Here is a 107,042-nt window from a genome sequence, read left to right as displayed (position 1 = left end):
ATGCTACCTCATCATAAATTATATAAGCATCAAATATATATGATTAGTGAAATAATATTAAAAAGAACAAATTTATGCTATAACAGGCCTGCTGCCTCTTGCCTAGTGTTTGCTTCTTTTATTTCAACAAAAGTTTTGATAGTTTTCACTTCAGAAGAAGCAAAGTTTTGATATGCTACATGACGATACAACCATATTATTTTGGACAAATTACAGAAATCACATACTTTTAAGGCAAAATTACAATCTATCCCTTAAAAGTTTATAATTACAGAAATCCCTCAAACGGATACAATAATATAAGCGCTGATACATTAATCAGATGCGTGAGATACATTAATCGTTAAGTAAGATACATTACATTTTATACATGATACACTAATCTGATGTACATTTTATACATGATACACTAATCTGATGCGCGAGATACAATAATATAAGCGCGAATACATTAATTTGATGCGCGAGATACACTAATTTGATGTGCGAAAATGAGGAATTTTGAAAATTTGTAAAACTTATAGGGGATAATGGTAATAAGTAAACTAAAATGTGAGATTTTTGTAATTTTTCCTATTAAGTTTATCAGCCTTGTTAAGTTGATGTTAAACTAACAAATTTTATACAATGTATTGGAATGTGGAAGGAACTGATTTTTTTTGTCATCACGATATGATTTTAGTCTTGTGGTCATCATCCCTTTTAAAAAAAATAAAAAATATCTCATCCTATAAGGAATGAATCCTCTTCAAATTCCATAACACTTTTTTCGACTTTAACTTTATGAGTAAAAAAAATTTCAAGTAGCAAAATTCTATCGTATAAAAGTAAAGTGTAGGACATTTTCAAATCGAGATACTGAAGTTCGAAATTTTACCTAAAAATTTAAATGTGCATCAGTCCAAAAAAAACATATTTTCTAACTCAAGGAAGAACTTCTTAATAGTCATACTTCATTATTCTTTGTTAAAATAAAATTAGTGTTTTATTTGTTGGAAGTATTTTTCTATAACTAAAATTGGTGTAATTACTTAGATATTAATTACCAGTCTAGTGGGTGCTCCCTTAAGTACCGCATCGGCAACAAAATTCTTTGTACTTTAAAATACAAAATATAAACAAACAAATATATATTGTTTTATTAAGAAAATATAATTAGATTGATTTTAAAAGTCGCCACTTAATTTTTAAAGGAAAATTAAGAAAACTGATTTTTCAAAAGATTAAAAATAAAAAATCTAATGAAAAATAATTAAGGGGTTCGAGGTTCATATTAACATTTTGGAAAGGGTTTGAAAGCACCCGAAATGCCCGCTAATACGCGGTTATCCGGCAATTAATTATTTGGCTAAATAATTTGACTTCATTTGAATTGAATAATTTTTATAGTTAGGACCATTTTAAGGGAGAGAAATATTGAAATATTATCTAAGTGAAGTATTTTGTAAACTTATTTATTTAATTATTAGGCCAAGTAAGAGATGAATAGTTTAGTTAAGTAATTAATTCAAAATTTGTGTCTTTTGGGGATTTGAATTTTTTAAAACCTTAAGACTAAGTAACATATATCGGCAAATAAACAAACACAATAAAGCATAGAGGGGAAGAGATTTGGGCCCAAATCTAGTTTTCCTGTCCACCTGGGCCAGTATTTGGGCCCATTTTCATTTTGGAAGGTCCATTTACGTCACATGCACCTGTCCTAAACTAACGTGAAAGAAATATATTATTTTCTTTGGGCCTTAGTCCCAATTTTTCCACCTGTCCTAAATTCTAACAAGAATAATAATAAATAAAATGACGAGGGCTTAGGCCCAAAATAACAAAATACATCTCTTTGGAATTAAGAGTGGGCATTTGGCCCAATCTTTTCAGTTCTCCGGTCTGCTTCAATATTTTTTCGACTCCGGGACCTGTACGTTGATTTTTGAGGGACCTGTTCTTCAAATTTTCTTGTCGGCTGACTCGATAGGAGGAATTTGGAGCCTTTATGGCTCTCTCGAAATGTAAAGGAGGAGGATGAGTTCATAGTGAACTCGAACAAATTTCACATGCAACGAAAGAAAAAGGCAAAGGGTTAATACACAGTCTAATAAAAATACTTGACTCGAGAAAACTAACAAATAATCCGATAAAGGAGATCATAAAGAGGTATACTGGAAAACAACAAATTTTGAAGAAGTGAACAAGAGAGGCACTAAACACATCAATGTGACAGCTTGGTAACATACTTATAAATAGGGAAAAGAGACAGTCACACCCAAATGACTAAACCACCAAATAAGTAAGAGATAATAAATGCATGCTATTAGTTTTTTTTTTTAAAACGATAATTAAGCCGACAACCTCTAATCAAAATACTGAAAGTTTTCATTAAATAGTAACACTAGAACAAGCTAGCAAGCTACTGCAATAGAAAAAAAAAAATCAATAAACATTTTTTATGTTGTCAATATGCTATGAGGACAAGAATAAGACTAATACATGATAGTATCAAAATAGACAAAATATATATTGAGAGCAATTTATTTATTCAAACTCAAAATATCACACAACATGGATCAACCCAGACTAATTAAGATGGAACATAACCAATGCCTCATTCTGATCCTAGAATACTTAATTAGATAATAAGTCTACACGTCAAATTTAGAGAAAACAAGACAAAATATATAATCAGCTAAAGAGTAGGCAATAATTTGCAACTTGAAATAGGCTAGAAACTAGGGAGGAAAAGAAATGGTAAGAGGCACAAACTTCTCGCTAACTCAACTACCACCAATAATTCATTTAACTTTCAGATCTAAATATAGCTCAAAGCTAACCATAAAAGATATCATTGAGAAAAAGACCTTAACATGAAGCAAATAACTCAACATCAGACGGAAACATCAAAACTTCAGACAAACGAAACAACAACATTTTGAACCACAAACAAGTTACAACATTGATTAAAGTCGACGCCAAGTCAAGATGTTCTCAAAATCCTAACATTCGAATAACTCGTCACGGTAAAAAAGTAAACGATTCTCAAATCAGTTAAACAGGAACATTACAACATCAAACCATGGAACTATGCAACTATTAATTCACAATGAAAGAAACCAGAATCAGAATTGGAGTTACTTTTTTAGGGACAACGAATCGAAGACAAACGAGCTAAGAACGACTTTACCACCACGAGAACCGAAACACGAACAACGAACAGGGAGCTTAAGCAGAAATTCGAGCAAGTTCTCTATCCCGAAAAGTATTTCAAGTATATCTAAACTGTTTTTGCTTAAAACTATTTTTTGTATTTTGCCCAAAAAATATCCAACTTTTCCTCCAATATTTTTCTCTAACTCAAAATTTCTACCCAAAAAAAAAATTCCTCCTCTTCAACAGTGAATAAAGCAATTATATAGAAGGGAAAATCATTAGGGTTCCGAAAAAGAGAGGGAAAAAGGATGAAAATTCGGGTTCAAAGCCCATTCCAAATTCAAACTCGAAAAAAAACTTTCACCATTAAAGGGAGACAACTTTTTTCTAAAGTTTTCGCCCCATTCCAAAAGAAGAAAGGGCGATGGACGGCTTCGATCAAATCACTCGTCTTTGGGACTCGACGTCCATCCACGCAAGTCAAGGACGGGAAACACGGTTGGCAAGACAAAATCGCAGGTGGCTTTTCTCTGCTGAAACAGTACTGTCGTACTGGACGGAGGAGACTACGCGAGCGTGAACTATACGCCTAGACGCTGTGTTGCCTTTCGTGTACTTGGCATCATTTTCTGCTGTTTTGGATTGTCGTTTCGAGTCAATCCAGAAGACGCTATGACTTGTTGTGAGTTGTTGTTGCGTGTATTTTGACGTTGTGAACGTTGGAGATGAGCTCTGGGTCACTTGAGGGATTGAGAATGGGCCGGGTCAGAGGGGAAATTGGGCTTGGTTTGGAATTGTTGTGCGATTTGTTGTGTTTGTCGTGAAGGAGACACGAGGTTGGGGTCGTTTTCTAGTGTTTGTATTGCTGTAATTAGGGGTGTACAAAATCGAATCAAAAATCAAACCAGACCGCAAACCGAGTCAACCCGGAAAAAAATCTGACTAATGGTTTGGTTTGACTTGGTTTGGGTTTGAAAAAAAAAATCCGACTATATTTGGGTTGGTTTGGTTTTAACTAAAAAAAATCAACCCGAGACCAAACCAACCCGACATTATATATATAATTTTAAAATTTTATTTTATACATAAAAATATTTACTTTGATATAATTTTTAAATATTTCTTATAGTTTTTCATAGTTTTTATCTTGGGCAAATTACAGAAATCACATACTTTTAAGGCAAAATTACAATCTATCCCTTAAAAGATCATAATTACAGAAATCCCTCAAACGGATACAATAATATAAGCGCTGATACATTAATCTGATGCGCGAGATACAATAATAAGAGCGCTGATACATTAATCTGATGCGCGAGATACAATAATATAAGCGCTGATACACTAATCTGATACGCGAAAATGAGGGATTTTGGAGATTTGTAAAACTTATAGGGGATAATGGTAATAAGTAAACTAAAAGGTGGAATTTCTGTAATTGTTCCATTTATCTTTTAATATATCATTTCAAGTTTGAAACTTAGAATTATGAATGAGCCAATAAAGATTATAATCCACTGATGTTGGTAATTATAATAAAACTTAAATCAAAATCAAATTAATATTAATGCAAAAAGAAAATCAATTCAACACTAAGAATGACAATAATATTGAATTTTTGTTTTTTAGTTTTACATTGGTTTAGACAATTAAAATACATAATCTAAATTTAATTTCCTTTAATATTTAGTCATGTAACTAATACTTATTAAACTTAATTTTAGCATGATTTAGTCTTTTAAATTATGATCATTTTCATTATGACTTGTTAATTTGCAATATTTGTTTTACGCGATTTCATTGTTATTATTTTTGTTGGATATTTTAGTGTCATTAATCATATCATATTGTGTTATATTTTTAAGAAACAACTTAGATAGTTGTATTTTGGTAGGACTAAAGAAACATTTGAAGTACTAGTAAATTATATGTTTGTATGAATACTTTACCGGAAAACCCGAAACAACCCGAAAAAATCCGAAAAAACCCGAGTTTTATTGATTTGGTTTGGTTTATAAATTTAAAAATCCGACACAAATGATTTGGTTTGATATTTGAAAAATCCGAACCAACCCGGCCATGTACACCCCTAGCTGTAATGTATGATGTATTGTATGGAATTGGGTATTTGTTATAAGAGTGTTGGGCCTGGGTTATTGTTGTATGAGTTGGGAATTGTTTGACTCCTGTACGGGCTGCTGGAAATTAAAGAAAAGGGGCCCAAAACTAAAGTCTTTTGATGGGTTTAAAGTAAGATATAACTAAGTGAGCTAATAATTTAGCCAAATCGAATTTAATTTGCAGATTTGGCTATAATCTAATTAAGATGAATTAACATAATTAATTTAGGAACTTCTTAATCTTAATGAAATAAAATAATTAATTTGATTATATATAAAATAAAACTAATCAACTCAAAATTAGAAACTATTAAATAATTAAACAAACTCACCGAATATTTAATTAAATAAAATCTTTTGAAACAATTTTCAAATATTCATAAAATACACTAATTAAAGTATACATAATTATGTAAAACATATATATTATTCAAAAAATTATAAAAATGACAAGATTACTTTAAACTAACTTGAAAAATATTTGGGTTTTTATAAAATTAGTTATTCTAAATCGTTTGAAAATTAAGAAGCTCAAAAATTAATTGTTATCAGGGAGGGTCAAAATTGGGTGTCAACATATATATATATATAAACGTTTTTCGTATTTTATTAGTTAGAAGTATTTTTCACTAAATTTTATTTCCTCATTAACAAATCTCTCCGATCCATATTAAATGAATTATTTTGAGATTTTTTTGCTAGTTCAAAATAAGTTAAATATTTAAAGTTCAAGAAAAAATTGTATATTTCTCTTTTGTGTTTATCCTTTATTAACATATTTGGTACCGCATAGTTAACCATCCAATAAAATAATTTAAATATCCCCAATAATTAAACACAATTTACACCAAGTAAGTACAAAATTCTAACAATAAATTATCATGTGGACTCTACCAAGAATTATTAACGGATAAAATTTAGGTGAGAATATCAATGAGATTATGAGTATGGGACATGAAGCTCATCTGTCGAATAGACCAAACACAAATATGCATTACTACTTTGTCTCATTGTAAGAAAAAATAAATTATAATGAGTTGTGTATTATTTTTTCTTTTTAAATTATCTATCGTAATTTATAAAAATAGTTATTTTGAATTATTTGTTATTTTTTAAGTTTAAGATATGCTTTTATTTTATTTCTTATCTTTAATAGTAATTATTCTAAATGACTATAAAAATTTCAGTAAAATAAATATTTAACGAAGAAAAATTATATCTTAAATATAAATGGAAGTAAAATTGTAAAAAAAATAATCATAATTTATATTTTCTTATGAAGTGTATTATAAAATTGTCTTAATTTCTCATAGTCTGAGTGTACTTGAAAACAAGTTATCTCTTAATTATTTTATGTCTTATATCTTCAGCTAAGTGAGTCTTAGCCTTTTGAATCGTCTTTTATTTATACTTACTTTTCTTATTGCATAATTCAGATAGATAGAAATGATAATGTTGTTATTAAAACACTATAATATTTCTCTTTTGTGTGAAATGAGCGAATTGTGAGATAGAAAATCTTGTCGAGATGAAACCTACCCTTTTGAAGTGAAGAATTGTCCTCTAATAATCGAGTGTTTTAATTTGATTTTAAGTTGAGAGTAATTTAAGACAATGGACAAAATGTCTTTGCTAAAAGGACAAAAATAAAGGCTGTGTTTAATGCTTACCAGCCTTCGAATAAAAATTATCATATTCTTTTGGGGGGAGGGAAACAAATTATTCTTATTCTTGTTGTACTTAAGACACCTTAAAATTATCTATTTAAATAAAAGGAAACTTGGACATTATGAGTAGTACTATCACATTAGAAATTTGGTTCCGTATGATAAGTTGGTCAAATAAATAGCATAAAAAATATAGATTAAAAAATTAACACCTGTGGATCTATATTCATGTTTCATACTACAAAATTTATATCTCATAAATGAAAAAATATATATCATTAAAATAGCTTTAAATTTTAGAAATTCCTCTTTCTCATGAAAAAATTATTCATTTATTTTTTCAAATTTATGATCAAATAGGACCTTAAGGGACCATTTGTCCATAAATTGTGTCGGAAAATTAAAATAATATTTGAAAAATATTTCAATAAGTGTTTGTTCATCATATTGGTTCATTAATTCATGTTCAAATATCTTTTTTTCAAAAAAAAAAAAAAACTAATTTCAAATATTAATAAAAAAATTCAAACTTATGCCTCTTGTTATCTCCTATTCACCATCTCTATTTTATTGAAAATATTTTCTTATTTTTGATATTTATACGTGGGGCACGACCCGTGCCAGTTGCCACTATTTATAGAGTGAATTACAACAATGCAAAATTCAATGAACTTATAAATACTGTTTTGTCTATTTTTATTTGTTCATTTGTATTATATATTTTTAAGATACTTCATCATTTTATATTTATCATTGTTATTAAGAATTATTTATTTTTTGATATTTAGATGATTTATAATAATTATGAGTGATATAGTGAATCTATCATTTTATTTATTTCTTTCTAAGTGGTGTGCAAAGCGAAAGGGAGCTTTGGTTTAACTGCTAAAATTATTGTCATGTGATCATAATATCACTCATTCAAGTTGTGAAAACGGACTCCTGCAAAAATATACAATAGCAGTATGTACAATATTAGATCTTTGTGGTTCAACGTTTATTTGCATTTTGCACATAACAAACTTTAGTATTTCGAATTGCCTTTTTAAGAAGTATGTTAAATTAAATATGAGCAAGTAAACGTGAATGAACGAACAATAAACCAGTCATAATAGTGCTATATAGTAGATCCTTACCCAATTTTAAACTCACTCACTAAGGCGTCAAATTTGAAAAATAGTAGTAATTTTTTCCGCATTGAGATACAAAATGTTCATGACTTAAAAGTCAATAATGATGATAATTGTCATTCAAATCTTTCAATGATGTTCATGACTTATGTCAAAAGTCAATAATGTCCATGATTTAAAAGTGAATTTGAGCCAATTGTCATTCAATTTTTTCAAAACAAATCAACTATTGCAAAACAAAATTTGAAATGATAAAAAAGCTTGTACTAAATGATTTATTATCAATGAAAAGTCATCTAGTTTTTGGCACAAGAGATTGAAACATGTCTCTGTTGATAAAATTATTAAGAAGTTAATTAATGATAAAAGGTATGCACATCAACAAGGTGCCAAAAGAATTTCTCATCTCGAGATCATTTATAAAATTATTTGTGGACTTTTTTCTATTCCTTGCTTAAATGGTAGAAAGTAGTTTATCTCATTTATTGATGACTATTTAAGATACATAAATATCTATTTTCTGTTTAATAAATCAACCGCACTTGATGCTTTTAAAGTTTTTAAAATTGAAGTTTGGATCTCATATAAAAAAATATGATAAGAATATATAAAAATATTATGGTAGGTACACATACAAGGGACAAGTTAAAGGTTTATTCACTGAATTTCCTGAAAGTGAAAGCAAATGGTTCAATACTCCCTATGTTCAACAATAATTGTCTACTATTGACTTGACACATGATTAAGAAGCAGTAAATGACTTGACTTATATCATCCTTATTAGATATAAGTCATTTAAACATTGAAAATAAAATAGTACTATTTGATAACAAGAGTAAAATAAACACAATATGATAAATTATTCATTAATTTTATAAATTAGACAAGTATTATTGGACATTCCAAAATAGTATTGTGAACAAGTAAAAATAGACGTAGGAAGTATATCGAATTAGAAACACCTAACAAAATAATGCGATAGAATGAAGATTGATGTCAAGAACAAGATGTTAGTTTTCAACATGTAATTCATATGAAGCTTAATAACTCATTGTAGTCTTGCTTTTTTCTCCAACACTTTGTCGAGACTATTATTTCCTTATTATACGTGAGTGCAAATTTTAATTTTCATGTATTATGATGTGATTTATTCAATTAATAAAGTTGATTCTGAATAACTTATATTAAGTTCATTCATACAATTGTTGAACATTTTGTCTAACAACATGATTGTCACGATTCACCTAATAATGTGTTATAGTTAAAGTGACTGTTGCATAACAATTTAATAGAGTGTATAAAGTATGTGGCCATATTATTAGTATGTTTATCGATAAAGAATTAGCTATTTATAATACGTGGATCAAGTGAGAATGTAAGATTAACGTCTAAGATATTTAATGTGGACCCACACTAGTGATGAAATCAAGATTTTCACTAAAGGAAGGGTAGAGGGAGGGGGGCGGGGGGTGGATAAAAGAATTAAGCACACAAAAAGTCAAAGAGGGTTCAACGGTTACTATATATATGTGTGTGTGAAGGGGGGCAGGGTGTTTTTTTAATTAAGCATATTCCGAAGTTCTCCCGACAGAAAGACACTTTTAATTATGAGTCCTTAGGACAATTATATTTTATGATAAAGTCCCTAGGGTTAAAGTTTTAGCCTATCTATAAATGTGTCTGCGGTTGCATTAGTCCGGCACATACTGGGGTAGGCATAGATTAGAAAATTCTTAAGATCTTTCTTATCATTTTCTCGGTACAAGTTTGTGTAAGCCGAAGACGATTCTCCACAACACTTGAACAATTGTGATTGAAGGTACATTTCTGTTTTTCTTCGTTGCTTTTGACTCTGCGTATGTGTTAGAAATCAACATATGAATGATACAATTGTATTCTGAAATGATTTAACCATTTGAACCTGCTACAAAATATCAATGGAGAAAGATCTTTAATCTACTAAAGACATAAATGTGTATAAAACTTAAATGACATTTATTTCACACACAAAATTATGTAGGAAGCTAGGAATTGCAAAAATTATAACACATGTATAAGTAATTATGCATGATCTAGTGCATATATCTTGACGGATGTTTGTTTAATTGCTGTTAATTGCTATTTACCTTCTAATGCAAATTAGACATATGAAATTAGGTTAGTTTGATCTTTAGGACACAATTGAGGTAATTGAGGTTACAAGTAATTAGGGAGAATAATTTTTTTATACCTTTTTAGTTGTCATTTCAAATTTAGTATTAGTAGCACAAGGAGTATTTAATACAATAATTATTGTACTCTATTATTTTATTTCACATCCAATGTAGCATAAGAATATGATTAGCTATACATAGTCAAACTATTCAAAAGATAAAATTGTCCTTTATTGAAAATCACTTTAATTGTGCATTTAGAAAGTTATAATTGAAAACATGGATCATTCAATTTAAAATCATACACATATTTTTATGTATCATATATTCCAATTTTAGGCAAATGTACCAAACTTTCAACAAGAATTGCAGATAGCATGAATAACACTACAATTATTAATTTATGTATTATAATATATGTATTATGTAATTCATAATTCATAAAGTTTAATCTATATACCGAAAATCAAGAGATTGAGAAAATTTAGATATATAAAGAGATAAACACGTATATTCTAATGGGAAAGTGTGAGAGATTGACAATGATAAATTGGAGGACAAATAAAAAGAAAAGGACTCTAGTCAATAGAGTATGAAGATCGAAGATTAATAGATAGTCGAGCTTGAAGTATAAACTATGTTCTAGAAAATGGATAATGTAAAAATTTGAATGTTCCCCCGGCATTACATGCTCAGTCGCCAGCGTGCAGACAACGGTTGCGGATTTCAGGAAGAAAGCAATTCTGCTTGAATATATATAATGTATGTATTGTAATGTCTTTTTCCCGTCCCATATATTTCTCACCTGTCACCATTCTCATTGGCTCTCTCTCTCTCTCCTTATCAGCTTCAGTTACATTTACTCTCCCACTCTCTCTCCCACTTTACCTCGCTTTTTCCCACGCTTCGAAAACTCCTATATGGATTCTCTACTACTATAGTGCCTTTTCGTTTTCTTGCACCAAAAACCCTAAAGAAAAAGGAACAAAAATTCTAGGTAGTTGTTGAACTGCTTTTTTGCTCCCTTCTTCACCAGATCTAGACTTTAACTAGGTGCGTATGAAAACCCAACTGTTTTGGTTTTCTTTTTCTTGTGGTGTAGGAATGGTGGAAAAAGTTTCTGATTTTTTGCTCTAATGAAGCTGCATTCTTGACTCTTTCTTGTATTTTGAGTGGTGATTTTTAGTGGGGTTGTTTTGGAATATGGGAAAAGGTGCTATTTGGTTAAATGAAGCTGCATTATTGGCTTTTTTTTTTTGGGTTTTGTTTTGAATTTTAGCTGCAAAGAAGCTGCTGTTTGGTTCATTTTAGTGATGGGGTTTTAGTGAATTGTTATGGGAATTGGAAAAGAAGTGCTTGAATTTTAGGCAGAAAAGGTGCATTCTTGCCTTTTTTTTTCTTTATTCTGAGTGGTGATTTACAGCAGGGTTCTGAGGGAATGTGACAGAAAGTGCCTGAATTTCAGCTAAAGAACAGCACTTTTGTGTTAGATTTGAGACTTGAGACTTTTTGATACTATAATTTTCACTGTGCTTTCTTTGAATGTCGGTGCTGCTCTGTATAGTGCTTTGCCAGTACTTCTCTTTTCTAAAAAGATGATGTCTGCTGTGCTAATTTAGCTTGCTTTGTTTGTTTTTTAATTGGACAGATAATTGGTCTTGAAGAACTGGTTGCAAATGGATGACTCAGTTTTAAAATCCAATGAAGACTCAGTGGAAGAGAACCAAAGTCCAGAGATAATAGAGAAGCCATCTCCGCTGCAGGATTTTGTCGAACATCCACAAAGTTCAGAGTCACTAAAGCAATCATCAGCAGAGAGTGTGAAAAAATCAAGGACAGTGAGACCAAGTTTAAAAACTCAAAATGGGGCAACAAATGCTGGGACTGTGAAGAGGCGAACTGGAATAGCAGATGGTGCTGATTTTACTCCCGGAGGTGTCAAGTCATCTCTGACAAAATCGACTGTTAGTAGCACTTCACGAATTTCAGGAACAACTCCAGTCACAAGAAGGAGTAGCACTGGCGGTTTGCCTGACAAGCAGCCAATAACAGTAACTAAACGAGCTAGTGGTAGTGTTGCTTCAGGTACAGCTAAAAAGACCAACTCTTTGGCAACAGATCCTATGCGGCGATCGCTTCCCGAAATGCGGAAAAGCACATTGCCATCAACCAGTACCAGAACTACTACTCGATCAAGTATTTCAGAGATCAGAAGATCAGTTCCCGTTTCACCCCTTGCAAAGACTCCAAGAGTATCAGTTAGTTCTGATGCAAGCAAACAAGAATCTGTTAAGAGGACCTCAGCTAAATTATCATCGCCATCACTATCCTCTGTAAGGAGGAGTGCGTCTACATCGTTGGAGAGTACTGCTAGTAGTGTCTCAACTAGAAAGTTCTCCACGAAGTTGTCTTCTCCAGCTGCTCAGTCACCTTCTGTTTCCACTGGGTCGAAGGCTGGTTCATTGTCAAAATCGTTGGACAGAAGTAGTAATTCATCAAGCAGGAAGAAAGGGGGGACTCCTGAAGGTCGGGATTCACGTCTTATCATGCTTCCTCAAGTGGAAATCAAAGCTGGCGATGATGTGGTAATAACTTATGTCTCATTTCTTCATGTTGCAAAAAATAATTTTAGTTGGTGTTAAATTGAAGATGAGTGAAAACAATAGTTCATTTTACCTCTCCTGAAGGTGGATAAATTACCTTCTCATATTAGCTGCTCCATTAGTATCTTTTTCTTCTAAGGGTGTTCTTTAAGAACAAACCTCATTCTTAGGTTTAAAGCAAAGCATTTAGGTAAGGGTTATGACAAGCATGAAACAATATTATTGAAAGTGCTTAAATTGAGAGCTACTCAGTTCTCAAGCAGCAAATCAATGGTTTTAATGCTGACAGTGAGGCATACATCTGTATTCCGTTTTTAGAACCTTGGGCTGTGGGTGGACCTTATTAAAAAAAGATCCTTGTGCAGTGGCTTCCCATGCATTTACTAATCGTCATATCACATGCTTTATCTAAAGAATTCCAAACCTCCATCTCTATTTAGCTATTACAAAAATTTTGGTTCACAAATTCCACTTATCTATATTGATTGGCTCTTCTACCTATCAAGATAAATAGAACATGATTTTTGATGCTAAATATGCTTTTGAATTATATATTTTAATGGAAAAGCTTTAAAGTACATACACAAGTGCACTCTATTTTCAATTGCTTTTGATGGAGATTGGAGTATGTATTGAATTTCTTTTGCTTTGAACTATACCACTCACCTAAAAGCTTCTAAACATACAATAAATTCATCTGATACCATTTTTTTTCCGAGGAGAGAAGGTTTTCTTTGATTGTCTTCTATTGACTTTTATGATTGTCGTTCTCTTCTCTTGTGGCAAGTAGTGCTTGATCTATTTGTTTGATCAGCTGTAAACTTGGACTGACTTTTAAGTTAAATGCTCTCAAATGTGATGTTTATCTTCTTGTTGATAGAAAAATGCTGCTCAGTCTATCTATTGATGGCATTTCTCTGCCTATCAAAATACCTAGCAATACCAAGTCAACATCACTGTCACAGTATAGGTTAAGTAAACAATATATTCATGCAAGTATATAGATTGTGATTTTGGAAAATAACATATTTGCAAGAACACTTTGTATGTGCAAAGAGAGGTTATTTGGGTCTTTGGTTAATATTTTATGTTTTAGTTGAACTTGCTATCATTGCGAGATTTTTATGCTGGTAAGTATTCTTCATAATACACGAGCATATTTTGCAGATTTACTAACTAAAATAGTTCAATGCTAATCTTTTAAAGCTGTTTGTGCTTTGTTCAGCATGATTACCTTGAAGGTCCATTTTGTTTATAAAATCTCTGTTCTCCATTTTGCTTCAGTTGAAAGTTTTCTGGTTACGACATAGGATATGTTCCCTATGTTCATTAGAAAAAAGGTTCTTTAGTAATCTTACTAACTATTGAACCTACGTTCCTTTAATTTCATCAAGCGCTTGGATCTGAGGGGCCACAGAATACGTAGTCTCAACAATGGTGGGCTGAACTTGTCGCCAACTTTAGAGGTAACTAACATTAGTTCCATTTTATTTTACCTTTATAAGGTAACTAGAATATAAGTTGCGGACCTCTTCACTTTCGATGCCACACCTCTGTTGCATTCTCCAAAATACACTACTTCTGGAGAATCCAACACACACCCATTGACTTTTTTGAAGAGTCCGAGTACCATAGACTTGAATGAACAATGAAACCCATTTGAGTCTCCAAGAGTGTTTTCTGTGACAAGATTTGACAACAAAATTGAGATTTCGTACAGTATTATGTGGGTATAATAATGGATTATACAAAAAGATATAAACGAAATTTCGTTTTGCAGTTTGTTTACCTCAGGGATAATCTCTTATCAGTGTTGGATGGTATTGAGATACTGACTAGGGTGAAGGTCAGTTTTCTTTGTATATTTCTGTACAGTTAAAAAAGTATATTTCTTCAATTTGAGTTTTGACACTACTTGCGAAGATAATGCAATTGTCTAGTTATTTTCACTCATAGTATATTGATATTTGTCTGTTTAGGTTCTTGATTTGAGCTTCAATGATTTCAAAGGTCCTGGATTTGAACCACTTGAGAATTGCAAAGCCCTTCAGGTCAGCACTTCTCTTGATGTCTTATTTTGTTTCAAAGACTTAAACGGTTACTCTTTCATTGATAAGGCTCTGAAGTAATTTGTCATTCTTTTTCAACTTTTTGACCTTTTAGCAACTTTATCTTGCTGGAAATCAAATTACATCACTCACAAGCCTTCCAGAGCTTCCCAACTTAGAAGTAAGTCTTTAAACGTCTGCCTCACTCCTTGTTCATACTCACAGCAGTTTTCAGTTTTTCAATGCCTACTCTAGGTTATTGTTGTTTTCTTAATTATCAAAGAGAAAAAAAGACCAGCTTATTGTTTTTTTCTATGACTCTTAAATTTCAGTTCCTATCTGTTGCTCAGAATAAGTTAAAATCTCTTTCAATGGCCAGTCAGCCTCGGTTACAGGTTAATCTCTGATTTTTATCATTTCTTACTTCTTGCTGCTTGTATGGTTAGAACCTACATCACATATATTTTTCCTTTGCAGGTCTTAGCTGCTAGCAAGAACAAAATCTCTACATTGAAAGGATTCCCTTATTTACCTTCTCTTGAGGTTAGTAATGAACATCTAGTCAATTTCTGATTATTGTAATGTGTTTGTAAATGATGACATTATGTTTCTACTTTGGTTAAGGAGTGATATTTGTTTGTAGTGGTGGCATGTGGGTATGTGCACAATGCATGTTCCTGATTAGGCAGACTATTTTAAGGAGTTACAACATTAGAAAGTTTTAAGGGGTCATAACTGGGTAATCCAATAGTCACTGAGTTTAACAGGTAGTTTGAGTAGCACATTTATGAAAATAAACAGATTGCAACCTGATACACCTCTGTCTCTACTCTTCTTAATTAATCATGAAGGAACTTAGTCGGTGAGTTTCATTTTTTTTTTTGCTCCTTTCTCATAGAATCATGAAACTTCAAGCGTTAACAGCATAATTTGGTATAAGTGCTACTGGTAATAACGATCCACATAAAAGTTAAAACGGCTGCAGCCCAATAACATCATAGTATCCAATTCCATTTATTTGCTACTTTTATCTTTTCTGATTAATCAAAATTACTCTTATGTCTTGTAGTTTGAATTACTAGATTTTTTACTTCTTATTTGGATCTTGGCATCTACTGAAGAATCAAATCAATGACGGTAAGGTAAAAGATATAGGCATATTTAAAGAACACCTAATCACCTGTTTTTCTGTATTTTCCTCGCTTGGTCTTTTTCCTTTTGGCTATGGAGGAGGGGAAAGATAGAGCCAACAGGGATGAACTATCAACAGAATTAGTGTTTCCCTCTCTGTTCCCAATAAATTTTACTTAAGTTGTCCGAGTCTCTCAGATGCCTCAAAATATTATCTGAAAAACGCTATCTAGTGTTGATGGGCTCTGGATGCAATAACGCCATAAGTATGCTTAATGTTTGCCTAATTCATTCGTGTTAGATTGGTGACTGGTCATACGACAAAATAAAGAGAGATCCTGATAGCTATAATATGCACCACTTCTAGTTAAAAGTGTTAAACTGAGCTTACAGTAACATTCTCATAAAATGGAAAGGTTACTGTAGCATCACTTATATATTTCATAGTATAGCTGAATAGGAAGCTATTTTACTTGTCATCTTCTTTATAAGATAACTTTTTTTGGATCTTGACTTGATTCAGTAAATTCCTGATACTCACAAAATGATAGAGGACACAGAAAGCTCTCTTCATTTGAGTGCACATGTGAATTAGAAATGTTCTGTATTAATGTGCACGTACTATTCCATATCTAGATTTTTTTTTATGTCGAATGCTGTATTATATAGTATGCCAAGGATGTTTGTTTAGTTTGCCTGAGTTTTGTTTTTCTTCCACGACAATCTACAGCATTTACGCGTGGAGGAGAATCCTATCCTTAGGCTGCCACACCTAGAGGCTGCTTCCATTTTGCTTGTCGGTCCTACTTTAAAGAAGTTCAATGATAGAGGTACAATACTTTGGTCAATCCTTGTTTTTCTTGTGGTAGCTGCATCTTATGATTTCTGTTGAATATGAATTCTCATTTCGTAGTATTGCTTGTTGTTTCCTTCTAAATGAAATTATATGCTTTCAGATCTCTCCCGTGAGGAGATAGCTCTAGCTAAACGTTATCCTTCTCACACTCCCGTGTGCATCAGAGGTGGCTGGGAATTTTGTCGTCCAGAACAAGCAGTTGGTGAGTTTTCGAGAAACTGCTGTTCTTTTATTGTCCGATTCAGTGATAATCTCTGTATGCATATTTTTCACAAAAGGTTTCCTAACATCCTTAAGTAGTGTTAGTTGAATGGATACTAGATGTGTAAGATTTGTTTGTTGAACTGGGTGATATGCTGTGTTGTATACACCAAGATTGGTTTGGTACATATCCATGCTTAAAGTTAAACTTTGACTAGTCTATCAAAACAAAAGTTTAACTTTGACTAGTTTATTGAGATTGGATTAGCATCTGTGATCTGTTACTGCTAGGAGCTAGTCTTCTTGTGGGATCCAATCTTATTTATGTGAAGACACACAATGTTTAATCAAGTGGCCGTGGAATTATTTTGTTTTCGATTTCTTCTTTTGTTTACATCATTTCATAGTTCTGCTGGTGAGAGGCAAGATAAAGGTGTAAAACAGTCTCGGGAGGAGATATAAACAAAAGTTAGAGGCTATAGGAGAGAGAATCCAACTTTTCTCTTCAACAATAACTTGGAGAATCCAAAGCCTTGAGAGTGTCAATCACTTACTTCTTCACTGCCCTCTTACTGCATAAGTCTAGAATTTCGTCCCAACTCCTATCTATTTGTGGACTATCCTGGAACCTCCCTCGGTTTACCAAGGAAGCTTACACTAGCTGGATTTTTGGAGAGTTGACAAAACGATCAAGAAGGTCTGGGAAATGATTCCTGCCGTCATCTTTTGAGTTGTGTGGAATGAAAGCAACCACAGCTGTTTCGATGGGATATCAACTCCAACTCATGCCCTGAAAGCTAGATGCTGAGTTGTTTTGTTTAGCTAGAATTTTCTTACAACTGTTAACAGCATGGAAAGTTTCTTTCGCCATCTAATTGTGACAGGATGGAATTTCCTACCAATCTACATTCTCCGATTTTTTGTTTTTGTTTTTGTGTGTCTGTGTGCACGCGTGTTTGTTCTGTCTTTGTGGTTTGCTTCTTGGAGCTTGGAAGAGAATATATGTTGGTGGTGCTGCACTTAGCTTGATGGACATTAGTTCAGTGACACAATTATAGTATTTGATGTTTGGAAACAGGAGAATGTGTGGGAATAAGACAAAAAAACTAGCCCTAGAGGGTAACCTCACATGACGTGCTCTCGATAATTTTTTTTCATATATAACAGAACAGTGTTAATAGAGCTTGAAGGAATATGATGACACATATCAAGAATACAGTGTTAATTTTGTATACTCTTGGAGCATAATGGCAATCACTTGTTGCATAGATGATTGGATGAGATTCTTGGGATGTAACTTTTCTGTTTAGTGCTCTTGTGATCTAGTACTTGTATACTGGGGATATTCCACTTTTTGTTTATTTACAAAAGGGATCTTACACAAATAATTGGTTGATTCACTGTTTACTTTTCCAGCCGGTATACAAAGATAGTACACTAATCCTACATGGTTATACACATGACATATTATACATGAATTATTCATAGATTTTACATCAGCCGACTGTTTGTAGTTTAAATGATTGAGTGGATGGCTATTTAGTACAAGTAGAAATAAAAAAACTGAAGCATTCTTGATGTATGCTTGGTTTCAAACATACTTGCTTAGTTGCATTTCATCTGTGTACAGTTGAGAATGCGCTAAACCGTATTAGGTTATCATCTTATAATCATCATCATATATTATTATAAGTGGGAAGCTCCAAAGTGAAAAGTTGAATTACCATTTTGCCCTTCTACTAAATTAAAATTTGATTAATTATGTGTATGCCAGCTGATTTTCAGATATAATGTTTTTCATCTCTGTAATACTTTTTTGTTTTTGGATAACCGTGGTGTCCTGGCCAGCTTGCACACACCTCGACTAATTCATTCTGTAATACTTCTCTCTTCCACAGATTCAACTTTTCGCTTTCTGCTTGAGCAATGGAAGGAACAACTTCCTCAAGGATTCCTACTCAAAGAAGCCTTTATTGACCATCCATTTGAGGAAGATGCTTGCTATTGCCACTTCAATTTTGTCAAGGATGAATCTGAGAGTACTGATTCAGACATAGACTTGAAATACCAATGGTTTATAGGAGAGAGAACTCCATCAAACTTCATAGAAATACATGGCGCAACGAGGGAGGTAATAATTTTTAGCTACTCTATTTGAGGTTCTGTGTTTCTATATCCATGAGACATCATTATATGATATTAGTTTTTTATGATCAGTTCTATTGGCCAAAGCATGAAGACATTGGTAGAATCTTGAAAGTTGAGTGTACGCCGAAGCTGGGAGAGACAGAATATCCCACTATTTTTGCAATATCTTCTCCAGTTTCACCTGGTATGCTATTTTTTTGTACATAGGAAATAACAAAATAATGATGACGTGACTTATGAAAAAAGAAGAGTTAATGATGAAATGACTACTCCCTCTTTATTGGAGATATTTGAAATATATGATAGATTGAAAAATGAGTTTGTGTTTGATATAGAACTTTTCTGTCCCAAAAAGAATGACACCACGATTATTTGGGAAAGGAAATAGTTTTATCTTTGGGTACTGCATTTTCTGTTTTGGTTTCTAAACTATAGAAGATTGTGATTTGTATTACTTTTATGTAGTTTCACTAGATAAATATGTAGAAGTGTTATTTAATAAAAAAAAAGAAATTGATATAGATTGTTGGATTCACATTGAGTTTGGATCCTTTGACCCTTCATCAGATCTGTACTCTGTTACTATTTTTGAGACAGTGGGAATAGTTGAATTGCAAATATAAGTTTGAGGAATTTTATTTCAATTTCTGAATTTGCAAATGTATTTGCTTGCTAATTTATGCTATGTCCAATATCACATAGGAAGATTGTTAAGTGCTTGGGCAATGTTAATGAGAATCATACAGGGATTACTGAGAATCCTACTAGACCTTATGCTTTTTTATCTACTCTGGTCCAACTAACACAACTAGGGGCTGCTAAGGTACTACATTTTGCATGTGTCCTATCAGAAAGGGAAAAAAAGAGAAGAAAACAAGAAAAACATCTCATTTGTCAGATTTTAAAGCACCTGTTAACTGCAATTGCTTGTCAGAAGAAAATGTGTATATTTCATATTATTACGAACCAAGTCAAATCTCTCAATGCAAAGATAATGTTCTGAATTCTTTTTGATAAGTATAACTAACAGTTAAAAAAATTGAAACATTAAATTAGCTCAAGAAGTTATATCCAATCCTGTAGATGTATTGAGAAGATGCATTATCTGTTGCCTCTGTCATCTTCAATGGCTGTGTTTCTGCTGAAGTCTTTTTATTTGCATGTCTTACTGTTAGTTAATTGTCTCTTGATTTTATATTGGCTGTCAGTTGTATCATCTTTTCTTCTGTTTCTTGTTCCTTTTCTCATTTTCTATTTTTTTGGTAAAGGAACTGGACATCCGAAAGTGTTGAAGATTGAAGTATCTGGAGATTTATTAGAAGGAAATATAATTCGAGGCCATGCAGAAATCGCATGGTGCGGTGGAACCCCAGGGAGAAGCATTTCAAGGTAAGATGATCATCTTAAACTGCAGTCACAACACTCCTCAGATTTTGATATTCTTAATTTTTCCCAAAACTTGTCCACCATTGATATAGAGGAGTAACCTTCTGGTTTAACCTTTCAGTTGGTTAAGGAAAACGTGGAGCAGCAATCCAGTGGTCATTGTTGGTGCTGAAGAAGAGGAATATCAGTTGATGCTTGATGATGTTGGTTCGTGTTTGATGTTTATGTATACTCCTATGACAGAGGAAGGTGCCAAAGGAGAACCTCAATATGCTATAACAGATTATGTGAAAGCAGGTATGGAGTTGGGAGTCCTTTGTTTTTGGGTCATTAGATTCCAAGAAGGCTGCAATATGACAGGCAATTATTTAATATGGAAGAACTGTTCATTCCTCAATCAGGAAAAGTAGAAGTTTAACCAAAAAATATAGAATATGGTTTACTTCTATGTCAATTATATTAGAGCTTCTCAATGACATTCTACATAGGGTTTTTGCATGTTAAGATGGTAGCTTGATGGGAGAAATAATTTCCTCTTAAATGGAGATATATCATTACTGTGCAGCTTCTAAGTTATGCAAAACAGAAGCAGTGGCTTCAGGGATTGATATCACCTATTTTCTTGAGCTCATTTTGGTCCATCTTACAAAGCAGTCTTTTTTGAACTAGTTTTATTGGTAACTGCCTGATGGCAGGATGTGGTCACTAAGTTAGAATTTTCTGTTGCAGCTCCCCCATCAGTGGGTGATGTACAAATTTCTGGAGATGTTGTTGAAGGAAATACCATAAGAGGAATTGGGAGATATTTTGGAGGAAAAGAAGGACCCAGCAAGTTCGAGTGGTTGCGTGAAGATAAGGATACAGGGTAAGTTGTCTTGTCCTTCAATTTATGTTACTATCTACAGTCTCTTGTACTTCGATTATCGCACTATTTTGTTGTAGTCAATTATCTTCTTTTTTTCAGAATGCTTTCTTTAGTATTTTGCTATGATTTCTTCACTTCTGTTATTTCTTTTTCAATCTGCTTTGACATGCTTTTCCTTGAGCTGAGGGTCTATCGGAAACAACCTCTCTACCTCCAAGGTAGGGGTAAGGTTTGCATACACTTTACCCTCCCATACCCCACTTCTGGGATTGCATTGTGTTTGTTGTTGTTTAGTTATTCATGAAGATTACTGTTATTTTGTTTTTTTTTTTGGATTGGTAATGCTTGTCTATTCAAACAGGTGCAAATAACTATCTTGCCTAAATTCTTTTGGGGTATGAACACCCTAAGTTTATTAATTATTTATATAGGTCACACATCATTGTGTAAGGCTTTCCAATGTTGAGTTATATATGTTCCAGTTTCACATTGGTTTTAGAAGGGTTCTGAAAGAGTTTATGAAGGTTTTGGGCACCCATTATCTTAAGGTTTTGGGTAGGATGTTCATATTCTTCTCACATGGTATCAGACCAAACTTGATTAATCTTATTCCCACACAAGTAAGTTTGCATTAATTAAACTACAAATCAGATTATCACAGGGTGGTTCTGTGGTTGAGTTATATATGTCCCACATAAGTGTTAATGGAGGCTTCTAAAGCGGTTTATAAAGGTCTAGTGTTACCCTAACATTTCCTTATTGTTTTGAGTCAGATACTCAAAATATTTCATAAAGACTAAAGTAGTATTTACTAGTACACCTGCCACATAATCTTCTAGCAAATCCTGCAATCTATAATAAAACCACATCCATTCAACTGTGGTGCACTTGCGTGAACCAAGCCTTTAAATTCCTCTAGTCTACGCAATTGTGACTACTAAATGGAAGTGATCACAACTTCTTGGCGTCTCACCTTGAAAAAGCAGTCACAAAGCCATTCTTTTTTAAAGCTAAGCAGGCATTACCCTAGCTGGTTTGTATAGTTTCAGATGTGGCTACAACTACAATGTACACTTCGCCAATTCTGGCTCATCCTTCAAAAACTTTCTGGCTTGCTTTCTGATGTAATACACTTTTGTGTGATGAACTATTTGTCAGAATCTCACATGATTTAAGTGTGATTTGTAGTCACCATATCTCTTCTTGGAAATCTTACCATTTGTGGTACCTTTTGGGGTGCTTATGCCCATTTTCTTAACATGGTGTCGAAACAAATAGACGTCCAGGGTTCAATTCTCATTGCCAACCTTGATCTTTTTTCTTAAAAAAAAGCTTTTCTTTGTGATGACCAAGAAACTTGCCTGCTCGTGATGGAGTCTGTTGAAGACACTAATTAGGAAACAACTATATGTTCTATCTAGTAGTTTAAGCTTTTAGATGAGGTAATCATACACTTCCCAAAATACTGCTATTTCATGTGGTTTGATGTCCGCTTTTTCACCTGGTTGATCTTGTTTGATAAGTCTTTTAAATTGCCTTGTATCCTTTTCTTTGGCTTGGGTTGTGGAGACAGGGAATTTGTGCTGGTGTCATCTGGTATGAATGAATATACTTTGACAAAAGAGGATGTTGGCTGCTGCTTGGCTTTTGTTTATGTACCGGTGAATTTTCAAGGTGTAATATTTTGTAACTTAATTCCATCTTTTTTAATAGTCCATGAGCGTTGTTACATCTGACTGTGCTTTGCAGGACAGGAAGGGAAATCTGTATCACTTGTGTCACAGAAAGTTAAGCAAGGTTTGCTATTCTAATGTCTCGTAACTTAACATCCTTAGATTGTTTTATGTAATGAATCTTTTGTCAGGGAATGAGTTCACATTGAGATACGATACTTTGTCGAATCGGTCAATCTAAGATGGGATGTTTAGGTGTGTCGGTCATAGTTTTTCGTTTAAGGTCAACAATTATAGTAGTAATAGAAAAATCTCCTATGTAAGAGAAATATACAAAAATTAAGAGTATACAACATAATATAGAGAAATTTTAGATTATATCTCATGCAACTGACATAAGTTTTGCCAGACACTCATTTTTTTTTTGTTGACAAGTGACCCTTTGTTGGTCCACCTCACAAGAAAATTCACTCTTTTCTACTCTCTCCTTCTATTGTCTTGTTCTGGTCTTTTCAGCTCCTACCACCTCCCAGTGTCACATGCTGGTTAGGTTTGCTGAAGCCAATTATACAAACCATACTTGATAGACCAAAATGCATATGTAACTTCTTTAAAATCTGATATAATTTTGGTTATAAGTTATCAGTATTCTGCATAGTGAAACAATGTCGGTTTGTGGATCTTATAAATCTAAATAACTGTTCCAGCTCCTCCTAAAGTGACACATCTAAAGATAATTGGTGAACTAAAGGAAGGCAGTAAAATAACGGTAACTGGTATCGTTACCGGAGGAATTGAAGGAGCCAGCAGAGTTCAGTGGTTTAAAACAAGTTCATCAACATTTGAGGGTGAGAGCTATCTTGATGCATTGAGTACATCCAAAATTGCAAAGGTAATAGATATTAAGTCAAGGTTTTAAATATCAGTCCTACGTGTGATGCATCAAATCAATAACCATTAGTTAGTCATAAAATGATGCATGAAATCAGTAAATGTCTGTTTTCTACAGGCGTTCCGCATACCTTTAGGAGCTGTTGGTTACTATATTGTTGCAAAATTTACTCCGATGACTCCAGATGGCGAAGCTGGTGAACCAGTCTTTGTCATTTCTGAAAGAGCTGCAGAGAGTAAGTATAATACATTTAAATTTCATCTGTTACTTTGTGCATTTGTTCTTAACTTTGAATAATCAATCAACATGGATGCTTTTTTGCAGCTCTTCCACCTAACCTTAACTTTTTATCTCTGACTGGGGATTACGCCGAAGGTGGAATAATGACCGCATCTTATGGTTATATTGGGGGTCATGAGGGAAAAAGTATTTACAATTGGTATCTTCACGAGGTAGAATGCTGTGTTCTTGTCTCAACATGATTGTAGGCTCTGTATTATCTAGACTCTTTTCAGAATCCTATCCGGACTGCAGAGAGAAAAATAACTGATCATGTTTATAGCTACTCTCTTGGATTGGTATGTTATTAGACACCAAATGATGAATGGTGCTGATCTGAGAATAAGTGAGAATATTCTCTGAAGCAGAGTATCCCTTACTCAGTTCAAATGAATTTTAAATTAGATACTTCAGGATTTCATCAAATTCAAGTAACAAATGAGGATGTAAATCTTGGATAATCGTTTATCTATGTGAGTTAGTGATGAACTTTGTCTAAACATGGGATGATTCTCAACTTCCCTAAAGAAACAGAATGAAAAAAAAACAAGAAATAAAAGGAAGAAACATTAACACTGACTTATCATATGAGGGATGCAGAGCACTGAGAATGTAAAGTAAAAGCAAAGGGATTCTATTGTTGTTTCGTACACAACTGATGCAAAGTCTATTTGAGTCGTATTTTATGAAAGCATATGCTCCATAATTTATGTTGCTGTAATGAAAATATACCTGTTATGAAGAAAAGACCATTTTTGTTTTCTGTATTTGAAGAACTTTTGATACAATTTCATTACATGGGTTATCATTACGTCTTAATTACTGAAACTGTACATGTGTCATGGACTACTTCGTTGGTTTTATACAAATCAAAAGCTAGAGCAAAGAGATTGTCTTTGTGAACATCGTGAGCTCATCCATGCTTATCGCAGTTTCTGAATGTTTAAGGTAGTTATGGCCTTATGGGGATAACAGCGTAAGTGGCTAGCTAACAGTTCTTAGATTGCATGATAGTTTTATTTTAACTTTTTCTTAAACTTAATATAACATTCTTTTGTTGCTGTTTTTAGCTATCATTGATCGGCTCTTCTTACTGCAGGTTGAAAATGGCTTAGGTGCTATGATACCCGAGTTTTCTGGTCTTCTTCAATATCGTATTGCCAAAGATGCAATTGGTAAATTCATATCTTTCAAATGTACCCCAGTTCGTGATGATGGGACAGTGGGCGAGCCAAAAACTTGTATAGGACAGGAGCGTGTTCGCGCAGGTAATGATACATTTCCACACGTTGGGACGGATTTTAAGAATTGTTATGATTTTTAGTCTTCTGTAGATATCCTAGAGCATACATTATTCTTAATGCTTACTGATGGTCTCAGAGCTTGCTGCAGTCCAGGTTCTGATATATTTTCTTGTCATAGAACTCCATGAGTTAAGCCATAGGCCTAGCTATGATCCCTGTATACATCACTTCCTGGGTGCCACAAAATTTAATATTCTGGTGTTCCTCACAAAAAAACATAATAGAATGATAGGGTTTATGTAAAACAATCTCAGATTGTGATGAAGTGTACTTTTAACCTTTCTTGGAAAAGTGGGTCCAGATTCTTCTTGAAAGAAGCTATGAACATGACCTTCTATTGTACTATTGGAGTTTAGTTATCATTTGTTACTTAACTGGTATCTGATGAAATTTAGGTTCTGCTGTTATCACCTGGTTTTAAGAAGAGAGCTAGAAAGCTTCTTTTGCAAATACTTAGCAAAGTCTGTATCCTCTTTTCAAAGCCTTATTGCATTTTTTTCTTTTCCAGCAAGCACGACACATATTTAAATACTCTGACACTGTTCAAAGTTCACTAGAGGAATATGGTTGCAGAAAGCTCATGCTGCTTTTTGATGGACTTGGATTTCATTAATTAGTTGTCACCTAATATTTTCTTTGTGTTACTCATAAAAAAGTTTCTTATTTTGATATTGTATGGTCTAGGAACTCCAAGATTGCTTTCTCTACGAATAGCCGGAACTGCAGTTGAAGGCACCACACTAAGCATTGAGAAGAAATACTGGGGTGGTGAAGAGGGAGATTCAATTTACCGCTGGTTCCGGGTATTTAAATGCGTTTTTAAATGCTTAATCCTCTTTACAAGCAAATAAGCTGACTAGTATGAATGTTACTGTGCAGACTAGTTCAAGTGGAACAAACATAGAAGTCAATGATGAGATGACATCCTCATACAAGGTGTCTATTGATGATATTGGATATTTTATATCTGTATCCTGTGAACCTGTTCGAAATGATTGGGCTTGTGGTCCTATTGTTATCTCGGAACAAGTTGGACCCATTGTTCCAGGTATTACCAAATGAATCTCTGCATATGAATAGGTCAACATGAATTATTATTAGTTTTTCAACTTCTGAATTGGTTGCTTGGAAGTTAATAAGATTACTTTCTTTTTTTCATATAACAAGATTACTCAGTTTGCTAGTTATTTAGGACAGACATGCAACCATGCTGATTGCCTTATTTTTTAAGTTCAAAATGATACTTAGATATGAGTTATATCTAAAACCCTTTACTACAGGGCCACCGACTTGCCATTCACTTGAATTTCAAGGATCTTTGGTTGAAGGAGAACGTGTGAGCTTTGTTGCGTCTTATAGTGGAGGGTACAGTTACATATTAAAATCATCCATCTAGAACTTGAGTCTCTGTATTCGTTTTGGTTTGTTCTGAAGTTGAAAGTGTTCATGCGCAGGGAGAAGGGAGAATGCATACATGAATGGTTTAGAGTGAATCATGATGGTGGCAAAGACAAAATAAGCTGTGATGGTAGGGACATATATTGTCATAGTTTATTATAAAGGTGCAAAAACTTGTCGAGTAAATCAGTTTTGTTGGCAGAGTTTCTGGATTTGACTCTTGAGGATGTCAGTAATTGTATAGAGCTTATTTATACTCCCATCCGCAAAGATACATTAAAAGGAAGCTGTAGGAGCATATTGTCTTGCCCAGTAGCTCCTGGTATGTCATTTGCTCTTACATAATCTTTTGTTAGAAAAGGCACTTTCAGTGCCAATCATATTTGTAGCATAATCAGAAATTGATTATTTCATGTAGTAGCGAGTGACATTTTTCTTTACAACACTTGGGTATGCAAATGCGTGAAAAATAACGCAAAAACATCAGTCTTGGTGCTGTTTTAGGTTTCCCAACAAAATTGAAAAGTGTACTTTGAAAGTTCAGGGTTTGATGTATGCCTCTGTTCTACTATTCTGATCACAAGTCTGCTTCCATGACCGTTCTTCCACTAAGGACTTGACAATAATTTTTGCCAAGTTCTTCAGACATTTGAATTCTGCTTCTTTTTGTTCTCTGCAATCAATCACATGAATTGATTCTGTTTTGGTGAAGCCTGAGCAGGATATTTTTGACCAAATAACATATCTTTGATTATTCATGATCCCGGAATGACATTAGCAGATTAGCTAGAATATGAACTTCCTCAGATGTTCCAATTTTTAACAGCTTTTTATTTTCACGAACTTTTAACAGTTTATGTGCACTATTTTCTTGTGTTGCTCCATGCAGTAAACCTCCATAATTACACTGTTTGACTTTGTGCATTTTATTCTGCTGTTAAATCATTCATATGAAGTACTTCTACCTTATATTGACCTTGCATTGAGATAGGGGACCCAATTGGTGTTGAATTGTCAATTCCTAAATGCTGCGAGGGCGAGACAATAGTTCCCAATCAGAGATACTTTGGAGGGAAAGAAGGTGATAGTGAATATGTTTGGTATCGGAGTAAGAATAAGCTTCATGAATCTGCTCTGCTGAACTTGCCTAGCGTTACAGAGGATGTACATATTTGTGCAAGGACTATGTAAGTCTTCTTAAGAGTAATAATTACTAACTTTGACTTCTTGTTGAAAAAACCTCAAAAGAACACATCTCATGTTTGTTTATTCTGTGAGTAATCCTTTTTGAATATGTATTTACCAGATCATATACGCCATCGCTTGAAGATGTGGGAGCATATTTGTCATTATATTGGCTGCCAATTCGCATCGATGGCAAATCTGGGAACCCATTAGCATCAGTTTGCGAGTCTCCAGTCTCCCCAGGTAGACCTTGATTCCTACTCCTGATTAGATTTATGTCTCCCTTCCCCATCATTGATTACAACCTAATATCTTGGAGTGTTTTTTTTAATTTGTGATACGGTAAATAATTTTATTAACATTTGGGGGGAAACCCCGTATACAATCCATATACCAAAAGAAGAGAACCTACACCAAAATATGGTTCTCTACAAAAGAGATCCAATCCTCTATACAAATTGGGACCTCACAAGTACACCAAAAGTAAACTAGGGACAAAACAGTACTCTTCATTTTTTCAAAATCAAGTTCCACCCCTTCAAAAGCTTTCCATTTTTAATTCTTTTAGTATGAGATAGTATATTCTATTTCAGAGCTTTCAATTAAAGGGTGCTGGACTCCTACCTGATATTCAATCTAAAAAGGAAAGAATGCCATATAAAATGGAACATATGGAGTATTTGCTTATTTTGAAGTGTTGTACTGAAGATGTCTTGTGAAATATGTGGCAGCTTCTCCAGTAGTTTCTAATGTTCATGCAAAGGAGCTCTCATCCAGTAGTTACCTTGGGGAAGGAGAATATTTTGGTGGTCATGAAGGAACAAGCTTGTTTAGCTGGTACAGAGAAACTGATGAGGGAACAATCACTCTCATCAATGGAGCATGTTCTAAAACTTATGAAGTTGTAGATGAAGATTACAATTGTCGTTTACTTTTCGGGTAACAGCTTCTAACTTTTTGACTGGATTTTGAAGTGTTTTATTGTAAGATACAGAGGCATAGTAGTTGATGCTTATACATGCAGTTGAATTTCTAGTCTTTTGCAGGAGCGTTTCTTCTGTTTCTTCTTTTTTGAATAATCTTGTTAAAGAAAAAATGAAAATAAACAAATGACATATGGAAAAACTTTAAAGAAGAGGCGCATGTATATTTTTTCTTTCTAAAACATGTTACCCAAAATTTGCAGATATACGCCAGTTCGTTCAGATTCAATTATTGGTGAACATCAGTTATCCGAGCCAACTCATGTGATTCTCCCAGGTATTTGTCTTATCATAGCATAAGGTAGTCGTCTATTTTATGCCATCATGTAGAGGTCCTTATGAATGGGTTGGTTTTGTACTAGTTTGAGATAGACACTGCCACTCTTCACCTTCACACAATTAACTGTTTTGGTGCCATTGCGACATTACGGCAAAGTTTAGAAGTAACTGAGAAATGAATATAAGAGAACGATGTACTGGTGACTAGTGAGTTGATAAATGCACTACAGACCTTTTTATAGGTGTTGTTTGAGTATAAAGAGAATACATGTCTATCTTCACACATATCTAGATTCACTGAATTTGAGCAAGTGAAATATTATTGTAGTCTAAACTCTATAGGATATGTTTGGATATTCACTATTCAAGTATAGAGTATTTGCTATGTTATTAGACAACATAGAAAATTTATCTATCATATTGTATGTAGACTAAAACTCCTCTGAGTATCCCTCTTGTACATTGTTGGTTAATCAAGTCTCTTCTCAGTGGTGGTGAACCCACGTGGTTACCATTAGGTGCCCAAGAACTCACATTTTCCAATTTAAACTTTAGATTTTATTATAGGTAACTAGGTAATTAGTGAAAAGATGGATATATAAATTAGTGAGCACCCATGATCTTCAATCGACAAATGGTGCAGTGGTTAACAGACAGAAGTAGGAGGTGCAACTACCTCTGCATTCAGGGTACCACTCTTGTTTGATGAACTTTTTTTATGGTTAGATCTTCTTTTAGCCCTTTTCTTCATTCATGGCTGATTCTTCTCTTCCTTTACTTGTATATTTCTTTTTGCCTCTCCTTTTTTCCCCCTTCTTTCACCACAGAGTGATGAAATCTGGTTTTTCCTTTCCTTTTTCTTTTTCCCTTTTACAAACACAAAAACACAAAGACACACTAGTCACCAAGTGAGGATGTCTAAAGGCTAGAGCAATAAAGCGAAAAATCTATTTACTTGCAAAGTCTAGCTCTATAAAAGTAAGTCATATTTATTGTTTTGAAATAAATATAAAAACTCATCGCTGACAATTGTGAATACAATGAGGTGAGTATCACGAATACCATATAAGGAGACAACAACAGGTCCCTCAATCAACGTGGGACAATCTAACAGAAAAGAAGAGTTTTTCAATCTTCTACTACAATTCCAACAGTCCAACCTTTTGATTATCTGTCAAATGTTCAGCTCAGCAAATATTCCTTAGTGGTTTTGCTTCTCTGTAGAGCATTCTTCATTTAGAATTTTTCCATTCACTATCTAGAATACTGTCCTTTTCAATAATTGTGAAAAGTTTACCAAGGTCATTTTCTGACAGTTACGCTATGTCCACAGATATTCCAAGAATTGAGACGCTGGCTCTTACTGGGAAGGCTGTTGAAGGAGACATACTAACTGCTGTTGAAATTATTCCAAAGAGTGAAATTCAAGAGCGTGTATGGGCAAAGTATAGGAAGGATATCAAATATACTTGGTACTTCTCTGTTTTCATCATTTGATATGCTGGGAATCAACTGTTTTTCCTTAATGGCTGATTATTCTTTACTAGATATTATTTCATGTCAAGTTAGACAGTGATAATATAGAGATGATTTCTCTTGCCACACTTGCTACTTTTCCTATATTCGGAGAAAAAGGAACCAAAAACTGCTCGTATTTCGTGAATGATATTGGTTCTATATCTGGATCTCTGGAAATAATTTTGGGTTAGTTGGTTAAATATCTGGATATGTGGAAGCACATATAGTTGGTGTTATCTTGATATGATTTACTTCTTGACTCTTATGTATAATTTACTGCATCCAAGATTGCAAACTGCAATTGAATCATCTAGCATAATCCAAAGACTGCATTGCTTCTGGAGGTTCTATTGTAGAGTATATTGAGAAGCTTCTGATATTTTATTGGCTGCTGCAGGTTCATTTCGACTGAAACAGGAAATAATAAGTCCTTTGAGCCATTACCATCACAACGTTCTTGCTCATACAGGTTACGATTTGAGGACATAGGTCGCTCTCTTAGATGTGAATGCATCGTGTCTGATGTTTTTGGAAGGTCAAGTGATCCAGTGTATGCTGAAACTCCTTCAGTTTCACCAGGTCTTGTAGCTCTAAATTCTAATCTTGTTTCCACTTGTATATACTTAAAGATAACCATAATTGTGAGATGGGTAAAACATACCTGATTGTTGCCGTGTGTGAAGTGTCCCGAACTGACATTCCTCTCTTGACATGAATTTGTAGCAGATTGTATTTTGGGTTTCCTTTGTTTCTTTCTTTTATTTTAAAATTTGGTTGTGGTCGGTGTTTGTATCAGGTGTATGGTCAAAAAAGTGCAGTCACTCACTGTCACCATGTATTGTCTTTGGTTAGTTTGAGAAGAGGAAAAGTGGGCAAGTAAAAGTGGAAGGTCATGATTTTCATTCCCCTATGATTTAGACAAAAAGGAGGAAGTACATCCTTTTCTTTAACTTCCTTCCCACTCCAAACAACCAAAACGTAAATGATCCATGCTTTATCCAACGGATGTAAGGAAATCAATGAGTTGGTCTACCTTTTACCCTTCTCCTCCCTTTTGTGTAAGCCAAGCATACTGTTCGATTTTGGATTGGTTACATTTCTTGCCAGCATTCCATTTCCTACAAGGCTTGAGTGCTTCTCACAGTTAGTTCAATTTGCTTGGGAAAGTCCTCCTAAAATATCAGCAACTTATGATTGATTTCTTATTTGTTTCACTCTGTTAGGGGAAATTTGTTAATGCCTAAGGCAGAGCCTAAAATTGACATGCCATTTTAGTAATTCTTTTGCAGCTTTCTTGTATGCCATTATGAATATTGAATACTATCTTTCGTGCTGCTGGCTGCTGGAGTCTTTTTGATTATTGCCAGGCAGATACTTCAACTTAGTTTTAGCTCATTGAATTTCTTTCATTCCTTTTACTCATATATTTCTGGATAAGTAAAATTTAGCCTAATCGGGCCAACATTAAATATGCTGTTGTCCTTTACTTGATACTTCCCCCCTTGTGACCGGCTCATCCTTGTATGTGTTTCCCTCCCCTCTGCAGACCAAGGATATTCTTCCTTGTTGACGTCTTAGCTTTAATATATCTTGAAATAATTCTTATATTTCTTTTGACAAATTGAATAACCTAACTTGTTCGCTGGCATATCAATCATGTGTTCTGTTGGGTAATTTTAAAAGTTTTATATAATTCTATTTATAGAAGTTTATTTATGAATTTGCTTCTTCTCAGGTATCCCTCGGATGGATAAGCTGGACATTGAAGGTAGAGGTTTTCACACCAATCTGTATGCTGTTCGTGGAGTTTATAGTGGCGGAAAGGAGGGCAAAAGTAAAATTCAGTGGCTTAGATCTATGGTTGGAAGTCCTGACCTCATCTCCATTCCTGGTATGCTAAAAAAATGTTCCATCTGATTTTGGTTTCTTAGCTCATTTCCATTACTGTTGTAGGAGCTAACATATCTTTTATAACTTTGCATTTGGTTGATGCCAGCTATACAAAACCTTACTTCATTAAAAAAAATGATTAGTGTCGCTGAAACTGTCTGATTCTCATGATAGATAGTGTGTGAACAAGGAGATTTTCCTTGGTGCAGGATGTTTTACAACATGTCTTCTTTCCACTCAGTTGTGTCCAAACAGAAATAATAAAAAGAAAAAGTTTTGCTGTCTTAAGAGTAAAGGGAGAAGCAAGTTGTTCAGATGCAAATATTTAATGCTTCGACAGCAAGGTTCCTCTGATCCTTACTATGATCTGAAGTGTCAAGGGAACTAAAATTTTACACCTTCCCAATGCTATACACCTTGCTGGAGCTCTGTAAATTTGAGCTTTTTATAACTCTTAGGGGTCGTTTGGTAGGGAGTATTAGGAGAAATAGTCCAAGTATTATGTGTGGTATTATTTAGTACTATGTTTGGTAGGAATTTTGGGTCTATGTATAACTAATCCTTAGATTAGTTATACACCCTACATGGTATTATAGGGTGTATAACTAATACCTTCCATTTGGTGGTATTAGTAATACATGAGATCTAATACCAAGGGACTAATCTAGGTAAAGACAAAAATACCCCTCAAATCCTTTTAATCATTTTGTTTATTTTCTTGATTTTATGTTTTATATTTATACTAATAAATTTATTTAAATAAATTAGCTTACGAATTTTATTATTTAGACAAAAAAATTTGTTGCTAAAATGTGAGTTATTTAATCTATTTATTATTATATAAAATATTATAATCCGACTAATATGCTAATGTTGATGTATGAATTTAAGAACAATTCATAAGTCAAATAATGCCTCTTAACGAAAGTCCATTGAAACATTATACACAAGTAATCTAAACACAAGAGCATATATATATATGTTTGTATTGCCTAAAGATAGATTATTATCTTCATTTGCACAACTTGGACCTGGTGACCAAGTAGCATCCGTAGAAATCATGGAAATCCACTCATGAAAGAGATCAGAAATACAAGTTAAACAATGCATTAAAATTGAGTTTCTACTTACTTTCAAATGATTTTTTCTTTCAGATAATAGTTTTATATATTAGTTAAGAAACTATTACACTCAAAAAAATAAAAATAAAAATAATTCAAATTTGACCAAATAATTTAATTTTATATGATGATGATCGTTTCCTCCATAAGAATCTAATCAATTTTCAAAATATTTTTTTAAAAAAACATCTCGAGTATAAAAATAGTTTAATTTATTTTGCTATTTTTATTTTTTATTTTTATTTTATTTTATGATAAAGAGTGTTTTTTTTTAATTTATTGATACAAAACAAAGTTCAATAAATTCTCTATAAATTATTATAGTTGTGTGACCTTTTGAGATATTAACACCAATTTATTATGATGACAATTATTTACCCTCAAATAATTTAAGTGAGAAAATAGTTAACATGACAATAAAATTTTTATTCTCCTAGCTAGTTAAAATGCTATAAAAAATAATATTGTCCTTCAATTATCTACCTTGACCCAACTACATGAAATAGAAAATCCCATTATAACTCAAGGGTATAATTGGAAAGAATTATTTTTGTAGAGCTTTAAACCGCACACAAAACTAGGTGAGAAGCAATGAACCAAACACTTGATAAAAATAATCCTTGCATTACTAATCCATGCATTACAAATCCCTGCATTATTGATCTTTGTACCAAATGACCCCTTAAGGTATTCGATGGAGGTTCATCTTTTATATCTGTTTGTTTCCAAGTATAAATCCCCATTGATCACCCAATAAGAACAAGAAAAGCATTGAAGGGGGGTTGATAACAAATTATATTTAATTTAGTACTTCGCTGTATTATTTACGAGGTCCACTGCATCTGTTTCACTTGCGGCAGAGTTTACTGAGAAAGTAAGCATCAGAAGAGGGTAACAAGAAAATAGCTCATATCTATTAGACAAGATTCAAAGATTCAAACTATCTATCTATTAGAGAGGGTAACAAGAAAATAGCTCATATCTATTAGACAAGATTCAAACTACCAATCTATTAGACTATTACCTTGTCGCCTTTCAAGCGATTAAACCTTTGGTGTAGGAAACTGTTGTTTCAAAACCAAATAATGGGTGAACCAGTTCTTGAACATTTATATATTTTGTCCTTTGTATTTGGAAATCTCATCTATGCATAGCACCATGAAAAGTTGATAGGAACTTTCTAAAAGATGGTTTTGTTGCAGGGGAGACAGGAAGAATGTATGAAGCTAATGTTGATGACGTGGGCTATAGGCTGGTTGTGATATATACACCAGTAAGAGAAGACGGAGTTGAGGGGCATCCTGTTTCTGCTTCTACAGATCCAATTGCAATTGGTAAATAATCGTGAAGAACATTCATAGAGTAATTTTATGATGAGTTATTTTTTATTGATTGTTAATTGGGGGGATCCTTCACTTGGAGAAGAGGAGATGGCCATAGCTCAGCTTCCAGAATTGATAGGTTTTTATATTCATCTCAATGGGATGAATCTTTCACTCGGATCAAACAGAACTTGCTGCCCAGAATAGGTTCTGATCATAACCCCATCATGCTTGATTGTGGGGAACTGAATTCGAATAAGTCCTATTTCAAATTTGAGCAATGGTGGCTGAGGGTGGATGGTTTTGCTGATAAGATTAAGGAATGGTGGTTGTCTTTCAATATAAATGGCACAGGTTCTTACATCTTAGCTGTTAAACTAAAGATGTTGAAGCAAAAATTGAAAGAATGGAGAATGACACATAGAAATGATTGGAAACGTAAAAAGGAGGAAATTCTCCAACAGTTAGCAGAGATGGAAAAGACGCAGGAGCTGAGATTACTCTCAGAGGATGAACTACTCCAAAAGGTTCATCTAGCCATGGAATTTGAGGAGGTTGCCAAACAAGAAGAAATAGCGTGGAGACAAAGATCTCGAATACAATGGCTTAAAAAAGGTGATAAAAACACAAAATTTTTCCATAGGGTTGCAACAGCTCACAAAAGATTTAATTCTATTGACACTTTGGTGGTGGAAGGAAACTCTATCTCAGATCCAGAAGATATTAAAGGAGAAATCATCAACTTTTATCAAAAGTTGTACACAGAGACTGAACAGTGGAGACCGGAATTTAAGTTGCAAGGCTTGGAAACTATTACTGAGGAAGAAAGAGATTGGTTGCAAACTCACTTTGAGGAGGCTGAAGTTTTGAAGTGCATCAAGTCATGTGCCAGTGACAAGGCACCTGGCCCTGATGGCTTCCCCATGTGTTTTTTTCAGAGTTTTTGGGAGGTGCTTAAGTTTGATTTTATGAATGCAGTAAACCACTTTCACGAAAGACAAGAGTTTGAGAGGAGCCTCAATGCCACCTATGTGGCCCTTATTCCAAAGAAGCCAGGGGCAACTGAACTTAGAGACTTTAGACCAATAAGTCTTATTGGTGGAGTCTATAAAATTTTTGCCAAGCTTCTGGCAGAAAGAGTGAAAAAAGTAATCAGCAAGCTAGTCAACAAACATCAAATGGCCTTCATACAGGGCAGACAGATCCTAGATGCAGCTCTAATAGCTAGTGAATGTGTAGATTCAAGGATTAAAGGTGAAACCCCAGGAATCATGTGTAAGCTTGATATTGAGAAAGCCTATGATCATATGAACTGGGATTTCCTTATTAACATCCTGAGACAAATGGGGTTTGGAGAGAAATGGCTGAAGTGGATAGGATTTTGCATTAAAACTGTCAGGTTCTCTATATTGATTAATGGAGAACCTGCTGGTTTTTTTCCCTCAGAAAGGGGGTTGAGGCAGGGTGATCCTCTCTCTCCTTTCCTCTTTATTCTAGCTATGGAAGGACTCAATAGTATGATAAGGGTGGCCACTCAGAAGAAATGGTTAAAAGGGTTCAAAGTGGGCAACCAAGCTGGGGAAGATCTACAAATTTGCCAATTACTGTATGCAGATGATACTGTGATCTTCTGTGAGGCCAAGGCTGAGCAGGTGTGTTTCATCAGAATAATATTAGTAATCTTTGAGGCAGTGTCAGGGCTTTCTGTGAACTGGAGAAAAAGCAGCATGTTTCAAGTCAAGGACGTAGCTAACATCCAGTGTTTAGCAAATATTTTGAGTTGTAAGATGGAAAATCTCCCAACTACATATCTAGGGATGCCATTGGGTAACAACCACAAAGAATTAGAAATATGGGATGGAATTGTGGAGAAGACTGAGAAAAAATTAGCCACCTGGAAGACACAATACCTATCTCTGGGAGGAAGAATAACAATGATCAATTCTGTCTTAGATGCTCTCCCTACTTATGTTATGTCTCTCTTCCCCCTACCTGCTAAGGTGGAAGACAGATTGGATAAACTAAGGAGAGATTTTCTTTGGCTGGGCAACAAGGAAGGAAAGGGCATTCACTTGGTCAAATGGCAAACTGCCCAACTAAGCAAGAAATCAGGAGGTCTTGGCATTAAGAATCTAGGTCTGCAAAATAGGTGTTTACTGTCAAAATGGCTATGGAGGTTTGGTAAAGAGGGGCAAGCTCTGTGGAAGGATGTTATTGTTAGCAAGTATGGACAAACTGATTCATGGACATCCAACACTGTGACCAGCACCTATGGGGTCTCAGTTTGGAGGTCTATCAGAAATTTGTGGCCAAAACTAGCGAGGAACATATGCTACAAGGTGGGTGAGGGGACTAGGATCCGTTTTTGGAAAGACAAGTGGATAGGACAGAACTCCCTCATGGAGGACTTTGCAGATTTGTACTCTTTTTGTGACAACCCTGGAGCATCTATTGCTGAGATGTGGTCTCAACAAGGGTGGAATATAACCCTTAGGAGGCTCTTAAATGACTGGGAGGTGGATAGAGTAGCCAATTTACTGCAGAGGTTGGAAGATTTTCCGGGACTCAACACTAATCCTGATGCAATCAGATGGAAACATGATAGGGATGGGGAATTCTCTGTTGGAAGAATGTACAAAAGAGACCTGGCAACACAGCCGGGGGAGATTGCTGGACCTTGGAAACAAATCTGGAAATCCAACACCCCAACCAAGATAAAGTGTTTCACATGGTTAGTGTGCAGAAGAGCATGTCTGACTCAGGAGAGACTGAAAAAAAGAGGATTTCAGATTGTTTCTAGGTGCTTCTTTTGCCATGAGAAGGAGGAAACAAACAATCATTTGTTCCTTCACTGTAGAGTGACTGCCCAGATATGGTATCTGTTTCAAAGCATTATTCAAGATCCTTGGGTGGTGCCTGAGCATACTGCTGACCTATTAAACTGTTGGATGAGAAGAGGGGGAAGTAAAACACAGAAAAAATGGTGGAATCTAGTTCCATCTTGCATATGGTGGTCAATTTGGAAGGAAAGAAACAATAGGTGCTTTAAGAATATTACTAACCCAATGCAGAAAGTTAAAGAAAACTGCATTAATACTCTATATTTTTGGTGTAAAGAAGAGGGTATAGATGATGTAAATCAGTTAGTAGATTTCCTAGGCTATTTGTAATCATGACTACTTCGCCTTGGAATTTTTTTTGTTTGGTTGCCAGCATACCCTCATTGCTGATGAATACAACTTTACCATTCTCAAAAAAAAAAAAAAATTTTACAAGGAATTCTTTTATTAGCTGATTTTAGTTTCTTTGGCTTTTTTAGTTGATAAAGGTAACATCAGTTTCTTTGTCTTTTACGAGTGTAGTTATCATTCCTGTATCTTTCCATCTATTTCTGTGTCTTGGATATACTTCTAATTAGCATAAGTTTATGATGATGGGTGATAGCTGTAAATACTTGACTTTTCCAATCACATAAGTAACAGTTTTCTTGCTGAACCTGTGCAAGCTTGTTAATCAAATACTCTTCTCCCATTGAAGTACATGAGATCTGGCAGATTCTCTTTGTTCTGTTGACACATATTGAACATATACTTTAGGTGTAAGAAATATTATTGGTAAAACAGGTAGGATTACATGGTATACAAGCAACTTTGACTTTGTAAGGATCCACTAAGTTCTCCAAGAAGTGAAAAAAATTCATCAAATGTCTATTTGGTATTGTTGCTCCAGTCCTGGATAAGTGAATCTTCGGACACTTTGGTGTATTAGCATGTAAATCACTATACTGACTCTTCCGTTCACTTTTTGTTCCATAGAAGCCATCTTGATATTAAGCAGTCCACCATTCATTCTTGCAGTTTAAGTTTCTAAATTGGCAGTATTACCAATATAACCTTGATCATTCTCATCAAGTTTAACTCCAGTGTCTGGGTGGACATTGGTAAAATCAAAACCTATAGAACAATGGAGGGAAGAAAAATATTTCAACGGAAAATGAAATCATTTGTTTGCTCTTCGTTATTATCTTAATGATTTTGGGCTACCTCTATATATGTATGTAAGGTAGATTGCTAACAGTTGGTTATTATGCATGTAAAGCTTGATACTGAGATATTTTTTCTTTCACATTGGTGTCTTTGTTTCTTCTTATTCAACTGTTCATGTTTGGCTTTATTCTCCTTTTCTTTTCCTCATTGCAGAGCCTGATGTTCTTAAAGAAGTAAAGCAGAAGCTTGAGACTGGTTCCGTAAAGTTTGAGGTGTTACATCTCTTGAAATAATTTCCCAGATCTTGTTGTGTGTGATCTCCTTTTTCACCTTTTGAACTTCCCTACAACACCTTGTTTTAACATAAATCCATACGAATCGTTTGAAAGTTTGGGATTTAATTTAATGAAAGTTGTTTGTGGTTCACTAGCTATCACACTATAGTTAAAAGTCTTAAAATAGGTATTAATCATTCTATAAAAGTAAATGAACGTCTCCTTGGGAGTAGCTTCAGCCTTTAGCTAGGGTAAAATTAATTATTTAACAGTGCATGTCAAGCTTGTATTCTAAAATTGGTATTGTGAAATATATCTCTGCTCTCTAACATAAAACAAAAATCACAAGGGAAAATGATAAAAGAAGGGCGGGGGTTGTGATAAAGCCTGTATAATGTCATTAAAGGATGTTTAAGTTGCTAAAGATGAATGTAATCATCAAAATTCAAACATCTGCTTGTGAGCAAAGGGATTCAAGTTCCCTAATCAAATATGCTGTAGATTGTCCAAAGCAATGATATTATCTGATGAAAAATTTGTAATTGCTTGAGCGTATCTAGTTTTTCAGTAAGGCATTGAAGTGGAGAGGCTCTGGAGAAATACAATCTTGCTGTCTGTTTGTTTTAGCACCTTTTGAATTCAAATAAGATTGGCTCACATCTTGCATTAGGCTGCATCTCTGGAATTTAAATTTGTTTGGTATCACATCTCATCATCAGTTGTTTATGTTTGCAGCAATATATATATATTTACTTATTCAGTGTTTTATTCCTGTTTACGTCTTCTCCCAGCCCTAGCATGATATTATTTCCCCGTATGGCGTGTGCTGTTATTTTCAGTGTGTTAACATAAATTACTTGATGTCATTAATGCAGGCCTTGTGTGACAAGGATCAATCTACAAAGAAAGTTAGTGTCTTTTAATTCATTATTCAATTTCAGTTTCCAAATCATAAGTAAGAAAGATGAGGGATAAACTAATTATAGTTACAACTTTGCAGGTTCCAGGTATGGGGAATCTTGAAAGAAGAATTCTGGAAGTCAACAAAAAGAGGGTAAAGGTGGTGAAGCCTGGTTCTAAGACTTCTTTTCCCACAACTGAGGTTCGAGGAACATATGCCCCTCCATTCCACGTAAGTAAATCTATATCTGACTCCCGATTTCTGTTTGAAATATAGGTTTGGACATATGCCTCCGAAGGTATTTACTGAAATTAGTAAATTGATGAAACAATAAAGAAAATGTAGAAGAAGATAGAGGAAGACTATGACTTAATTAAAATTTGAGTAACAACTTGTATTTACAAAGAGATATGAGCCTAGTATATATACTAATTACATTTTCACTAACCGACTTCTCTTGATCTCAACAAGCTAACTATAACTATAAGCTTTTGACTTGTAACAAACTGTTAAGTAGTAGAAGCTTCTATTGAACTAGTTACAATTAGCCTCTTAATATTTTTATCTCAACAACTTCCTCAACCCATTTCTCTACCACTTTTTCATGATAGTAGAATTGTTCGAGAATCACATATGTTACCTAGCCCTACTATCCTCTTTAGAGATGCTAGTCTCAGACTTAACTCAAAATATGGCTTGAGCATAAGCATGGTATGATTATGTGAAGAAGGGACCTAGTAGAGATGATTTTGGAGTGTGGGAAAACAATTTTTTGTTGATATATGTTCTCATACACCGTTGGCGTGGCAAGACACTACAAACTAACTAAACCACACTAGGATATTCTCTTGGATGCTATACCTTCACTATTGCTCATTCAGACTTGTGGTTACTTGATTCATGAGCATGGCGTAGTACCCTATTATGGTGTCCTAAATATCCATACTAGAGTGGTAAAATCAGTCTGCCTGTAAGTCCGCGGGCAGTGGAATTTTATAGGCTTGGGCAGATCTAGAATGTTCGAGGTGCCTCTGGGTTTTCCTGAACGTTTCCTCTGGCAGCTAGCTTTTGAACCCTAGTGGATTGAGAACACATGCACTTGTAGAAGGGGTTTTTTTTTTAAAAAACTTTTCGCCATAAAACAATTACTCTATCAGATGTTATCCATAGTATTTTATGAGAGTCCTATGTATGTAACTGATGTTGCATGGTTCTCCTATAAAAAAATCAGAGAACTGATGAGCATAGCCTGGATTTATCTTATTGGGCACTAACATCACTGTTGAAGAGGCTCACATCTTTCATTCAGAAGACCTTAGATATATGCTGTTCTCATTAAAAAAATTATGTTCTATAAGTGATTCAGTGGTAAAGGTGTTCAGATAGCACTCAAGAGTATGACCTAGTTAGGTCACTGTAGTGGGTGCAAACCTTAAAGAGTAAAGTTCAAATTCCAGTAGAGATGAAAAGCACTAGGTTGTTTCTTCACATCTGCTCGAGTCTTGAAATAGTGTACAAGTTATCTGACACCTGTGCTGGTGACTAGTAGAATAAGTCATGATGCGCAAAAGATGGTCGTAAGACCCCCAGTACCAAAAAAAGGAAGTAAAAGGTCCATATGCTAGTTCAATAAATGACAGTAAAGTTTGTTTCCAATCTAGAATGTACTCAAATAGGTTGTTCTAGGAAATTTAAGGCATAATGGTCGGAGTTTAAGATTAACTCTTCATCCATGCCATTGTACAGGTGGAGCTGTTCCGAAATGATCAACACCGGCTGAGGATTGTGGTGGACAGTGAGAGTGAAGTGGATTTGCTGGTGCAGACTCGGCACCTCCGTGATATTGTCGTCCTTGTCATCCGAGGTCTTGCACAGAGGTTTAACAGCACCTCACTCAATTCCCTTCTCAAGATAGAGAATTAGCATCATATCATGTTCCTTGTTTTGTACATTAGTTGGTCTTTTTCTGTCTCTAACTCCAGCAGTTTGGTGTTGGTTTTTGTTTCTGTTTTCTGGTGAGGTATTGAGTTTCATCTGGCTATGCATTTTGCTTCTTCCATTTGTTTCTTATTGTGCCTAAGTTAGCTTGGTATTGTCTATGTAAATACAACATACCCTTGTGCATGAAAATACAAAGAAACACCGATTTGTGTTTGATATTTCACAAAAAAATTTAGTGTCATTTCTTTATATTGAACGTTCAACTTCAGCATTACTAGCAAGATGCGTCTTGTGTGCAATGTACAATACATGACAATGTGATTATGGGAAACTTTACAGCAAAGCTTATTGCACTCTGAATCGTTTAATTATAAATCACATATTAAAGTGACTGTATATATTCCCTCCGTCCCATATTAGTTGATCATCTTACTAAAAATATTTGTCCACCTTACTAAATTAAGAAAATATTAATTAATTTTTTCATATATTACTCTTGCAATTACTCTCTTTGTCCACTTTTATTTGTCACGATTTTCTTTTTTTAGAGTCAAACTATACAAACTTTGATTAACATTTCAAGACGTATTTTTTCATCATATTGATATGCAAAAAAATGTAATTTCTAGTACTTTTTGTATAGTTTTTGAATATCTAAATTTTTTGTTTAAAATATTGAATTTATGTAATCTAATTTAACTTTGAAAATTAGTCAAATTGATTTTTGAAAAACGCAACATGACAATTAAAAGTGGACAGAAGTAGCAATACTTTTTGAAAACGTTCATATTTGTTTGTAAAATTCTTAACAAGTTTTTTAAGGGGTGAATTAGTAAAATTATCTTATTTATGATTTCTTAATATACGTATAAAAGGAAAGTGATTAATTAATATGAGATGGAGGGAGCAACATTTAACCATGATTAAGTGATAAAAATCAGTTCAGACTTCAACGTATTACACATTTAATTAAGGTTTCAACTTTCAAAATTTGTAGATTTATTCTTCGTATTACTATAAAGGAAATAGAAGTTAAATTCTAGTACTTAAGATTTTATGATATAGAAGCAAGAGCACTTCAAGCAAGTTATATTCAAGTATAATAATTAAACAAATCTTGATTAATTCTAATAATTAAGAAAAAACATACGTATCCTTGGAAGATTTATTTTTTTTCCTAAAAGAGTTAGTATTAGATAAGAAGTTTAATAAAGGGCAAATTTTTAAATTGGGTTAGTAAAAAATATATGATAATTTCTCATTAAAGAATGATACCTAACAAAGTTAAACTCTACCAATTCATTAATAATCTCTTTTTTTGGTTGAGGAACAAACTTTTATTTTTACAAAATCATAGTGCTATAAATAGATAAAATCAAATATCCTTAATACATAGGGTTTTAACAACCTGAGGAAGATTAGACGAACACCATATTGAATCCAGGTTTTGTCAATCATCTCTTCTTTTCTTCATAAATTTATTTTGTTTGAATGTATTATAAATCAGTTTGATTTATCAGTGAATTCTGAAATATATTGATAAATAGGTCTCAAGTATCCTCAACATTGCATGTGTAGGTTGTTGTATACATTGTAAGTGGAGAGTTGATTATTTATAAATTAAACATCTATGTGATCGACAAAGAAACACTAGGTGATTCTTTTCATCTGTTTAGCCTGGGTGAACAGAGTTACCTAGTACCTCTCACAAGTGTATTGAGGTGGGCGAAAGTTATCCTTGACACCACGTTCATAAAAAGAAAAAAATCTATGTGATCGCTCAATAAGTTATTCCTTTTTACAAAAATTAAAGCTTAAAGACTCATTTAAGGGGAGATGTAGACACATCTCGAACCCAAGACCTCTGTTTATAGAATTAAGTTTGATATGATATTCAAAGGAAATATTGGTACTTAAGTGGTCAGATAACAAATCCTATAAAGCAAACTAATTTTGATTAAGACATTAGTTTTATTCATAATTTGCAGGAGAAAATGATTAATAGCAATAACGAAAATGTTGATCAAAGGCATAGTACTCTGACGAAGAGGGGCTGTGGATGCAGCAAAAATGATTTTTTGCCAGAGGAATCGTTTACGAGCTGGGGAAGTTATGCTCAGGCATTACGTGAGACAAAAACAAGGCTTAAAAACCGCGTATTGTCTCGTTCTTCGGACCAATCAGAGCTCCATGAAATACGCGATTGCAGCCAGCATCAGATGAAGAAGTCGTTGAACTGGTTTGATTTGATTTGGCTTGGTATTGGAGCAGTTATGGGTGCTGGTGTTTTTGTACTAACTGGTGAAGCTACTAAAAGCTTAGCTGGCCCTGCTGTTTTACTGTCTTATGCTATATCAGGCATCTCTGCTTTGCTTTCAGTGTTGTGCTATACAGAATTCTCAGTTGAACTCCCTGTTGCTGGTGGATCATTTGCGTATCTGAGAGTGGAACTTGGCGATTTTGTCGCTTTCATTGCTGCAGGGAACATTCTGTTTGAGTACATTGTGGTTGGTGCTAGCGTAGCGCGATCCTGGACTTCCTATTTCGCGACTCTATGTAACCACAAGCCTGATGATTTCCGTATCAATGTCTCGAGTCTTGCTGAGGGTTACAACCACTTAGATCCTGTAGCAGTTGTTGTCTCACTGCTCATTTGTGCATGTGCTTGCATTAGCATGAAAGGGTCCTCGCGATTCAACTCCATTTTGACCATACTACATGTTGCTGTCATGGTTTTTGTACTTGTTGTTGGCCTAACTCAGGCTAATTTGGCTAACTTTTCACCCTTTGCACCTTATGGTGCCCGTGGCGTCCTGAAAGCATCAGCTATGCTCTTCTTTGCTTATGTTGGATTTGATGGTATCACAACTCTAGGGGAAGAGATCAAGAATCCAGGTAAGCAGATCGAGCCGGAAATACTGAAAGTTCTATACTAATACATATATATATCGTGAACACCCTTAACAAAATTTCTTGCTTCGCTACTGCAGGTAGGGATATTCCTGTGGGACTAATAGGTTCTATGGTGGTGGTCATCATAACATATTGCCTTCTAGCCGCAACGTTGTGCCTTATGCAACCTTTTAATCAAGTGGATGTTAATGCCCCTTTTACCATTGCCTTTCAAGCTGTAGGGATGAATTGGGCAAAGTACATAGTTGCATTTGGGGCATTGAAAGGGATGACAACAGTTTTGCTGGCCAATGTTATTGCTCAAGCTAGGTATTTTACGCACATTGCAAGAACTCATATGGCCCCTCCATTTCTTTCTGTAATCAATGAGAAGACAGGGACCCCTGTCACTGCTACAGTTGTAATGACTGTCGCGAATTGCATAATAGCCTTCTTTACAAGTCTTGACATATTGGCAAACCTCGTTTCAATTGCAACGTTGTTCGTGTACTCACTGGTTCCCCTAGCACTTCTAGTGAGACGTTACTACGTGTCAGGGGAAACACCGGACAAGGATAGGAACAAACTCATCATGTTCTTGGTTTTGATCATATTGTCCTCAATTGGATCGGGTGTTTTCTGGGCAATCAGCGAGCACACTTGGTTAGGGTGCATAATTTGCGCTGGAGTCTGGTTTTTCACCACGTTGGGGCTAAATTTAACACTCAAGGAAGCGCGAAAGCCTAAGGTGTGGGGAACACCATTGATGCCATGGCTTCCATCTGCTAGTATAGCTATTAATGTGTTCATCATGGGCTCGATTGATGGTGCATCATTTGTGAGATTTTCAGTTTGCACCGCGATTTTGCTCATTTACTACTTGCTTGTAGGATTGCATGCTACCTATGATGGAGCCAAGGAAATTGAGAGCAAAGGTACAAATACTACTGACATTGAAGCCATTGCAAGGACAAATGCCAATGAGTAGCTTGTAATTAGGAATAGAAGATAGTAGTAGGTTGATTTTGCAAGTATTTATGGCTGTGTGAAATATTAACTTAGTTTTCTAACCTTTTAGTTTAATTGTTAACTTTATCAAGTTAGGACAAGGTTACTTGCCATTTATTTCAAGTTACCAATAAATGTCCCATTTATTTAAAGGGATTCAATAGGAAAGGCCATAGTACACCCGCTTGACTCCTTGTGGAGTATAGCTTACATTCAAACATCTGATTGGGGAATGGGTAATGCCCATGAAACTCCGGCTGAAAGGTAAGCCTGCTAAGCCGTAGGGTTGACTCGGAGATCTAGGTGGCTTAGTAATGCATGAAGGGAAGCTCTTCGAGATTTATATTTATGTCAACGGCTTGTGTAGTGGTTGACCTTATAAAGCTCGCTAACTAAGCGTAGCTTCCCTCTCTCCTTCACTTATCAAGAAAATAGTCAAGCCTGCCAAGTCGTAAGGTTGACTCGGAGATCTAGGTTGCTTAGTAATTTATGAAGGGAAGCTCTTCGAGATTTATATTTATGCAGTGGTTGGCCTTATAAAGTTCGCTAAGCGTAGCTTCCCTCTCTCCTTCACTTATCAAGAAAATAGTCATCAGTATTCTATAAGCGACTTGATCGAGTCTACAAAATTTTGTTTTACTTATTGCATCCCCTCGTCCAAAAAAGTTATTGTACTATGTATAGGTGAAATTTTATTTTATTATATATTTTTATAAATGGCTAAATCTCATATACATGAGAGAGATAACTTTTTTAAATTGAAAATCACTATCGCAAATATTTTACAGCACATATTGTTTGTTTCACGGACACATCAGTGTCCATCGTAACAAAATATTGTTGTGCGATACATACGATACGGGCCGTTATATCAAACTTGAAATAATATATGGTGTTAATCTTTACAGTTTAATTATTAAGGATGTAAGTTGGGTATACGAATAAAGTCTCCTACATAATAGTAGTATGAAAATAAAAATAAAAATAAAATTATATATAAGGTGTAGAAATACTCTAGTGGCATGAGGCCATCTTTGAGAAAATTGTACAAGCATAACTCAAAGCAGACAAATTCATATCATATTGAATATTGTTTGGTTAATTTAGTCCGATACAATCTATCTTTATATGTAGCTTTAAAGATACATACAAAAAAAAAAAATAACTAGGCATTCACGGCTATAAATACTTGATGATGCAACTGGGATCATACACGACTCCTCAAATTAAGCTCAGAAGGTGGTTAGTCATGTGAAACTTAGTTCTGTTTCGTGTGCAAACAAATCCCTGCATTGGTAGTTGGAAAAGAAAGAGGTATTACATATAATTAGGTGTAGGAATACCCCTTAAAAATGTGACATTCTTTATAAAAGCTCGTGCTTAATCCAAATTGAATAATACTTTCTTAGTCCAAAATAAACGTATTTCTAATACTTTTTTTTAGTTCAGTTGAACGTTTACATGAATTATACATGTATAACGAGTTTTCCAATAAATATTCTATTTCTAAAAATAAAAGTTTAGAGAAAGCAGAAAGGTAATATTATTTTGAAGTATATGATAAATTCTAAAAAATCATTTATTTTTGAACCAAGTTTAATTTAAGATTGTCATTTTTGTTATTTATTATATCTCGTGGTCCATGCATTATTTTTAAAAAAAAAATAATCATTCTTGTAGTCTATAATTACTTATTTTGTGGTCGATCTCTTCCACTAGGTCGAGTAGATGAGAGATGAATGATGTGTTGATTTTTAACTTTAGTAATAGTGGATGTGGTACCATGAATGAAATCGTTTTTTTGAAAATTAAATATTTTAATTTTAAATTTTAGTTTTTTTGATAGAAAATGTTATTCCTGAATAGGTTGTAGTGATACAAAATCATATTAACTTTAGAATTTAAAGTTTATTGAATTTGTCCCAAATTATAACTCATTTTAGATATTGAATTCATAATTAATTTTTTTATATATATATTTAATAAATTTTATGTATGATACAAAATATAACCAAAAAGTATGAATTTGTCTATATTACCATCCACTAATTATTTTGTGGCCGGCTTATAATAAGCAATAACTACTAATTTTGTCCATCACCATCCTCTATTTATTGTTGTGGCTAATAATAAGCAAAAACTACTAATTTTGTCCATCGCCATCCACTATTTATTTTGTGGCTAATAAAATGATCATGCAGAAGGAAATTAGAATAAAATTAAATCTGACAAGTTAAACTTTTAAATTGTTTTCATTAATTTGGTAAAGAAAATGGACTTTGGGTTGAATTTAATTCAAAAAATTAGCTCATGACTCTATGATTGTTGATCAATTTTTCTCACTTGACTCAATAGTTGAACTTAATTATTACACTTTTGATATTACGAATTATGTTTAGTATTTTTTAAAATTTTAGTAATTCAAGTACACACAAAATATATACACGTACATGTTCTATCGAAAATGATGAGTTTGATTGAATCCGTAATTACATGCTACAATCGACACTGATTATCATGTTACATGTTTACTGTTATTATTGGCCATAAAGATACGGCACGCATGACACTAACTCAACCCTAAAAGTTGTTCAAGTCAATATAAAGAGGCCAATAATTGTCATTCCTTTTCTTATGGGAACTTTTTAACACTCATGCCCAAACCTTGTTCACTGGAGCATGAAGAATTGGATGAACCTAACTATGATATCATGTAAAGATATAACACTTGAGCCCTAACTTAACTCCAAAGTTAGCTCAAAAGATGAGGATTATCGAAGTCCATATAATTAAGGAGATCAAATTTCTATCCTTTCACATATGAGACTTATTGACATTGGCATTAGCTATAGATTCATATCCAAATATAATAATATTAATCCTTCATTAATGAAAGTGATTAATTATAAAGATCCTGCAAAGGTCACTAAAGAAGGATTATCCAAAACACTTGTGTTTTACTATCCATTAGCCGGTAGGATTATTGAATTAAAGAGTAATAAGAATCTTGTTGTGGATCGTGCCTGGTTCTGATGGAATCATTGGTTGCCCTCTTTTATTGGTTCAGGTAAATTATTAGTACTTTTTTCTATCGTGTCTTAATAGTTAATGAAGTAAGTGAAAATCTTTGTAACACTACATTAACAATGTTTTTTTAGTTGTAATTAATTAATGACAATAGCTTGATTGTAGCTAAATATGTTTTTTTAAAGGCAACTATTAGTGACAATTATATTTTAACCCTTTTTGAAAAGGTCGCTAAAGCCTATAGCTAGCGACATTAAATTCAATGATAATTAACTAATATTAGTAAAGATTTTAATATTCTTTATAAACATACATATTTATTGCAGTTAAAAGTTATTTTTATTATAGTAGGTAATTGGTTTCAAATCTCAATGAGACATAAACAAAACATTACTAGTCGGTGGTTTGTAAATATGTGTCTAAAATTTGATAGGCAAAATTACACGCTTGTGGGATATGTATATATATAACTAGTTTTAATACACATGCGTTGAACAAAAAAAAATCAAGTAAACGACTATACATGAAATAATAAAGTATAAGTTTGTATGTTATGATTACTAATTGCTAGTAAATTTATGCGGTTATGAAGAAAGAAATACATAGTTGGCATAGTGGGAGCAAATGTACAAATACTACTGATATTGAAGCCATTGCAGCAAGGACAAATACTTTGGAGACTGGAGTAGCTTATAATTAGGCAGATAATTAGGAATAGAAGATAGTCGTTGTTGATTTTGCAAGTATATATGGCTTTTACCTGTTTTTGTTCTTTTCATTGGTATATCTCAATACAAGACAAGCGCATAAAAGAATATAAAATCAGAATCGAGCTATCGCGCAATCTAAGTAACCTTCCCATCTCCTTTATAATCCAAAGCGGCATATGCCAGAAGGGTACAAAGCCATCGTAAGATAATCTGCACAATGTTTAATACTAGTACAATGCAGCAACTTGTACTTGTCTACTTTAGAAACAGACTCTATACAAACGGACTAACATCATATGCATATATCAAGACAAATAAAATAGGAGTACTAGCTAGGAATGTAACATTGTACTATCATTTAGACACAACTAATTCAGTTACCAGAAGCAACAGGAGCAATAGGAACATCTTTGCTAACAACCACATTAGAAGTACCATTTCCTTCTACAATATTGTTCTTCCACCCTTTGCTCTTTTCGAATTCCTTTGCTGTGTCATAAGAAGCATGTAGCCCGAAAAAAAAGTAATAGGCCAAAAGAAAACCTGTCCAGCCAGCAAATCTGATGAATGAATCTTTATCTATCGAGCCTAGTAGGAAAATGTTGATAGCTATTGATAATGATGGCAACCAAGGTACAAGAGGCACACCCCAAAGCTTTGGATTACGAGCCTGAGGAATGAAAATACAAATTCCTGCAGTTGCTGAAAACCAAATAGGCAGAGTAAAGCAGTATGCAATCCATCCTTTCTCGCTAAGTCCCCAGTAAGCAGCTGTGGCGATTGAGGACCCGAGGATGAGTAATAGGCATATAATTAGCTTGTTGCGGTTTGCGTTTGTGGTCACACCACTCACATAGTAACGACGAACGAGGAGAGCGAGGGCCACGAGCATGAAGATGAAAAGGGTGGAGATTGACAAGAGATTGGAGAGAATTTCGAGCTTCGTGAAGAAGGCAATGATTGCAGTAGCAGACATCATGACCGCCGTGGCATTGACGGGAGTCCCTGTTTTTTCATCAACATAGGAAAACCACGGAGGCATCATGTGAGTCCGCGCAATGTGAGTGAGATAACGAGCCTGACCAACCGCGCCTACAAGCAACACTGAGGTCATTCCTTTCAACGCACCTGCAATTAGTGGTGAAGTCAGAAATTTCGCTAAATGTGTTCAAAATTTTCATATATATGTAGCTCCGCCCCTACCTGCAGCCACAATATATTGCGCCCAACTCCATCCAACAGCTTTGAACGCCACAGAAAACGGAGCATTAGGATCAATGCTCTGATAAGGCTGCATAAGACAGAGTGTTATAGCCAATAAACAGTACACAGTAGTGGTGATCACCATAGATCCAACTAGGCCAATGGGGATATCTCGAGCCGGATCCTTAGTTTCCTCAGCCATAGTCGAAACAGCATCAAAACCAACATAAGCAAAGAACAACACCGCAGAAGCTTTGAAAATGCCACGAGCACCAAATGGCGTAAAGGGGGTGTAGTTCTTGGTATCCGCCTTGATTAGGCCACAGATGATGATGAAAACAATCACCACAATGTGAATGATCGAGGCAACATAGTTGAGACGAGAAGATCCTTTCGTGCTACGAATGGCAATGATGCAGATGATGAAGCAGACCGCAACAGCGATTGGGTCAAGTTGGTTGTAGCCCTTGGCTAAACCATGAGCCGTGATGAGGAATTTGTCAGGCTTGAAGTTCAATAGAGTTGCAAAGTATGAGGTCCATGAACGAGCCACTGCAGCACCACCAATCACATATTCAAGAAGGATGTTTCCAGCAGCAATAAAGGCCACAAAGTCACCAAGCTCCACCCTCAAGTAGGCAAATGAACCACCTAAAATAATCATTTTAAAACTTTTAGTACATATATCCCTTAATAAAAACTCCATGAACATTGTTGAATAATTAAGTAAATAAAAGTAAGATGTATCTAAAAGTTTATGTTTTTCAATGAAGATAGTCATGCATACACTTCAACAAACATTAATTTGCAGTTAGTGATTATAATTTCAACTTATCGAGCATATTCGATGAGTTTATCTGATCAAGACTTCATCTTAGATGCAATGATTTTAAGTTAATCAACACGTTAACACCATGAGTTTCATAATTAGCATGCATATTTACTAATCATTTTATGAACAGAGTAAATGATATAATTCATTTTGTCGATCGAAATGCAGTAACAACATTTCACAATTATATCAAAATAATCCAAACAATAGAAGAATTTACAAAGGATTAGACTATATACTTTTTAGAAAACCAAAACCAAAATTGACAAATGGGGGTGTGCACAGGGAATATAAAAGTGTAAACGGGTAAAAAATTTCGTGAGGTCAACAATATTGGATTTTATACTACAGGATAATAATGGATCCACATCTCTATTTTTTTCTACTTAAATATCAGGTTTTTATATACGTTTGAATTTGTGATATTACACCTAACTTACTCATGATATGTTTTACCACTAAACCAAATACTTCAAAATTCAATTTCATGATTCTCAAAGTAAAACGATATTCCCCTTTGTCTTATCCTATAGTCGTCCCACAAAAAGGAGGAAAATCAATGAAAATATTGTATGAACTCTGACCTAATTGTAAAATGACGTTATTGCATTGCAAGATGTATCTTTTTCATGTATTAATATGAGAAAAATTGTAACTTTTAGGGGTCGTTTGGTAGAGTGTATAAGAATAATGCTTCTATGATGTATTAGTAATGCATGCATTAGTAATGCTTGCATTAGTTATGCTAGCATTATTTCTTATACATTGTTTGGTTTGATGTATTGGAAATAGCAAGCCTTGTATAAAGACTATTAAAAAAATATTTGTTTACAAAAATACCCCCACATTCTTTTACAAAAATAATAATAATAATAATTATTATTATTATTATTAGAGGGTAGTTTTGTCATTAGTTAATCTAATGCATGCATTAAAACCATTGCATTGCTAATACCTAGAAATCCATGGTATTAGCAATACACACTTTAATACACAATAGAGTGTATTACTAATGCAAGCATTAGTTATACATAGGTTGGAAAAGAGTACCAAACAAGGTACTAGTAATACACAATGCTAATGCATGCGTTATTTTTTCTAATACACTCTACCAAACGACCCCTTAGAATATTTAGATTTTAAATTTTAAAAATATCAAACTAATTTAAAATTTAATTTTAAAAACTAATAAAATTAATTCTCATAAAATAAAATGTAACCAGATCCTAAAAAGTCCAAAAGTGCAGCCGGAAATGTTAAGTTAGCTTTGCGTTTCCAACCCGGAATGTTGAATCTTCAACCCTGGCCCCATTACCCATGCCATACCTGCTTAGTGGGGACTGCAGGGAGACTCTAATTTCTATTTTGCTGGCGCTGACTATAGAAAAGGAGAATCACAACTTTTGGTTCATTTCATTTTCATATTGGGCTGTACACAACTCACACCATTGCGGAAGAAAAAGTTATAATGAAATTAGTTATGATTGGTATTAAAAATATGATATTTCAAACGTTATAATCAAACAAGGCATTATGATTTATGGGATACTAAAAATTTATTCTAGGATTATCTCCTTTTATCCATTACACCAAATGTGTCTTCTTCATTTGGAAAAAAAAGAAATATCCAAACTTTATAGCTTCGTGACTACATACCCCTATTAAGTTAATGCCTCAGGTACAATTCACTAATCGTTTGGTTGAGAACAAGTTATTCTTGAATTAATTATTCTGAGATTAACTATCTTGAGATAACTTATCCCACCATGTGTATGCAATAACTTATCACATTGCAATGGTATAAATAGTGGAATAAGTTATCCCCAACATAACAATCAAACAAGACACTATAATTTTATCCTAGACTTTTTTTATCCCAAAACTATTTATTTTTTATCCCTCAAACCAACCGAACCGACTCCTAAGTATCAGCAACATGGTGGCCTGCAGAGAGCGACTGAGCGTGGGATTATTTAATTAAGAGATGTAGACTTTTTATTAATTAATTGATTACTCCTACTTATTAGGATCCACTGTTTCAACTAGATCGACTAAATGATTAACTTCAAACATTTTTAAATATGAAATGCAAATTATTGACAAATGCATGTGTACGCTAACTAGCTGTTAATTTACTATTATTTTCTTTTATACAACGACAAAACACTCTTAATCCAAACTTTCTTTTATATTAATTAAAATACCATCCCTGGCTAACGTAGAAGAAGAAACACACAAATACAGACAAAAAAATTTTAAAAAATCATGTTATAACGTATAATGCCCTTAGTTTTCAAATAGTTGTCACTATCTTTCAAGTCCCGTTTGTCCAACAGAGAACTTTGCATAATATTCACAAAATTTGACTTTTCGTTGTAATAATATCAACTTAAAATCAAAACTCCTTGTACAATTTCTTGTAGAAAAAAAATTAACTTTATCTTGACGACAAATTTACCTGCATATGAAACGTGATTTTAAGAAAATAGATCAATTTATATATACGTGTAAAATTTACTATATCATGTTACTTCGTATTTTCTAAGTTGCTATTCCACTATATTTACGGAAAAGTCTTAACATTCTCTTAATTAGAAGTCTCGTGTTTAGAGAATGAAAAAATCTTAATAGAAAATATTTTCTAATCCTATGTGACATGAATTTAAATTAATCAGAGGTCCAAAGCAGGTACTTAGTGTGAAAGCAAGGGTTTAGACAAATTCAAATTAATGGAGATTTCAAAACTATTAATGATGAATACCTGCAACAGGGATCTCAACGGCAAACTCAGTGTAGCAGAAGACAGAGAGCAAGGCGGAGACGCCGGAAACTGCATACGACAGTACAACAGCAGGGCCTGCATCCTGGCTCGCTTCAAGCCCCGTCAGCACGAAGATTCCTGCTCCAATCACCGCTCCCATCCCGAACCATATTAGGTCCCACCATGTCAATGTCTTCTTCATTTCATGGTGACTTCGTGACTTCGCCTCCAGCTCTGCTTCATCATTCGATCGCGTCAACGCCCGTTCGATTAACCTCGTCGGAGTCTGCCTCAGCGCATTCGCGTAATTTCCCCAGCTCTTGAACGATTCCTCCGGCAGAAAATCGTCTTTTGTGCACACACAATTTCTTCGCCTGATTCCTCCTCCTGATTCCGGTACTTCACTTTCTATCCCCATGTTTTTTCACTTTCTGCATATTTTGAATATATCAAAAACTAATTAGCAGTAGTACATAAAATCTGATTACATTACAAGCCGTAACAATCCAGAATTTTGAATTTTATGAGTTCTACATTCTACCAAAAAAAAAAGCATTTCAATTGACTTTTCGATAAATTATTTATACATGTTAGGTAGATTTTTAACGGAATTCTGCCAAACTCGTGGATAGTGTTTGGTACTCCTAAATCCCTAACAAAGACTACTATGTATTCACAGAGACTTGAATCCGAGACATGTGATTAAGGAAACAGAATAAGAAAATTTCAATAAGATGTTTTCCCGAGAAAATCTGTGAATTGAGGAAGACTTAACGATGACTCCGGGTAATAATTTTAACTTACTTCATAACTCATAAATGAAGAAAAAAATCATATCTCAGATCCCAAAATATGCAAAGCAAAACAAAAGTAGTACCTAATTGGTTTCACTGAATAATTGAAGAAAAGAGAATAGAAGGAAGATGAAATATATACCTGGTGATTAGCAAGGGATTTAGTTGAAAGCTTGAAGAGATACACTGGTAATATGCAATGTATGTTGACAGTACACTATATATAAAGAGGTATTTATGTGTGTGTGAAGAAGATCTTCTTGATTCTGCCGTATATGGAAAGAAACTAAGTATGTATATATATATATGGAAATATATGAGTAGGTGTTAGCTGTAAGATTTGGTATCCAAATTTTAAATTTTGATTTTAAATCAGTGTCTGTTTTCAAGTTTATAATAGCATGTAATGATAAACATTTACTTACAAAAAAAAACATGGATATATACCATTTATTAATGTGGTGTCTTAGGATACTCTGATACTTTTGTTTATGGAGTATGATTTGTTCATTTGGTAAGATTGTGTGAGTTTTGATAGTTTTCACAAATTGTGGGGCTTTTATGTTTACGAGAGAAAATACAATGTTCAAATAAAATTTCAATTTTAACTCAACATAATTTTGAATTATTGATTTAAAATCATGTCCAAACGGGACCTTATAGAGCCACACTATGGGTGTATTTGGTATGGAAGAAAATGATACTTGAAAGTAAGGAAAAACAAGTTGCATAAGTGACGTTTCAAATTTATTATTTCCTCCGTGCTCACCCAATCCTCACTCCCTTGACCATCCCAATTCCCCGAACCACCACTCCTCATCCCTATCCGTCTCCATATCATTTTACTAGATAAGATATAAATGATTTTGGATAATATTTTCTTACTTACTTACCAAACACTAAAAAATAAGTAAGAGACCCACTTGAAGAAAATCATGTTCCGTGAAAAACATTTTCCTTCCTAACAAACACACTCATATATTAATAAAGTTAGATCAAATAACAGAGTATAAAATAAATAAAAACACAAATATTTGATATACAAAAAGAAAGAGAAAAACGTGAAGACCTTTATCTTAGAGTCAACTCCAAAATCCCTTGAAATAATATAAAAATATATATTAGGAAAATCCAAAGAGGAGCTATAATTGAAATACTTACGCTTGTCTAGTCAGTTGGAATAGCATGTACCATTGACTTCCATGTTTAAACCCTCTTTGTTAGTTGTTACATTCAGACGCAAATTGAAATATTTTCCTACTACGTAGTATATATATATTTTTAAATTAAAAGACATATATTACCTTATCAATTCAACCGTTTTGACCTTTTAGTTATTTTCCTTTTAATGTTAAAAATATGCAACTCACTGTTAATAAATATTTATTTAATCCTACTTGGTTCAAAAAAGGAACAAATCCATCCTTGTAGCATTTGACCTTTCCACGCAAATCTGGACTTACAGCTTGTTGATAAGATCATTGAGGACAAGAATGAGTATTATATCATCAAACGATTGACATTTGACCATTATCGTAATATCTTTGTTTTAATTTATTTGTCCTAAGATTATTGACAACTTCTTAATTCTAACTTTCCACCTGACATGTTTAAAACCACAAGATTAAGGATATTTTGGTACATTTCACATTTAGTTTAAAACCACAAGATTTAAGTCTTTTTTACTTTCTTAAATCTCGTGTCAAATCAAAACTAGACAGATAAATTGAAAAGGAGGGAGTATTAGATACAGGATGAGAAATATTACTGTCTAAGCAAATAGTCCACTTGAGATCTCATCGATAACAAAATTTTGGTCCAGAGTGCCCCTTAGTAGAAAGAATTATACAATTGTATACCCCTCTAACCTCTTGGTTGTGAAGGGGTAGTAAAAAAAGGAAAATGTAAAGGCAAATAAATTAGGAGTTCTTAGCTAAAGCAACAAAATTATACAAGTACATGAACAAGAACTACGTGAATAAAGTGACAACATCTTTATGATATCCACGAACGATCAAGAGTCTAGGTATATTTTCAACCAGCAGATCCATGTATTCCATGTAGAAGGTTGCAGGGTGATTGAGAGGTGGAGGAGGTAAGCTTACGAGCACGACTGCAGCCATTCTCGAGTACTTCTGTACCATTAAGTTCAGCTTTAGAGTGGTGTAAAGGAATTTCTCTACTTGTTGCTCTTCAACAAACACAGGCTTTCCATCAGCCATCAACGGAGTCCGGTCTCTCTGTGCTTGCTCTTTCATTTCTTCCAAGTAACTATTAACTCTCTGTCGTGCAGCACTGAATGCTTCAACAGATTCTTGCTGCTCCCCTTCGGCTTCCCATGACTTCATTGAAATGACAATAACTTCAGCTTGCATCCGGAGGTCATAAAGAAATTTCTTTACATCAGCCTTCAATCCCTCTGCATCAGAATCTTCCTCCGCAATGCAGAACACCTGTATCTTGCAGCCCTCAAAGCTATCTTTTGTAAGGAGGAGCTGAGAGAGTAGAAGCATAAGACCACCATCTCTCACTATCCAGTATAAATCGATGGTACCATACTGTCTTTGATACTCATTTGGCCATTCATCGAGACCCTTGACAATGACAACAGCCTTGTTTGCAACAATGCAGTCATTAATTATTCCAACAAAGGTAGCAGGAATATCAGTCAAATTTTCACGTCGCCAAATCTCAGGGTACCGCATAACAATTATATTTGGCTTGAGATTTCCGAGACCCATAGTCTGAACAATGCCTCTAAAGCCTTCAGACATGCTTGGGGCAACAACAATCTCAGCTACACCTTCGCATTGCTTGTAGTCGATATAGGTACTTAGTTCCTTGCAAGCATCCTTAGCATCCTCAGCACGTTCATGGTAGTCTCCGTCGATAATAGAGACAAAGATGGACATTCCCCTGCCTTTTTTCTTCATGCAATTGGCAAAGTCAGCAAGCTTTGGATGGCACGGCACATTTTCTGGCAGCTTGCCCCACGGACGACAAAATACAAGTGGGATAGGATACCAGTTTTTCGGATGTACCTGGTTTGCTGCATATGCAATTGAATGTTTAAATAGGATCATACAAATATAAAATCTTACATATTTAAACATAGTGAACCAAGAAAAGAAATATCTGAATGATAAAGTTGCAAAGTCTTCAATTTCTGTTTTGTACAATTAATAACTTAATGCATTAAAGTACTCAAGGAAAGTATGTGGATTTCTAGTGATGCAGTCTATTCCAATAACCATACAAAAACTGAAGTAAAAAAGAAGGTTTGCCATTTAAAGTCTGTACCTATTATACTCTTTTATTTTTTAATCAAGTAATTGCCAATATATTCATACACGTTCCTTTCCATTTTTAATCCAAATAATAGCCAATATATTCACACATTCCTCATGCATTTTTCATCGATGTTGATATGGATAATTAAAAAAGGATGCACACTTTATGTGATTAACTTATCTACATAATGGATGTTTGTGAACACATGCAGAAACTTTTCAAAATATGAGCCGGAGGTATCTAATAGGAACACTTTATCATGTGTTTAGGTGCTCAATTGGAACATGTCATTGTTCGAGTGTCTAAATGATATTTATTAGCAGATTCAAGGGATTGTCGATGTACTTAGCCTAAAACTTATATTATATCACATTCAGCTAATCAATCTTAGAAGTTCCATTTACACGCTACATAGCAGTAGGACCGACCAAGCAGTGTCTACGTGAAGAACAGAAATGGCTCAAGAATAACTCAAACGGACACTTAAAATCTTTTTAAAAGGTGCTAATTCATTAATTTCATAGACAGAAATTGTATGATGCCAAAATCCATGATTCAGAATTCTACAGGGAGTAACAAATAAATAAGCCATGCCTGTACATACAACATAAAAGTCATCTAATCTTCACGCTGCTAATTAGCTAACTAGACTTCATACAATCGCACAATGAACAAGAATTAGAGCAGAAACAGATAAGTAACAAAATGATCACCATCTCCAAAATAGATATATCATTGGTATATTATAGTATAAGTGGTCCCAAAGCCAGAATTATGATTCACAAATTTAGGCCTCCAACTCTTTTGTACCTCAGCTAAAGATGGATATAATGTTGGCTAAACTACAGGTACTAATTATTTACTTTAGCAACATTACATACAATAATACCCCTTCTTGCTCTAATATGCATACATGAGGCTCCTTTCCTTACTTTACAGCAAAAACTATACCAAAAAAAAAAAAAAAGACATCTATGCTTTTATTTAATCACTAATATTTCTTTTTTCCTGTTATTGTGGCATCGCTCGTTTTCTTGTTCAAATTACGAGCTATATTATTTCTGAAACCTCTCAGAGTTTTTCTATCAGAAAGTACAGTTTTCCTAGAATGTTTTTTGGGTGAAAGATTATTGTAACCACATAAAGAGATGTTAAATGGAGTCTCCACTTAATTGAAAAATATAAATTCTATTCTTTTGGTTTAGTGGTGGTGATAAAAGGGATATTTTATTTTTGTTTCTTTTTCTAAGCTTATGTACCTCCACACAATAGGTAATGCAAATTAATTATAATATGAACCAGGGAAATTGGGATTTTACTTTTATTTTTGAATTTTTGTTAGAGAGGAATAACCACTACAAAGTAAGTGACCCAAGGTCACACAGTTTCAGATTTTTGACTCATAAGCTAAGTACTCCCTCTGTCCAACAATACTTGTCCACTATTGACTTTGCACGCTTCTTAAGAAACTATAAATAGAAGAGTAATTTTACTATATTACCCTTTGAATATAATAAATACTCTTGAAAAATGTAATAGGGAAATGACTATAATTAATGATAAGGGTAAAATAGGAACTAAGTGTAAAATTATCCATTGATTTCATAAAGTGGCCGAGTATTGTTAGACATCCTAAAATAGTATAGTGGACAACTATTGTTAGACCGAGGGAGTATATGAAAACTGCAAAGTACCATAATTGTCCCAACTCTATCAACAATTAAATGAGAGGTGGTGAGAGTTTCACATGTCCTTTCATGTTTCTTATTTTGATAATGATGTCCTCTCATATTTCTCTCCTCATAAAATTTGAACTTTTTTATCAAATGGAACAAAAATGCAACATAACGATCTGAAGACGCAACAAAATGCAGTTCCTCATAAACTATTAAAAAAAAAACTATCACAATGAGTACATTATGGCCCCTTCAGTGAAAATCTAAGCTTTTGTATTTCCCTCACTCAATCTTACCCAAATATAGAAGACACGACAGGGGAGGAAACAGGGAGTTCTGAGAAAACAAGAAAAGAGTAGTACAAAAGAATCCGAGCTGTGTATATACAAAGATACTCATACATACCTCCCAAAGATCGCAAACTTCGAAGAGCAAGCTGAAAATACGCACTCTTAAAACCGTCACCCCAGTCTCCTGCTTTCCCCTTTATACTAACGTAATAATATATGAGGCTTGCTAGGGCAAGTGATACAATAGTGAATGCCCAGGAAATCAAAAACATGGTCACTGTAAATGAACAGTAGAAAAGAAAACAAATCAGATGAGTGAAAACATTATTGCAAGGTATGGTGACTACCTCTATAGTTTGTCCTATAGCCTGCTCTAGCCAACTTCACAACAAAAAATGCAAATATAGGATAAATCATAGGAAAGCTGTTAGTACCCTTTTAGTCTACCAACAATTTTATGCATGGAAATTAAATCAGTAGCTATTAATTATGTTTTTCTGTTTTCTCTGTAATAGGTTCTGTAACAGTGTTTTCCTGTAGCAGTTGTTTTCTCTGTAGTAGTAGTTATTAGAAGTCTGTAACAGTGTTTTCCTGTAGCAATTGTTTTCTCTGTAGTAGTAGTTATTAGAAGTTATTAGCAGTAAGGAGGTTATTTTTCCACTTTCTCATTTTAGTAGTAGTGGGAAGTTATTTCCTTGTTATTAGGTGGGTGGTTAATCACCAATGTTGTATTTAAGTTATTTGAATTCAATGGAAAAGGGGAGCAGAAAATTAGTCAAGTTTTTGAGTACTTCAAACTCAAGAGATCGTAGGTTCTCTCTTAACAAACCAGCACCATAGGTAGAAAAAAGAAAATTTCAGAATTTATCTTGCAGCGTCCCATAACTAGATCCATAACCGGGGACCATACCAAAAGCAAACTAGAGTGTCTTTACTATTTGAATCAATTTTAAGATAGGGTAGCAGGGGTGCAAAGTCAAGTTTAGCAAATGAAGGTCACAACATGATGAAGATTTGATAATCTGGGAAGTGCCACTCAATGGAATGAAGTATCTTCTCCTGGCAAGGATTTACCCAAGCAAGAATGACATATCAATATTCAACACATAATAAATTCTGTTGAAGCCAGCCCACATGTTACAGTATATGAGGCAGAAAGGGAGAGCAACAAGGTCATTTCATAAGGTTCTCAAACAAAAAGGATGAGCAGGACTCTGGAAGTATCACACATGACAAATAGAAGAGAAAAGGATAGAATAAACACCACAAAATAAAATAAGTAAAGGAAGGAAGAGCTATGAGGATATAAATAAGATCCCTGTCTAATTTATTTGGATCATCAAAATGACCAACTTGTAGGGAAAAAAATATGGAAGTGACAATGACCATAGTGACATTTGATTTTGGGTATGTATCCAGAAAAAAAGGGGGGGGGGGGGGGGGGGGGGGGCGTTGAAAAAAACATGAACATTTCAGATGATCATGAAATGCTAAGACGGAAAAAAAATTGTCAAGAGACTTGTTAGGTGGTCCGTGGTCGAAAGAAAAAAATTGTTTGAAACTTATGAGATAATCCATAATCTTCAACCAGTAAATAGCTTAGAATTGAACTTTCTTCATAATATTTGAGTCAAGGGGGTAAAGCAAACTAAAACTCTTATAGAAATCCTTTGGAGGCCCTTACACGGTCAATGAAATCCCCATTAGGATTAATGATTTAGTTGTTTCCATCTTTATTATCCATAATTAAGAAAGTATAACTATTGTACAACAGCTGCAGCTAAGAAGATACCTATACAAAGTAATGCTCCAACAAGAGAGAGGCTCCAGTGGTGAAATTTCCACCGAGGTCGCCAGCTGGGAGCATCTAACAGATCCAGAAGGAAGCAGGATAAGTTCACGCCAGCATAGCATACGAGGTAAAACATTGTTGTAGTAGGTGAGACAAGATCTAGATTCCCGATTACAACACAACCAATGCAGATGATGGCAGTGAAGAGAGTAGCCACATGAGGCTCATGTCCATCTGCCACTTTAAAATAGTTAAGAACAGGTAGAATTTCATCATTTGCAATTGCTGCAAGGAGACGTGGAGCACCAGTAAGGCTTTGAAGGGCTGCCCCCAAGGTTGAGAGGATTATACCAACATAAACAATGGCCGGAAATGGCCAGGCAACTGTAGCAGATAATAACCTGCACAAATAGTTTTAGTAATGCAGTGAATACCAATTTAAGCTTTATTGATCAGTGAACTAAATACCATTAAGCATCCTCAAATAATCAGTTAGATGCTCAGGTAGAATGTCATCATTTGCAACTGCTGTGTAAAGGGAAATAACCTTTACCTTTCCTTTTTTTTTAACTTCCTCACCTCATACCTTCCTCTTTTTCCTTCCCAAAAATATGGAGAGACTATAGAGAGGTGTTCCTCTTAAGAATATCTCATATCAAGCACTAAACCGAGTTTTAGAACTTTTAAAAGAAATGAAGTGTCTTAGTATTTTGATGATTCCACTTTAGAAGAAGAGGTGTCTTAAGACTTTTAACCCACTCCCCACCAGGCCACCCCTACTGAATTTAGAAATATAAAGTTAGAAATTGCACTACATGGAGTGACATGGAAAAAGAGGACCCAGGATCCATATGGCAATCTCAACTTGCTTGGAATTGACGTAGAGTTGTTGTTACAATATCTTTCTACACCAATTATACTCAACACTCATTTTAAATAACCATACCAGTCAAAACTGCAATGTGTAGATAGGAACAAGGACAGCACCAGAAGTATGATAATGTATCATAAAGTACTTCATAAGTTCATATTACCTATCAGTCAAAAGCTTATCTCTAGTTGCAACAGCTCCGAATAATAGCACGGAAACCAGATATAAACTGGTAGTAGTCAAAGTTGCAGCTAAGGTCCCAACAGGAATTGCACGTTGAGTGTCCTTTAGAGATGCCGAACGGTTTGAACCTGCCATGATCCCAGTTACAGCAGGGAAGAAGAGACCTACCAATGCACTAACATGGAGAAGGAAATAAATCTTAAGACTTGGTTCAAAATGCTTTCAGTATGCACATTGAAGTAAACGGCAGAAAGAAGAACGAATAACTAATCCTAGCAAAAAGTGTAAAATGAAGGAACCAACAAAAATAATTGTATGACTTACTTAAAATTCCAGTATATGTTGCCATTGGGATCTGGAATTCCAGCATTATTAGTCATCTGATAAGCAGACCCCCAGTTATTTTTGAAAGATTCCAAACTCAACCCTGTGATCCCGGCTGTACCATGCATAGCAACAGAGTAAAAAGGTGGTGTCACATATACATGTATAGAGAAATGACAACCATGAGTATTAAAACTTCAGGGAGAACAGATATACGTAACACTTTTGCAAACACCTCTGCGATTAACTATATGAATCTTCTATATCCATCAATAAAGTGATAATTCAGTAAAATTAAATCATCTTTATTTTACACCAATCCTCGAGATATCGTAACACAGGAATCCATCTTTACTTTACTTTACACTACTTTTGGGTAACTTCCTCTAGTTTTTTTGTAGTAGTTTTCCGATTTTGATGTTATTTGATTGCCTTTCCAAGTTAGCTTTATTTTGATTGGAGTCATAGTTCTTCTGAATCATTATTCTTATTAGCAAAACCAGTAATTAATTGGTAATTTGGTATTGTATTATTATCAATAATATGTAGCCCTTGACTTTCATATATGGCTTCAAAGATGCAATTTATTCAAAGGAAAGAAACAACAATGTTTGACTTTACTATACTCCATGATGACCTCAAGCTAATAAAATTAACTAGATTGATGTACGAACCACTGAAAGCTCATCACTAAAGCAACATAAAATAGTGAAAATACCCGAGGTTGAGATATCAAATTGGGATCAAGAATTAAAAACCATTTCAATAATACCAGTACACTATAGACTCCACTAACAGTGGCGAAAGCTGATGAATGTGGTGTTTGACTAGGCAAGAAATTTAAGAAAGAAAGTAAAACTTTTGTCACATACCAAAAGTACTTGAGAACTCGTGATCTTGAACATGTTAGGACAATTTTCTCACTATGAGAGAATGTAATTAATAGTAAAATTGGAAGTTTAAAGTTACAGAGTTCCCAAACCAAGAAAGTTGTTATTCTTTCTGAAACAAACTAAAAAATGAAAAGAGTCACCTAAATGAAACAGAGGGAGTATGCAGGGGAGGTGTATAGCACACAAGACTAACACACAGTTTTAAAAAACCTCTCAAGGAAGACAGAAAAAGAGTAAGACAAGAAAGAATAAGAATAAGGCATAGACAACATAAACCTGCTGGACGATCATGCCTCGCAGAAAAGATGCCCACGAATATGCAAAGCAACGAGAATAAAACAGCGACAAGAAATGCAGGTGCAACGCGATTGATCATTTTTACTCCACCAAACACGACAAAGCAGAGAAGAATAGATACAACAATCCCATAAATTTGCAGGTCATGCAAACTTGGACTTGTAATGGGCTCTGCAATATCTGTGCCATTAACTCGTGTGATAGTTTCTGCATTGATGACAAATGAAGTTCAGTTATACAAATGAATTTGAAAATAATACAGTACTATCCATCAAAAATCAACAATAAGTTACTTGTACCAATGTTATGATAAAGCCAGGGAGTATATCAGACGGTTTTACCGTAAAAGTACAGACAACACCAAGTCATTTTTCTAAATCATAAAAGTTCAATCTCATTTAAGGAATACCTCTAAAGATGCCCGCACTTGGTACAGCATTTAGAAAAGTCTCTACGGCTCCCAGTACATACCTAACCGGCAGGCACATAAAAGAGCAGGCATCAACACAAATTCTTTTTGTAGATAGTTTGAAATGATGAAAGCAACTTAACCTACATTGGCACCACCAACCCCCCACCCCACCCCCATCTAAGTTAGTAGTTCCTTCATACAAAAATATAACGTCAGATGTATACTCACATTGCACCAGCAATTGCATTCCCAAGGAAAAAACAGAGCCCAATGCTGACACCAACTTCTGGACCCAATGCACGACCAATGAGATAGTAAGGGCCACCACCCTAGATTAGAGAAAACAAATCTAGGATATCACTTACCAAATAAGCTACAAGGAGATCGTTGAAACACATAGTTAAGTAATTAAAAGTATGCTCTCTCTAACGGGTTAAGCTTTTAGATAAGATGGAACGGCTGACTCAGAACTCATCCATATTATTGTCTAGCCAATGCTGGGCAACAGAGATACACATTTCAATGCAAGCTTATTATACTGGGAACCGACATTAAAAATATATATCCTTTAAATCTGCACAGAAGTTGTATCTGATGAATTTTTTTCCCACCTTCATGGCACCGTTGCTTGCAATAGCACTTAATGATATTGTGGTCAGGAATGTACATGATCCACAGAACACAACCAGCAACAATGACTCGCCAATGCCAGCCATACCGACAATCCTGCAGTATGCACAAAACAAACCAACGCAAATAGAGTGGTTACTTGAGTTGGAGCGAAAAAGGATATCATCAAACTAACAGTAGTAGATCATAGGTAGTGGGAGCATTTGCTCTTTGTTCCCTTCTCCTGTTCCTTTTCACTTCCTCGTCTTACCTGAAGATAACTTTTCTCCCCTTCTATCTCTACTCACAATAATTAATTTCTATATTAGGAAATGTCAAAGGTGGGGGCAGGAGCAGATCAGTTTGAGTATTTCATGATACCAATATAACCACACCTTTCTGGAGTAATGAGAAGAGCTGATTGGTACTATAGTAATGTAGACTAACTTGCTTGAACATCACCCACCAAACTTCCATATAGTAAGAGAAACCAGCAAGACGCAAGCATTACATGCAAAATGTGTAGTATTGAAACTGAAAAGCAGGCTCACCATAGTCCTTGAGGTGCCAGTTTTAGGAATACAGAACTGGTCCACTTTTATTAAGGCATGATAACTTTAACCAAAAAAGATTTTGATAGAAATCACATGATACATTAGATAGTAAGCAAACTTACCACGAAAATCTAATGTAGTAGATGATCCCCAAAATATTTTGCAAGCATGGCATAAACACTCCCATCAGCATGCCAGATTTATCAGCAGTTGGCTTCAAAATTATATCACATATGGAGAGGTTAAAAATGCACTCAAGAGCTTCTTTAAGCAACCCATCATTACAAAATTAACTGGCCAGGTACGTCCAAGCATTGTCAAAGTCTTATTTTTAAATGTTGACGCACAAGATAAAAAAAGAACATGTGAAGGTTTATATAAGATAAACTGACAGCATAGGAGATAACAAGGAGAAAATTAAATGAAGATTGAACGGGAAACTGCAGATATACACAACTCTGTATTGCATGGTGTTCAGTATTTAGCAGGAAAAAGTAACTCCATAAGTAAACATCAGCAAAAGAAGCTAGAATCGGAGAGAAACATGCAAGAGAGAGGGTAGATAACCTATAAGTTATAACAATGTCCAAATTTTGTGTTTCACTATAGTAGGTTGCAGAGATTTCCATTTCTGAACCAAAAAACATCATCTGATATCAAAGCAAGCCAGTAAAAGCAGCACAAGAAGCTAGGATTTGCCCGGGATCAAAAAATATAACTATGTACAGGGTAAAATGTGAATCTTCACGCATTCCCTCAATCTATCCTCCTGTCTCACTTCTTTCTCACATGATATCAAAGTCTTGCTAAGAAACTACTCCTTGTGCATTCACCAACAACGACCGGGGAAAGAAGCATTGGGACATGTATTACTTGAGACCGTTACATCTGTTCGAGTGTGAGGGTTTGTATACCAATACCACAACAAGGCATCAAATCCTCGTGTGAGCACAACATAAGAAGAATGTCATCATCTGAATCAGAAAACACCTCTTCCCTTGAGTTTCTAAGTTAAAGCTATTTTTTCTATTTCTTGATAGTGTGATTAAGAGGCTTGCGACCCTCCCCAATCAATTTTTTTATTTTTTAGTGACAAGAAACCTATGATGTTTCGATCACTTAGAATTTTAAAAACAATACTAAAATTACTTCTAGAAACAAATGTGAGTGATAATAAGAGATGGTTAGCTAAATCAAACATGCCTTTAGGGGCCTTGTTGTGATTAAAGTGATATATGATAACACTCATATTGTTACTCATTTATGAATGTTATATTATTCTCTTCTGATTACCAACAACTTCATATTTGCAATAAAATCTAAAACCTCAACTTTTTATTTAGGAAAAATGGTGTCCACAGAGGAAGCATGCCAACTACAATGATCAAGCGTCAATGAAACCATGAATACATCAACAAATTCATAGCTATATTTTCTCCGTGAAAACAAACATCTGACAGTCACTCTTGTTTTCTTTGCAAGAGAATGGAAAGTGCAAGTAAGCAATTAGCTGCATATCTAAAGCTCATCAACAAGTTCCGCATCTATCCTTTCTCTTATTGGAAACAAGCATGTGAATCACGCTTCCTCTTCTTTACAAGATAAAGAATAATTTTTTTTGATAACAAGGAAACCCGCAGCCGCTACCCTTTGGGTGCACACAGGGTAAAACCCCCGGTCCTATACAATAGCTCGCAAACTACATAGGAGAGGTAACCCGCACTAGGCAAGCCCGGTGCGACGAGCTCGACCCAAAAGGCAAACCCCTTACTTTCGCTGGCAAGGGTTTCGAACTTGAGACCTCCAACATGGAAGTCCCAAGCCCAAACCACTGGGCCACCCCGAAGGGTAAGATAAAGATAAAGAATAATGCAACAACATAGTTATCAACATATCTAAAGCTGGAATAATCTTTAGGAAGTCAGTGTGAGACAAATGGCTGATTGATAGAGGGATGACAAAAAGAACTAAGCAGTAGCTACGTATTTAAATCTAGAATGGTTTTAAGGAAGTTCAGTGTGAGCCAACAATAGCTGATGGAGGATAGAGGGGATTCACCAAGCATCAGCATTCAAGCACCTATGTAATAAAGCAGTAAACCAATGAAGCTAGAATTACCTAGGAATAACCTCCTCAGTTAAGGTCGCATAAAGCACCAAAGAAGCAATAAAAGGTTCTGCGAAAACCATTGGGAGATCTAAATAAAATTCCCCATACAGAATTAAAGACCATATGAATATTTTTTCATGAGCTGGCTAAAATCCTTTTCTAAAAAGGATAAAACCAATTATTTGAATTACAACTGAACTCCTAAGACAAATAGGACTACAGATATCCAGGGAAACAAAAGATAACTTACCTAAGATAAATTCTCCACAGAATTGTAGCAAAAATGAAGAAATTAGCAAACTACTGCTCACCTGTACCACTTAAACAATTAATCTAAACCTAGGAACAGCTAAACTAAAGATATCCTGTTTCTTTTCTCCACTTGTTTCCCACATTACTGGAAAAGTTCCTAGCTATCATAACAAACCAGCTTCTTCTTTTTTTAAAAAAAATCGGTAACTTTGTATTATATCAGGGATCAAAAGAACCAGCTTTTAAAGTATAAATTACCTCCAATATGTTCTTTTTTTTATATAAGGACATCTAAATTACCTCCAATGTATTCTTCCCTTTTTTTTGATAAGGAAGTTTAAATTACCTCCAATATGTTCATAAATCAATAAGATGGAAATTCTCTCATAAGAAAATGGGAGTAATTGTATGTTAACACTTTTATGAAAGAATGAATATGGAATGGTGTGATTTAAAGCTGACAATTATATAGTGACACTCTAAGTAGAAAACCTAAGTGTTACCATACTCTTGTCTTCTTATAACCTCCATTTTACATCCATAGTATAGCCTATTGTCCATTACTATTTATTCAGAAAAGGAAAGTCCCCACCTTTTACCCCTAGGTATAGGTATAGGAGATGAAAATGAATCCACAGGAATCAAGAAAGTGAATTCTACATCAGGACTTTTATGAACATGATATAGTCTTAATTGTGCATGGCACAGAAAGCTTCAGGGAAATCAAAACGATGCTCAACAAATTAGTTCAAGTACCTTAGGTTGCTCAAGCGTGAGAGTTATATCCTCACCATCTCTTGGACTAGACGGTGCGGGAATTTGATCCCCTGTCATACTGGAACAACAAGATTGATAAGAACATTATTAAACCACAAAAATTGAAAGAAAACTGAAATTAGAAAGTAGTTGTTAAAGACATTTTTGTTTTTTGACAAGTAAGCAATTTTATTTCATACAAACAGCAAACAAGAGGTGAAGAATACTGTAGTACAAAATCCAGTCTCCCACAAAACAAAAGCGGAGCTTTGGCAACCAAAAAAATCTCTAAACCATATACATCCAGAATGTTAAACCAAAACGACCATAAAAAGAACATTTGTATCAAACTCTACCAGTTGATTCTGCTTTTTCGTTAGGATTGATTCCTGTCTGTCCAAATTACCTAAAGCAAGCAAGCTTCGACAGTAAACCATAGTCAATGTCTTTTTAGTTCATTTCCTTACAGTAGGCTCCATGGCTTTTTCTTAACTAGAGTGCGATCAGACACCATTCTTGGCCAGGATAACTATCTATTATATTTGATCTCATCATCCTAATCAACAGAAAATAAGAGCCTGCTAAGTCTTGAAACCACCCCTGTTTTCCCTTTGAAACATCTGGCATTCATTCCCTTCCACAACACCCAACAAACACAAGCATGCACTGTGTTCCAAACCTTCCTAGATGATATTATAATTCCCCCAACACCCAGCTGGTAAATAGCTCCCTTACTGTGCATGCCATGACAAAAGGTATCCTGAATATATTAAGAAATTGTGATGGTATCTGATTTGCCACTAGGCATTGAAGAAGAGGGGGGTTACAGTTTGCTTCCTCACTGCTGCACAGGAGATACCTACTATAACAACAACAACATAATACCCAGTGTAATCCCGCAAGTGGACTCTGAGGATGGTACACAGCCTTTCCCCTACCTTGTGAAGGTAGAGAAACACCTACTGCATATAAATAACCCTCTTTTCTAAAAGTTGTGTTGAGTGATGCATGAACCGTTTGTAACCAGCCACATAAAGCAAACCAGCCAAGTTCGGTAATAAGTTGTTTGGGTGTATTTGACACCATGAACTATTATTTGAGTAGATTAGCATGCATTGGTTGAGTTTTGACACTTGTTGAGCATAAACCTCATTTGCAAGTACAATTTTAAAACCTGTTGAGCTCCGAGTTAGTTATACACTGCATATGCTTTGATAAATTGTTGTATTCATGTTTTGTTTTGTTTTGTGAAACTGGTAAATTGTATTCCTAGCATTAAGGGTACTAAAAAGTAACAAAGTTCCTAACAAATCTACAAGTTGATCTATGTCCTCTATACACTGCTGTTTGCACCAAAAAAATAGAGATACAATGCATTTCCATTTACTTTTTGAATGGAATTAGATATTGACTGATCTCAGTGCGTTCAGAAACCCAAAAAATTTCTGCATTCTAAATTTATTCTTCTTTCAGACCAATTGAATCTACATGCATTGCCTTCTAAAATCTCGCATGATTTCACCTAGGAAAAGAACATTCTCCTCTCCATCTTGAGTCTTGACAGTAAAATGAATAACAGGAAATATGAGTAAGAACACAAAACATTTACCCTACCAAAATATGTACAAGAATGTGATCGAAAACTATAGATGTACATTTCTAGTTGCTTTGTAGCTAGACAAAATACTTTGTATATCAAAAATTTAACCTTCAAATGAGGAGACTCAAATAATCACTTCAAAAGAAAGAACCGCAGATAAAGTTTTGAGAGCCCGATATGACTGAGAAAGTAAAAGATAGACAAAATTTGGAGGAAACGTTGCTGAGGGAAGCATGCTGGACTAACAGAGATGCTAGCCGGAAGCACTAATAAGTAGATTCTAGATAGACGGAAGACCTTTTCTGTCTTGACTTTGATTTGCATCACCCACCAGAAAACTTAAAATCTACTCCAATGATGTCAAAATGCAACTATCCCAAGAAAGGTATTAAGTAAAAAAAGAATGACGAAAGCAAAAACGAGTTTCCTGAAATACATCATACCAGCGAATAGAAGTTTGTGGAAAAATAAAACAAAAGAGACATAGAATTTGTACCTCTTACCTCTTGAGACCTAGAATATTTACTAGAGAATCAAAGCCAAATAATTCCAGTTTGGATTCTCTTTGAGGACCATTGCTACTATGATTGGATAATGACTCGTCTCTTTCTTCAGATGCCATATTTGCATGGACACCCACTTTGACTTTCCTGAAAAATGGTGTAATCAGAATAATGGTTAAAATGATTTTCCAGAGAAAAGAAAGGGACAAAACAAAATTCTTGTCTAGATATCTGCAAACCCTTTAATATTAAAAAAAAATGGTGGACATGCAGATGTACCCAATTTTGGCATATTAACTATCCAGAGTATTGGAGCATGTGAGAAAGCAGTTGAGCACCGTGGGTAGATGTATAGTACTAGCTACTGGTTCAGCCGAACCAGTAGTATTGACTCAAACCATGTACATGGATAAAGAAATTCACTAAATGTGTACAAATATTAAATTTTGAACCATGGTCAGGGGGATCAGTTGCATTTCAAACACATAAAATTAAGATTCTTGGTTCTCCCCTGTTTCTTTTTTTCTTTTTTTTTGGGCCAAGGAGCAGAGAATATCTAAAACATTAACTTGTAAACTTGTAGAGAAAGCTATTAAACATCCAAAAGTATATCCATAGGCAAGCTTTGAGATATTCTTAACCCTAAGTGATAACGTTCGAGCGATCGAAGAAAGTAAGCATTTCCATTAAGTGAGTATCAAAGAGTTAAAATATGAGCTATCAAATGGAAGCTAATGGGTCTAGTTTACCATGAAGCTTTTTTGTTTGGCATTCCCAGAGAGCACCAGCATCTACGTTACAATGCACAAATGGAGCAAATCTGAGCTAGTATATCTAGTTGATAAAAACCTGATGGATGAATGTCACTATTTCTAATTGAGCCAATACTCTTTGCATATGATGTACAATTTGGAAAGAGAGGAATGCAAGATGTTTCGAGGGCAAGAGCAGTTCAATACAGAAGACTTTATTTTGTGTAAAGAACAGTTAGTAGATGATGCAGAATCATTACTAGACTTTTTGGCCTCTCTGTATGTTTTTGTCCGGGGATATGTTTGTAGATATGATATACAGGCCTTTTGGGGTGTTGATGAATATAACATGTTGCCAATTTCAAAAAAAAATACTCTTTGTACATATTAATGCAACTTTTTAGAAGTAATACCAATGAAATCTTTAACATACCCAAAATTTAAATAGAAATGCTTAATATTATTCAAATTGCTCAAAGTTTATTAGGAGAATTGACTTTGAGTCAAATAGTTGATCTTTTATGCCCTTGAAGTTTCAAAACATAAGTGAGAGGATGGATGAGAAAATAGTTCCACAACATTCGAAGTAATTATACTATATGAAAGCACAATCGTAGATTTCAGTAGTATTTCCACTGACCCATTTACCTACAATACTATGTTCAAACCACGGCAAAGACAAACTATTACATTGAGGGTGTGCTCGGTATAGAGGAAAATATTTTCCAATTTTCCTATGTTTGGTTGGTTAGAAATTTTGAAAACATTTTCTTTAGTAAAAACAAGCTCCTAAAAATGAGGAAAACAACTTTCCGAAGTAGAAAAAACAAGTTCCACAAGATAGTCTCCTTCCCACCATCCAACACACCTCATTTTCACCCCTTCCCCATAGCTTCCATCACCCTCCACCCCCTTACACCAATGCCGTTAAGTATTTTTCTAGATTATAATGCTTTTAAGATATACTTTTTGCTTATGTATATAATACAAAAAAAAATAAGTAAGAAACTCACTTATTTTCCCAGAAAACATTTTCTTTCATACAGAACACACCTGAAACTCAACTTTTGCGACCAAAATGGAATAAATGTTACCCAAATCCACACTTAGAAGTAAGTCCACACAGAAATTTAACAGTTCACCTTGTGTTTTAAATCAATCCATATCGTCCCTATAATTGCTCTTAAGTTCACAAATAGTTTTAAAAAAAAAAAAAAACGAATTAAAGATTTCATAATTCAGTGCCATCAAATCCCAGAGCTATTATTAGTATACTATTAGTCAATACTAGTCAAAATGAGAAAACATAGAGAGAGAGAGGATACTTGAGATCGTGATTGGGGAGAGAAGAGGAAGATCCGGGACGAACAGAAGACATCTCAATAACAGCACTATCATTGTCATGAGCCACCACTGGACTGTATTTTCGTCCAATAACTGAAGGGAACTCATTTTCCTCCGCAATCTCAATCTCTTCTCCACCTTCCATTGCCTCCCTAATTCGAAGCTGTCAAGTCTGAACTACCCAAACCAGAAAGTGTTAAATGCGAGAAAAGGGGTTTTTAAGCTGCGATTCAGTGCAGAAAATGGAAATGAGGAGAAAGAGATCTGACAATTCATGATTCATTTATATGTAGAGAGATAGAAAGGGAGACAGAGAAGAGACAAGTTGAGAGAGGAGACAGAAATTGAAACGGAGGGAAAATATGAGGGCTTTTTTTTTACGAAGTCATAACTATTTGGACCAAAATGGAAGGTACGAGGACTTAGTGGGGGGGGAAATGGGAGAGAAAAAACTTGACACTCGTTGACTATTTCGTTTGACCATGGTTTTTATTGAAATGAAATGATATTTTTGACTTTATTTGTTTGGTAAATGGATTTAACATAATCCTATAAATTTAAGGGAAATTGTATATAATAGCAAACTATTAATTCAAATTAAATGTTATAAATATAGTTTGATCTAATTGTACCCCATAGCAAACTATTGTTATTTAACTTCTCTCCTGGTGAATCTCGCTCGCCACTCTCGTTATCTCCCTTGCCTCTCTCGTTTTTTATACAAACGCAAGTGTATAAAGTGCGTTTGTGTTTGTATAAAGCGAGAGAAAATTGTATATATACATATATTTTTGTTCCCCTCTTCCAGATCTCACTCGCCACTCTCCCAGATCTCGCTCTCTCACTCGTCTCTCTCACTTTATACAAAAACCGCAAATTGTATAAAATGTGTTTGTGTTTGTATAAAGCGAGAGAAAATTGTATATATACATATGTTTTCGTTCCTCTCTCTCCCCTCTCCTAGATCTCGCTCGCCACTCCCCCAGATCTCGCTCTCTCACTTTATACAAAAACGCAAATGTATAAAATGCGTGAAAATTGTATATATACATATATTTTCGTTCTCCTCTCTCCCCTCTCCCAGATCTCACTCGCCACTCTCCCAGATCTCACTCGCCACTCTCCCAGATCTCGCTCGCTCACTCGTCTCTCTCACTTTATACAATTGATCTTTTTGTATATGTATACCAAAGCAGATTATACAACTGTTTTCTTTTGTATATATATAGCGAAATATACATATTTAGGTTTGTTATGGAGCGCAATTATGCAAAGTTTGCTATAACATACAAATATGAATTTTGTGTTTGCTATATGTGAAAGTTGCTCCTTAAATGTAGATTTGCTAGTAGGTGTTTCATGTTTGGCCATAGAATTTAAATGTTTTAAAATTTATTAATTTTGATATAAAATTGAGTTGTACTATTTCAATATTTCATGTTATTATGTACTTAAATACAATTTTAAAAGTAAAAAAATGGTAACTAATTCTAAACTATTTTTCAAAATTAAAATACATCTAAAAAATTGGTTGAAAAATTCTACAGTTAAACACAATTTATTTTTTTTAAATGTTCTTTTTTTTTATTTTTCACACGATATTTGAAACCCATATTAAAAATTGACTGAACCCAAATTCATTTAAAAAAAAATCATGAATAATAAATTTAGACTATTTCTCAGTTTGTGCGTGTCCACCTTGATTTTTCCTTGTTTCCATTTTCCTTCCCTATAAAGCTTTCCTCATTTGTTTAGTATTATCAAAATTGCATCAAAAGACCAATTAGTTTTTATCTCTTGAACATTGACTGGACCTCAATTAAGTTTGACCATCTAGAAATTCACAAGATATTTTTTTACTTTCTAGGTTTTGCACAAAATATTAAAAAATTTGTGACGATAAAAAATAAGCTTGAAATTTTTAAAAAATAAAATCATTTTATGCATGTTATTATGTTGATCAATAACATACTAGAAAAACTCTTAGAAATTTTGACCCTCACACAAGCAACCTTTAAGCAATTTTAATCACCATTTGAGAGTGAAAATATATTGAACCTATCAAAATAACTTAATCCAATTCGTCACTCTTCAAACTCAATCATAACTAAATAAAAATGGTGGAAAAAATGATTTATTTGTAGTAAAAGGAAGAACAAAAGAAAATATGAAAAAAAGATGAAACATGAAAAAATAAGTGTGATTCCCTTGTCATAAAAATAAAATAAAAAATAAGTGTGATTCGTTCTATAAAAATGTTTTTTTACCAGAAAAAAAATCTATTTTAAAATTTAATTAAAAAACTTTTGACAAAAATATATGCCAATTATAACAAGGTAACATAATAGTCATATTATTATCAGTTTATATCCAGTAAATTTGAATTGAATGGCCAAAACATGTGTGTTTGATTATCTCCTACTCACTAATTCTTCTTTATTATTATTCATATAAATACAAGTATAAAAATAAAGTAATGTAGTATAACAATTTGAAGTCCTTTAAATTATTATACATTATTCGTGATTTATATTGCACGTTAATTTTGGAATGACAAAAGTGATATTACACGTATTTTTCAACTTTTTATCCTTTATTATTCAAAACAAAATTAGTAATAATTATAATACTTAAAAAGGCATAATATATAGATATATATTTTAATTTAACCGCCTATATAATGTCCTCTAATTTAAAATATACATAGAAACTTAAATTTATATAAAAGACGAATAAATAAATACACATATCTATAAATTGCCAAAAAAAATACATAACTTGTTCAACTCTATATAAATCTAAGTACATATTTATAGACAACCATAATTAAAAAGACATGCTCCTTTCGTTCTTTTTTAGTTGTCACGGTTGCCTTTTTTTAGAGTCAAACAATAAGAACTTTGATTAATATTTTATAATGTATTTTTTCATCATATATTCATATTATTATGCAAAAAATTACAACTTATAATATTTTTCATTTATCAATAATTTTAATTTAAAATATCAAATTAATATAATCTAATTTATCTCTAAAAACCAATCAAATTAATATTTGAAAAACGCAATATAACAACTAAAAAGGAACCAGAGTAAATATCAAATAAGTCAAGTTTAAAGGCACATTTATGCCATAAAAAAACTAGAGCTTTCAATATGGGCTAACTCACCCCATCCTGGCTAACCCATACATGCTTTGCAATTTGACTGGTCAGGCCGGGCAAGCCCATCTTTTTATGTGGGCCAGAAAATGATCGGCCTAGTCCACAAGTGTGTGGGCTACGGGCTTTGTCGGGCCAGTCGCCCAGACCTCTTTTCTTAAAAGTATATTTTTATAATTTTTTAAATTAAATTATAATTTAAAAATATTATCATAAAAATCAACTAGTGTTACTACTTGTCAATCAAATATACAAATAAAATTATCTATATAATATTTAGGGATAAGGGTCTGAAAAATACCTAACTTTGATCGAATTTACTGTTGCGATACTAAACTTTCATGAGGACCTATTACCTTCCTAGACTATTTAATACCAGATTTTAAACATATATATTTGCCCACGTGGACATAAAAAATAATGCAAAATTATAAATAGTAATATGTCCACGTGGGCATATATATACATTTAAAATACACTATTAAATAGTTCAGGGGCTAAAAAATACGGTATTAAATAGTTTAGGGAGGTAATAGGTCCTCATGAAAATTTAATATCGCAACAGCAAATTCGACCAAAGTTGGGGTATTTTTCAGACCCTTATCCCTAATATTTATTAAGTTTGATTTCAAGTAAAAATATAAATAGCTAAATAGAAATATTAACTTAATTGTTTTCCAATGATCACAATAATACACAAAAACCATGATAATATTCAATAGGCTATGACCTGTAGTGATTCCCTAGAAATTTTAGGAACTTTATTTTATGTAGTACATATTTTATAAACATAATTTGTATTTAAATTGTAATATTTCAAATTTTAAACAGATTTTGAGTGTAGACTCCTGTTATTTTTGATACTCTATTTTATTTTTATTTTTTAATTAATTTTTATTTGGCCCACGAGCCGGCCCTATTCATATTTCTCAACCCCACAAATCGACAGACTTATTCAAGTCGGGCTAAAAAGTTTTTTTCTTAAATGAGCTCTAAAAATCGTAGTCCTCTTCTATCAAATCACGGGTTAGGTTACGCCGGCCCAACGGGCCTAACCCATAGACGGCTCTAAAAAAAAAAAAAACCAAAGCAAAGTAAATTAAATTAAATTAAAACAAGAGCGCAATTCACCGCACGTATCAAAATAAAGAACCACTCGTTCTTTTGGCGCCCTAAATTTCGTCGGCGAGCACTCTATTTCTCCGACTTACCTCCGGTGACCGTGTTTTCTTCAGAAAAACGAATTTAAAGGGGAGAAAGTACAGAAGTTCCTGCAGAAAAATGAATATCAGTAGTAGCCGGGATGACTACAAGTTCCTTCAAATAGTAGATGCCAGGGCTGCACTTGGCCAGAAAGTTAATCTCATCGGCGTCGTTATCGAAACCGGTCTTCCCAAGCAATCCAAGGGCACGGGTAATTTCTTCTTCTCAAATATTCTTTCCTTACATTTTATGCAACTTCTCCCTTATTTCTACCTGTTTTAAATAGTTGAACAGGAGTATAATTTCCTCGTGGCGTATTTAAATATTTCAATTTAGGAGTGTTATTGTTGACATGTACTTTCTGATTCCACATTTAGTTGAAAAATAAAAATAAATTCAAGGACGAAGTCGACTTGAAAGTTGAGGCATTTTTCAAGTTTCACTAGTTTATATCCAGAAGCTAGTCACTAATTTGGCATCAACACTTGCTCAAAGGTGCATTGAGCTGTTGAACATAATGTAGAAAGAATAGAAAAGGCCTTCACAGGAACACATCTGCTAATTGGTCTTTAGTTGGGACAATAGAAAGAGAAATAAGACCATCAAATAGCTTTCTCGGGAAAAAATGACAATCCAGCTCAATATACTAGTCACCTTTGTGAAAGATAGAGTTTTTAGCAAGGTGGATACAACTTGATTGTCACAATAGGCAGCAGTCAAAGTAAGAGAGGTAATAGAAAATTCCACAAACAATTGAACGACAAAGACAACTCTGCAACTACTTTTTGGAGGGATCTGTACTCACCAAGGATAAGGAGTAGTAGCTTCTTTCCTTGATTTCTGTAAAATTGGACTATTGCCAAGCATGTCAGAACAACCATTGACATTCTCCTTTGAATCTGGGTAAGTTTCCCTATCGCCATTACCGAAGGTTTGAAGAGAAAGAGAAAATCATTTGAAGTGAACAAACCTAGGCAGACAAATGATTTCAGATACCAAAGGGTGGGAAATGCTGCTTTGAAGGTGAGAAAACTTGGGAGTTAGCATGAATGACTTAGCAGCTAACCTGCTAAGATAAGTCAGGAAGTTCAGTTTGCCCGGCCAATTTTCTGTCGATTGTAGGATCAGATAGTAAACTCCCATCAGGAGCAGTACACTCAATTGCGGGTCCAAAGGGATATTGGCTGAAGGAAAATCTGAACGATGAAATTTATCCAATATTCCAAGAGTGAATTTTCTATGGCTGATCAGAATACATTAGCCAGTGTCTAAGACTTCCAAATACAGGAAGTAGTCAAAGACCCTAATTCATTGATTTTAAAAGTGAGATCCAGAAAATGCTTCAGCTTAGTAATCCAAAGCATGAGGCCTAGTCACCAGAACAATATCTGCATATAGGCATGAAAATGCAAAGGTCATTATCCTTATTAAAGAATAAAGAATGTTCATCCTGAGAATGCTGAAATCCTCTGGAATGTAAGATTACTCAAAGCTTGGTATACAATTGGTTGAATGCCTATTTTAGACCATTAAGTGATTTCCTCACATGCAGACACTGAGGCTAAGAGAAGACACTATAGACCCTGAGGGACCTTCGTATAGATTTCCCCTTTTCAGCATCATAGAAGAAAGCATTGTTCACATCTGGTTGGTATATATTCCACCACTTCTTCACTGCTTTACATAAATCACATAATGGTTGTTATCTAACTATTGGATAACAAGTTTTAGTATAGTCTATACCCTCTTCACCAAGGTTTTCAAAATGATTAAATAAATAGTCTATACCCTCTTGATTAAAAAGGAAGGAGAAGGTATAGTATTGGGACTTGAAAGATATAAAGTAAAGCTGGAGATTACAGGGAATAGTCAAAGAGAAGGTATAGTCTATACCTTCTCTTTGACTATTCCCTGTAATCTCCAGCTTTGCTTTATATCTTTCAAGTCCCAATAACCCTCCTTTTATCCCGCTTTGAACCAATGTCAAATTCCACTAGGTTCCCAGTGTATTGGAGAGGATATAGTCAATATAATTAATTTGTTAGAATGTCCACATTAGTTGAGGAAATGAGTTGTTATCCTTACAAGTAAATAAAAGTCTACCCTTTGTAACATTTTAAGTTTTCAGATGAAATGGTTACACAATACAATAGTACAAATGGGAAAGACTCAAATTGGTCAGATGACTCCAACGCACACAACTCTCTTGCAAATCCTAGATCAGGTTGATCAATTGAATGCTTAAGTGAATAAAGACTGAGCAAGAATCAAGTAAATGTAAGTGCTATAACAGCCGCAAAGAAAGCGATTGTGAAGAGTCCCAAGTAGGAGCTTTAAGGGATGGGTGGTCTCTTTAATATGGACAATCCTCACCTCTTGAGCTAGCTGTTGGGGTTGAGTTAGACCCAAAACCCATTTCTTTACATGGTATCGGGGTAGGACTCATCCCAATTCTTGTTTTCCAGTGTTGTAGCTCCATATTAAATTGCCCATGTTCTAGATGTCCAACCATAGGCGTGAGGGGAGGGGTGTGTAAAGAGTCCCACATCGGTGCTTTAAGAGATGAGTGATCTACTTAATATGGTTTGGACATTCCTTACCTCTTAAACTAGCTCTTGAGTTAAGTTAGGCCGAAGATCCATTTTTTACGGAGATTAACAAAACCAATGTGAGTGGCTAATTGAGCGGGAATGATGCCTTCATCAAGGCAAACCATTAGCTACAAATATTTGTTGCTTAACTTTTTATGCATACCACCAGCACTTGCGTTAGTGCATTATAACAACTACAACATACCGAGTGCGATTCCACAAGTGGGGTTTGGGGAGGGTAGAGTGTATGCAAACCTTACCCCTACCTTGTGTGAGGTAGAGAGGTTCTTTCTGATAGATCATCGGCTCAAGGAAAGCATTTTAAAAACAGGTTTGATAAATACAAGTGCATTGAGTTGTTGAATGCCATATGTTGTACTCATCACATTTTGGGATATGGAGTAGTTAATATCTCAAACCTTTTTTTTCCCCACAACATTGTGTGGAATGAACGTTTTGGGCTTGATTTTGGCGTCTTTTGTTTGTATTTTTGTAGATTGCTTTTGCTCCATTAGGATCATTGATGAGTCCTACCCAAGCCCAGGGATTGCAGTTAATTTTTTTGCCGAAACTATGGATAAGCTTCCTGAAGTGCTGACTGTTGGTGATATAATTCAGATCTCTCAAGTTGTGGTAACTAATTTTGCTCCAATATTTGCTTGTTGCCTTTTGGGTGTAAAAGATTCTTGAACATTTTTTCATATGATGGAAATGTTGAAATTATAGATAGAGTAACTAAATCTTGAATAAATGTTGAAATGGGCTGAATTTTCTTTTGAAAACTATGCACCATATTCGACAAGGTGTAAATATGGAGTTACAATTGGCATTACCTAGAATTCTTGGCTTTTTAAAGGGTACACTCCTTTCCCAAACCAAATTTTGGAAGGACTTCAAATAGCTTGAGTACTTCCAATGGACCAGCTCATGATATTTTTACTAAATAGAAGACTTGATTTCCCCAGCGGTTGATTGATATTTTAGCATCCTTCACAATTCAGGTATCCTCCTGTAGACAGAAGCAACTCACCAGAGATTTTGTTGTTTCTTTTATATGGGATCTGATTTACCTACATTATGATTAGGAGGGGCCGCCTTTGCAGTTAATCAGCCACTTGGAAGAGTGTTCTTATCCTCTGTTTTTTGATAAGGGGAAAAGTGCTTGTTGCTTCTAAAAAATTATGAGAATAGATTGACTATCTTGTTCCACAGCCCTTCATCCTCTAGACTCTGTTATATTTGAACTGCTTATGAATCTACTATTATAGATCACGGGCAAAGGCCAAGTGGAAACAAATAAAAGTCAATTTCTCAAGGAAATAGATTAGCATTAATTGGATTGGCCAACAAACTGAATGCATGATCTTGTCCTGATTGAGTGAACTTTTATTGTTCTTAAGTACTATTTTCTGGAAGTAAAAATATTGTGTCAATCCTTACAAGTGGTATTCTTCGGCTTGCAGATGAAAACTCATGGACCCGATATTTATGCTTTGTTCAACAAGAAGTTCTCTTCATTTGCAATATTTGACGGAAAGAATGATTCAAATTTCCTCCCTTATCAATGTTCTTCTAAGTATCATGCTAGAGAGCAAGACAAGAAATTTATACTGGGTTTGATGAAGTGGTTGGTTGATCACAAGATTGATACAGGTACTCGCAAGTCGCATCACTAGTGCCAACTGCAGAGTGATGCTTATAATAGAATTCTGAGCTAAAAGTACATAACAATTAATTATTTAGCTTCTGAAGGTTGCATAAAAGGATGTATCCTACATTGATGATTCTATTTAGGTGTACATGTCCATTATGGATATACGGGTACATATAATTCAATGAATATTTGGTGTAGTTTGAAAGAATTTTCATGAAGAACCCTTGTCACACTTGTTTGACACAGACATGCCAAGAGTCAAGACAAAGAATGGATCCATATAGCATAGGATGGGGCAGCTAACTTTGCTTCCTGTGAAAGGTGTTTGAGATATGTGTGTGCACATTTACCTGTAGTTATCTAGTTGTTTTAGCTTCTCACATAATCTTAGTTAATAGTAACTCTATCCTTCTTTGAACATCAGTTTTTCTTTCAAGGATTGATCCACTAACAAAATCCCTTCCCAGATGCCATTGGTATTCTGGTAGTGCTTTTCCTTTTTTTTTGGTAAATTAATTTATTTTGTTGTTTGAATTTTCTGCCACCTCCCTCAGAATATGCTCACAATTTTCTTGGTACTCAGGAGATGCTTCATTTTCTTGATAGGTTTGACTGATTTACATTCGTTGAAAGAGATCAGAGAAGGAGAACGTTTCAACTTGATCTGCAAGGTACTTTTTTTTAATAAGTGATCTGCAAGATAGTTTTGTGTCTTAAAATAACTGTACTTAAATGTATCTTGAATATATTGGCAAGCACAGTATGTGCTACATGTTCTTAGGTACTGACACAACATTCAAAATCACTAACACTTTCATTGCAAATTACACTGGCATATGCCAGATTGTTCACGTATGTGAAGTTGAAAAAAACAAGTGGATGCTTCTCGTATGGGATGGCATGGATACTCCACCGGTCACTATCAAAACAAAGTGAGTGTTCCCTACTTTCTAATCAGGCTTCGAACTAGAGGTACGATGGTAACCCCCCCTTGATATGAGATACTTGTGTAGGAAGGCGTAATTGATGATCTTCCCTGGATTTCTGAATTAGTTAAATGGCCACTTTGTGCTTGCGATGTGTGATACTGGGCACTTCTGTTGGAATGATATTTCTTTTATCTGCTCTCACCACTGAACTGAAATAAGTATGTGCTAGTGGAAACTACATCTATTTAATGCAATACTACATATTTTTTTGGTAATTAAATACTAGATTTATATCATAGTTCAAATGATGTTCTCTCTCAAAATAATGGTAGATTCGTTGAACAACAAGCTCAGAATTGGGCTTAAGAACAAGATATGCTTTGAGGGGAGGGGAAAAAACTGCAGATTGCTAGAGTAAAAAACAAATGTATCAATAGCTTGTTCTTTTGGTGTTATAGCAGTACTCTAGATAGGATAGACCAATATTTGGACTTTTTGGATTTTCTTTTTGTGGGGGTAGGGGGATGTAGTATGACTGTGAAGATGTTGTAGCTTTATCAAAAGAATTGGCCTTAAGAGCATAATTCAATAGGCCAAAGCTCTTTGATAATATTCAAACATTAACAGCCAAACTTGTTTGCTTCCTGATCTTAATGAGTATCACCAAATTTCCTACATAACTGAGATTTATATTACTTAAATTAAAAGGTCCAAGAAAGATGAGCCTCAAATGTCCACTACAATATCTGTCTTCTTCCAGTACATATAAAGATATAATCAAACCTCTGTTGAACTAATTACTTCAGAGAGGTAAACTGAATACCTGCTTGCCTGCTTCTTTGCAGAAAGCTTTTTCATATGTTATGGATGATTTGGTACCTGATCCTGATATGCTGTGGCCAATTGTTTCATGATTACAGGCTAGAAGAAGAAATGGAAAACCCACTTCCATTGCAGCCTGTGGACTTCATTTTGCAAAGAGATGTTCTCTGTACCTTGCCACCTCTTGGAACTGTCTTGAGGGTAATCGTTGATCGTTGCAACGAGAAACTTGGCATTAACTTCCTCAAGAGCAATCGGTGGGTGAAACTAATTAACATTAGATGTGAACTTCATGCAGCATTGTGGCATGCTATCCTAATGCCCTTTACTAGGGTTTGCTACTTATCTGATGAAGATGACATCGTTTTACAGCGCATGAGGTATTTCTTCTTCCAGTTTTAATACATACATAGTACAATCTTGGGTGGAATTTTCTTAAAGAAAAATAATGTTAGGTGTGAAACTCCTATCAGAAAAGAAAAAAGAAAAAAGTAAACAATGGTGTGAAACTCAATTGCATGATAAACATGGTCATCATTTTTATTTGACAAGCATGTCATAGCCCATGACTTCATAACATGGATGCTCATGCCCGCCACAATTATCAGTTCCATATCTACTCTTGGCAGCAAGGTGTTTTGTAACAATCTACTATAATACCATGCCCTCTGAATTTACCTCAATTGTTTGCAATTACATTATAGCCAGTACGATGAGCGTCGTAAATCCAAATGGGGATGGATGCCTTTGTCAAGCTTTCCTTGGTCATCTGACATAGCAGGTTTTGCCTTGTATGCTCAAGCAATGTTTTTGATGCTTTAATAACACATTCTAACATTTCTTTTATTTCCTAAATTCTCAGAGACCGACTACCCTAATGTACCTTTTGTCTCCTTGATGAGAGCTCTGGCGAATCCAAAGGTATCTCAACCACTTTACTGGGCCATTATTTCCTTCTTTTGCGCTCTTAGTATTTCAAGTATTGAAGATATATTAACACTATCTTTACAAGTTAATTATTGGACGTTACAAAAAAAATTTGCATCTTGACTTTTTATTACACATTGGCATCCTAACACGTTATGTGCTTTCAATTGATCCTAGCTAGACTGGAAGATTGTATTGATAAAGGAAGTAGTTTTGTCTTTGAACCATCTTTTTTTTTTCGATGTTGCAAACTACCATACATCTTCACACTCAAACATTTAACATTTCATTTTCTTTATAATTGATGCTGTTAGAATATAAATAAGTATTTCCTACTTAGAATAGAAATAGGAATATGAATAGGAATAAGAATAGGAATCCTAGTTGGAAAAGGATTCCAATGTAGTGTCTATAAATAGGGTCTCAATGTAACTATTTAGATACACAATTCAATAATATTTTTCGTATATATTTCTCACATGGTATCAGAGCATTGGTGAGAACAAACAAGTCACCGTATGTCTATGTCAATTTCCGGTGACTGTTGGGTCTGATTTTGTTATTCTTTTTTCTTTTTGTGGGTGTTGTGCGAAAACCAACACCACCATGAGGCTCGGAAAGCCCCCGCGACCAAACCCCAGCCAAAACCACCGGAAAACACCACCCCACGCACTCTCACACGCCGATCAGAGGTGGTAGTTTTCGGCGAGATCTGTCTCACGCGGCGCGTGAGGGCTTTTCTGATCATATTTTTTGAGATTTTTTTTTTGACAGTTGGGGTCGTCCCGCCAATCCGACCAGGCCCATACTGTTTTTGACCAGATCCGATCGCCGGAATTAGAGTTTCGGCTATTTCCAGGCAGTTTTCGGCGACTTTTCTTCGAGATTTGAATTTTCCGAGACAAATTTAGCATAATGTCTTTTGGGTGTGATGTTTTTGGTTCCAAAAATATGGGGATTGGAAGTTCTATCCCTATAATCACTTCAGAACTTTTATTGGGAAGTTCAAACTATTTATCTTGGGCTTCCTCGGTTGAGCTGTGGTGCAAGGGTCAAGGTGTCCAAGATCACTTAACGAACAAGGCTTATGAGGTAGATGTAAATGCATAGACTAGTGAGGAAGATGCAAAAGCCAAAGCACAATGGGAGAAAGTAGATGCTCAATTATGTAGTCTCCTATGGCGTTCTATTGATTCCAAGTTGATGCCCTTGTTTCACCCATTCCAGACGTGTTATACAGTTTGGGAAAAGGCTCGTGCTTTATACACTAATGACATATCTCGATTCTATGATGTGATATCTCGATTGACCAACTTAAAGAAACAAGAATCCGATATGTCTACTTACTTGGGACAGGTACAGGCAGACATGGAGGAGTTTGACACATTAATGCCAGTTACTACGAATGTGGAAAAACAACAAGAACACAGACAAACATTGTTTCTAGTTCTTACTCTTGCTGGACTTCCTCCTGATCATGATTTTGTACGTGATCAGATTTTAGCTAGCCCTACAGTTCCTACAATCGATGAATTATTCTCTCGTCTCCTTCGTCTTGCGGCACCTCCCAGTCACAAGGTAGTTTCATCACCCACTGTTGACTCATCTATTCTCGCATCTCAAACCTTTGAAAAACGTACATATCAATCTATGGAGAATCGGCGAGGGGGAGGGCGTTTTGGGAAACCTCGATCCAAGTGTAGTCATTGTCATAAGCCTGGACACACTCGTGATATATGTTATATTTTGCATGGTCCACCACCCAGTTATGATCCTATTGTTCTAAAGGAATATAATGAGTTCCTTCGAAATCGCGCAAGTAAACAGACATCTCCACCAGTAGCATATGGTGCTCAACCTAATCAACCATCCAATAATGCTCATATTGCTCAGACAGAATATGATGAGTTCCTTCAGTATCGTGCAAATAAGCAAACGTCTCCACAAGTAGTTTCGGTTGCACAACCTGATGTCTCTGTTGCGGGTAATTCTTTTGCTTGTGTGTCGCAATCTAGTACTCTTGGAACATGGGTCATGGACTCTGGAGCTTCTGATCATATCTCTGGTAATAAATCACTTTTATCCGATATTGTTTATTCACAATCTCTTCCAGCTATTACTTTAGCCAATGGGATCCAAACCAAACCAAAAGGGGTTGGAAAAGCCAAACCCTTATCTTCTGTCACCCTAGACTTTGTTCTTTATGTCCCTGGTTCTCCTTTTAATCTAGCATCTGTTAGTCGTTTGACGAAAGCCCTACATTGTATCATAACTTTTTTCGATGATTTTTTTCTCATGCAGGACCGCAGTACGGGACAAATGATTGGAACAGGACATGAATCACAAGGCCTTTACTATTTTACCTCTTCAAATTCCTTAGCAGCATGCTCCGTTACAGATTCCCCAGATTTAATTCACAAACGTTTGGGACATCCGAGTCTATCCAAACTGCAAAAGATGGTGCCTAGTTTGTCTAGTTTATCCACATTAGATTGTAAGTCGTGTCAACTTGGGAAACACACTCGTGCTACGTTTTCTCGTAGTACTGAGGGTCGTTCAGAGTCTATTTTTTCATTAGTTCATTCTGATATTTGGGGTCCTAGTAGAGTCAGTTCCACCTTAGGATTTCGTTATTTTGTTAGTTTCATTGATGATTATTCAAAATGTACTTGGGTTTTCTTAATGAAAGATCGTTCTGAGTTGTTTCTATTTTCAAAAGTTTCTTTGCTGAAATACAAAATCAGTTTGGTGTTTCTATTCGTACTTTTCGTAGTGATAATGCCTTAGAATACTTATCCTCCCAGTTTCAGGAGTTTATGACTCACCAAGGCATTATTCACCAGACTACTTGTCCATACACCCTTCAACAAAATGGTGTAGCTGAAAGAAAAAATCGGCATCTTATTGAGACCGCTCGTACTCTTCTCCTTGAATCCAATGTTCCACTGCGTTTTTGGGGAGATGCAGTTCTTACGTCTTGTTATTTGATAAATAAAATGCCCTCTTCTTCTATTCAGAATCAGGTTCCCCATTCCATACTGTTTCCTCAGTCACATCTCTATCCTATCCCTCCTCGTGTCTTTGGGAGCACATGCTTTGTTCATAACTTAGCCCCAGGAAAAGATAAATTAGCTCCTCGTGCCCTCAAATGTGTCTTTCTTGGTTACTCTCGAGTCCAAAAAGGGTATCGTTGTTATTCACATGATCTTCATCGATACCTTATGTCCGCTGATGTTACATTTTTTGAGTCTCAGCCTTACTATACATCTTCTGATCATCCTGATGTCTCTATGGTCTTACCCATACCTCAGGTTTTACCTGTGCCAACCTTTGAGGAATCTACGGTTACTTCTACATCTCTAGTTGTAGTGCCACCACTACTAACTTATCATCGCCGTCCACGTCCAACCCTAGTCCCAGATAATTCATGTCATGCGCCGGACCCTGCTCCTACTGCGGACTTGCCTCCTTCTAGCCAACCGCTTGCACTTCAAAAAGGTATACGATCCACTCGAAATACTAACCCACATTATACCTTCTTAAGTTATCATCGTCTATCATCACCCCATTATGCATTTGTGTCGGCTTTGTCCTCTATTTCCATTCCTAATACTACAGGTGAAGCACTTTCTCATTCTGGATGGAGGCAGGCTATGGTTGATGAGATGTCTGCTTTACATAAGAGCGGTACTTGGGAGCTTGTCTCCCTTCCTGCAGGTAAATCTACTGTTGGTTGTCGTTGGGTTTATGCAGTCAAAATTGGTCCAAACGGTCAGGTTGATCGACTTAAGGCTCGCCTTGTTGCCAAAGGGTATACTCAGATATTTGGGCTAGATTATAGTGACACTTTCGCTCCTGTGGCTAAAATTGCATCTGTTCGTCTTTTTCTATCTATGGTTGCCGTTCGTCATTGGCCTCTTCATCAGTTGGACATTAAGAATGCTTTTCTGCATGGTGATCTTGAGGAAGAAGTCTATATGGAGCAACCACCTGGTTTTGTTGCTTAGGGGGAGTCTAGTAGCCTTGTATGTCGATTGCGCAGGTCACTCTATGGTCTAAAACAGTCTCCTCGAGCTTGGTTCGGGAAGTTCAGCACAGTAATTCAGGAGTTTGGCATGACTCGTAGTGGAGCTGATCACTCTGTGTTTTATCGGCATTCTGCACCAAGTCGATGTATCTATTTGGTTGTTTACGTTGATATTGTTATCACCGGTAATGATCAAGATGGTATCACCGATTTGAAGCAACATCTCTTTAAGCACTTCCAAACTAAAGACCTTGGCAGATTGAAGTATTTTCTAGGTATTGAGGTTGCTTAGTCTAGATCAGGTATTGTTATTTCTCAACGCAAGTATGCCTTAGACATTCTTGAGGAGACAGGAATGATGGGATGTAGACCTATTGACACTCTTATGGATTCGAATGTTAAACTCCTTCCAGGACAGTGGGAGCCACTTAGTAAACCTGAAAGGTATAGACGACTTGTTGGAAAGTTGAATTATCTCACAGTGACTAGACCTGACATCTCTTTTCCTGTGAGTGTTGTAAGTCAGTTTATGACTTCCCCATGTGATAGTCATTGGGAAGCAGTTGTTCGTATTCTGCGTTATATAAAGTCAGCTCCCGGTAAAGGACTACTCTTTGAGGATCAAGGCCATGAGCATATCATTGGATATACAGACGCTGATTGGGCAGGATCACCCTCTGACAGACGTTCGACATCCGGATATTGTGTTTTAGTAGGAGGTAATTTGGTGTCGTGGAAGAGTAAGAAACAGAATGTGGTTGCTCGATCTAGTGCAGAATCAGAATATCGAGCAATGGCGACAGCAACTTGTGAGCTAGTTTGGATCAAACAGTTGCTGGGAGAACTAAAATTTGGCAAAGTTGATCAGATGGAACTTGTGTGTGATAATCAAGCGGCTCTTTAAATCGCATCAAATCTAGTGTTTCATGAAAGGACTAAGCACATTGAGATTGACTGTCACTTTGTCAGAGAAAAGATACTCTCGGGAGATATTGTTACGAAATTTGTGAAGTCAAATGATCAGCTTGCAGATATCTTCACCAAGTCCTTCACATGTCCTCGTATTAATTACATCTGTAACAAGCTAGGTACATATGATTTGTATGCACCAGCTTGAGGGGGAGTGTTAGAATAGAAATAAGTATTTCCTACTTAGAATAGAAAGAGGAATCCTAGTTGGAAAAGGATTCCAATGTAGTGTCTATAAATAGGATCTCAATGTAACTATTTAGATACACAATTCAATAATATTTTTCGTATATATTTCTCACAGATGCTGAAAGGGCTAAAAATCCTATTAATTTAAGAAAACGGCAATGCATGATATGCTTTGATCTCTTTAAAGTACCAGTTGTTATCAACTGGGTGAATCTTCTGGATACTTGGCAGCGTTAAAGACTTGAGAAAATTTTAGCGGTCAGTTTTATGTTATTCCTCCCTGATTCCATTGATCTGGATGACTTCTCTCTGTGAAGTTGCTTCTTATGGAAATATCTTTTCTTAGGTCTTGAATAAGAATATTAAGTTTCATTTTTCCTGCTGATTATACTGTATCTGTATTCCACTAGTGATAGTGGAAAAGGGGTGCACGGGAAACAATATATGCGAGGAAAATTGATGCTTGATGTAGTGCAAGTTTCTTTTTCAGTTTCATCATAGAAGCTATAGAGTTGGGATGATTCTAGTAACATTTTTTTTTGATAAGGTAACTTTATATTCACATCAAAACTCATCAGCAAAGCCTGATGAGGTGGGATTTACAGCCCCCAGGGGGTAATTTCAAAAGCCAAAAACTGGGCAAAACTTTACAATTGAGCTTTAAAATCCACTAAGCTATCTACCTCCCCCACCAAATCCTGTTTACACCAAAAATACAGCAGGCCCAAGCTATTCATCTTGATTTTCTGAGTGCTGTTAAGTTTCCCATCATGTGATCTTTCATTTCTTTCCTTCCACAATGTCCACCAGATGCAGGCTGGGATGCATTTCCACCAGTCCTCTTTGGATCTTCTTCTTCTGCCCACTCCTTCCCACTGTCTCAACAACTCTAAAGTAGTTTTGGGCATTACCCAGTTAATTCCAAGTATACATAAGAACATGTCCCACAGATTTGCAGCTGTTCTGCAGTGTAAGAATAGGTGACTATTAACTTCTGCCTCTTCCCCACACATGAAACACCTTGAGCAAATCTGTATACCTCTTCTTTGTAACACTTCATGAGTTAGACATGCTTTCCTAATTGCCAACCAAATAAAACCTGAGACCTTGTGGGGAACCTTGATTTTCCAGATTAGTTTCCAAGGCCATTCCATTTCCATAGCCTGGTTAGAGTTTAAGCTCCAGTAACAAGACTTCACAGAAAAAATCCCTTTCTTGTGCATTTTCCAGATTGGAGTATCAGGACTTTCAGTGACACCTGGAAAAGCATTCTTTTTCTTTTGTACTACATATATGACTTCACTCTTTTTATCACTTAACATCATTGAGCTTATTATATGGCTTTTTTAGTGTTGTATTTCCGTTTTTTACTGATTTTGATATGTTTTACTTGAGCTGAGAGTCTATCAGAAACAACCTCTACCTTCACAAGGTAGGGGTAAGGCTGCGTTACACATCACCGTCCCAAACCCAACTTGTGGGATTACACTGGGTATGTTGTTGTTTGTTGTTGTACATCATTGAGCTTATTGCTTGCAGGTCATAGGTAAATTCCACTGTGTAGTTCGAGTGGTAGCGGCATTTCCTTGGCTAGCTGAAGATTTCCGTTCCCCTTCTGGGGTTTATAGGATCAGGTTGACCCTAGAGGATCCAACTGCAAGAATCCATGCATATCTGTATAAAGAGGATGCGGTAATAATTGTTTGTGTACTTGCAATCTTTTATCAATCTTTCTTGAGTATACTGCAGCACATTGATAGCCATTTAGGGACTGTGTTTCATGACATAGCTCAGTATAAATATGTTTCCTGGACTTGGATATCAGTATTTTGTGTATGGTTTTATGTATTTGTGAGGGTGTCTATGACATACCTATACTCATACTAAACTGTTCGGCTTTGTTATCTTGAAGCAAAATGAAGATTCCTGTGTCAATAGTTGTTGATGTTGTACAAACAACTATTACTTGCCAAATCATCCACCAATTGATTGGGAAATGATGAGATTGTGGCCCTTGAAGATTATGAATGTTAGGCCTTGATGTGCTACATCAAGATGATGTTAAAATATTCTGTTAGTTTATATTATTGCGTAAATTTGTTAATAAACTTGATTTGCATGCTTTAATTGTTTGAGCTACTAACTTGTCGATCTTGGTTTTGAGGTAATACTACTATACTTGGCAGGAACAGTTTTTTGACGGCTACCCCTCTGTTTATACATTAACAAAAAAGAGGAATTTGTTGCTTGGAACTTCTGAAGGCGATGATGGTAGTGAAATGAATGATCATTTTAGAAATCCACCCTGGATCAGGTGTTGCTTAAAGTCTTACCATATCGACGACAGTGATAGTTGGGGAAGTAGGAACTTTCGAATTTTTGCTACCACTATGAAAGCATAGGAGATTGTCCATTCTGTATGCCTCCAGTGCTTTCAATTAATGTAATGTAGTTTGGCCTCTTCTGCAAATGTACTGAGGCAGTTGCTAGCAAGTAGCTTAGAATGACCTAACCTATTTCTTTTGCTTCTGTAAATGTAATCATGCTAGCACACAATAGCTTTGCTTTCATGTAGGTAAAGAAGCTTAAAGCTCCCTTATCATTATCTAAACTTTCTTCGCTGTCGTTTCTATTATTTACTTTTGGTATCATATAAAACGTTTGCTAGAACCATCCATGTGGGAGTTGAGACTACATGACATTCCCTCGAATCACTTGGCTTAGAGGTCAATATGCATAATAGTTGTTTCAAGAAAACAGTTAGTGAAGCCTTTTAGAAATAGAACGTTTTAAACAATGAAAGAAAGTATCAAGTAGTTTACTGAGGAAATTACAAGATAAATAGAAAATATACTCGGCTGCAGACTACCATCAGATGGTTCGAATTTGCTGTGTGAAGTGTTAGAAACCAATGATTTATTCGTCTCTTCAAGTACACAGAATAGCACAGGTGCTGCCATCTATCAATACAAAATCAACATGGCTACGAATATTATTCTACTTTCAATGGTCTGAAACTACGTCCAAAATCACTGGATTGGTATACTAAGTACAGATTGAACAGGTTAATTGGAAGCTAATAATTTCTTACTTCGACAATTTTGAAGATAAGATACAGATTTGTGCTAAACCAAACAAAAGCGGCTGAAGAACAGTATAGAGACACGAAACAATATACTACCTCTTAATACCAAAAATCCCACACAATAGTACAGAGAAAAAAAGTTTTTTATGGTCGGTTAAAGTTTGTTGCATTACTGTGATACCTTCAATCTGGAAAAATATTTGATCTTTATATTGTGCAATAAAGAGATGTTTTTTTGTCGACATTCAACATCATCATTCAGAGTAAATTACGAAGATTGACAGAATTAACATGACCATAGCCACTTTGTCACCACAAAAGGTGTACTAAAATCTGAAAATTTAAGCATTTGATAGCAATAGGATGTATCAAAATCCACTTCGGGAAAAACAGAGTATTAATTAAACAAAACACAAGGAACAGGTTCAAACACTTAAACAATATAGAGATCTCATCTAAAGCCAAAATGCTCATTCATCCTCCTGGCTGTGCAACCTAGCAAGCTTGTTTGTTATGACAACATCAAGCTGGGCAGCTCGCTCGACGATCTCTTTCCTCTTCCTGGTGGAAACATTATGTGCAATTTCTGCACAGTAAGTTCTGGCAAGGAAAGAAAAACATGTTGGATGACGAGACAAAAGATAAATTAAACTCATAGTTATAGTACAAATTAGGTGACAGGCAAGTGAGCATATCAAGTTACCTGTTGTGCATCATTAGGATCTCAAGCTCACTAGCATTATGCACAACAAACTTCTTGAAGCCATTGGGAAGATAGTGGCGAGTCTTCTTGTCTGACCCGTAACCAATATTGGGCATCAAGACACATCCCTTGAACTTTCTCCTCACTCTAGAATCAATACCCTTGGGTCTGCGCCAGCTTTCCTATTATAAAAAAATTGAATGCTCAGGTCCAATTAGTAAGCTTGCTCAGTCCAAATACAACTGAAGAACCAAAAGACTTCTAGAAACTACACATGAATTCACATATTTCATAGGGCAGCCACCATTATCACCAGTTTAGAGATCTAATTCAATTAAGCAAACGAAGCATCACTGCCACAAGTCCACAACAACCCACTATACAGCCGTCACTTCACAGTCCAAACACCCAAAGACATACAGCTATTAACAAACAGTTGCTGAATACTCAAAGAAGGTATTATTTGGATGAATGGTGCTACAAGATATTAATAACAGAATGATAAAGCCAAACAAACCAGAGAAATTGAAAAAAAAGGATGCCTATGTGATACTAAAAGGAGGATCTTTATCTAAATGGATGAACCGGATATGCAACTTAGCTATCAAATGTAGTCATATTCACCTTAGGATATCAGCTAAGAAATTCAAGGAGGAAGAAGTAAGGAACACCGAAAGCATGATAAGAAATGCAATAAGAGAGAATTAAGGTAACGCATTTACTGAATTGACACATTCAGACACACAGAAACTCTCTTTCCCTCTCCCTTCCCTTCTTTCAAGGGTCAATTTTTTCTCCTTTTAGACAGATTCGACATAAATTATATCACTTTATCAAAATAATCAAACGCAAAAACAGAATATAGTTAAACCAGGTAGCAAGAAGGAAAATCACACCAAACACTTCACACTTATTCAATATAGATTTTCAACAAAGAGAAATTTAGGGACCAGCAAGAGCCAAATATTAACTTTTTTAGATTCAGCGTTACAAATAAATTTTAAACAAAAGAGTATACCTTGACAGTGATTCTTCGGTCACTCTGAGGTCTAATAAACCTCTTCACTCTCTTCTTCACGACCTTCTTGTTAAGCAGAGGCACGGCCATTGTTGAAGTTCTACCTTACCTTACCTTCTGCAAAATAGACGTCACACATTAGATGCAAAATTTACAAAGATGAATGAAGAAGACAAACTGGAAGAGAGAATACTCACTGGAACTAGGGTTTCTGCTAAGCCGCGAACTCCTTGCTAGAGAAGATTGTTAATGGAGAGTAGTACAATTATATATCAAAGTTGGGGAAATAACTAGGGTTTCAGATGTGAAAGCCCAAAAGGCTTTTATTAGATGGGCCGTATATGTTCAAATGAAACTGAGGCCCACTGTAAGGCCCATGAATAAAATGGAATGTGGTTAAATGTTTTTTCTTTTACTTTTTGAATGCTTATAGCATAAAAACATAACTGAGAATATTAAATAATATTAAAACGTTACTCTAAAAAGATGAAAGATAACATAGAGGATATTATAGTAGATTTAGCGTCTTTTAATCTTATCACTCTGTTTAAATTTAAAAGTTGAATCTTGACAAACTTGTTCATTCATCAACCAACTAGATCAAATATAATAAACAAAGGTGATGGTTAGATTGAAATTGCACCTAATTATATTTCTCGTAATATCGAAATAACAACGGTAGACTCTTGACTTATTTAATAAATGAACTACTAATTGTTAAACCATGTGAACAATATGTGTTATGTTAAATCGAGATTTTTTTTAGTATCATACGGGAGATTAAGGATCTATAAATATAACTTTTTATTACTGGGCTTAAGGTTATATTTTGTGGGCAATAAAAGGAAAATAGAGTTTGTCGATAATCAATAACGATCGGCTATACAAAATTTGAATGAAGACAACTATGTTTCAATGTCCAACAAGACTTTTTATTATTAGGAAGAATAGCCAATTTAGCTTCTCGAACTTGACACAATCTAAATCTCTCTGTATAAAATCCTCTGCCTAGTGATGTAACTCAATTTTTTTCTTTTACAAGGAAACAGATTGTAGTTGGATTCAAATAGGCCGGTGAAAGACGAGTGGGCAAACATGTTGTACTAACGATTGACCAGTGGATCTTCCATCGGATACAAATAAGTCTGTTAAAGATAGTAAGCCACCAACATCACCACCTATAGTTCTATGTAATGCCCAGAAATACTTTTATCAACTTTGATGCAGTGAAATGGATTTTAAAGTTATTACTTAGACATATCTATTCTTATGTTAGTGAGATATAATAGAAGGTCGGTTTACGATTGTTGAGAACTAAAATTGAGATATCATAAGAAATTACATGATTGACGACAAATTGAAATAATAGGTGGTCAGTTTACGACTGTTCTGAAGCGATATAACGCTGGAGTATTTTGTTTATAAATCTGCTAATTTAGATATAATATTGGAGTGGGAAATAGGCATGAAGTAAATGAATATGTCGATAATTCATCATGCCATAATGTTAAGGGAAACATTGTTTTCTACCAATTTCATGATATTTTAGGAGAGATTTTCATTTTTACGATCTAAATAGGTACGCAAATTATAAAAGGGCAGGAGATTTAATTTTCCTCCAAGGAATATGTTGGACTGAGTGTAGCTTAGAACTAGCCTTCCAGTGATGGCTCGACCAAATCCTTCCCTGTTATAAAGTGGAAAAGAATGAACGAATAAAAACAAGGATATAAGAACAACAACAAAAATGAAATTACAGTGAGAAACTAATATATATATATACGTTCAAACCTCCTTCAGTAAGAGATTTCCAAATTTATCTCAAGTAACTAGTTTATGAACCAAAGCAGACGGGGAGAACACGGTAATTACAGATGGTTCCAAGAGCAGTAAAGTGCTAAAGGAAGAAGATGAAGGCCTGCCTTAGTAACTACGATTAAAAATCTGCCACCAGCAATGTGCAAAACCTAAACACTTCCAACTGAAATGGAAGCAGGACGACTCGCAGTTGACCCAGCAACCAAGAACCTTCAAAACAACAATGGAACCGTTGATTTTATAGCAAATAGCTAAGTCCGCCTTTCCTCCCTAAGATTTCCACCAGACCAGGTGGATCTCAAATATTGCCTATTGCTAAGCTTCACCAGCATGAGCAGGAGACAATTTTTTTAACAGAGGAAAGAGAGATGAAATAATGCTAGTACTAATTAAAAGCATTGTACAGAACTATGTTCTTACCATTAGCAGATTTAAGGAACGATCTTCACCAAAAGAAACCATCATCATCCAGATCTCCAGAAAGGTAATTGAAGTCGTCATACTCCAAGTCAGGATAAATATAGTCAAAGTCACTGTAATTATAATAGTTTGAGAGACCATGGTCAGATTCATCATCGGCAGGGTTGTAATCACATATTTGAGCACTTAATTCATAACCATGAGTGCAATCATGAGGGCACTTCAGATCTATAATCTGCTGGCGACATCTCGTTCCAACATCCCCTTCAAGATCAATACTATAGCAATGGCGTAAGTCAAGTGATTCAAGCAGGGGGCAGCCATCAAGAATGGCACACAAACCTTCGTTTGTCATTGTATTCCCAAAAAGTGCAAGGTGTTGCAATTCAGGCATATTTAATGCAATAGCATGAGCTTGATCATCGACATTGATCTGTAATCTTCTAAATCCTGTCAATCCTCCTCTAAATCCACAGACGTTCAATGTAAATGACTTCAGCTGAGAGCACGAACGACCAATAACTTCAATATCCACTATACTAATAGAAGTTAAGTAAATGTGTAACTCCTCCAACAACGGGAAATTTTTAGCTACTGCAGCTAAACTTCCCTTTGAAATATTATCACAGCCGACAAGTTGTAGATGCCTTAGCTGATTTGATCTGTTTAGCAGGGCATAAGATTAGATAAAAAACATAAAAATACAACAAACTTACATTTGAGAAGACTGCAAGTGAAAACACCCATCGAACTCAGAGCTGAATTAGCTAGAAAGCATGCACACAAAGCAAATTGACAACACAAAGATAAGAGATCTAAAACAATGTAAAAGGCTGAACATGACACATGTTAGCAAAAAGTAAACAAAACGGACTGAAGGTAAAGTCATGCACTTGAAGCAAGAATAAAGAAAAATTCAATTCTTATCTCTGAAACCCAACATTCCCTCTTACCCCGCCGCTCCGAAAAAGCAACTTCCAACTTCACAAATCTGCATTTTTAAGCAAAAAGTTGGCTATCTCCTTTGGATTTTCTTAGATCAACATTTTACCACATCATCAAACATTATAAATTCTTACTTCTGCCTATCTGCAATGAAAGCTACATCATTATGATTTCTGCTTTGTCCTTTGTGGTATTAGAAGGGAAATAAAGGGAATACTTTATACATAACAAAACAAAATTTAATTGCCTTGGAAAAGGAAATAATCAACATATCACCATTCCCATTACAATTACACCACAACTTTCAAATTGTCCCTTTTTTCATTTAAAATTATCAGGAAGATCCAGGTAGTGTTCCCCATTTAACATTGGGAGAATGTTACAACCAACTGGAATACAAAGTTGTTTCGTAGTTATTTCAGGGAACACACACTGTATTTGCTACATACTATAACATATTTGTTTCTCTAAAGTCTTTTAACTACTATCAGAAAAGTTTTTTATTAAAATGACAGCAATTCTGTTGTTTCTTCAATGCTTGTAAATCTCCAGGGAAGTGTATCGTTAGTTGGCATGATGTAGTGTTTCAATTGGAGATTGCAAACGGAAATATTAACTTGTGAATTGCACAAATTTATCCAATAATACGTCAGACTCACAGAACTCATAAGAGCCAAGCTCAAGCCAGACTTACGGTTCAAATAAGTTTGGCCTTAAATTAGGATAAAGTGACGACAATGGGGAGCCAGGTTCAAATGTCAAGGAGGTTTACTTGTTTACTTGCATCCTATGCTGCGTGGACTCTTCAAAATCTTTGCCGCACCCGTATCTACACGACATGGTGTAGGTGTAGGATCCATACCGGATTTGGTCAACTTATCTTGGCTACATTTTTGAAAACTTGTTATCGTATTCCTCAGCATTAACGTTTATGCTGGCCACATCCAAAAAGATATCAACAGTGAAAGTTAAAAACTATACAGCAGAAGCCTCCAATTTGAAGGATTTTAGACCAATCAACTTAGTAGGGGGTGTCTACAAACTCATTGCTAGGCTGTTGGCTGAAAGATTGAAGCAAGTGTTGGATAAACTGATCAACAAACATCAGATGGCTTTTGTGAAGGGGAGACAAATCATGGATGCTGCACTCATAGTTAGTGAGTGCATTGACTCCAGAATAACGGAAGGAAGCCCAGGCTTAATGTGCAAACTGGATATCCAAAAGGCTTTTGACCATGTAAATTGGTCTTTTCTCTTAAATATCCTTAGCCAGATGGGCTTTGGGGACAAATGGCTGAAGTGGATTGAGACATGCATCAAAACTGTTAAGTTCTCTGTGCTTGTGAACAGAGAACCTGTGGGTTTTTTTGAATCAGAAAGGGGACTGAGACAGGGTGATCCTCTCTCCCCTTTCCTGTTCATCCTAGCAATGGAGGGATTTAATGCTATGATGAGGATTGCTACACAAAATAGATGGATCAAAGGCTTCAAAGTGGGAGGCAGAGGGGGGGAAGAAAGAGAAATTGGTCATATGCTCTACGCAGATGATACCATCATCCTTTGTGATCCTGCAGAAGAACAGATAAACTACATTAGAGTGATATTGGTACTTTTTGAAGCAGTCTCTGGATTGAAAGTGAACTGGGGAAAAAGTAGTCTCTTCCCTGTGAATGAGGTACCTCAGATAAAAGAGATGGCAGGCATACTAGGGTGTAGTGTTGGGAAGCTGCCTACCACCTATCTAGGCATGCCATTGGGTAACAATCACAAAGCCTTGGAAATATGGGATGGTATTTTGGAGAAAACTGAAAAGAAGCTCTCTGGATGGAAGGCTCAATATCTTTCACTTGGAGGACGATTGATCTTAATAAACTCTGTTCTTGATTCTCTGCCCACTTATGTGATGTCTCTATTCCCAATCCCAGGAAAAGTAGTGGAAAATCTGGATAAGCTAAGGAGAAAATTCTTATGGCAAGGCAACAAGGATGGAAAAGGCTATAGCTTAGTAAACTGGGAAACTGCTCTACTTAGTAAAGACAGAGGGGGGCTGGGAATTAAGAATTTGAAACTACAGAATGAGAGCCTATTGAAGAAGTGGTTGTGGAGGTACACTGAAGAGAGAAATTCCCTTTGGAAAGAGGTGATCATAGCAAAATATGGTGAGTTAAACCCTTGGTGTACAGAGATCACAACAGAACCTTATGGTGTGGGTGCATGGAGATCAATTAGAAACTTGTGGTCACAAATGGAGACAAATTTATATATCAAGGTGGGAAGTGGCACTAAAACAAAATTTTGGAAGGATGTTTGGATAGACCAATCCCCTCTTAGAGATCTCTTTCAAATTTGTGGAAATCCTGATGCCAATGTTGGCGATTGCTGGACTGAACAGGGCTGGGATCTAGTTTTTAGAAGACTTCTCAATGATTGGGAGGTGGAAAGGGTGGCTGAGATATTAGGGATGCTAGGCGGAGTGACCATCAATGCAAATGCCACAGACAGGATGTTGTGGAAGCACAGCAAAGATGGCCTCTTCTCAGTCAACTGTGCTTACAGAAGAGGTCTCCAGGTGATGGCAGGGAGACCAACACACCTCTGGAACTATTTTTGGAAGGGGGATATTCCTACAAAAGTGAAATGCTTCACTTGGCTAGTGATAAAGAGAGCTTGTTTAACACAAGAAGTACTTCAGAAGAAGGGTAGACAGCTGGTCCCTAGGTGTTTTTTATGCAATTTGACAAGTGAAACTAACAGCCACCTCTTCTTGCACTGTAATTACACTGCTCAAATCTGGAATTTGTTCCTTAGCATCTCAAATCTGAATTGGACAATGCCAGAATTTACATCAAACGTGTTGAAGAGTTGGGTAAGGAGAGGGGGTACCAAGAGCCAGAAGAGATGGTGGAGGTTAATACCATCATGTATATGGTGGTCAATCTGGAAGGAAAGGAACAGTAGATGTTTCGACAATAGATCCAATTCCATACACAAGGTCAAATGGAATTGTATAGTATCTCTACTTTTTTGGTGTAAACAGTTGTGTATAGTAGATACAGATCAGATTGTAGATTTGATAGGAAGTTTGTAATTGACACTTTTTGGTGGTGGCCAGCATGCCCTTAATGCTGAAGAATACAACCTTACCAGTTTCAAAAAAAAAAAAAAAGCTAATTCCTAAAAAATCTACCAACTCGACAGCATCCTCTAAGTTTTCTTCTTTACACCAGAAATGGAGATTAGCAATACAGTTCCCCTTAATTTTCTGTAGAGAGCTAAATCTATTCTCCAAGCACTCTTTTCTTTCCACACTGTCCACCAAATACATGCAGGGATTGCTCCCCACCATCTCTTTATAACTTGCTACCACCTCTCCCAATCCAACAACTAAGGAGGTCTGCAGTGTGTTCTGGCATGGTCCACTTGATAACCCAAAGACTAAAAAAAAGTGACCACAAGTGGCCAGTCACCTTGCAATGCATAAATAAATGGATGTTTGTCTCTGCATACTCATTACAAAGAAAACATTGTGATGCTATTTGGATTCCTCTCTTCAGAACGGCTTCATGTGTTAGGCGAGCTTTTCTGACTACCAGCCAAGTAAAGCATTTGATTTTAGTAGGGACCAGACAATCCCACACCTTTGACCATGGGCCTATACTGCCTCCAGGTTGCCTCAAGATTTCTATATTATACAATTTGTTCATAGTGAACACCCCATCAGTATTATGTCTCCATCTAATAGTATCTGGATCTGTACCTCTGAACTGTCGATTTCCTTCAACAGGATACCCACCCTGTCGAGTTCCCAGTCATTTAAATTCCTCCAGAAGCATATGTTCCACCCGTGAGGAGACCAAGAATCTGCCACAGTTGCTTCAGGACTGCTACAAATGATCTTGCGTACTTTGACTACATTCTTTTTTTTTTTTTTTGATGACAAGGGAAACCCATAGCCGCTACCCTTTGGGTGCGCACAGAGTAAAACCCATGCTCCTATGCAATAGCTCGCAAACCACATAGGAGAGGTAACCCGCACTAGGCAAGCCTGGTGTGACGAGCTCGACCCAGAAGACAAACCCCTTCCTTTCGTTGGCAAGGGGTTTTGAACTTGAGACCTCCAACATGGAAGTCCCAAGCCCAAACCACTGGGCCACCCCGAAGGGTCTTTGACTACATTCTTGACTGAGAAGTATAAATTGATTGGGTATTTGGTTTTTATATCTATATAACAGAATGAAGTTTTATGAGTTTTAGTTCAGTAACTTTAGGCTCGTTAAACAAGAGTGATAGATGAAGATGTTACTCTAAGATTTAACAGAATGGTTGAAATGGAGAAGTGTCACCAGGGTGTTATGTGATAGATGGATACCTACCAAAGTGAACGGCAAGTTCTATGGAACAGCTATAAGACACCAGCTATGTTATATGATAGTGAATGTTGGGTTGCTAAAGATCAACGTATACATAAAATGAGTGTTGAAGAGATGTAAATGCTAAGATGGATGTGCAATCATACCAAATTAGGTAAGATTATAAATAACTACATTTGCTAGAAGGTGCAAATAGCACACATTGAGGATTAAAGGTGAGAAAGTTGCTTGAGATGGTTTGGACATGTTTTGCATTGACCTATAGATGCACATTCAGTAGGTGTGAAACTATGATAATTGAAGGTGTTAAAAGGACACAAGGTAGACCTAAATCACATGGAAGAAAGTGGTCTTAAAAGACCTCCAAATGATTGGTATCAATACAGACTTAACGAAAGGCATGGAACAATGGAAGAAAATGATCCATAAATGTGAGTTGACAATAGGTTTTAGACTCGTATGGAACTTTTATTATTAGTAGGGGTGGTATCATTTATATATACACTTTTAACGTATTTTTTATTTTTATTTTATTTATTATTATGATGATATGGTATGACACCGCGTATGTAGTAGTTATTTGTTGTTTATGATAATATAATGGTATGAGCTAAAATGAAGAAATGAGGATTCATATAGCAAATCCTAACTTGTTGTGACAAGGACGTAGTAGTTGTTGCTATCATAACACACCTTCCTTTTTGAGAAAGTAACAAATGTTATCAATATCATCTGCACAAAGGCAATGTTGGATGCCATATTCACAATTCAAAGGGCAAAACCAGTGTATCATTGATTCTTCTTGGATTCTAAAATAGATTACGATTCATCTTTAAATTTCTCTTGCGCCAAAAATAGGACTATATATATCCTCAAAACATCTTGAGCTAGTCCATCATATTTAGCTTCAATCTAATTCTTCTATCTGACACATCTACTGTTAAATACCTTCCTTTTCTTTTTTTTGATAACCTTAAATACCTTTTTATGAAGTAAAGATCAAAGTAAGAAAGTCTATTATAAAATACCTTCCTTGTTACGCATCCCTTTTAATGGCATCCCAAACTATTTAGCATGCATTTTTATTGAGCTGGTTTTGAGGGTAAAGAAACATATTGCCTGTCAAAATCTGAGAATTGATCATTAAACAAAAGCACATAACTTGGCAATTCTCTTCCGGGGCATTTCTAATAGAATACATCTAAATCGCACTTGCAGCTAAAGCTTAGGTTAAGTACAGATATTAGTGACCAACATTTCCTATAAGGAAATAATTAGTAGTGTTGTATAATGCGAACATCAGTACTTGATATTGCTAATGTATGTTCAATGGTGATAATTAATTTTTTTCCTAGAACGGCTTATGTTAGATTTTTGTTAGGTCAACCAATCAAGACAATATTTGCTTACTCATTGAATTCACTATGTAAATTAAACATGAATATATCAACTAACATGCAGTTTTATGCAACCTTGCTTTATTTGTTTTAAAAAAATAGATTGCTCTGGTATCTCATGGTGCAACAGCCAGAAGTGTGTCCTATAAAAATAGATGATTAAGCATGGTAATGCCCAAAAGACTAGCTAAAGATATATTTTTAGGCAAAGCTTGACCATTTAGGAGTACAAAAGTCATAGCATGCCATGACAAGAGTTACAGAAGTTCATAGACAAGATTGGAGAATTAATTGGCTTGAGTCCTATGGTGTGTGGTGCTGCAGTGACAGGGTGTGCATCCATAAAAGCTGAAAAGACCACATTTTTAATCAATGCTGAAAAGACAAAATCCATATTGTGCAAAAAGGGGTTATTTAAAGATTGAGTACTTTGAATTCAAAAGTTGAGACAGAAATCACATTTCAACAAACTTAGCAGTGAACAACAAGTTGTATCATGCACCAACCAAACAAAAGCTTTTATAGAGAAAATGCATCAAATGGGGTCCCATTTTAAACAAAGTTTATACCGTGTGTTTTTTAACACATCAAAATCATGTATCTACCAACTCCTACACATTTCAATATTTTCTCAATCATGTCTCTGGCAAGAGAGGCAGTTCTAACTCAAGATAATCTCATCATAAGGAGACTTCAGTTATGTTCTAGATGCTATTTATGTGAGGTTGAGGCAGAGACAATCAATCTATCTATCTCTTTTTTTTACACTGTAAGACAACAGATCTACTATGGAGGATTTTCATTAATCTAAGGGAGATAAGGTGGTCCATGCCAAGGAGAACCCAGGAAGTTTTAGCTTGATGGAACAAAGATGGAAACTTGTAAAGGGACGGAGAGATATGGAAGATTATCCTTGTCTGCGTTTGATGGACTGTTTGAAAGAAGAGAAATGAGAAGTGGTTTGAGGACAACAGAAGCTCTATGTGGAAGATGAAGATGATGGGTGTGTTTGGTATGAAGAAAATGTTTTTCAATTTTCCCATGTTAGGTTGGTCATATATTTTGACGAACATTTTCTTTGAGAAAACAAGCTACTTATTAATAATGACACAAATTCTGCTAGTGACATTCCACATTGATTGTGTGCTGCCCACCCTCCAACACACCTCATCTTCACCCACACCCCTAACTCCCCACACCCAGTCTTCAATAATATCTATCAAAATTATATTCAAATGCTTTTAGAATAGTATTTTTTGCTTAACTAACAAACACAAAAAAAATAATAAGAAACCTACTTATTTTCCTAAAAACACTTGCCAATTACTATGGAAAGCATTTTTCTTACTCCCGAACTGTTTAGTCCTTCTCTATTATTTATGTAAACAAGAATATACACAAGAAGCAGTGTATATTCCTGAGGTCTGAGAGTCTAGGTGATAGGTTTTGTTGGAAGACAACTCATTTGTGATCATATGTAATTACACTTTTTGGTGTAGTTCATGTTTATAAAATACAAAATGTTACCTGAAATACTCTCTATAAATCAAAATGCATATCCGCACTATCACTTAGAAAGATCTAAATATCACAAAAAGTTTTTAATAAAATGAATAGCGAAAAAAAAAAAAAAAACTTTCAGTTCCACACATACCTCTCAGCTATATACTTGAGCAAGCCGTTATTACCAAAATACTCGATGTTAATTTTGGACAACTGACCCTGGCTGCGATCAACAGCAACGCGGCACGACTTGTGAAAGACAACATCCATTTCCATATCTTCTGGATTGCGCATGTCAATGACTCGCCACATGGAAGGGTCATGGCACACCTCCCACCAGCTATTGCAAACATTCTGTGCATTTAGCAATGTATCTACCACTCCCACTCGGCGAAAGATGTCCGCCGTTATTTCTCGAGGAAGCTCCACCCACGGTGGCGACGGCGGTGGCGGTGGCGGTGGCGGTGCGGATGATGGTGCTGCTGCTTTCTGGGGAGGTTTCTGCTTGATTCTCCATTCATACCGTTTTGGCTTCGGCATTTTTTATTTTATTTTAGGGCTTTACCGCCTTTGTTTTTACGGAGTAGCTGTTTATCACTGCAACTGAAGGAAGAAAAAGGAAAGAATCAAAATCCCTAGAGCATGGGTTATATTTTTGCCACTTATTTTTATACCATAAATAAAATAAACTATGCTAAACTAGGGGTGTGATGACCAAAATACAACAAGTTGGTCCTTGTTGTCCCTTTTGGAATGATTATTTCGATGTATGCGTATCGCGTCAAATTATTGGATAAGTCATATATTTGTTTTGAAAGCATTTTCTTATTGGTTAAATCGAAAACCGAACCGTTAAAGACCTAAAACCGATAAACCGAAAACCGATAACAAATATCTTATTGGTTTGGTTATCGGTTTAGCATATTTAAAAACCGAAAACCGATAAATCGAACCGATAATACTTATAACCGAACCGAATCGACCGATACACACCCCTATGCTAAACGCACATAATCTCTTTAATTTGTTCCAAAATTTTATTTTAATACTCCAATTTAATCTTATTTTATTTTAACTTTGCAATTTCATTTTTTATATATCATTTACATGTATATAAGTATTTATCTTCTTTTTTTATGAAAAGAACTTAGTATAAATCTTCAATACGAGTTAAACAAAC

The 107,042-nt window shown here is 35.0% G+C and overlaps 7 protein-coding genes across 12 annotated transcripts; 3 read left to right on the top strand and 4 right to left on the bottom strand.

The window, feature by feature from the left end:
• Positions 1 to 11,036: 11,036 nt before the first annotated feature.
• LOC125836770 (187-kDa microtubule-associated protein AIR9) lies at positions 11,037 to 42,595 on the top strand. 3 transcript variants are annotated; one of them, XR_007443466.1, is made up of 38 exons: positions 11,037 to 11,264; positions 11,860 to 12,796; positions 14,209 to 14,280; positions 14,595 to 14,660; positions 14,794 to 14,865; positions 14,978 to 15,043; positions 15,195 to 15,257; positions 15,340 to 15,405; positions 16,724 to 16,823; positions 16,950 to 17,051; positions 18,949 to 19,181; positions 19,268 to 19,382; positions 20,467 to 20,587; positions 20,706 to 20,881; positions 21,314 to 21,449; positions 23,023 to 23,123; positions 23,199 to 23,246; positions 23,830 to 24,014; positions 24,132 to 24,249; positions 24,339 to 24,466; positions 25,393 to 25,561; positions 26,282 to 26,400; positions 26,477 to 26,645; positions 26,878 to 26,962; positions 27,052 to 27,125; positions 27,186 to 27,317; positions 27,987 to 28,182; positions 28,302 to 28,423; positions 28,912 to 29,119; positions 29,367 to 29,440; positions 30,776 to 30,914; positions 31,358 to 31,539; positions 32,696 to 32,851; positions 35,174 to 35,305; positions 39,493 to 39,551; positions 40,430 to 40,462; positions 40,541 to 40,686; positions 42,202 to 42,494. XR_007443466.1 is itself a non-coding variant. In XM_049515973.1 (38 exons), the coding sequence occupies exons 2-38, from the start codon at positions 11,888 to 11,890 to the stop codon at positions 42,376 to 42,378; spliced, it is 5,235 nt and encodes a 1,744-aa protein (XP_049371930.1). In that variant the 5' UTR covers positions 11,038 to 11,264; positions 11,860 to 11,887; the 3' UTR covers positions 42,379 to 42,595. The 3 variants fall into 3 exon arrangements, 2 of the variants coding, with proteins under 2 accessions (XP_049371930.1, XP_049371932.1); XM_049515973.1 differs by having other exon boundaries at positions 11,038 to 11,264; positions 40,555 to 40,686; positions 42,202 to 42,595; XM_049515975.1 differs by having other exon boundaries at positions 11,039 to 11,264; positions 27,198 to 27,317; positions 40,555 to 40,686; positions 42,202 to 42,595.
• Positions 42,596 to 44,390: 1,795 nt separating this feature from the next.
• On the top strand, positions 44,391 to 46,276 carry LOC125836315 (cationic amino acid transporter 1-like). Its single transcript, XM_049515499.1, has 2 exons — positions 44,391 to 45,291; positions 45,387 to 46,276. The coding sequence occupies exons 1-2, from the start codon at positions 44,391 to 44,393 to the stop codon at positions 46,274 to 46,276; spliced, it is 1,791 nt and encodes a 596-aa protein (XP_049371456.1).
• Positions 46,277 to 50,169: 3,893 nt separating this feature from the next.
• LOC125836215 (cationic amino acid transporter 1-like) lies at positions 50,170 to 55,339 on the bottom strand. The gene is made up of 3 exons (XM_049515332.1): positions 54,830 to 55,339; positions 51,237 to 51,887; positions 50,170 to 51,161 (listed from the first exon to the last, which is right to left on the bottom strand). The coding sequence occupies exons 1-3, from the start codon at positions 55,245 to 55,247 to the stop codon at positions 50,407 to 50,409; spliced, it is 1,824 nt and encodes a 607-aa protein (XP_049371289.1). The 5' UTR covers positions 55,248 to 55,339; the 3' UTR covers positions 50,170 to 50,406.
• Positions 55,340 to 57,503: 2,164 nt separating this feature from the next.
• LOC125836153 (cation-chloride cotransporter 1-like) lies at positions 57,504 to 74,471 on the bottom strand. 3 transcript variants are annotated; one of them, XM_049515249.1, is made up of 13 exons: positions 72,036 to 72,186; positions 69,933 to 70,011; positions 68,934 to 68,991; positions 66,938 to 67,029; positions 66,264 to 66,378; positions 65,881 to 65,981; positions 65,650 to 65,711; positions 65,220 to 65,447; positions 64,051 to 64,165; positions 63,707 to 63,901; positions 62,673 to 63,073; positions 60,996 to 61,157; positions 57,504 to 58,672 (listed from the first exon to the last, which is right to left on the bottom strand). In XM_049515249.1, the coding sequence occupies exons 4-13, from the start codon at positions 67,006 to 67,008 to the stop codon at positions 57,594 to 57,596; spliced, it is 2,529 nt and encodes an 842-aa protein (XP_049371206.1). In that variant the 5' UTR covers positions 67,009 to 67,029; positions 68,934 to 68,991; positions 69,933 to 70,011; positions 72,036 to 72,186; the 3' UTR covers positions 57,504 to 57,593. The 3 variants fall into 3 exon arrangements, with proteins under 3 accessions (XP_049371206.1, XP_049371205.1, XP_049371204.1); XM_049515247.1 differs by lacking the exon at positions 68,934 to 68,991 and adding an exon at positions 74,113 to 74,471 and having other exon boundaries at positions 57,505 to 58,672; positions 72,036 to 72,182; XM_049515248.1 differs by lacking the exon at positions 68,934 to 68,991 and having other exon boundaries at positions 72,029 to 72,182.
• Positions 74,472 to 78,443: 3,972 nt separating this feature from the next.
• LOC125836584 (protection of telomeres protein 1b-like) lies at positions 78,444 to 93,211 on the top strand. The gene is made up of 10 exons (XM_049515771.1): positions 78,444 to 78,706; positions 81,583 to 81,719; positions 82,550 to 82,739; positions 83,347 to 83,411; positions 83,584 to 83,672; positions 84,590 to 84,871; positions 85,196 to 85,272; positions 85,354 to 85,412; positions 92,143 to 92,295; positions 92,790 to 93,211. The coding sequence occupies exons 1-10, from the start codon at positions 78,574 to 78,576 to the stop codon at positions 93,003 to 93,005; spliced, it is 1,401 nt and encodes a 466-aa protein (XP_049371728.1). The 5' UTR covers positions 78,444 to 78,573; the 3' UTR covers positions 93,006 to 93,211.
• Positions 93,212 to 94,005: 794 nt separating this feature from the next.
• Positions 94,006 to 95,674, bottom strand: LOC125836279 (60S ribosomal protein L32-1). 2 transcript variants are annotated; one of them, XM_049515452.1, is made up of 4 exons: positions 95,607 to 95,674; positions 95,410 to 95,526; positions 94,392 to 94,573; positions 94,006 to 94,288 (listed from the first exon to the last, which is right to left on the bottom strand). In XM_049515452.1, exons 2-4 carry the CDS (start codon positions 95,497 to 95,499, stop codon positions 94,159 to 94,161), a joined length of 402 nt encoding a protein of 133 aa, XP_049371409.1. In that variant the 5' UTR covers positions 95,500 to 95,526; positions 95,607 to 95,674; the 3' UTR covers positions 94,006 to 94,158. The 2 variants fall into 2 exon arrangements, with proteins under 2 accessions (XP_049371409.1, XP_049371410.1); XM_049515453.1 differs by having other exon boundaries at positions 95,410 to 95,523; positions 95,607 to 95,634.
• Positions 95,675 to 97,672: 1,998 nt separating this feature from the next.
• Positions 97,673 to 106,402, bottom strand: LOC125836374 (putative F-box/LRR-repeat protein 23). The gene is made up of 2 exons (XM_049515550.1): positions 106,014 to 106,402; positions 97,673 to 98,309 (listed from the first exon to the last, which is right to left on the bottom strand). The coding sequence occupies exons 1-2, from the start codon at positions 106,400 to 106,402 to the stop codon at positions 97,673 to 97,675; spliced, it is 1,026 nt and encodes a 341-aa protein (XP_049371507.1).
• Positions 106,403 to 107,042: the final 640 nt, after the last annotated feature.

The sequence above is a fragment of the Solanum verrucosum genome, unplaced genomic scaffold (assembly GCF_900185275.1).
Source record: "Solanum verrucosum unplaced genomic scaffold, falcon-dt-bn FXZP01000278.1, whole genome shotgun sequence".
In the NCBI taxonomy this organism is placed as follows: Eukaryota; Viridiplantae; Streptophyta; class Magnoliopsida; order Solanales; family Solanaceae; genus Solanum; species Solanum verrucosum.
Note: the sequence above shows the minus strand (reverse complement) of the source record. Positions and strands in the feature narration are given on the sequence as shown.

Coding starts and splice junctions, on each gene's coding strand:
- LOC125836770 (XM_049515973.1), top strand. CDS start 11,888: ATGGATGACTCAGTTTTAAAATCCAATGAAGACTCAGTGGAAGAGAAC. Junction 23,247..23,829: donor GTCACAGAAAGTTAAGCAAG/GTTTGCTATTCT, acceptor TAACTGTTCCAG/CTCCTCCTAAAGTGACACAT. Junction 24,467..25,392: donor ACAATTGGTATCTTCACGAG/GTAGAATGCTGT, acceptor TTCTTACTGCAG/GTTGAAAATGGCTTAGGTGC.
- LOC125836315 (XM_049515499.1), top strand. CDS start 44,391: ATGATTAATAGCAATAACGAAAATGTTGATCAAAGGCATAGTACTCTG. Junction 45,292..45,386: donor GGAAGAGATCAAGAATCCAG/GTAAGCAGATCG, acceptor TCGCTACTGCAG/GTAGGGATATTCCTGTGGGA.
- LOC125836215 (XM_049515332.1), bottom strand. CDS start 55,247: ATGGGGATAGAAAGTGAAGTACCGGAATCAGGAGGAGGAATCAGGCGA. Junction 51,888..54,829: donor CGTTGAGATCCCTGTTGCAG/GTATTCATCATT, acceptor TGATTATTTTAG/GTGGTTCATTTGCCTACTTG. Junction 51,162..51,236: donor GCAATATATTGTGGCTGCAG/GTAGGGGCGGAG, acceptor CACTAATTGCAG/GTGCGTTGAAAGGAATGACC.
- LOC125836153 (XM_049515247.1), bottom strand. CDS start 74,276: ATGGAAGGTGGAGAAGAGATTGAGATTGCGGAGGAAAATGAGTTCCCT. Junction 66,379..66,937: donor TACTACATTAGATTTTCGTG/GTAAGTTTGCTT, acceptor TGCATACTGCAG/GATTGTCGGTATGGCTGGCA. Junction 65,712..65,880: donor AATGCAATTGCTGGTGCAAT/GTGAGTATACAT, acceptor CCTGCCGGTTAG/GTATGTACTGGGAGCCGTAG.
- LOC125836584 (XM_049515771.1), top strand. CDS start 78,574: ATGAATATCAGTAGTAGCCGGGATGACTACAAGTTCCTTCAAATAGTA. Junction 78,707..81,582: donor CAAGCAATCCAAGGGCACGG/GTAATTTCTTCT, acceptor GTATTTTTGTAG/ATTGCTTTTGCTCCATTAGG. Junction 84,872..85,195: donor ATCGTTTTACAGCGCATGAG/GTATTTCTTCTT, acceptor ATTACATTATAG/CCAGTACGATGAGCGTCGTA.
- LOC125836279 (XM_049515452.1), bottom strand. CDS start 95,499: ATGGCCGTGCCTCTGCTTAACAAGAAGGTCGTGAAGAAGAGAGTGAAG. Junction 94,574..95,409: donor ACCGAAGAATCACTGTCAAG/GTATACTCTTTT, acceptor TTTTTATAATAG/GAAAGCTGGCGCAGACCCAA. Junction 94,289..94,391: donor ATCCTAATGATGCACAACAG/GTAACTTGATAT, acceptor TTTCCTTGCCAG/AACTTACTGTGCAGAAATTG.
- LOC125836374 (XM_049515550.1), bottom strand. CDS start 106,402: ATGCCGAAGCCAAAACGGTATGAATGGAGAATCAAGCAGAAACCTCCC. Junction 98,310..106,013: donor CTCAAGTATATAGCTGAGAG/GTATGTGTGGAA, acceptor CCTGCTAAACAG/ATCAAATCAGCTAAGGCATC.